This window comes from Zingiber officinale, chromosome 9A (genome assembly GCF_018446385.1).
Source record: "Zingiber officinale cultivar Zhangliang chromosome 9A, Zo_v1.1, whole genome shotgun sequence".
Lineage (NCBI taxonomy): Eukaryota > Viridiplantae > Streptophyta > Magnoliopsida > Zingiberales > Zingiberaceae > Zingiber > Zingiber officinale.
This window is the reverse complement of record NC_056002.1, coordinates 91,412,678-91,556,856: the sequence shown is the minus strand read 5'-3', so window position 1 is coordinate 91,556,856 and position 144,179 is coordinate 91,412,678. Positions and strand designations below refer to the sequence as shown.

Below are 144,179 nucleotides of genomic sequence, written 5' to 3'. Positions count from 1 at the left end.
GTTGACCAAGCTTGAGTCTTGGTTTGGGTTTTGATGTTTGATAATATATTGGGTTTAGATGATATGGACAATGCAGGTGCAGTTGTTCATTTGGGGATATTGTTGATACAATTCTCGCTTGGTCGAGGTTGACCAGTTGAGATGTGAAGGAAAGTCAAGTAGGTCAAGGTTGACCGGATACCTGACTGGAAAGTCCTAGTGAGTGAAGCTAGGTAGAGGAAAGTCCTGGTGAGTGAAGCTAGGCAGTTTGAAAGTCCTAGTGAGTGAAGTTAGGTGAAAGTCCTGGTGAGTGAAGCCAGGCAGAAGAAAGTCCTAGTGAGTGAAGCTAGGCAGGAGGAAAATCCTAGTGAGTCAAGCTAGGTGAAAGTCCTGGTGAGTAAAGTCAGACAGTTTGAAAGTCCTGGTGAGTGAAGCTAGGCAGTTGTAAAGTCTTGGTGAGTGAAGCCAGACAGTTGGAAAGTCCTAGTGAGTGAAGCTAGGTGAAAGTCCTGGTGAATGAAGCCAGGCAAGGGAAATCCAGATGGGTCAAGGTTGACCTGACATCTGGTGAAAGTCCAAGTAGGTCAAAGGGATTGACCGGATACTTGGCAAGAGGAGAAAAGTTCAAGTGGGTCAAAGGGATTGACCAGACACTTGGTGAGGGAGTCCTAGCAGGTTAAGGGTGACCGGATGCTAGGCACGATGAACCAACAGGTCATGGTTGACCAGATGTTGGTTTAGGAGACTTTAGACTTGATTTTAGGGATAAATCATGAGCTGGATCGATCAGCCGATCGATTGGCTCATGCCTAATCGATCAGCCGATCGATTGGGTGAGTTTTCGCAACAACCTCCTCCCAATCGATCAGTGGATCGATTGGGACAAGTGCACGATCGCACAGAACAGCGCTGGATCGATCGATCGATCCAGGTACCCCAATCGATCAGTGGATCGATTGGGAGCTGCGATTTCACACGATAAGCCCTGGATCGATCAGCCGATCGATCCAGGCAATTTACCGAGAGCACAGAGGCGCTCTGGATTGATCAGCCGATCGATCTAAAGCCTCCCCGATCGATTGGGAGCAATCCAATCGATCGAGATCCGACCGTTAGCGTCGATAAAAGCCGTAGGCGTTCGATTCCTTCGGTAATGCTTCACTGATTCATCTCCGATCCTCTCCAGCAGCTCTCCACACTTCTTCTCCACTCCACCGCCAGTTCTTGAAGGGTTCTTGGAGCAAGGTTGCTAGTGATCCAAGATCAAGAGGCGGGCAACAACAAGAAGTTAGGGTTAGGGTTTTTGCTGCATAACTTATAAGCTTTTGCTTGTATTTTGTTTCCCTTTCCTTCTTCTTGTATTGAGAGTGTTGTAGGGCTTCTCTGCCTTTGGTAGTTACCATAAAGGAGTGTCATTCATAGTGGAGGGTGTGTGTGTGCGTGGATCCTTGGATTAGTTACCTCTTATGAGGTGGATACCAAGTAAAATCCATTTGTTAGCGTTGTATATATTTGTTTCTTTGTATTTTCGCTGCACATCCGTGAAGAAACAAGCAATGAAGCACACGAGCACGTGACGAGCTATTCACCCCCCCCCCCTCTAGCTACATTTCGGTCCCAACAAGTGGTATCAGAGTGAGGTCGCTCTTCACCGGAATCATCACCAGAAGGGGCAAACAAAACAAGCAAGGCTAGAGGGTGAAGAAGTTGGAGCAAATTCATCAAAGTCAAAGAATTCATGAAGCTCAACTTCAAGATGCAATTCCAAGATGGACTTGGATTTGACAGAGGGTGGCTCCACCGTACACATCTACAAGTTTCAATCTTTGGAAATCAAGGATCGAAAACTTCTTAATGGTGGAGATAGAGCAATGGTTTGCTCTTATGGAAGGCTTCGAAGCTCCAACGAATTCAAAGGGTAAAGTTCTCAAGAAAAGCAAATGGAGCCCGGATCAAGTCCAAAGGTGCGAAGCAAATGACAAGGTAACCAAATTATTGGTTAATTTATTGCCTAGCACGATTCTATGAAAAATTGGAGAGTTCAAGGATGCCAATGAGCTATGGAGCAAATTGGCATCAATTCATGAGATCCCCTCCACTGCATCAATCCAAGAAGAATCCAAAGAGGGTGACTCATTGGAGCAAAATCAAGAGGAAGAGGAAGAGGACTCCGAAGTTGAGAGATGCTCAACTTCCAAAGAAGAAGAAGCCTCCACCTCTAGGATTGAGGGGGAGCAAATTTTGGTGACACCGAATCAAGGAGAAGAAGAAGCCTCCACATCCGGGTCAAAAGAAGAAGAGGATGAAGAAGCTTCCACCTCCACAAGTCAAGCTAAATCAAATGGAGGAGCATCACTATCGGATCAAGAGGAAGCCTCTACATCCACATCACATTGAGGAACAAGTGTCATCCCTACATGTGAAGGTATAAACATTTCAATTAAAAATAAAAATCATATTATATGTTTTGAGTGTAGGGAGAATGGGCACTACAAGAGCAAGTGTCCCAAATTGGCCAAAAAGAAGGGCCAAGTGGCACCCAAGGGCAAGGAGAAGGCCAAGGAGACCATCCCCACAACAAAGAAGAGCAAGGAGCACATTGTGTGCTTCTCTTGCAATCAAAAGGGGCATTACCGAAGTCAATGCCCTAAGGGGAAGAAGGTGGTCAAGGCTCAAGGAGGAAGCTCAATTCAAGGGGGAGCCTCCAAGGTAAAAAGGAAGGTGTCATTCATTGAGCCTATCCCTTTAAATTATGGTAAAAAGCATGATAGTTCTAATTTATATCACTTCAATGCTATTTAACATGAAAATAGGAGGCATGATAAAGTTAAGGAAAATCATGTAGCTTTTCATGCTAAATCCTCTCAACCTAGGTTTAGGAGGGTAGATAGGAATTTAGGCAAGAACCCTAAGGATTCTAGGTATTTGCCTAAGAAGAAGAAAAATCAAGTTTTAGTGAAAAACCTAAGGTTGAAGAATTATGAAAGGAAAATCAAGTCTTGAGGTCAAGACTTGATAAATTAGAGAGGACTCTTAGAAAAATAACAAATATGACACAAGGGTCCATGAGTCAAAACCTAGGTCTAGAAGTATCAAAGTCATCCAATGGTCATAAGGGTTTGGGATACAAACCTAAAACCAAGAAAGATGTAATTTCTTACCATAGGACTCCATATAGCTATGGAACCAACCCTAGGCCTAGTGGGCAAGCCAAAAATACTAGGGAGGTCATCCCTAAGAGTATTTTTGCAACAAATGTGACTAAGACTTCTAAGAAGTCCAAGAAAGTCACAAAGAAGGTCACAAGGGAAGCAATCCCTAGGGTTGACCTAGAAAATGTTACCAAGGCTTCTAAGAAGCCAAACAAGGTCACTAGAAAGGTATCTAGGGAAGTTATTGTTGGTGCAACCTTAGGTCAAGGTTGACCTGGTTGACCCGACTCAAGTTGACTTGACTCGAGTTGTATTTTGATGTTTGACTTGGGAAGATTGTTGATGCAACTTTAGGTCAAGGTTGACCTAGTTGAGTTGCATGTTGATGTTTGACACTCGTGAGGGAGTTCTATTCTTGATATGGGACAAGAATAGATGTTTGGGAGATTATTGGTGTAACCGTAGGTCAAGGTTGACCTGGTTGACCTGAAAAGTCCAAGTATGGAGACTTGGCACTGGAAAGGTCCAAGCAGGGAGCTTGGCATGCGAAAAGTCCAAGTATGGAGACTTGGCACGGGAAAAGTCCAAGTATGGAGACTTGGCACTGGAAAAGTCCAAGTATGGAGACTTGGCACGGAGAAGTCCAAGCAGGGAGCTTGGCACGAGGGAAAGTCCCAGTGAGTGAAGCCAGGTGGGAAAGTCCTAACTGGGATGTTAGGCGGTGTGGAAAGTCCCGGTGAGTGAAGCCAGTGGAGAAGTCCCGTGAGTGAAGCCAGGCGGTGGGAAAGTCCTAACTGGATGTTAGGCAGTGTGGAAAGTCCTGGTGAGTGAAGCCAGGCGGTGGAGAAGTCCGTGAGTGAAGCCAGCGATGGAAAGTCCTGGTGAGTGAAGCCAGGGAGAAGTCCTGGTGAGTGAAGCCGGGCAATGGAAATCTGGTGTGAAGCGGTGAAAATCCTAGTGAGTGAAGCTAGGTGAAAGTGGAAGTCACGGTGAGTGAAGCCGGATTGGGAAAGTCCGGTGAGTGAAGCCAGGCATTTGGAAGTCCGGTGAGTGAAGCCGGGATTGAAATCCTGGTGAGTGAAGCGGTGAAAACCCTAGTGAGTGAAGCTAGGTGAAAGTCCCGTGAGTGAAGCCAGGCAAGGAAAATCCAGATGGATCAAGGGTGATCGGACATCCGGTGTTGGGAAGTCCAAGTAGATCAAGGAGTGATCGGATACTTGGCACGAAGAGGAAAGTCCAAGTGGGTCAAAGGGATTGACCGGACACTTGGTGGAGAGTCTTAGCAGGTCAAGGGGACCGGATGCTAAGCATGATGTACCAACAGTCAAGATTGACCGGATGTTGGTTTGAACTTGGTTTGGCGAAAACCATGAGTCGGATCGATCGGTGATCGATCCGGTGATCTGAATATTCTCGATCGGTCGGTGACCGATCGAATACATCAAGATATCTTGTGTGATAACCGATAGGTCCGGTGACCGATCGGAGTCGATCGAGCCGAACAGAGTGAGGCGCGAGGGGCTGATCGGTCGGGACCGATCAAGCCCGATCGGTCCCGCACCGATCAGAGTTCCTCGATCGGTCTATGGACCGATCAGAGAATCTGATCGGTCCATGGACCGATCAGGACGGCAAAGCTTCTTCGATCGGTCCCCGCACCGATCAGAAGTTCCGATCGATGCGTGGACCAATCGTGACAAGCAAAGGTTCTTCCCGATCGGTCCACGCATCGAGTTCTAGCTGACGCAAGCCTAGTTTCTTCGTCTTCTTCGCAGTTATAAAAGAGGTTGAGAAGCTACTGTTGAACTTCTTCTTCTTCTTCTTTGCCTTCCGCGTCGCTTGCTTTGCTGAGCTCTCTACTTCGTGAAGCTTCGTGTGAGCTTCCTCGGCAGGTTCCTGCTGTTGTAATGCTTCGTCAACGGGAACCAGTCGAAGGCAAGATAGTGTGTGTTTTTACATTCTTATTGTTCTTGCTTCTTGTTGTATTTCTTGTACACTTATCTTGCTGTTGCAAGAGACTTTGTGGCGAGGTTTCTCCACCCAGAAGGAGTGTTTGATTTAGCCGGTTTTCCGGGGACTCATCCACCGACGGATTGATAGGGCTCGTCCACCTTACGGACACGCCGAGGAGTAGGAGTTTCATCTCCGAACCTCGTTACATCGATGCGTTGAGGTTTGATCTCTTTCTTTGTCGTTTCTACATTGTATTTTCCGCTGCGCTAACCCTAATCGTAGGAAGAAACGCGAGAATTTGGGGCGGCTATTCACACCCCCCTCTCTAGCCGTACGAAAGATCCTAACAAGTGGTATCAGAGCGAGGCCGCTCTTCGACGGATCAACACCCGGGGGAGCACGGGCTAGAGATGGATCTCTATGGAGAAGACATCACCATTCAACCCTTCTACGAGTCTCACGACAACTTCACATATTGGAAGGTAAGGATGATGTATTTTCTTAGAACTAATATGTTAAATTGGTTTTGTGTACAAGAAGGGTTTTCCCCTCCGATGGATGAGGAAGGAAAACCTATCAAGAAGAAGGAGTGGACGAAAGAGCAAATCCGACAATCCGAAATCAATGACGAGGTAACAAAAATTATTGAATTTGCTTTACCTAATAATGTTTTGTGCAAGATAGATAGGTACAACAATGCCAAGGAGTTGTGGAACAACTTGGACAAACTCCATGAGGAGAGCTCCACTTCAAGCCATGAAGAGGAGCCTAGTGAGTCAAGTAGCTCACATCATGGAAGAAGCGAATTGGGAGTTGAGGGCTACTCAACATCCAAGGAAGAAGAGGAGGAGAGTTCTTCTTCAAGTTCGGAGCAAGAAGAAGAAGCTTCTACCTCCGGGAGGGATGAAGAAGAGAGCTCGCATCCACCCTCAACCCTAGGTAACTCAAGCAATTTAAGTTCAATTAAATTACATATTATGTGCTTTGAGTGTAGGGAACATGGACATTACAAGAGTAAGTGTCCAAAGAGGGTAAGAAAGACTCCACCGGCGCCAAAGGTCAAGGAAGCCGGAGTCCCGAAACGCAAGGGCAAGGAGCACATCGTGTGCTTTCAATGCAAGCAACGGGGACACTATCGGAGTCAATGTCCAAGGGGGAGGCAACCTCACAAGGGCAAGAGACCGGGCACATCGATAGGGGGAGCTAAGGCAAACCCTAAGGTATCATTTAAGTCTCATTCGTGCAATACTAGTAAGATACATGCTAGAAATTTTATTGCACTAGTCAACAATAACAAGCATGATAATCTTAGGAATCAATACATGTGCTTAGGAGCTAAACATGTGAGTCTAGATAAGGATAATTCTAGAAAGGCTAACCCTAGGATCAACCCATCTAAGGCTAAGGAAAATCTAGATAGAAATCCCAAATCATCTAGACATATGCCTAGAAATACCTCAAGAAAGAATGACAAATCAAAACTTGAGGTATTAGAAAAGGAAAATCAAGTCTTGAGGTCAAGACTTGACTCCTTAGAAAAGGCTCTTAAGGATTTGACTCTAGAGTCTAGGGGTCAAAAACCAATGTCCAAGGACAAAAAGGGTTTGGGTCACAAATCTAAGTCCCAAGTGGTCAAGCCCACTTACCACAATGTTCCATTTGATTATGGAACAAAACCTAGGGCTAGAAAGACCATTACCAAGGTCACAAGGGGAGTCATCCCTATAGTTGACCTTGATGAGACCCAAATGACCAAGGCTTTAAAGCCTAAGAGGGTCATTAGGAGAGTTGCTAGGGAAGTCATCCCTAGTGAATATTTAGTGAACCCAATGAGCTCTAATAGGTATTGGGTTCCTAGGAGCATCTTCTCTACCCCATAGATGGGTTAGAGAGTGTCAACTCCAATTAGAAGGGTAGTTAACCCAACTTTGAGGAAATTGACACTCAAGGAGCATTTTCAAGGTCTTGATAACCTTTGGAAATGAAAAAGAATTATTATTTACTCCTTAAAGAGTAAAATGTGCCATTATGGAAAAGAATGATTTTAATTGGCACAATTTGAGGAAAACCTAGAGAAATACCATAATTGGGATTTTGGTTTTCTCTTAGGGATATATGGGCAATCTAGGGTTAGATTTTAAGTTAGCTAAGGCTAAGGATACTTAGATACGGATTTAGGTATTTTATTTGAGCTAACTTGCCATGATTGGTTGCCATATGCCATGCCATGACATCATATTTATTTTATTATCATTTGAAATGTCATGATAATACTTAGGCTAGTTTATATGTCATGTGTTAGTTTAGTTTCAAACTTTATGCCATGACATCATGACATTGGCACATGTTCTCATTTATGATACCATTTTATGCCATGTCATCATCTCTTGCATTAATAATCAATTGAATTGATTTAAGGATGAAAAACATATTTTGATATTGAGATCAAATTTGTGTTTAGAAAATGCATGAGACCTTAGCCTAAGATACCTAAACTCATATCTCACATCAAAATTGACATGGATGTGCTTGATACACTTTAGATGTGTGTGAGATATTAGGATCATGAATTAGGATCAAGGTGCATAGTTCTTGTACCTAGATGAGCCTAATTCAAGATATGGAGGATCATAGGGAAAGCTTGTGTACAAGTTATGTGCATATAGCCCTAAGATTATGGTCCTAAATTCAAATGGTTTTAAAAGCATTTTAAAATTGATTTGAAAAACCTTGATGAAGCTTTCCTAGTGATAGCATTCATCATTGAACATTGTGATACAAAGTTGAGTTAAACTTGAACTTTTTCAAAGTTTTTGAACTTTGTATCAAGATTGAAAAATGGAAACTACTTTCATAGAAAACTATTTTTCCATGGTAGTATATGTTATGAGGAATGTATCCTCGAAATTTACATTTTTTGAATTTTCTGGAATTTTCTAGGAGTTTCTGAATTTGGAAGGAAATTTAAATCGCTTATCGAGTCCGGATCGGTCCGGGACCGATCCAGAAGTCTGATCGGTGCGGACCGATCCGGAGCATGGATCGGTCCTGCGATCGATAAATTCGATGAGCACGGTGCGATCGGTGAAGGCTGATCGGTCCGGGACCGATCCATGGTTTCGATCGGTGGGACCGATCGAGCGCGATTCGATTTCATTTGTTGGTCTGAAATTTCAGTTGGAAGTTGGGTTTTGTAGATTTCTAAAGGTTTGGAACTCCCAAAGACATTGTTGGTGCAATGGTCAAGGGGGAGTTGGCTTTTAGGGGGAGTTTTTACTCCTTAAGATTTTTAAGGATTAGTGATATGGGATTATCACTAAGTTGATTGTTGAGTTTAGTATCAAGGGGGAAATTAAGAGTTTCAATGAAAGGTATGGGACTTTCATTAGGAAGAAACTCTTGACCTTGATACTCTCCTTTTTCTTTTTGATGTGTGTCAAAAAGGGGAGAGTGCTCATTGGAGAGTTATTGGAGAACCCAAGTTAGGTTATCGGTTTAACCTAAGGGAAGAATGTCAAGGAATGTTCGAGGAAGAACATTGGAATTCTTTTTGATGTGTGTCAAAAAGGGGGAGAATTATTGGAGAACCCAAGTTAGGTTATCGGGTTAACCTAAGGGGAGAATGTCCAGAGAATGTTCAAGGAAAGAACATTGGACATTGGAAGATGGTTGGAAAACCTAAGTTAGGTTATCGGGTTAACCTAACTTGATTATGATTTTGTCAAACATCAAAAAGGGGGAGATTGTTGGTGCAACCTTAGGTCAAGGTTGACCTGGTTGACCCGACTCAAGTTGACTTGACTCGAGTTGTATTTTGATGTTTGACTTGGGAAGATTGTTGATGCAACTTTAGGTCAAGGTTGACCTAGTTGAGTTGCATGTTGATGTTTGACACTCGTGAGGGAGTTCTATTCTTGATATGGGACAAGAATAGATGTTTGGGAGATTATTGGTGTAACCGTAGGTCAAGGTTGACTTGGCACTGAAAAGTCCAAGTATGGAGACTTGGCTGGAAAGGTCCAAGCAGGAGCTTGGCACTGAAAAGTCCAAGTATGGAGACTTGGCACGGGAAAAGTCCAAGTATGGAGACTTGGCCTGGAAAAGTCCAAGTATGGAGACTTAGCACGGGAAGTCCAAGCGGGGAGCTTGGCACGAGGGAAAGTCTGGTGAGTGAAGCCAGGCGGTGGGAAAGTCCTAACTGGGATGTTAGGCGGTGTGGAAAGTCCCGTGAGTGAAGCCGGCAATGGAGAAGTCCCGTGAGTGAAGCAGTGGGAAAGTCCTAACTGGATGTTAGGCGGTGTGGAAAGTCCTGGTGAGTGAAGCGGCAATGGAGAAGTCCTGGTGAGTGAAGCCAGCAATGGAAAGTCCGGTGAGTGAAGCCATCGGAGAAGTCCCGTGAGTGAAGCCGATCGGAAATCTGGTGAGTGAAGCGGTGAAAATCCTAGTGAGTGAAGCTAGGTGAAAGTGGAAGTCCAGTGAGTGAAGCTGGGCATTCGGAAAGTCCCGTGAGTGAAGCCAGGCGGTTTGAAGTCCCTGGTGAGTGAAGCGATTGGAAATCTGGTGAGTGAAGCGGTGAAAACCCTAGTGAGTGAAGCTAGGTGAAAGTCCCGTGAGTGAAGCCGGGCAGGAAAATCCGGATGGATCAAGGGTGATCGGACATCGGTGTTGGGAAGTCCAAGTAGATCAAGGGTGATCGGATACTTGGCACGAAGAGGAAAGTCCAAGTGGGTCAAAGGATTGACCGGACACTTGGTGGAGAGTCTTAGCGGTCAAGGGACTGACCGGATGCTAAGCATGATGTACCAACAGTCAAGATTGACCGGATGTTGGTTTGAACTTGGTTTGGGCGAAAACCATGATCGATCGATCGGTGATCGATCCGGATATCATGAATATTCGATCGGTCGGTGACCGATCGAATACATCGATGCATCGTGTGATAACCGATAGGTCCGGTGACCGATCGAGTCGATCGAACAGAGCGAGGCGCGAGGGGCTGATCGGTCGGGACCGATCAAAAGCCCTGATCGGTCCCCGCATCGATCAGAGTTCTGATCGGTCTATGGACCGATCAGAGGTTCCTGATCGGTCCATGGACCGATCGAGGGAACAAAGCTTCCCGATCGGTCCCCGCATCGATCAGGAGTTCCTCGATCGTGGACCAATCGTGAAAGCAAAAGGCCTCTTCCGATCGGTCCACGGACGATCGAGTTCTGACGCAACGCTAGTTTCTTCTTCTTCGCAGTTATAAAAGGGTTGAGAAGCTACTGTTGAACTTCTTCTTCTTCTTCTCTTTGCCCCTGCTTCTTGCTGTGCTTGAGCTTTGCTGAGCTCTCTACTTCGTGAAGCTTCGTGTGAGCTTCCCCGGCTGGTCAGCTGCTGCTATCGTTCCGTGAAGTTGCTGCTTCGTCAACGGGAACCAGTCGAAGGCAAGATAGTGTGTGTTTTTACATTCTTATTGTTCTTGCTTCTTGTTGTATTTCTTGTACACTTATCTTGCTGTTGCAAGAGACTTTGTGGCGAGGTTTCTCCACCCAGAAGGAGTGTTTGATTTAGCCGGTTTTCCGGGGACTCATCCACCGACGGATTGATAGGGCTCGTCCACCTTACGGACACGCCGAGGAGTAGGAGTTTCATCTCCGAACCTCGTTACATCGATGCGTTGAGGTTTGATCTCTTTCTTTGTCGTTTCTACATTGTATTTTCCGCTGCGCTAACCCTAATCGTAGGAAGAAACGCGAGAATTTGGGGCGGCTATTCACACCCCCCTCTCTAGCCGTACGAAAGATCCTAACAGTTATCCCTAGTGAATACCTAGAGCATCCAAGGAGCACCAATAGGTTTTGGGTTCCTAGGAGCATTTTCTCTACCCCATAGATGGGTTAGAGAGTTTCAACTCTAAGAAGGAGGGTAGTTAACCCAACTTTGAAGAAATTGACACTCAAGGAGCATTTTCAAGGTTATTATTAACCTTTGAAAAAGAAATGGATTTATGATTTACTCTTTGAAAGAGTAAAATATGCCAAACTTGAGAAATATTAATTTTAATCTTAATTGGCACAATTTGGGAAAACATAAGAAATACCAAGTTGGGATTTTGGTGTTTTCTTAGTGTTACTCTTGTGGAATAAAAATATGCCAACATTTGAGGAATAAGTTTAATTTCAATTGGCATGAGTTAATCAAGAGAACTAGAAATGCCAATTTAGGTTTTGGCATTTTCTTGGCACGTTTAGAGGGCAATCTAGGTTTATTTTTTAATTTAGTCAAGGTTTAAGGACACTTAGATAGGTAATCTAGGTATTTTATTTATGCTAAACCTCACCATGATTGTTTGCCCATTATATGCCATGACATCATGATTATTTTCGCATTCATACCTTATGATGAAAAATACAAAAATACCATGTCATGTCATACACACATCATGTAGTTATAGGAATCTTTCTTTTGAAAGCTAATTCATTTTGATGTATGCCATAACATTATCATGCATTATGTTTATTTCCTTAAAATTAAGGACAAATGGCATTTATCAACAGGTAGTGTCAACAAGTGACATCCTAGGTGGATGTTCAATATCCACAAAATGCCTAGATAGATATGCATGATCCCTAGATTAGGGCAAAACCAAATTTTACATCTCACAAAGACCCATAAGGTGACTTGTATGTGTTTTAGTGCACATTAGATAAAAGTGAGATGTTAGGATGATGAACAAAACTCAAGATGTTGATTTAGTGCATTCTTTTGAGTCTTAAGTTCATCGAAACACATAGTTATGTGTTTTCCCATCATTGGGAAGCTAATGTACAAGTCATGTGCATTAAGCCCAAGGAACATGGTGGGATATTGGTTTTGAAAAATATTTTAAAATGCTTTTGGAAAACCTTGATGAAGACTATCTTTTGATAGTAATCATCATTGAATAGTTAAATACAAACTTGAAGAAAACACTAAAGTTTTTGCAAGTTTTCAAGTTTGTGTCAATCTTTGAAAATATGATGTATTTTCATAGAAAACTATTTTTCCATGATAATATATGCCCTAAATAATGTCTGCAATGATTTTCATGATTTTTGAAATTTTGTATAATTTTCTAGGGGTTTCTGAAGTTGACTGAAATGAAATTTCAGCAACTATCAGACCTCAATCGATCACCCGATCGATTGAAGGGTCTCAATTGATCGGGCGATCGATTGAGGGCAAGCTTCTCGAGAACAGAAGCTTCCTGGATTGATCCACCGATCGATCCAGCCCTCCTTAATCGATCAGTGGATCGATTCAAGCTGGTTCAATCGATTGGAACCCAACTCCAATGGATCGAAGATGCTGATTTTGGCTGGGAAAGCTTATTTTCAGCATTTTGAACCTATTTTAGTCTAGGTAACCATTCCTAACCTCTCAAAATACACTTGTATACATAAAAAGGGTGTTTTCATGTTGAAAGCAAGGATGGATTGGTTAAGGAAGACTAAATTGAAGTTTAGGTTGAGGTTTAGTTTCAATATTGAATCTTTGAACCTCAAAACTTCTAAATTTGGGTTTCCTAAAGGTTTAGGGATTCAAAGTCAATGTTGGTGCAATGACAGAAGGTACGACCATGTCTTTAGGGGGAGTTACTCTTTAAGGACATGAAAATTTATTTTTTATACACCTTGGAAGCTGGTTAACCTTCTTTTAGAGAAAATTCTCAAGGTTGGGCATTGAAATTAATGGGGAGTGGATATTCTCATTGTTTAAGTGGAGTTTGCTCATGGATGAGCATTTGATACAAATGAAGGGTATGGGGCCTTCATTTGGGTTATTCAAATGGTTAATGCTCAAGGATGAGTATTGATGATAATGAAGGGTATGGGAACTTCATTATCGTGTTGATCACAATGAGTGAAGTTGTGAACAACGATGAGCAACTCTTCAGGGGGAGAGTCTCAAAGGGGAGAGTTTTTCAACAAGTGAGTTTGTTGATGTGTGCCCAAGGATGGGGGCATGTTTATGATGTGTGCCAATAGGGGGAGAATGCATGGTTAAGTTAGGCCTTCAGTACCTAAAGGGGGAGTTTGCCCTCTAGAAAAGGAGAAGAATGAAGGGAACCATCTTTCAGATATTGGCATGAAGGGAGTTAAGGCTATGGGATTAGCCTAATTTCCTAACTTAACATGTGGTATTGTCAAACATCAAAACGGGGGAGATTGTTGGTGCAATATTCTTTAGGTCAAGGTTGACCTGGTTGACCAAGCTTGAGTCTTGGTTTGAGTTTCGATGTTTGACAATATATTGTGTTTGGATGATATGGACAATGTAGGTGCAGTTGTTCATTTGGGGAGATTGTTGATACAATTCTCGCTTGGTCGAGGTTGACCAGTTGAGATGTGAAGGAAAGTCAAGTAGGTCAAGGTTGACCGGATACCTGACTGGAAAGTCCTAGTGAGTGAAGCTAGGTGAAAGTCCTGGTGAGTGAAGTCAGGCAGAAGAAAGTCCTAGTGAGTGAAGCTAGATAGGAGGAAAATCCTAGTGAGTGAAGCTAGGTGAAAGTCCTGGTGAGTAAAGTCAGACAGTTTGAAAGTCCTGGTGAGTGAAGCTAGGCAGTTGGAAAGTCCTGGTGAGTGAAGCCAGGCAAGGGAAATCCAGATGGGTCAAGGTTGACCAGACATCTGGTGAAAGTCCAAGTAGGTCAAAGGGATTGACCGGATACTTGGCAAGAGGAGAAAAGTCCAAGTGGGTCAAAGGGATTGACCAGACACTTGGTGAGGGAGTCCTAGCAGGTTAAGGGTGACCGGATGCTAGGCACAATGAACCAACAGGTCATGGTTGACCAGATGTTGGTTTAGGAGCCTTTAGACTTGATTTTAGGGAGAAATCATGAGCTGGATCGATCAACCGATCGATTGGCTCATGCCCAATCGATCGGCCGATCGATTAGGCGACTCTTTATGACAAACTCCTCCCAATCTATCAGTGGATCGATTGGGACAAGTGCGTGATCACACAAAACAACGCTGGATCGATCGATCGATCGATCCAGGTACCCCCAATCGATCAGTGGATCGATTGGGAGCTGCGATTTCACACGATAAGCCCTAGATCGATCAGCCGATCGATCCAGGCAATTTACCGAGAGCACAGAGGTGCTCTGGATCAATCAGCCGATCGATCCAAAGCCTCCCCGATCGATTAGGAGCAATCCAATCGATCGGGATCCGACCGTTAGCGTCGATAAAAGCCGCAGGCGTTCGATTCCTTCGGTAGTGCTTCACCGATTCATCTCCGATCCTCTCCAGCAGCTCTCCACACTTCTTCTCCACTCCACCGCCAGTTCTTGAAGGGTTCTTGGAGCAAGGTTGCTAGTGATCCAAGATCAAGAGGCGGGCAACAACAAGAAGTTAGGGTTAGGGTTTTTGCTGCATAACTTGTAAGCTTTTGCTTGTATTTTGTTTTCCTTTCCTTCTTCTTGTATTGAGAGTGTTGTAGGGCTTCTCCGCCTTTGGTAGTTACCATAAAGGAGTGTCATTCATAGTGGAGGGTGTGTGTGTGTGTGGATCCTTGGATTAGTCACCTCTTGTGAGGTGGATACCAAGTAAAATCCATTTATTAGCGTTGTATGTATTTGTTTCTTTGTATTTCCGCTGCACATCCTTGAAGAAACAAGCAACGAAGCACATGAGCACGTGACGAGCTATTCACCCTCCCCCCTCTAGCTACATTTCGGTCCCAATAGTAGCAACAATCGACTAGCTGCTACAACGTGTAGCAGTTATTGCCGATAAGCTGCTACACGTTGTAATCCAGCTTTTCTTTGGCCCCTTACCCCTGTAGCATCTACTGCCGATAAGTTGTTACACATTGTAGAAGCAACTGCTGATTAGCTGCTACAACGTGTAGCAGTTACTCTATAGTAGCTACTTTATGTTGTAACTACTACAAAGTGTAGCAGCTACTGTTAATTAGCTGTTACAATGTTGTAGTAGCTACTGCTAATTAAAAAAATAATTTTAAATAATTTTTTACCAAGTTGATATACATAAAAAAAATATTTTTAGGGGTAATATTTGTTAGAAAATATAGCTGCTACAAAAATGACTTACCAAGTGGCAGCTATACGTTGTAGCACCTATATGGACAGTTAGCTGCTATAAGGTGTAGCAGTTAACTGTCGAAGTAGCTACTACAACTTGAACCAGCTAACTGTCCAAGTGGCTGTAGGTGTTTGTAGCAGCAACAACTGACTCACTGCTATACTGTACATTAGCCAGCTTGACAATACATTTACAGATGATTTATAATAGATTAATCTAACTTTTATTTGTCCCTTATAGCAGCTACTACCAATTGGTTGTTACACGTTGTAGCAGCTACTGCCGATTAGCTGTTACAACGTGTAACAGCAACTCGATATTAGTTGCTACACCCTATTGTAGCTTGACAAGACATTTACAATAGTTTTACAAAACATTTACACCTCCTAGGCAAAATTTATGGGGAAACTTAAATTGCAATCAATTTTACAATAATTTTACACTGCCACCTTGTCAGTAATTCAGTGTTTGCTAGTAAAAATTTTATGACCAACATGAAAACTATATTCTCTCATTCCAGCTTGTCCAAAATATAACAAAAAATACACAATCTAACCTGAAAGATAGAGTTAATTTCACACTGTTAATAATCTAATTACAACCAGGAATATGGAGATGTATTAAAAACATGGATAAACATATACTTATGATTGTACTTGTGTTGGACTCGGGATTATAGATACGTCAAAGTCTCTTAACATTAAGGAATGTAGCCCTGGATACCACATATCGTAGTAAGATGAGTCTATATTTTTTAAAAAAAATCCACCTGCATTAGGATGAAGTTTGTAACTAAAACAAATCTTGTGCATTCCAATACATAATGATTTCTTCAACATGGCAGGTACTTACAAAACTTTGAAACTTAGATGTGTATAGTTTTGAGGCTCCCAGGGAGTTATAATATATATAGTGAACTTCTTGGAGGTTTATGATCAGTAGGTATCAGTGATCATCTGCATTATTTAATGGACAGAATATATATCTGATTGGCTTGTCATTGTCAGTGCTTGCTGATAGACTAAATGCCTCATAAGACACCATTTCAAATAAATCCTGTGTATGCACACAAACATTATTAGAGAAATATATGGAGAATAAAAACTTAGTAGTAGGAGTTGGTGTTATACTTACAACAAAACCAGTAACACAAAATATAGATGGCCAATATGGTATGCTAGAGGTTTTGACTTCCTCTGCAATGATTGCAAAATATGCATTTATACAATCGCCATCTATGCCTATAGTCCAATCAAAAACACACAAGAAAGATGACATATCCAATGAAATCATTCCGTTGGACCATATTGCCTTTGTCGTATGCCTACATAAACAAAAAATAAAACATGTCCTCAAATTATGTTTTACAATAATAATGCCTATTGTTGCTACAATTGTAGTTACATAAATTAAATGTGTTATAGCAACTTCTAAATAAGCCATTGTTGATTTTATTCAACAATATGACATGTTTGTTTGACTATACAATAGAAAATAATTTTAATGTAATTTATCATTGTGTTCACAATAGAAGTATTAATATAATTCATCATATATTTGCATTACTATAAGTGGATAACTCAACAAACATTTGACTCACTTTAGATGACTCAGTTTCAACAATGCCTCTACCACCACATCTTTATTTTTCTTAAAATATGACTTCGCTTGCTGAACAAATACATAGAGACAAGTTTTCTGCATGAACAATTATATGTGATATAGGAATAAAAGACAAAACATTTAACCAACCTAAACCGTACCTTTATGATTTTAGATTTTTGTTTGACAAGCATATACAAAAGTTTAGATGATGAAGATGTGGTAGCTACATCAGTAGAAGAGACAGGAGCTTCTTGAACTTTAACAGGAAGTTCAATATTTTCCTCTCCTTCGCCCTTGGCCATCTCTGTCTCATGCTCATCTTGGAAAGTGACTTTTTAAATTCTTTTAGCCAAGGTCAATCCCTTAATCTCTTTTACAGGTGGGGGTGTAATTCTCGTTGTAGAACTCCTCTTTGACCTTGTTATTGGTCGATTGACAGGTAATGCCACTAGCTATATCCTTGGCAAGCAAATGACTTTGAAGATCTTTGATTTTTCTCTCTTGCTCTGCTATAATTTTATCTTTTACATCTATAATTTTGTCCTTTTCATCAATTATTTTATCCTTGGAAGCTATTGAAGTTTTTGAATCATTAGCACAAATTTTATTCTAAGCAATTAACTCACTAATTCTAGCCTCCATCTGGGTAATGATTCGGTCCTTGCCCTCAACCATAGACTCCAAATGATCAATTTCACCCTCCCTTTCTTGACAATTTGTACAAGCCTCTTTCTCCTAAATACATTCTACAGTAAATTACTCAGGAACTTATTTAGGATTTTCCCAAGCTTCAGCTGCCTGTTCAAGAAATTGCTCAGGAACTTGTTCGGAATTTTCCTGAGCTTCGGCTACTTGTTTAGGAAATTGCTCAGGAACTTGTTCAGGATTTTCCTTAGAAACTGATTGTATAAACCTCTCAGCAATTTATTGATCTATATGCTCCACAACATCTTCTAGGGATTCGTTTGAGAGCAGATGTGTCTCTAGATCCGATGGACTTAAATCAACAATTATTTTGGCAGTAGGTAATTCTGCGATCCTAGACTTTATTGTCTCCACATGGGAGCCTGACCACCTCCATATGCATATTCCACAGCGAGGAGATGTGCGAACTCTTTGAGCATGGGAGACTGATTTCCCTCAAGGCCCTCTACCTTTAGCCTCTGTGAAAGCATCACACTAATGACCCCCAACTGTTGGCTCATATAGTCATATACAGCCTTACACCAATTATACCTACCTAAATTAGCAAAATCATCGACGCAATCTATTAGTGATTGTACTGGTAATCTAGATATACTACTAGTAGTAGTAAATAAAACACAAACAAAGATATACAATATTAAATTGACAAAAGAGAGTCATTTTAAGCAGATGGAGGTGGTTTGCTGAGGTTGATCATCTTGTTCTCTAGTTCCTTCTGTGTACACTCCACATTATTAAAGTGTTGAAGAAATAGTGGGGTGGTGGCTTCATGCTGCTACAAATTTACTTCAGCGCCTTGGTCTGGGAGTCCTAGAATCAATGAAACATCTTTCCTAGTGAAGCTAATCTCCTTATTATGAAAGATGAAACATCTGGCTTCAACGTCCCAATTGTTAAACATATTTTGTATAAGGCTTCGGATATTTGCAATTTCAGGTATGGTTACTGCCCAAGCAAATGAGCTTCCATTGATCAACTCCATCTGTCGATCATTTATATGTAGTGATGATAAAAACCCCTTGAAGTGAGGGTAATTACTTTCCCAATACACTTTCTTATGATATGCATGGGAAGAAGAAGTTCTTTGGCTTGCCATTTAATTATGTCAAACAAATACATATTATCTTAGTGATACTCAGTTGGCTTCATTACAATGCAGTTAGTTTTCACCCATAATATGATAGACACTATATTTTTTAACCATAATAAGATACATTATAATATCTATAATTTCTTCTAGGTAGTACAATGTGATTAGTAGCTGCTACAACATGGGTACTGATCACATTGTAGCAGTTAGGGCCAAGTAGCTTCTACAATAATGAGAAGTCAATCGGGACTGTAGGGTTTAAGCACGTTGTATCAATCATTAGGGTTTAACTACATTGTAGTACTCTACGCGACAGTAGCTGCTACAATAAAGATAAATTTTTTTTAAACCCTCTATTCGCTCAAAGTAAATTTTCAATCCAAAGACATATAATCATTAAACACCATTGTAGCATCTAGGGGATGAATCAAAATCCTAAAAATTCAAACCCCTAAACAAAATGAGAAGAATCAAAACTTTAAACCCTAGCACAATAGTTACGATGGAAGCGAAGATTTGAATGAGAAACAAGTCATTGCGGTGAGATTGATTGACGAAGACACCGTGGGCCACCGATCTACTATCAATAAAATTCTTTCAAAATATTTATCACACGGCGAGTTTCGGGGGTAAAATTTTAGCCGATGAGGGCAAAAAGGTAATTTCACAATATATTTTTGCACAATAATTACAAAAAGGTAATTGGTAAGAAAAGATTATTTGGAGATCAACAGTAACTACTACACGTTGTATCAACTATTCTGGAGTAGCTGCTACAATGTGTATTAGCTAATCTGTAGTAACTGCTACACATTGTAGCAGCTACTCTCGAGAAGCTGCTACACATTGTAGCAACTTCTGACGACTAGCTGCTACGTGCTGCAGTAGCTGTTACAACGTATAGCAGCTTCTAACTATTTATACATTAATTGATACAACATGTAGAATTTCATTTAATTTATCTAAATAAAAAACTGAGATTGATATGATCTATTTTTGCTTGAAAATGTAGAGTAACATCTTGTTGAGCATAAACGGAAAAAGAGTTACTATAATATTGTAGCAGCTAACATTTCAAGTTAGCTACTACAAAGTGTGGCAGCTACTTTCATAGTGATAGTTGCTACAATGTTGTAGTAGCTATCATTCTAAATAGCTACTACAATGTTATAGCATCTAACCATCAATTTAGCTACTTCCACTCTGGAGCGTAATTGCTATAATGTTGTAGTAGTTATCACTGTGGAAGTAACTGCTACAACGTTGTAGCAGCTAACATTCCAAGTTAGCTACTACAAGGTGTAGCAATTAATTATCAAAGTAGTTGCTACAACGTGTAGCAACAAAACAAAGGCACTACAATAGTAAAAATAATTTTAAATAATTTTTACTAAGTTGATATACATAATAAAAGTAATTTTAGGGGTAATATCTGCTAGAAAATGTAACTGCTACAAAAATGTCTTACCAAGTGGATGCTACACGTTGTAGCACCTGCATGGGCAGTTAGCTGTTACAAGGTGTAGCAGTTAACTATTGAAGTAGTTGCTACAACTTGTAGCAGCTAAACTGTCCAAGTGGCTGCAGGCGTTTGTAGCAAGCATCGGCCTTGCACGTTGTACCATAAATGTAGGACCGTTAGATTCGATAGAGGGGAGGGTGAATATCGATTCGAAAGAACAAGAGTTTAAGCGCAGCGGAAAAAGATAAAGTAGACACAAATATTTTTACTTCGTTCGGAGCCTGTGACGACTCCTACTCGAAGGCCCGTGGTCCTTGACCACTTTCGTTGGGCAATCACTAGCAAGTCGAAATATGATTACAGAAAAAGTACAGGAGATGCTAGTAATAATAAAGCAATACCGACAAAAAGAAAATTAAACAAAAACCGGAAGAGCACTTTTGTCGGAGCGTTGTTGGCGTCGCACTTGAACGTCGAGCAGCAAGATCAGCAGAAGAGTTCTCAGTCAAAGTTGATTCTGAAGCTCCTGTCTGGGGCTTCTTTTATATGCTGTTCCGGGCGCCTGGATCCCTTCCGGGCGCCTGGAGTGTGACGTAACTGCTCAAATCAAGATGCTCCACATAGCGACGAGGTGTCTGGATAAAATTCGCCTTCCGGGCGCCCGGATCCCCTCCGGGCGCCCGAACCACCTTGTTCCAGAAAGACTCCTTTTTCCTGTAAAACAAGGTTAGTCCGAGGCAAATATAAATCCTATAAAACAAATGGTTAGCACAGTTAAAGTTCAACAGATAGATAAAGAGAGTATGACTTAGATTCCGTCTTTCCGAGACCGGAATCTAGTCACGATCTCGACTTAGACATCCGAAATGGATCTAAGCCGGATCGACGCCTAATGTCCCCTTCCCGGGAACGCGTCCTCACAGTCACTCCCCTCCAGTGACTTACCTCACTTACCTGCCAGACGTCCGGTCAGCCCGTCGACCCGTCTGGACTTCTCGCCAAGCGTCCGGTCAGCCCGTCGACCCGCTTGGACTTCTCGCCAGCTATCCGGTCAGCCCGTCGACCTGGCTGGACTTCTCGCCAAGCGTCCGGTCAGCCCGTCGACCTAGCTGGACTTCTTGCTAAACATCCGGTCAGCCCGTCGACCTGTCTGGACTTTTCCTGCACACTTGATCAAAGTGTCAGACAACAACAAAACTAACTTAACCTATTTGTCATTCATCAAAACCTGGGTTAGACCGTTAGTGCTACCCGCACCAACAATCTCCCCCTTTTTGATGGAATGACAACTTGGTTTAAGTTAGTGAAAACATATGCAAGAAGCACTATGCATTTGTGTGGTTTTAAAGTTAGTTTGTGTTTTCAAATTGGTTTAGCTAACTTAACCACCTAACCCTTCTCCCCCTTTGGCATTCATCAAAAAAAAATGAACAGAGGTAAATAATCATAGTGAAGAGTTACTGTAACAGGTAAAAAAAATATCTAAGTTTGGTCAAAACTTGAAAGATAAAAGTGCAATTTTTAACACCAAGTAAAAAATAGTCAAGTTGACTTGGGGGAGACAAGTAGTTTTGAAAAGTATAAATTTAAAGTTAATCAAGTTTAACTCTCAAGCGTGTGGTAATTTTCAAAATAGGTTTTTCAAATTTTTATCTACTTTTCAAAAAGGTAAGTTTTTCAACTTTGATTTTTCAAACCAAAAAAAAAAAATTAAGTAATTTTTCAAGAAAAAAATTTTTTGTCAAACATTAATTTTTAAGGCTAATTTGATAAGAGCTAAATTTTGAAATAGTTAACTTTTCAAATCAGGTTTGAAAATCAGGTGGGATTAAGCTTTCACATTTTTCAAATTTTTTGGTTAAATTTAACTTTTTGTAAATCAATGTTCAAACATATGTTAGGTTTTAAAAAGCATTTTTCAAACACACAAAATTTGAGTTAATTCTCCCCCTGAACTTGATATTTAACTTTAACCAGCTGTCTAACCAATTAGGTACTAACTAGCTATCAGAAGATAGTAGCTTTCACATGGTTAGTCAGATTAAGTTGATTACAAGCAGTCAGTTTTTTGATTTGACTGATTAACTTTAATCTGATTAATATCTGAGTTGTATTTAACGTCCAGACTTATGTTGATGCACTGAAATAAGCATCTTAAGTCCAGACAGTTGGCCTATGCATCTCACCCCTTTCTATGTTTGTCAAACACAAGCAAGGCAAACCTAGGGTGTTGGTGAGATGCTCAAAAACTAGTCCTATGGGTACATGCTTTCTAAGGATTCAAAACTAGTCTAAGGCCAAAACTGTTTTTGAAAATCTAAAAATGGAAAGTTTGAAAACAAACAAGTTTAGCCTATAAGTTGGTAAAATCATTTTTGAAAGTATTTTTGAAAGATCCTAGTCTATTAAGCACATCCCTAATTTTCGTCGTAAGTTGCTAAATTCACTTTCAGGGAGAGGTTTTGTAAAAATGTCAGCTAAATTTGATTTGGACTCAATGTACTTGAGTTCAATGTCGCCTTTAGTAACATGATCCCTGATGAAGTGGTGTCTAATTTCAATATGTTTGGTTCTTGAATGATGCACAGGATTCTTGGTTAAGTTAATTGAACTTATATTGTCAATTAATACTTTTACATTTGTGATATTTAAGTTGAAATCTTTTAGAGTATGCATCATCCATAATATTTGTGCAACACATTCGCCTATAGCTATGTATTCTGACTCAGTTGTAGACAGAGCAACACAATGTTGCTTTCTACTAAACCAGCTAACAAGTGATGAACCTAATAATTGGCATCCACCACTTGTGCTTTTGCGGTCTAATTTGCATCCAGCATAATCTGAGTCAGAATACCCTATTAGTTCAAAATTACTTGTCCTAGGATACCAGATTCCTACATTTGTTGTTCCTTTAAGATATCTAAAAATTCTTTTAACCTGTGTCAAATGGGATTCCTTAGCACAAGTTTGGTATCTAGCACACATACTAACTGCAAATAAAATATCAGGTCTGTTAGGTACAGTAGGCTACCTATTGCACTTCTATAATATTTTAAGTCAACTGGTTTTCCATTTGGGTCACTATCTAAGATTGTGTTTACAGTCATCGGTGTTTTTATTTCTTTTGTATTTTCCATTCCGAATTTTTTAAGTAATTCTTTGGTGTATTTATGTTGAGAGATATAGTTTCCTTCATTTGTCTGTTTGATTTGTAATCCTAAGAAATAGGTTAGTTTTCCCACTAAACTCATTTCAAACTCTTTTTCCATTAGATTAATAAATTCTTCTAAAAATTCTGAATTTGTTGAGCCAAATATTATGTCATCCATGTATATTTGTGCAATAAATATGTTTGTATTTAATGATTTGACAAACAAGGTTGGGTCAATTTGACCTTGTTTGAATCCTTTAGATGTTAGGTAAGATGTTAGCCTCTCATACCACGCCCTGGGTGCTTGTTTAAGTCCATATAGGGCTTTCTTTAATTTAAAAACATAATCAGGGTGTTCTAAGCTTTCAAAACCAGGAGGCTGACCTACATAAACTTCTTCTCTGATTAGTCCATTAAGAAAGGCAGACTTAACATCCATTTGGTATAGTTTAAATCCCTTATGGGCTGCATAACTTAGCAACATTCTAATGGATTCTAATCTAGCTACTGGGGCATATGTTTCGTCATAGTCAAGTCCTTCAACTTGACTAAATCCTTTGGCAACCAGTCTAGCCTTATTTCTAGTAATTTCCCCAGTTTCACTTAGTTTGTTTCTGAATACCCATTTTGTTTCTATTATTTTCTTATTCTTAGGTGGTGGGACTAGGTCCCAGACCTCATTACGCTCAAATTGGGCTAGTTCTTCTTGCATAGCTATAATCCAATCTGGGTCTAGTAGGGATTCATCCACAGTTTTAGGTTCAATTTTTGAAATTAATGAGATTTGACTTAGGTTTCTAAAGGATGATTTGGTTTGAACTCTTAAGTCTGGGTCACCAATTATTTGATCAGTTGGATGATTTGGGTTTACCCTTATTGTTTTAGGAGGTTGATTCTCTTGATGTTGTTCCTCGTCTTCATGATTTAGAGTTTGGTTGGTTTCTGGAACAAACTCTGGGGGTTGTGTAGGTTCTATGTCTTGTTTAGTTTCTTTAAATTTTACATTAGTAGTTTCTTCAATTTTTAAGGTAACCTTATTATAAATTCTGTAGCCTCTACTATTTAGGGAATATCCTACAAAAATTCCATTTTCAATTTTAGAGGTGAATTTTCCTAAGTGTTCTCTTGTATTTAAGATAAAAACTGGGCACCCAAATACCTTAAAATATTTTATATTTGGTTGTTTATTATAAAATATTTCGAAGAAAGTTTTGTTATGAGTTTTATTTATTGTTGTTCTGTTCTGTATATAGCAGGCTGTACTAACGGCTTCTGCCCAAAAGTATTTAGGTAGGTTATACTCATTTAACATTGTTCTAGAAGCTTCAAGTAAGGTTCTATTTTTTCTTTCTACAATTCCATTTTGTTGGGGGGTTTTAGGGCATGAGAACTCATGATGGTAACCGTTTTCTAGACAAAAGCTGTTAAAGTTATGATTTTTAAATTCTCCCCTTGTCACTCCTAATTCTTTTAATTTTAATATCTTTTTCGTTTTCAATCTGTTTGCAAAAATTTGTAAGAATTTCAAAAGTTTCATCTTTATGTTTTAAGAATTTTACCCAAGTAAACCTAGAGTAATCGTCTATAATTACTAAACAGTATAAGTTTCCATTAATGGATTTGACTCCATGGGAGTCAAAAAGATCTAAATGTAGAAGTTCTAAGATTGAGTTAGTTTGTGGTTGATTTGTTTGTTTGTGGGTTGACTTAGTTTGTTTTCCTTATTGACAAGCATTACATATAGTTGAATCTAAGTTAGGTAACTTCGGTAAGCCTTTTACAAGTCCATTTAGTTTACTTATATTTCTAAAGTTGGTGTGAGACATTCTCCTATGCCATAACCAAGTTTCTTCTTTTTGTGTTAAATAACACTTAATGGAAGAAATGGTTAAGTTGATGACATAGATGTTGTCTTTTCTAAAATCTTTTAGGCTTATGGTAGGATTATCTAGATCTTTGATTGAGCATTCTGTAGATAGAAACTTGACCTTATACCTAGTATCACACAATTGACTTATACTTAGAAGATTATATTTAAAGTTTTCAACAAGTAAGACATTTGTAATTATAAAGTCTGATTTTAATTCAATATTACCTATACCAATTACCTTGAGTTTGCCGTTGTTTCCAAAGGCAACTGTTCCTAGGCTTTTGTAAGTGAGTTGAGTGAACTTGGTGTGATCTCCAGTCATATGTTTGGAGCAACCACTGTCCAAAATCCACTTGGTTTCCTACAGTAAGTAGGATTTTGAAGTTAGTCTTTCGAGCATGCATTAATTTAAGTTTAAAATTAAGATTTTGAGATTAATTTAAGTTTTAAAATTAAAATTTTGAGATTAATTTAAGTTTTAAAATTTAAATTTTGAAATTAATTAAAATTAAGTTTTAAAATTAATTTAAGTTTTTAAAATTAAAATTTTGAAATTAATTTTTTAAGTTTTAAAATTAATTTAAGTTTAAAATTAAAATTTTGAAATTAATTTAAGTTTTAAAATTGAAATTTTGAAATTAATTTTTAAGTTTTAAAATTAAAATTTTGAAAATAATTTTTAAGTTTTAAAATTAAAATTTTGAAAAAAATTAAAATTTTGAAAAAAATTAAAATTTTGAAAATAATTTTTAAGTTTAAAATTAAAATTTTGAAAATAATTTTTAAGTTTATAATTTTGAAAATAATTTTTAAGTTTAAAATTAAAATTTTGAAAATAATTTTTAAGTTTTAAAATTAAAATTTTGAAAAAAATTAAAATTTTGAAAATAATTTTTAAGTTTAAAATTAAAATTTTGAACATTAATTTTTAAGTTTAAAATTAAAATTTTGAAATTAATTTTTAAGTTTAAAATTAAAATTTTGAAATTAATTTTTGAGTTTAAAATTAAAATTTTGAAATTAATTTTTTAAGTTTAAAATTAATATTTTGAAATTAATTTTTAAGTTTAAATTTAATATTTTGAAATTAATTTTTTGAGTTTAAAATTAAAATTTTTGAAATTTATTTTTAAGTTTAAAATTAAAATTTTGAAATTTATTTTTAAGTTTAAAATTAATATTTTGAAATTAATTTTTTGAGTTTAAAATTAAAATTTTTGAAATTTATTTTTAAGTTTAAAATTAAAATTTTGAAATTAATGTTTAAGTTTAAAATTAAAATTTTGAAATTAATTTTTAAGTTTAAAATTAAAATTTTTGAAATTTATTTTTAAGTTTAAAATTAGAATTTTGAAATTAATTTTTAAGCCTTATTCATCTCACCCGATCTATATTATCAATCAAGGAATCCTATGATTTTGTGAGATGAAATTGGTTTGATTACAGAGTTTTGTTTTAACTTGTGTTAGATTCAGACTTAGCTTTGGTTTCCACAAGTAGGCATTCTTCGAATAAACTTCTAAGCTTGGTGAGTCACAAGGACATCATTAGAAGTAACCAACCTTTCGAGGTTTTCCGAATAGTCCTATCCACGGAACTTAGTACTACATCTTGGTCTAACTGGTTAGGATTCGTTTAAGGGTAGCTTCGGTCAGTTCCACTTGGCCAAATGCACCAGATCGAAACCATATCTTTCTAGACATGCGATGCCCAAGTTTCCCTAACGTACTATCATCCAAAAATTTCACCAGTACCATGTTTCAAGTTAAACTTGGTCTCTTTTTAACTAATCCTAATTACCCTGCCGGGTTGGTAAATTTTGGGTTACCCTATCGGGTAAGTTAGTTTTGGAGGTGCCAGCTATTCTGGAGCCTCCCCCTGAATTATTGGCCATTAATTTAAGTTTTGATTTTAGGCTTGTGTCGATTCTTTTTATAGTTATAGTTAACTTGGTGATAATTCTGTTTAGATTTTGAATTTGATTTAGGTTTGTATTTTGGATTTTGATTTGGTTTATTTAATTTTATATAATGTATTTTTTCTTTAGGTATATAATATTGATTAAGTCCTACTTGCGTGGTCACGCTTTCGGGACCAAAGCTAGATTGGTTGACTTGTATTGGGTTATTAATGATTTGAAGGTTTTATTTGAATTCGACTTATATCCTAGTCCGGTTTTATTATAACATGCTTTTTGATTATTTAGGATTAAATCTAAATTTTTTGATCTTGTTGTAAATTTTTCTAACATCTCTTTTAAGTTGTTTATTTCATTTTTTAATGATAAATTCTCCTCCTCAAGTGTTAGATTTTGAGTTGGATTTGAATTCTTTAATTGTTCCTTGAGGTTTTGATTTTCCTCAAGAAGTGATTTGTTTTCATTTTCTAATTTAGTTAATTTACTATTTAGACAGGAAATAATTCTAAAAAATTTTTTGTTTAAATTTAAGTATACCTCATTCGGGCCTTCGGAAACGAGTACGGACTCGTGGCTTGTTTCGGGTTCAGACCCGTCGTCATCTTCCGACTCGTTATCTGTTTCGGCTTCGCGGGCCATCAGTGCGAGGTGGCTTTGATGTTTCTGCTCTTCTTCCGAGGAGTCGTCCCACGTTGCTTTGAGTGCCTTCTTTTTGGTTGGCTTTGGTTTGTCGAACTTTAGTTTTGGACATTCGTTCTTGTAATGTCCCTTTTTGTTGCAACCGTAGCAAGTCACGTTCTTTTATTCTGAAGGAGAGCTGATCTTTTGAAGATCCTTTTTGCTGAAACTCCTCTTTTTCCTGGTGAACATTTTTCTTACCAAGTTCACCAGGTGTTCTTCGTTTTCGGAGTCTTGGTCGGAGTCTTCTTCAAGTTCAGGCTTGCCTTTCTTTTCTTTGGAGGAACCTGCAAATAGTGCTATACCTTTCTCGGCTCCAGCATTAGTTTGTTCGTGTAATTCTAATTCACAAAACAGCTCGTCTAATTTTAAGTTAGAGAGATTCTTAGAAATTTTGTAGGCATCCACTATTGATGCCCACAAACTATTACGTGGAAAAGCGTTTAGAGCGTACCTTATTAAGTCTCTGTTCTCCATTTGATGGCCTATTGCATGAAGCCCGTTGAGGATGTCCTTGATCCTCGCGTGTAGTTGATTCGCTGTTTCTCCTTCCTGCATTTTTATATTAAAATTTTTATTTAGAAGCAGGTCTCGTTTTGTTACCTTAGCGTCGCTTGTTCCCTCGTGCAGTTCGATCAGCTTGTCCCATAGTTCTTTAGCATTTTTGTGTGGACCGACTCGGTTCAGTTCTTCTCTTGTCAATCCGCACTGTAGAGTGTTGATCGCTTTATTTTCTGTTGATGCTTTTTTCTTGAGATCTGCTGTCCAGTCTTCAGGATCCACTAGATTCCCGGCGTTGTCCACTGGAATTTTGTAAGGTTTCGTAATGCTCATCCACTGGTCGAAGTCTGACTTGAGGTAGACCTCCATGCACTTCTTCCAGTAAGGGAAGTCGTCCCCGTTGAAGAGTGGAGGTCGCACTGTGCTGAATCCTTCTTGTTGGGACATTCTGTGCACAGATAAATAACCAAGAAAAAATATCCCAAGACTTGGTCTTGGATAAGTAGTGCGGGAAGAAAAAGATAAAAAAAAAAAAAAAACTAGATTCGTGTTGCACTAATTTAAATTGATTAGTTAAATATTAAGTTATCGAAACACCAGTTTTAAAATTAATTAAAAAAAATTCACCCCTGTCTGATTGGTGGTTGCACCAAATCAGAGCGGTACCTGCTCTGATACCACTTGTAGGACCGTTAGATTCGATAGAGGGGGGGTTGAATATCGATTCGAAAAAATAAGAGTTTAAGCGCAGCGGAAAAAGATAAAGTAGACACAAATATTTTTACTTCCTTCGGAGCCTGTGACGACTCCTACTCGAAGGCCCGTGGTCCTTGACCACTTTCGTTGGGCAATCACTAGCAAGTCGAAATATGATTACAGAAAAAGTACAGGAGATGCTAGTAATAATAAAGCAATACCGACAAAAAGAAAATTAAACAAAAACCGGAAGAGCACTTTTGTCGGAGCGTTGTTGGCGTCGCACTTGAACGTCGAGCAGCAAGATCAGCAGAAGAGTTCTCAGTCAAAGTTGATTCTGAAGCTCCTGTCTGGGGCTTCTTTTATATGCTGTTCCGGGCGCCTGGATCCCTTCCGGGCGCCTGGAGTGTGACGTAACTGCTCAAATCAAGATGCTCCACGTAGCGACGAGGTGTCTGGATAAAATTCGCCTTCCGGGCGCCCGGATCCCTTCCGGGCGCCCGGACCTCCGGGCGCCCGGACCACCTTGTTCCAGAAAGACTCCTTTTTCCTGCAAAACAAGGTTAGTCCGAGGCAAATATACATCCTGTAAAACAGATTGTTAGCACAGTTAAAGTTCAACAGATGAAAGGAGTATGACTTAGATTCCGTCTTTCCGAGACCGGAATTTAGTCACGATCTCGACTTAGATATCCGAAATGGATCTAAGTCGGATCGACGCCTAATGTCCCCTTCCCGGGAACGCGTCCTCACAGTCACTCCCCTCCAGTGACTTACCTCACTTACCTGCCAGACGTCCGGTCAGCCCGTCGACCCGTCTGGACTTCTCGCCAAGCGTCCGGTCAGCCCGTCGACCCGCTTGGACTTCTCGCCAGCTATCCGGTCAGCCCGTCGACCTAGCTGGACTTCTCGCCAAGCGTCCGGTCAGCCCGTCGACCCGCTTGGACTTCTCGCCAGCTATCCGGTCAGCCCGTCGACCTAGCTGGACTTCTTGCCAAACATCCGGTCAGCCCGTCGACCTGTCTGGACTTTTCCTGCACACTTGATCAAAGTGTCAGACAATAATAAAACTAACTTAACCTATTTGTCATTCATCAAAACCTGGGTTAGACCGTTAGTGCTACCCGCACCAACAATAAATCTTTCCTTCCTTCTGATATTCCTTTAGGATCACAGTCGAGAATTACAACTTACAATGAAATGAATTACCATTGGCTATGAAATGTAGATGGAATTGATATTTCGTAAGTTACCTGTAAATTATATAAGCAAAAAATTGGTATCATAGCAGCTAGGGCTTGTGCTTGGTAGGATATATATATGGTGCAAAAAAAATTATACAGAGATGAATAATAGATAGTGGAGGGGAAAGACTTATGATCGAGAATAGAGAAAGGGGGCTTTTACACCGGTTGTAGGCCTTTGTGTTCAATGCGTAGTTTAGGGAGCTTTAGTGAGCTGCGACGGAAGATGGCGGCGAAGGAAAAGGCGAGAGTGAGCGAGTGGCGAGGAAAATTTAGAATTTGAGAAAATTTGCTCACCGATGTTTTGAATAGAAGGCGGAAGGGGAGAGAGAATAAATGGATTTTTTTTTTTTTTTGCATGGAAATCGAGCTGGCAACGCCACGTTTGCGCGTCGCTCATGGTCATGCACGAAGCATTGCTTAGCATATCAAATATATATATAATTTGGTCGGCTCACCAAACCTAAGCATTATAGTGTATAAAAAAATTGTTTTGTATACTAAAAAGTAATAGTATAACATACACATTTAACAATAATGTACAAATAAGACATGAGTTCTACCATTGTATACTAAAAAGTAATAGTATAACATGCCCATTTAACAATAATGTACAAATGAGATATGACTTCTACAGTAGACATGAGTTCTAAGAAGTCTAGAAAGATAATTAAGAATGTACTAAGGAAAGTTATCTCTAATAAGTATCTAGAGTATCTAAGGAGTATCAATAAGTTTTGGGTTCCTAAAAGTTTGTTTTCTATATTCTAGATGGGTTTAGAGAGTGCCAACTGTAATTGGAAGGATAGTTAACCCGACCTCAGTGAAGTTGACACTTTGGGCCATTTTCAAGGTATTGTTACACCTTGAAAATGAGAAATTGATGTTTACTCTATGGAAGAGTAAAATGTATCAAAATTTAAAGATTTAGACTTAATTAAAATTGGCACAAATAGGATAAATTAAAGAAATACCAAGTTGGAATGTTTGATATTTTCTTGGGTGATGAGGGCAAATTAGGATTATTTTTAGGTTAGCAAATAGATTAAGGATAGACATTTAGATAGATAATCTAGTTTTTTTTTTTTGCTAAAGTTGCCATGCTTTATATTCCCTATCAGATGTCATATCATCATATCACATATGCATCTTGCCATGATATTTTGATACATTCATACATGCATCATGTCACTTATGATAAATCTAGGATTTATTCTTAGAATTTATTTTGAGAAATATGCATGTGGTATATGCCATGATCATTTTCATGCATTATTTTAAATCTTTGAAATTAAGGATATTGATATTAATTATCAAATGACATTCTAGGCAGATGATCAAATTTAAAATGCTTAGTTAGAAATACATGATCCCTTTGATTAGGGAAACCCAATATTTACATCTTACAAGGACTATAAGTTGGATTGTATGTGCTTTGATACATATAGATACAAGTGAGATATTAGGAGGATGAGCAAAACTCAAAATATTCATTTAGTGTATCTTTTTGAGTTTCAGTTTCATCAAAATGCATAGATTATGTGTTATCCAATTGTGTGGAAAGCAAATATACAAGTCATGTGCAAATATCATAATTGAAAATCGATTTTGAAAATAATTTTAAATATACTTTGAAAAATCTTGGTGAAAACTATCTTTTGATAGGAATCACCATTGCATAGTTAGACATAAGTTTAAAAGAAACATTAAAATTTTTAAGAGTTTCTAACTTTATGTCAATCTTTAAAAATAAGATGTATTTTCTTAGAAAATTATTTTTCCATGATAATATATGACATAAGTAATGTTACACAAATTTTTATGATTTTTAGAATTTTATATAATTATTTATGCATTTCTGAAATTTGATCTCAAATAGAAATCAAAAATTCAGTTATAGTAATCGATTAAGACAATCGATTACCACACCTTAATCGATTAGGTCAATCGATTAAGGTGAACTTCCGTGAGTACAGTGGCTCACGGAATTGATCACTGTGATCAATTAAGAGTCTAATAGATTACAGTATCGATTAAGACACAGTGATCGATTGAATCTCAACTTCAATTGATTAAGGAAACTGATTTTGGCTAAAAGGCTCTGATTTCAAGCTTACCTAAGTTGATTGAGTCACATTTAGTCGTGTTAACCATCCCTAACCCTAAGAAATGCATTATATGTATTTAAGAGTAGTTTTCTTGATGAAACAAGAGAGGAATGATTAAAGAATACTAAGTTGGAGTTTAGGATGAAGTTTGGTTTCAAAGTTGAATTTTGAACCTCATAACTTTAAATTTTGGGTTTCCTAAAGGTTTAAGAATTTCAAGTCATTGTTGGTGCAATGATAGAAGATTAAAACATGTTGTGAGGGGGAGCTACTCCTTAAAAGACATGATTTAGATTTTTTTAACAAGAAAACAATGGAAGGTTGTAAACCTTTATTGTTGTGAATGCTCTAGGATGAACATTAGATGATGGGCGTATGCTCTGGGATGAGCATTTATAGGCCAAATGAAGAGTACGAAACCTTCATTATGATGTTGTGAACAACAAGTAAAGTTGTGAACAACATATGGATAACTCTTTAGGGAAAAAGTTTTTGATGTGTGCCAAAGGGGGAGAATGTAAGGTTAAGTTAGGAAATCTTCATTTACCCAACGAGGGATATCACCCAAAGGAGGAGACTGAAGGAAATCCTCATTCACACTTTGGCATGAAGAAAAAGTTAGGGCTAGTGGATGAGCCTAACTTAAACGTATTGTCAAACATCAAAAAGGGAGAGATTGTTGGTGCAACTTCCCCTTGGGTAAAAGTTGTCCAGGTTGGCTAAGCTTGAGTTGGCTCTGTTGGTGCAGGGTGCACCAAAATCAACTCTGAGTTTTGATATTGTTAAAGCTTTAAGTTAAGTCTTGTTATAATATAATAAGTTAACTAAGTGTGCAAAATGTTTACTCAACCAGGAGAGACTTAGCAGGACATGGAAGTCAGGTAGGAAGTCCAAATGGGTCGAGAGGATCCAACACTTGGCAAGGAAGCTCGATAGGTCTGGAGGATCTGGTATTGAGAGGAAGCCTTGATGAGCCGATCCGATGATGCTAAGTGGTAAAGTTCAAATAGGTCTAGAGGACTAATATTTGGCAGGTAGGTTGAGGTAAGCAACTAGAGTGCAGTGACGGTGAGGTCATGTTTCAGAAAGGAACTGTTGGTGCAATTTACACTAATAGTCTAACTCAATTTTGATGAATGACAAGTGAGTTAAGTTAGATGTTGTTGTGATCTAATATATTTACTGAGTGTGCAGAGTTGACTAACTTGGCAAGAAGTCTAGTCAGGATGTTTGATTCCCAATTGACAATCGAGATGTTCGATTCCCGATTGGAAGGAAGTCTAGTTAGGATGTTTGATTCTCGATTAGCATTCAGGATGTTTGATTCCCAATTGGCATTCGGGATGTTTGATTCCCTATTAGAAGGAACTCCAGTCAAGATGTTTGATTCTCGATTGGCAGTCAGGATGTTTGATTCTCAATTGGCCGAAGTCTGGATGTGTGATTCCTGAAGGAAGACTGGGATGTTTGATTCTCGAAGTCTGGATGTGAGATCCCAGAAGGAAGATCGGGTTGTTCGATTCCTAATGGATTCACTCGACACTGGGGTAAGTGAAGATAACTTACTGGAGGAGAGTGACTAAGTGAGGACGCGCCCTAATTGAGGGGGCAGTAGACGTTAGTCCAATTTAGGTCAATTTCGGAAACCTAGATTGAGACCCTGACCAGATCCTGGTCTAAATGATAGGGTCTAAGTCATAAATTAATTATATTATTATTATGCTAAATTTCTTTTGTAGGTTAAATATTATCGTGTTGGATTAACCTAACTTACAGGATAAAAGAAGCAAAAAGGCCTTGGGTGAACAGTACCTGATGCACCTTCAAGCATTGGAAGGCGCATTCACACTGTTCATGCAAGGCGCCTTCAGTGCTATAGAAGGCGCTTTCTAAGAGATAAAATTTAGACTTCATCACAAATAAAGATCAACGAGTTCGGGATCAGATTTTACACTCTAGAGGCACCTTCAAGGCTATGGAAAGCGCCTTCCACACCCTATAAAAGACTGTATCGACCAACCATTCAATATCAACTTCTATACGACCTCCTACACGTCCGATTAGCCTTCCCACTGCTCTAACTTTCTACTAATGCTTTGCTACGACCCTATTATGCCCGACTACTGTCGAGAAGCTGTCCAAATACCAAGTTCGAGCCGATTGTCTACAAAAGTGTTTGGTAACAAAAGTTAATTACTGTACGTAATTTCTATAAATAGAAAGTGCAGTCTGTTACACTCTTCCGATTCTTGTTTACTCGATCCCCTCTTCCAGCGATTTTGGAAGAGGCTTTTAGTAAATTATCCATTGATAGGTTTGAGGAACCTGGGTCTTGGAGTAGGAGTCGCCAAAAGCTCCTAACTTAGTAAAATCGCTTGCGTTCATGTTTTTTTACTTTTACTCACTTTTTCTTTTCTGTTCTTATTTCCACTGCATGTATTTTGTTTTCAACTTAGAAAAAGAAAAAGTTTTTTTTTAAAACCACATGATTCACCCCTCTCATGTGCATCTCGATCTAATAAGAACAACCTTAGGTCACTGATCCAACTAAGAAACTGGAAAGATTTCCAAGTTGAGATCAAGACAGTTTTACTATCAATTACTAATCATGCATATTACTACTCATGTAGCATATGCTATCAATGTGCTAACTTTATTTTACAGGAGTATTTATTTTAACTCTATTTTGTAGGAGCGAACAGCATGATCAGTCGACCGAACCAGGTTGTACATGTTGGGAACTTGACGTCCGCTAGAGGGGGGTGAATAGCATCTCACCCAAAACATCGCTTCCTACAATTGTTAGTACATAGCGGAATACAAAACAAACTACAAATAGAAATATAAACCCAATGACATGTTGATTTAACGTGGTTTAGAGATAAAGCTCCTACTTCATGACTGTCCGTAAGGTGGACGATCTTGATCCATCGGTGGAGAAACCTCACCATAACTCACACAAGCACGCTTGGGATGCTAAGGCACTTGGAAGACTACTAATAAGGGTTAACCACCTCTATTTCATCAACTTTACCCAAGAATCCCAATTTCTATTAAATAGAGCTCAGGAAAAAACACCAAGCTATTTTCTCACCACCAATCGACTGATAAAAATACCAGTCAATTAGTTCTAAGTGGAATTCGACCGTTATAGGCCAATGACTCGATACCAGTTGACTGATAAAAGTATCAGTCGACTACTCCTCATGGGTTGAGCGAACAGAGGCATTTTGTTCGCTATCAGTTGACTGATAAAAACACCAGTTGACTACTATAGTAATTGCTATAGTAAAACCCTAAACCTAGGATTTTACCCTGAGACCTAGCCTGTACAACCTAGACCTAGCCTTCTAGTCTCCTCCATCAGCCCCGCGTCCCTCAGATGCCTCCCAATCCTTCACGCCTTTCTTTCTGGAGCTTCCATCGACCTTGTCATTATTGTTGGGTCTTCCTTTGCCAAGAGGCCTCCCCTCCGGGACTTCATCCATTGCCAAGTCACACTTAGACTTACGTTGCCAAGACTACATGCTTGGACTTACACCGCCAAGACTCACCCTTAGACTTTCCTCCTTTGCCAAGATCACACTTGGACTCTCCTTGTTATACCTGTATCCTGCACACTCATAATGCATATCAAATACAATAATAAACCTAACTTGAACCTTTGCCCAAACATCAAAACCTAACATACCTAGATTACTCCAATAATGCAAACCAGAGATCAGTCCAAAGTAAAGTCTAGTAAAGTGACTGATCGGTCGATCGAACCAGCAGATCAGTGACCGAACAAAGGTAACATGGAAGAGATCAAATCGAGCCAAAGAAAACATGGAAGCCAGGCTGATTGGTCGACCGAATCTAGGGATCAGTCAAGCAAACACAAGGATCGGTCGACTGAACAATTAATGCATTAATAGAGAATTATGACAAATCTCAACAAATAGGGAAACTGCTCTGTTCGGTCTATCGAACAAGGTGATTGGTCAATCGATCAATAAATGCTCATAATTATGAGAAGATTGGATCTTAGCAAAGAAGGAAAGAAAGGGGTCTAGTCGATTGATAGGAGGATCAGTTGATTGAAAGAATCATTCGATCGAACAACTTTTCGGTCGACCAAACAAGGCTTATATAAGGGGAGCTCGACGTTTGAGGCAAGGCAATCAACTTTCAGTTCATCTCTATGTAAAACTATTATTCGTGCTCTTACTCTGCGCTTCATCTTCACAAGCAAACTATTCCATCAAGAAGTGCCAACAAAGCTTCATCTTCTACCTATTGTCGATATAATTTTAGTTAAGCTTGCATTGTTTTTTTTTCTAAAAGATAGTAGAGTGTTACTATGTTTTCATTTGTACAAATTGTTTCTTTCCGAAGGTTTCCAAAATAAGAGTTATAGTGAATTATCCATTAGTGTAATCAAGGATCACGGGTCTTGGAGTAGGAGTCGACATAAGCTCCGAACTAAGTAACTGAATGAGTCTTATTATTCTGCTGCACTCTTATTGATTTTACAATACAAAAGAAAAAGTTTTAATGAGAGATATTCACCCCCCCCCCTTTATTGCCTCTTTTCGACCCATCAATTGGTATCAGAGCAGGTCACTCTGAATTTACTTAATAGTTTTTTGAGCAGTTTTAAAAAACTTTTTTAGTCTTTAAAAAGATTTTCTTTAGCTATACATTTATTTATTTTTATCTCGCACTACTAATCCAAAAATGAGAGTCTTGAAAATTTTTCTTCTATTAATTCTGTGATTGCAAGAATATCAAACTCCTACCAAAAGGGCTATATAGCACTATTCGTCCCCCACTATTCAAAGGGGAAAACTTCAGCTACTGGAAAAATATAATGGAGTGCTAACTCAAGTCCAACATCGAGCTTTGGTTCACCATACTTAAAGGATACACACCTCCAATGGAAGACAGAAAGCTATTAGAACAAAAAAACTAGATTCCTCCAATAATCAAGAAGGCACAACTGAATTACAAGGTGATTAACACCATCCAGTGTGGGTTGACTATGGAGGAACTGAACTGAGTCGGGCCCTACGACAACGCAAAAGAACTTTGGGATCACCCGGTAAAACTACATGAGGGAACACATGAATCAAAGGTAAATAAAAGAGATCTTTTATTAAATAATTTATTTAACATTAAAATGTTTTCCGAAGAAACGACCACCCAACTGCACACGGAACTCAAAGATATCCTCAACAACCTCCATTTGATTGGACACCACTTGGAGAACCGCGACACAATAAGGTACGCACTAACGCCTTCCGACGGAATACTTTGTGGGCATAGATAATAGATGCTTACAAAGTTTCAATGGATCTTTCAATTCTTAAGTTAGACGAATTATTTTGTGAACTAGAATTACATGAGCAGTTTAACTTGAGTCAAGCCATGAAAGGAAATGCCCTATATGCAGGACCAAGCAAGGAGACCAAAATAAAGAATCAATCAGAAATTGAGTCCAACTCGGACTTAACAAACAAAGAAGAATTGGTTAATATAGTCTGAAGACTGCTGACAAGAAAGAAATTCAAGAGGAGCACCAAGAAGGTAATGGTCAGCTAAACTTAAAATAAATCAGAAATGATTTGTTAGGATGCAACAAGAAGGGGCATTTTAAACACGGATGCCCAAACTGGAAGGAAGAAAAGCCTAAGTTGACAAGAAGGAAGAAAGCTCTCCAAGCAAAGTGGGACGAGTCATCTTCTGAGGAATCTGATGTGGAAGAACCGAAGCACTTGAGTCATCTTGCCTTATGGCAAGAAATAAAAACTCTGATTCCAAAGAAGAGTATGAATCCGAGACCGACACTGGGTCTGAGAAAAGCCACAGATCTATATCCATTTTCAAAGGTCCCAATATGGTCTTTTTATTCCAAGTCAAATTTACTTAAAGTAGTAAAATATTTATTTAAAAAATTGACAAAGTTCGAGGAATAAAATAACTTACTACTTAAGGAAATTGACCACCTTAAGGAGCAAGTTAGTTTTGTTGGTGCAGGTTGCACTAACGGTCGAACTCAAGTTTTGATGAATGACAAGTTAGGTTTGTTATGCTCTAATGATGTAACTAAGTGTGTAGGAGAAGTCCAGATAGGTCAACGGGCTGACCGAATATCTGGTAAGAAATCCCACTAGGTCGACAGGTTGACCGGATAATCGATACGAAGTCCAGATAGGTCGACAGGTTGATCGGATATCTGGTACGAAGTCTAGCTAGGTCGACGGATGATAAGTAGCATTTTTATGTGATATTTTAGCTCTCATACTTAGCATTTTTATCCTCTCATTCATTTAAATCTTGCTTTATATCATGAGTTAGGATATATTTATGAGCTTATTACAATCTCTCCCTAATTTTGGCATTATTTCATGATTTTTGTTAGGAATTAAAGAGGATTCATAGACATGAGTTGAGTCAAATTAATTGGAACCAAAGCTAGGGTTGAGCATGAGTTAATTTGAAGAATTTGGATCATTTCATTCCAAGAGGGAAGAACCCAATTCAACTCTTAAAGCCCAATCTTGAAGCCCAATTTCATAACCCATTTCCCTTCTTTTATTGGATTCGGATCGCTTTCCTTAACCAACCCCGAAACCCATTAAGAAACTTACCCCTTTTCACTCACGCATACGGTACTGTGGAGATGATCTCTATTCGCGACACTCCTCTCCTCGCGTGGCTAGGGCACATGACAACTCCCACCGCCGATGCCTCTCTTCATCCTTTCTTTTCCCCACCAGCCGGCGGCTCTTCCCTTACCTTTACTGCCACCGGCCGACCATCCACAGCCCACCACTTCCTCTTCTTGATTCCAGCGGCGACAGCAGCAGCTTTCTCAGGGAGTGGCAAGCTTTAACAACGAGTTCTGACCAACTCCACCTCATCGGAGGGGTTCTCTGATGTGACCTCCATCTTTTGACAAACTTCTAAAGTTCCTCCACTTGGGGTTCAGGTGGCAGAGTAGAGAGAGGTCCGGCAGTCCATCACAGTCCGATCAACTTCCATCCGAGGGGGCTCTTCGGTGGAAGATCCGTTCACCATCATCGTGTTGAAGCGTGCAGCATTCCGACAGTGAGCTACTGTCCACCGACTTCGGGGGTTCCGGAGTCGGGCCCTTGTGTGACGGCGAGGGTAGTCGTTAGTACTTGAAGTTAAAGTGTGGATTATGGTTGGATTAGCTTAGTTTTATTCATGTTAATGTTTATTAATTTTGTCAATTTACTTGTGTTGATGCTTTTGATTGAATGCTTGTATCAAACTTGATTCCCCATGTTTAAATTGCACATATTATGATTAATTAGTTTTATGCACGCAACATGTTCGATCAATTGCTTCAGCCAATAATTAGGTTTAATTTGATGTATTTTAGTTTGTTAAATTCTTGCTTTGTCTTGTTCTTTCAATTTTGTTATGTTCTAGTTTTGATTGAATGTAATTAGGTTAGGTTAGATTAGATTTCTTTAATGCTTTAGGGTTCGTTAAATGCTTACTTTATTTCATGTTGCTCTGTTATTTTCTGCAATTATAGTTAGGTTAGATTTAGATTTATTACTTGCATTGTCTTTCATTTATTAGATTATGTTTCATTTAATATTTTGCTATTTCCTTCTTTAGTTTAATTGTGTTGATAGTTAAACCATAACGTAAAGTGACAATGCGTTGTGGATTAATTGTTGACACTTAGTTAGATTTCACTCTAGCACTAGATTAGTTTCCTACTTGCTTTTCTTTTCATTTGTTAGATTTAGAATTAAAATCCAAAACCCCCATTTTCATATTAAAAATCCTAAAAATAGGAATAACATACGATCCTAAGTTTATCACTTACCGTTACATTCGTTGGCGGACGACCCAAGTCATTTCTATGCTACATTAGCGTAGGAGGGGTTTGATACTTCATTGTTTGATTTCCATTTCACGATAAAATTGGGTCATAATCAACGTGTCGAATGGATAGCTGGCACGAAGTGTAGCTAGGTCAACGGGTCGATTGGATAGCTGGCACGAAGCCTAGACAGGTCGACGGGCTGACCGGATATCTGGTAAAATGGTAAGTTAAGGTAAGTCACTGGAGGGGAGTGACTTGGTGAGGACGCACTCCCCGTTTGAGGGAACAATAGGCGTCGATCCAACTTAGATCCATTTCAGAAATCTAAGTTGAGATCTTGACTAAATTCTGGTCTCGAGGAGATAGAATCTAATTACTACTCTGTTTTTATAAATTGTGCTAACTTTTGTTTTACAAGGTAGTATAATATTTATTGCCTCGAACTAATCTTTTCCTTGCAGGAAAAATCTTTCCTGGAAAAAGGGGTCCGGGCGCCCGGAACTGGTCTGAGCGCTCGAAATGCAAAACTCTATCTCGTCGCAAACTTGGAGCGCGCTGATTGGCTGGGTCGATGTCACGGTCCAAGCACCCGGAAGGAATTCGGGTGCCCGGAATTGCTTATATAAGCAGTCTTCCACCAAGAGCCAAACACAACTTCTTCTACGATTGCTCTCTTGTGCGCTACTCCAAAGACGCTCCTGCGAGGCTGTGAAGCTCCTCCGACAACCTGTGAATCAGTTTTATTTTCCTTGTTGTCGGTATTCTTTATAATTATTGTACCAAAATTGTGTAATACTTTTACGAATTATTAGTGATTGCCCAATGAAAGTACTCTCACGTGCAGGCTTTGGAGTACGAGTCGACGAAGACTTCGAACCAAGTAAAATTGATTTGTTACTGTTGCTTCAATTTTTCTGTTTCCGCTGCTTACTCGATTAAGTTTTAACGATTTCTATTCACCCCCCTATAGCGAACTTTACGATCCAACAAGTGGTATCAGAGCAAGTACCACTCTGATTTAATGCAACCACCAATCAAGCCAAAGGGGGTGTTTTTTTTCTTTTCGATTTTAAGTTTTTTGACATAATCCAAATTGGTATAATTACCTCTTTGGAAAATTCTTTTTTCATAGAAAAATAAACTGAACTGGTGCAACACCAATTTAGTCTTAAATTTTTTCTTTTTCTCCCACACAGCTAAATCCAAGACCAAGTCTTAGATCCTCTTCCTTGTTTCTTTGTGTGCAAGAGTTATGGCCCAAATCGAGGGATTCAGCACTGCCCACCCTCCTCTCTTCAATGGAAATGACTTCTGATACTAGAAGAAGCGAATGAAGGTCTATCTAAAGACCGAATTCGACCAGTGGTTCAGCATCACTAGAGACTATAAGGCTCCCGTCGACAACTTTGGAAATCCAATGGACCCGGAATAGTGGAATTCAGAGATAAAGAAGAAAGCCCAAATAAACTTCAAAGCTCTCAACACCCTCCAGTGCAGGCTAATGAAATCATAATTCTAGATTCGGCAGTCAGTGGTATAAAAATCATATGAAATTTATCTTTGATCCGAAAAGAGTTTCGTAAATTGGTAATGAAAGCTAACTAAATTTCCTACATTTAAATAGAAGATACTGAAGTGAAATTCATTCACCTACTAACGCTAATTTACACCACAATAGAACCAAAAGCAATAGGGTAATGACATAATTCCAGATTCATCAGTCAGTGGTATAAAAATCATATGAAATTCATCTTTGATCTGATCAGGGTTCTGTAAATTGGTAATGAAAGCTAACTAAATTTCCTACATTTCAACAGAAGACACCAAAATAAAATTCATTCACCCATTGAGGCTAATTTACACCACAACAAAACCAAACCTAACAAACTATAAAATCCGAAACTTCACAAGACATAGAAGATAAATAAAACAATAACATGGTTGAGAGCATGCCTTTAAATCTTAGCTACCAACCCCTCCTTTAGTTGTCTTCTCTTGGAGCTCTAGAACCGATGGAGTTGGGTGAGGTGAGGGCCGGTGGAAACAAGAAGACAAGGCAAAGTTCTAGGTAAGGGTTTAAATAAAAGAGGGAACTTAGGATTTGGTCTCAATTTCTAATTCCTACCAATTTTATAAATGCTAAGTCCTATATATTATTTTTATACAACTTAATACTAAGTCTAAATAGAAACTTATATTCATGGTTATATAATTCCATATATATTTTACTTAGTTATATAAATTTTATTTATGATATATATAATTTATAATACTATAGTTTCTTAATTAATTTATATGCACTATATATTTTTACACGTTCTATATCTTATATTTTCCTTATTTAATTTTATTTATGCTATATATCTTACGTTGTATAAATTTGTATATACATACAAAGTTTTATCCCTTTATAAATTGTAAGTCCTATAATTCCTATATACAAAGTTTTATCCATTTATAATTCACAAATTATAGTTTCTTAATTATTATATATATGTTACATTAAATTTATACTCTATAATTTGTGTTATATATATAATATATATAATATATATTATTTATATTTCATTTCCAAATTGATTAGATGGATAATTTATCCACATAAATTATATAAATAGTCTTTATATATTTGTATTTTTCTATTTTCTTGATATAATTAACTAATCCAAATTTTCTAATTGTAGGCTAACTTAATTAATTAAATATATTTATATAAATAAATTCTTAATTAAATCAAGTGAACAATTACAATTACCTCAATAAATATCTTTAATTAAATAAATTCAAAATCTAATTAAATTGTAATTAATCTAATAAATCTCCTTAATTAAATAAATCCATATTCTAATTAAATTGTAATTTAATCCAATAAATCTCCTCAATTAAATAAGTAGTTCGAACATTACATTAAACCTAACTTAATCAACAAAAATATAATTCAAATTAATCAAACTTAACTTAAACATAATCAAACTTAAACCAAATAATAAATAATTTTAAATTTTAAATTTTTAATTTTTAAATTTTAATTATTTTTAAATGTTAAATATTTTTTAAATCATAATTAATTTTCAAATTTCAAACTTTAAAATCTTAATCATTTTCAAATGTTAACTAATTTCAAACTTTTAATTATTTTTCAAATATTAATTAATTTTTAAATATTAATTAATTTTCAAATTTAAACTTAAATATTCAATCTTAAATCTTTTTTTTTTAATTTAAATTTAAATTTAAATTTTTAATCTTAAATTTAAAATTTAAATATTTTTCAAAGTCGGAAATAATATTCTCAAACTTAAAATCAACTTAAAAATTAACTTAACTATATCTCACACAAACTCATAAGCTGAATATGTTTAATAATATAGAATGGATAAGATGGAAAATGAGGAAAATAGATAATTACTTCCATACTTTTATACTTAAGTTTTTCATGCTTGAACTCTAAGATCATAGTCATTAATCATGACATTAATTGACTTATTTAAGGTCACTATCCCCTACAATTTACTTAAACTTTTTAAGAGAGGGAGATATAGGGAGTTAATATTTTTTTTAAGTTTTCTTTTTGAGCAAAATTTCAAAAGATTTATAAGTTAAAATTTTTCAAATTCAATTATTCTTCAAAATTTTAAGAGAAATTATTTTTTAAAGCTATGTTTTTAACTAAGTTTTTTTTTACAAGAAAATTATTTTCAAAGCTAAGTATTTTTCAAAGAAACCATTTTCAAAAGCTAAGTATTTTTCAAAGAAACCATTTTCAAAAGCTAAGTATTTAGCTAATTTTTTAAAAAAATCTTTTCAAAGCTAATTATTTAGCTAAGTATTTTTCAAAAAAAATATTTTCAAAACTAAATATTTAGCTGAGTTTTTTAAGAATTTTTTTTAAGCTAAGTATTTAGCTAAGATTTTTTCTAAGCTAAACATATTTTTTTTAAAAAAAAGAGAAAAGTGTTTACTTTCAGGGGAGCTTAAAAGAAAACGATTAAAAAGTTAACTTTTCAAAATTAAAGTTTTTTTACAATTTTTTCTCTACTTAATAATTTTTTATATATGTCAAAGGGGGAGAAAGATATTAAAAATAAAGTCAAAAAGCTTTATTTTAAGAAAAAGTAAAATACTTAAGAGGGAGTGAGTAATATTTTTGCCATATTTTTGCCTTGTTTAATGTTTTACTATTTTGTATATTTTTACTTAACTTTTGAACTAGGTTGCCATAATAAAAAAAGGAGAGATTGTTGGTGTCGGGAGCACCAGACGATCGAATTAGTGTTTTGATAATGGCGAAGGGGTTTAAAGTTAAGCTATTTTGTGATCTAACAAGTGTGACTAAGTGTGCAGTGTTGAGGTTGCAAGGTTGCAAACATAGTCCCATATTGAAAACACATGAGAAAGATCATGGGTTTATAAGAGAAAAAATATCTCCATTGGCACGAGGCCTTTTGGGGAGAGCCTAAGAGCAAAGCCATCAGGGTCTAGGCCTAAAGTGGGCAATATCATGCTATTGTGGAGATATCTAAATTCTTTTCGATCCTGGGGACTCCTATGTTCGGATCAAGAGGACTAGACACCAGAGGTCGGGTGGACCGAGGGGTAGGAAGACCTGGTGGGTCGAGGATCGGACGTGGTAAGCCAGACACCAGAGGTCGGGTAGACCGAGGGGCAAGAAGACCTGGTGGGTCGAGGATCGGACATGGTAAGCCTATGGTCCTTTGTTTGAGGGGGGGATTGTTGGGGTTGCAAGGTTACAAACATAGTCCCATATTGGAAATACATGGGAAAGATCATGAGTTTATAAGAGAAAAAATATCTCCATTGGCATGAGGCCTTTTGGGGAGAGCCCAAGAGCAAAGCCATCAGGGTCTAGGCCTAAGGCCTTTTGGGGAGAGCCCAAGAGCAAAGCCATCAGGGTCTAGGCCTAAAGTGGACAATATCATGCTATTGTGGAGATATCTAAATTTTTTTCGATCCAACATGCAGGAAAGTCATAAATGATCTTAGGCAAAGGAAAGTTCTAGCGGCGGTTAGGCAGGTGGAAAGTCTTAGCTGCGGTTAGGCAACAAATTCCTGGTCCGGGGGACTGGGCAAAATCTTAGCGGGTCGAGGACTTTGGGTGAAATCCTAGAGTCGAGGACTCTAGGTGAAAATCCTGGGGGTCGTGGACACCAAGTGGAAGACTGGACGAGTAGTGGATCAGACGTTCAGCATGAAGTCCTGAAGTCTCATACGCGGAGTAAAAGTCTAAACAGTCTGGAGGACCGATCTGGTAAAAAGTAATTTCTCTTGAGAGGAGTAGGTGATGATGCGTTCCTCGAAGAGAGAATAGTAGGCGTCATTCCAATCTAGAGTTTCAGCGAAACTGAAAGTCAGGACCGGGCAGTCCAAAAGTTGTCAAATCTTATCATTCTTTACATGTTATTCGCTCAAACTAATCTGATTTTGCAGGAAAACAAAATCATGAAAATGGTGGTTCGGGCACTCGAAGCTGCTCCGGCGCCCGAACTAGCTTCAAACGGAGCAGGGTGCCTGGCCAAGCGCCCTCGCAGTCTGGGCACCCAAAGTTGCTCTGGGCACCCAAAGTTGCTCCAGGCGTCCGGACGGCCAAAAATCAATCGTCACAACGAGCTAGAGAAAGATGATTGGCAGACCTACGTCACGGTCCAAGAGCCCTGGGGTGGTCCGGGCACCTGGAGATGGATAATTTTTGCAGATCGAGTTTTAACGAGAACACGCCATGTCAACCCTGTGGAGGCACCCGAGGGAGGAGGGTCCAGATGCCCGGAATGGACTATAAAAGAAGGATTCGGCCAGCACTTCAAGAATAACATTTCGAACAACTTCCGCTTCTGCATATTGCTTAGAAAACACCTCCTCAACGCCCGAAAGCCGCTCTGACGACGACTACGCTTAAGATTTGATTCTCCAAATCATTAGTATTATTGTTATTCAAATTACTTGTACTAAAGTTGTAATTATTCTTATAATCATTGAATTGATTAGTATTTGTCCATCGAAAGCACTCTCACATGCGGACCTTAAAGTAAGAATCACCACAAGCTTCAAACTAAGTAACTCTTGGTATATTAGCATTTTCTCTTTCTTTTTGTCTTTATTTCGCTATCATTTTACCCGATTAATTTTAAACGAATGTTAAAAAATCACGAGCGTTATTTACCCCTCTTTTAACGTGTCACAATCCTATACTAATCACCCCTAGATTCATTCTCAACTTACGTTCCTCCCATGGAATGATAAATACTTTTGGATTTATCTTAACCGGCGAAAAATTTTCATGAGATTAATCCGCCCAAAGATCTAAATACCTCGTGCTAGCTAAAACAAATTAAGGACTAAATAACAAAAAAATTTCATTCTCCTAAAGTCTACCTCCTTTAAAAAATACTTTAGAGCATATAACCCTAAACAACTTTTAAATTATTATCATGTCACCCCCAACATATAATATTATAACATGGTAAATATATCACATAATGACACTGTTAATGAGTAGGGATAAAATGTTTAATATTATAAGGATGCAAACTTACAAAAGATATGAAAATTTCCCATGTTCAAAATTAAATGGACACACTGACTACAAGCGTGAAATAAACATTTATATCATAAGAAACATTTTATTAAAACACACGCTCCAATGGAAATAAATGCCTATACAACATTAATTTACAGAATAAATAAATTACATGGTAAGACACCCTATAATTATAAGGGTTTTCAGGACAAGGAATATGTACGATGCATCTGTTTCTGTACACTATATGAACACAAACGTATATTATACAAAAAGAAAAAAAAATGATGTTATTTGCAAAAAAACAGAATCTAAAAACCATGATTGATTTTTTTTAGTTTGACTTTGGCATTGTCAGTTAGATGGATTTGAAATCTAAGAGCTTATTCAAAAATATTACTTCTGCTAGGGTCAGCTTGATCTAATTGTGGCGTTGCAGAAGCAAGTGGGTTGAAAGCCTTGATCAAAATACCCAGTGCAAAAGAGCATGCTGCTCGGACAACTGCATCCCTCGACTTACTCATCTTGTTCACTAATGCCGGAAAGACCTGGTAGAAAAGGATGTCATTCAGTATCTTTAACACAATCAACTACGATGACTTAGTTGGAATCCCTTCACTAAACCTGTGAACAGTATGGAGCCAATAAACGCTGATCTTCGGCAAGCGACAGCAAGCAACTGGAGAAGTACACTGCATTTGCTTGTATCACTGGCCAAGGCGAATCAAATGCCTGCACACCGAAATTATACAATCAGGAATGTTCAATTGAAGCAAATGCGCAAAGGTTTTCTCACACTAATACCTGGATCAATGATGCCAAATAACTAGCAACTCTTGGAGACAGGAACTGATTCGCATGCCTCGACAAATCTCTTATGAAATCCTCATAATCACTTCTGTGGCATGAAAGGAATAGGCTTGCATATTATTGCAACCTTTCACTCAAAAATCAGAAACAATATATTACCTCCTATCAGAACTGAAAACTTGTTTGTGGAAAAGGTTAGAGAAGCCATCAACTTCGATCAATGGTGCAAGTTGTCGAAGGGTAATCTAGGCAGGTTAAGAAAAAGGATACAGTCAACTGATTCCTAAATAAAAAAATAATCATGAAATAGAAAACGTTGTACAATTCATACTCTGCATGCTTGACGAACATTGAGATCATCATCATGAAGATGGAGAATGAGGCGAGGGATGGTGGCATGAACCTGAACAAGAACAAAACAATGAGACAATTGAACTGCAACAGCTCGCAAAAGAATACCAAAGAGCAGATCTCCTGATTAAAGTGCTCAAGTAACATTTGGTAGTAATTGAATGCACGAAACTGAAGTTGGAAAGCATTTCCAAACAAAACAAGAAGCAGTAGAACATATGTAGTATAAAAAATTAGGAAAATACAAAAAAATTTCCTAGTGGAAAACCTAAAATTATCGCAAATGAATCTGGAAACAACTCCAAACAGACCTCTTAATTAATTTAATTAAACATGGGAAAGTTTGCTACTCAGTATGTGATTTTATTTCCTTAATTCTTCAAATTACTGAGCCAGATTACTGATCAAATTTAAAAGTCATGGTATTTGTGACAACAACAGTTGAAAACAGTCCTCTAACCAGCACATGCTTCGCTAGAAGAAATTGTTTGTTGGTAGGTTTATGATAGATAAAACAAATTTTTCTGCATTAATTTATATCTAATGAGCATAAAGAAACACACAAACTGCATCCAATTTGCAGAATATAGGACTTCTCTGATATTTAGGAATGCAGACAGATACCAAATTAAAACTTTTTTGTTTTATTACAAAATGCATAATACATGAATCAAACTATAAATAAAACTCTTGTTTCAATAATATCATATTCAAGAATTTTTTCAACGAGTTATCTTTTGAAGAATCTCACTAGCATTAATGATATAACTTGCAAGGAACCAAGTCACTGCCTCTATTTGATTACCAATAATCCCATACATAAACATTTATCTGCAAATACTTCCATCCTTGTCATCAATAAAAGAGAATATTTGCAACTTATCCACTGCCGTGATATTTTTTAACTGTAAATGTAAGGGTGAAAAGAGATTACATAAAAAAGACAAGTACTTTATTTCACGTTTGTCAATTTGATCTGTTTAGGAACTGTAAAATTTATTATTGAGATTCCTATATTGGAACAGATAATAGTCAAATCAAAAGAAAATTGACATAACATATACCCAACAAGGATGTGAACTGTGGTGATTATTTCAAAAGTTGCAGTGTTGCTAAAAATCATATTGGAAGATATCAAATAATGTTTACAATTGATGATAGCATAAAGTACCTGCTCAAGAAAAGCCTGGTGCTGAGACCCCTTTGCATACTTGCTCAATGCTCCATAAGCAGCAAAAGCCTTCGAACGCATTTTTTCATTCATGCAGATCTAATCAGGAAAAGCAAATACTGTGAGGACAAGCTTTATCAGTGGTGCCAGAAACAAAGTTTCTGCCCGTTTATATACATATGATAATGATTATTGGCATGCCATTGTGCTTTCTAGCAGTAGAATAGTGTAGCAGTTGGATAGGGTCAATATGACCAACTACCCAACTAGGCAGCAATAGTTATGTACATACCAAGGTAAATTGTTTAAAGACAGTGTATAATTTGAAGATAGAAAATACTATATTGCATTCATGAGAACCATTACAAGGCTTATATAGAACTAGACACAAGTTTAAACCAAAAAATCAATGTGGGACTAGACCCACTACACCAATAACCTCATTAGTACTAATATTCTTAAAATGCCCCTCAAGCTGAAGCAGAAATACTATGTCCAGCTCCTTCATCTCCTTCATCTAGTGGCACACTGGCAAGAGCAGGCGCGGCTCACTCTGTGTGATGTGCAGCGCATAGACTAAGATGCAGAAAACAAGAAGCCCGAGTACCAAGAGAATATGAAGGAGGCCAGTAGGGGACCTGGAGCATGCAGTGCAACCGGTAGGAGATGAGAGATGGCTTGGATGAGGGGAGGCCATTGGTGGCAGTAGCCCTAACCTCCCTTAAGGGGATACCCTCTTGAGAAAACTTTAACCTAAGGGGTTATCTGATACAATGTAGAATTTGTGGATAGAATATTATATATTGCATTCAAATGAGACAATCATTGCAAAAGTATATATAGGATTAAGGACACAACTATAAACCTAAAAAAAACAAAGTAGGACTAAACCCGCTACACAAACAATCCTATTAATAATGATAATCTCAACAATTATGTCTAAGACAAAAAGATCTAAAAAGATTAGTATTTGTTAGTGCCACTGATAAAATAATCTTTGTTCACTGTACCACGACAATCCAATGATGGAAGGATAAATCCTTTACATAAATTTGGTTGCTCATACTTACAACTAATTTGGTGCATCTGAAAATTAAAAAATTTCTAATCAAGGAGGCACCTGTAGATTGCGCAGACGCACAGACAGATTTAGTAAAATAGGATCTACAGCATCTTCAGGCGCTGTGCTGAGAACCTACAGTCCAAGTTTATTGATGTAAATGAAAACAAAAAGACTTCAAAAATGATTGAAAAGTTAAATTCCCTAAATATGTAGTATCCTACACTAAGCAAGCATTGCACTGCAGTTAATTGAACTGATTCATCAGGGTCTTCAAGTAAAGCTACAATAACTCCAAGAACTTGAGCAATATAGTTAAGCACGTGATTCGCTGGTATCTGCAACAAGGAAAAGCAATGCAAATCAGGTGGTAATTACCAGCCCTAGTTGTTTAAAATAAAATTAAGAATTTTCAATAGAAAATAGGTGTATGATACAATCACATGCAAAAATTATTTATTTCAAGAATACATGCAATAAAAGTCATATCACAACAACAATAACACGCCAATGACCAATAAAAATGCCTTTCACTAAGTTATAGAAAATAGGTATATCAAAAACTATCCTCTTAGAATTAGTATAGTGGCAAAAGGAGAATCAACAAACTCAAATCAAAATGGCAACATAAAAATGTAACAACATAAGAAATCATCCAAAAAGTTGAAGCACTAAGAAAATCTATGTTCTTATCCATCCTTCACCATCGAAGCCAAACTATGTTTGAACCGTGAACAAAACTGAATGAAAGTGAAAGTCATAAACCTGAGCTTTATATGAATATATTGAAAGTGTGTGACTATCATGGATAATTGACAGAAGAAAAACAGAGAGGATGAGCCATGATAGAAACTCATGATCATCTTCACTCCTTTATGAAGTTCAAATGAAGTTCAAGATGGACCAACCACTTAATTAGTTTTTGAGCAAAAGTTCTCCTATTACAGGCGATGTATTCGGCACATTTAGATGGTATGCATGATATCCATGAAAACCATCAAATTGTCTCCCGTATATTGGGCAAATTGCATGGTATTATAAAACTTATTAATTCATGATTGAATTAGTCAATTTAGACACTTGATCATGGTGAAGAGAGAATATGTTTATGGGAAAGTGAATACAAAAATCTTGAAAAGTGTGCCAAGTGAAGAGATAGCCAATAGTTAATTTGACCAAGCCAAATTCAGAGAGAGCTTGCTTTGTTTGCTTTCCTTGCTACTTATTATCTTGGCTACTACTTCTAGCAGGGCTCCTGCTCTAAGCGGGAGTATGGTTTGCCCTCCACCACTAATAATGGTAACTATGTAAGAAGGCAAGGTGATGTTTCATGGACTATTTATCTAGTATTCAAGCTATTATTTTTGCATCCTCACTGCAGATCATATAGGCGGATCCATGTTAGGTGCTCATTAACTAGATTTTCGAAGTCTTGTTCTATTGTTAAGCAAGCTTATATCAATTTATGCATGAATCAAGATGATCCAATTGATGAAGATATAGCCTATGATCCAATTGTAGTAGAAAAGATACTCCAATAGAATTTAGGGAAAAAAAGGATAGGGGAAGTAATATATAGAATCTAATGTCTAGAAGCCATTCCTCTATATTTCTAGGAATAATTCTAAACCAAATTCAATTTTAAAAAGGGGGGGAAATCAAAATACCTTAAAAAAATTCAGCCTTCTCACCCCCATACACAAAAAGCATGAATAAAAAATTAAAAAAAATCTCATACTTCTAAAAGCTTTGTCAAATTGCTTCCCATTACATTAACAAACAGAGGGGGTAACTTGCATAGGCATATGGATTTCCACCATGACATCATCGTGACACCATCTCGGCCATTCTCTCACACTTTTCATTTTTCAAAAAGAAGCACATGAAAGCCACTCTCAATGGAGCACTTGCTGTATACTGCAGATGAAAAGGCTTTTTCTCCAATTTTTGCCAACTTTGTACACCATTTTTTACAACCCTTTTCTTCAACAAAAACGGCATCATATTCTCCATTTCTGATTGTCATTCTACTATGTCCAACCCTCAATGCAAGAAAGCAGGTAGCGAGAAGAAAGCCTATATTGTTAGAGCTCGCTATCAACCTTGGCGTGCATCTGAAATTGTGATCTTTGTCAGCAGAGCTGGCAGAGTTGCAATAGTATGAATGACGAAAGAAGATAATGGTAGAAGCCAGTCACAGAGCAAGGAGATAGGTATTCTACCACTTTTGAAAGTCTGGGTGGATTGGAAAAGAATCAAAAGTCTGGGAGGTATTTTGATATTTTCCATAGAAAATTTTGGATGGCTTAAATAGTAGAAGAAAAGAATACAATTCTCAGTTTTAAGGGGTCTGAAGAACTCATAGAAGGTTTGCTCAGTAGGTCTGGTTGGGTGGGAATTGGAGTGAAAGTGCAGAAAAAAGGATATCAAGAGTCACTTAGTTGTGGCTGGATCCACCTTCTGCAAATGCTCCCTGAAATCTGATACTTTTCCATGCACTTGTTCTGAATACCCCTAGGAAACTTCTGCTCAAATTGCTTGCCCATGCTACAAAAGGGTTGTGCACCCTCCATTTGCTAGTTGCCAAAGATGAAAGTCATGCCAACCTTGCTTCTCACAGCAAATGGCTCCTTGTAGAGTCCTATTGTCATGTGCTTGTGCATGGTATTAACTACAGCATAACCTCTGTCCTCGTGGCAAGTTTGAGTTATGCTCTCAAACGATCCACAAGTGAAAGACCAATCTTTTAACGCTAGTATACTTACAAAATTGGTGCTTGGTGGCTCTTGAGCAGCATATACTAAGGTTTACCAGCAGTAGGTAGAGAACTGATATAGTAGGATAGTTATCCAACAAAAGACTAATATCAACTTTTGGAAGATATCTTAAACCATCAAAATAAGTTATAATAAGGAAAACAATGGGATCACACAAGAACTATACATAATTGGGTAAAAAAATTAAATCTGAAATAACCTGAACAAGTCCACACAAACAAAGGCTTCTCACAGTCGGTGATTCATCGGAAACATGCAAGCACATTGCCTCTACAATATGTTCCAACAAAGAAGACAGTCCCTCACTGCATGAACAATTTTTAATTGTTAACCAAATTGCAGCATAGCTAGACACTAATGACTTTGCTCAAAAGGACAAATGTATGAAACAACAAAGTATTAGTGTGAAATAAGATGTGAATTATTTGAAAATAAAATTCTTAGTACTGATGTATGTATTCAAATCTTCAAGTAAAACACAATTATATGACCTAAATGGAGTAAGATACTTGGTATAATTATTGCATTTATGATATGTAAGTTGAATTGCTATTAACGTCAATACTATATCTCGTCTAGTTTATACCTATGCTCATATTATAGTTGTATTCCTATTTAGCATAAATGTTGTACTCCATATTTTATGCTGAGTTATGTGCTAATTTTCAAGGATTTTCTAGATACCTAGTAGAAAATATAGTTATAGTTGTCTCCAAGGGTTAAAAGCTTGTATCATGCTGGAGTTTCAATCTCCAATCATAATGGTATGATTTTGGCGTTGCGTTGAAATTTTGCATGTTTATGTTTGTATCGATAAATTCAAATTAATTATAAAAGAGAAGGTAATCAACAAATACCTATGACGGATAAATTCTGATAAAGCAGAAGCAGCAGCTTCCCTTTGAAATGTTTGATGTCTATTTAATGCTTTGCTCAAGTTCATGCTTATTGGTGAAACCTGACAAACACAATTATTGAAGAAATCATAAAAATGATGTAAATGATTTGAAAATGTAGATTACATGAAATGTATTAACTAATCTTTGCACAGCTGAGAAGAAAAGAACAGGTAAAGGATGCTCATGTATTTGTGCAAGGTAGCATGCAAACATCACAAATAAAATACACAGGTTCACACCCTAACAAAACTTTATAGGTCTACTTTGTCAAAAGAGTACGACTATAGACAAGAATAAGTTAGTAGGCAGATAATAGTTAAGAAAAGAACAACTCAAAAAAGTTGAGGCTGTGTCATGAGGACATTCTATAAACAATCTTAGATAATGTCTTCAATTTTAGCTGAGTTATGTGGGCTGTGAGGATATTCTATAAGAGATAAACATGACATTATAATGTCATCAAGCTACTGCTGATGGTCGTTACCATGTTGAAGTAGGTCTGGTACCACTATTACAACTTGGTGAGTGCATGGGTAACACCCATATGTCCACCCCATACTCTCGACTGAGGTCTGGCAGTTTAGTAGTTATATGCTAGGAAGGATGCATCACAACATGCACGGAAATGATTGTAAGATTTATAACTCAATAACCCTGCATGTGGCAGTTTGATCAATTTATTTTACCACTCTCTTGATGTTCATAATGAGTCTACTCAAGTGGATTGCAAGTAAATTGATGGCGTGATCATTTCCTAGATGTTTTTTGGCCTATTGGGTGTCCAAATGATTGTGATGTGACTTTAATAGGCATTTGTTGGCCTATTGGATGCCCAAGAGATTATCGTGCAGCTGTCCTAGGTATTTGTTGGCCTATTGAGTATCCAAGAAACTATTGTGCAACTAACCTAGGTATTTGTTGGCCTATTGGGTGTCTTAGAGATTGTCATGTTACTGTTGTGTAGACCACTTCTAGCCAGTGGACATGAAGACCCACTTGAGGCATGACATCATGAAGTTGCCAAAGATATAAATTATTGTAAATCACTAGAACAAAACTTTTTAAGGGAACCTTGAAGCAATAGTAAAGTTGTTGCCATGTGATCTTGAAGTCATTCGAGTCGCTGAAAGAGCCTCTTGCAAAATGCAAGATAAGGTTATGTACAATAGACCTCATGTGGTTTGACCCTTTCGCGGGACTCCGCACTGGTGGGAGCTTCATGCACCGGGCCGCCCCTTTTTTACTCGCACCAAACTTTTTATAATAGAGTACATAAATTATATCCAATATGGTGGCAATGCGTGCTTTGTTCTTTCTCATTAGTTATCCTACATGGCTCATCCATGCATAATGTACTGGACAACATGAGATCAAAAACAGTTGTGGGTGTTATATTAAATCTTAGAAAGTATTTAGCAGTCAATTCTTTTGTTCAACCAGATTTTTGTACAATAAATATGTTGGATGAATATAATATTACATGAGAAAACAAACACATGTCCATAAGTGTTTCAGAGACATAGTTCTACTCTTACTAGAACGTAATGATGTTTGAGAACACATACATGAAAAAAGTTCAAATATTTATAACAGACTACCTCTTTAGGCCTTTTCATAGAGGTACAGGAAGCAACCTCCTGAATCAAATCAATCAACTTCTCTTTGTCTCTGTGTTCACCATCTCTAGTCAATATCTACAGATGAAAATCAAAATATATTTGTCCTTAAATTCTTCACAATGATTGGAGTTATAGATGGCATATAATAGGAATTCTACCTTGCCCATCTCAATGTCTCCAACACATTCACAGAATGACTGAAATGCTAATAACAACAATCTCCAAAATCATATAAAGAATACCAAGGGTCAGTGCCTTGATCAATTAAACATATATTAAGTAAAATGAGCTTGTAGAAAAAAAAAATTTACTGCAAGGGTTCAAGTTGGCCAAGACCAGCAAGCCCATGGCAACTTCCAAGTTGCAGCGTAAGCACAGAGAAGACAGTAGAATAACTTTGTTCAACAGCCTTTTTTCCAATTTTACCACCTCCTCTGCCATACATTTTCAAATACCAAAATATATTTGGAAGTAAAAGAAATGGTATTGCAGGAATAGAGGTATGCAAAAAACAAAAATACATTATAAACAACACACCTGAAAAATGCAGTGATAGCAAGGATAGCTGCTTGCTGAAACTGGTTATCATTTTGAGCTTCAATAGAGGGATTAGAATTCTCTCCTTTATCCATATCAGTCTTAGGAAGAGGTGTATCAAGAACAGAAACAACATACTCCAGAAATGAAAATGAAAGAACTGGATGCTGGGAGAATGCCTATCAAGAGAAAGATAACATAGAAACCCAAAATAAGTGAAAAAGAGAAAAAAAAAAAAAAATTGTAGATAAGGTTCAATCAGAAAACTAAAGTTCTCTTGGAGGCTCAAATTTTAGCTACAAACAACTCCAGTAAGAACTAAGGTGCAGTATCGCAACTGAAATTAAATTGAAATTTGTTTTGAGCTAGGATGTTTACCAAATTAGATCCAATATTTTAGTCATCCATCATCATGTTTATTAATTCTAATTTATTTTTTTCCTACAAGGGCTGATTTAACATTTTATCTAATCTTATTATAACTATAGAATCTCCTCTCAGTTTGGTATCTCGAGTCTCAAACATAGTAAAGGTAGGCATATGCCTTGAACTAATTCTTCTATTAATCATATAGATGGAAATATTTTGAGATAAAAAATAATTAAAATAATCTTCTCCAAATAAATGCAATTATGTATCTCCAAAACATTTAGCAGGCATGCAAGAGAGAGAGAGAGAGAGAGAGAGAGAGAAGTGTTTGAAGTGAGTAATATGGGTCTGAATCCACTCATCATATGCATTCCGAAGTAAACACTACTCGCATGTCAAGATACTCACAACAAATGCATCCTGCATCGGCCATCCCCCACGAATCCTGGATACATCCTTAGTAGCTATATCCCTTCCAGCAGCAACCAAGATTTCATTGAAGACAGTGATTGTGTTAGTACTCTCCGCCAAGCATGATATCTTGTGGAGTCATGAAAAAGGAATGCCTGATAAATACAGAAAGAGCATCTTCTAGCTTAGTAAATGTACATATCTAATAAGGATACAGCATTCAGCACTTCCTGACGAGTATGTTTATCACTAATGGTGACAGTTGCTGAAAGCAAAGATTGGGTTGTCCTAAAATGATAAGCACAATTAGATTAGGATGTGTAGTACAACATTTGAGATGCAAACTGATAGATAAGACAAACACAAACCTTGAAATATCCAGTTCATGTAATTCATTGCCTCGCTTATTGATGAACTCAGTGACAGCCTGAATAGCACCATCTGCTGCTTGCTTGATCTTGTCACATATAGCCGAGGTGCATGTATGCAATGAGATAACTAGCTGTTCAAAGTATCAGTGCAAAATCAAATAGAGGAATAAGAGACTAGAATGGCTGATCAACAAAAAAAAAGTCAATGAGGTAACCTCATCTCTCATTAGCAGAGCACAAACAGATGAAATGACCCTATTAAAAGTTTCAGACTGATCTATAGATGCATCCTGAAAAGGCAAATGAGAACATGATTGCCAGTTGATATTACCTGAACAAACTAATATATTAAACAGAATAAGATTCCTACCCTTCTTAAAATGGAAATAACATCTTCAAGAGAGGACATGGCACTGTATGAAACTTCAATATCAGTATAATTAACAGATGTCGCCAGTTTCGGAAGTGATAATGCAATGCTGAAGAATAGACCAAGAGTCTATAAAAGTAACAAAATTGACTTAGTGGTCCAAAGCAAGAATAGAATTTTTATAATCCAAATGTGTGTTCGTACTTGAGCTGCTAATTTACGAACTTCAGAGCTTGTATCTGCACACCGTGGAAGATACGTTATTACTCTTTCGCCCAGGCTTAGATAGTCCCGACTTGGCAATACAAATGCAGCTGAAAGCATAAGAAGAGATTGAATAAAATAAAGACATACAAAATCTATGAAGTCAATCATTATTACATGGTAAATTAGAAAATTTTCTCTGTGCCAGTTTGTCTATCTGTTTACTGTGAGTACAACTTGAATGGCAGCCTAGACCACAAACTCCTCCGGAAAACATGTTTCGGAATTTTAGAAGTAGCTCATACACAGCAGCACAACCTCTTCTTCTTTGGTGCTCCACAGAAGATGAAACAAATGAATCTACCTGTCTAAGAATATGCAGCAATTGATCCGCTCGACTCCGTCCATCTTCACCACTGGTCAAGCATGAATTTTATGATATCTCAAACAGCGATAAATCGACAAGTCTCAATTCATAAGAAGAATCTAGGAAGTTATATATATGTTTAAGAAAATCCCATAATACATTGCTTGGCAAGAAGTTCAAAAAAACAATATTGAACAATAAATATGCCTTTAACTAGATTACACCTAATATTTTTTACTCTAATACTCTGAAGCTGGAACTTATAGATAAACAAAGATATAACAAAAACAACACAATAATAACACAACAGCATGAAGACTTGAGGCTTTATATTGGTCTTTAAGAGTCAAAACAGGAGCCATTATATTTGTCTTTTAAGAGTATTTGATTAAACTACAATTTTTAAATGAGGTATTCAAAAGGTAAGAGGTGACATAGAAAACAGAAGACAGGTACATATTTTGCAAAAGGTTGCCAAATGAAATAAATAAATTAGAATTCCGAAAGCAACTTTTTGAAGCAAAGAGTGGATATCCAACGAGAGACCGAGTTAAGGTTGATACTACTCTAAGAGACAAGGATATTAGTTTTGCATGAATAAGTAAAATTAAGGTTCCAATCACATATTTATGAGACAGGAGAAATTTTGGTAGGAGACTTAATTGTGAATCATTTAACACCAAAAGAGAGTAAATGTTGGAAACTCTAATCTGCACTAATCCCGTGTTAAATCATTAACACAAATTAGATGAGAAAGAAACTATCTCGTCCTCAGAATTGTTAAAAATAAATGCTTTAGATCTGTCATAATTTTTGTTTGAATGCTTCTCTCTATTGCATCATCATGGCCATCTAGAAAAAAAAACACTTTTCCCAAAATCATCCCTCTCTTTTCTTTTTTTGAATCAATTTCATCGCTCTAATTTTAAAAAAAATATGTTGCCCCTGTTTTATCAAAAATAAATAAATAGCAAGTTGAACACTATCTATGTTCCATATATTGACATGATAAAAGATTCAATTAGAAACAAAAACTTCAATTCAATTGCAATCACAACCCTTTCTATACTAAGAGGAACCAAAAAAATTGGCACATTAAAGTCAGTTGTAATAACAAACCGCTCATTAAAACATCAAACTGCATTGCAACTTAACAAGTCATTCAGCTAAAATCTGGGGAAACCTTGAGGAAATTCGAACAAAATAGACCTGCGTTGATACCATTAAAGTATCCTACCTAAGTGGGTTTCCATGGTTATAGGCAACGTGACACCCATGTGGACCACATGACAATTTTTTCGATGCCTATTAAGCCAAAATCGATTATGCCAAATCTAGCAGTAAATTTAGGTTTTTTCTTGGAACCTTGCTGGGATAATATCATCCAAACATATATCGTTTTTTTTTTCTTGTAAATTGTAATAGCAAGATAAAAATAGTTTTGTTTGTGTAAGCGTGGTTGTGGATTTTGTACTTCTTTGTTCATTGATGAATGAATCCACCAAGTACAAATACAAATCCATGATTTTGTATTGCTTCTTTGTTCTCCACAAGAAACTCAAATCGCTGTCCAAGGCTGGCACGAGATTAGTTGAAAGTAAACTAGTAGCACATAACCTATTTGTATCAAGTAGAAAAATATGGTCGCTTACAGTATTCCAAAGTAACAAATCTACTGAGAGTCAAGGCTAGACTTTGGACTGCCTGCTCTTCATGTGGGAAAATGTGCAAGCATTAGAGGATATAGAAAAAAAAACAACCACCAAAAGTGGAATAGTAAACATTTATCAATTGCATGAAGAAGATAGCAGCACATTCAAGTGATAAGGTTGTCACCTGGTTGAAAGAATAGCACATAATAAAGAAATTAAATTGTCTACGAGCGGACCAATAATATCCGAAGGATCACTTGGTAAAGCAAAGAAACCTAAAGTCGCCTGTAATAAATAACAAAAATAAGGACAAGGCCAAAGGACTGATGAAAATATAAAACCTTCTTAAGCAAGCTTACCTTCAGAACGCGGTTTCTAGCTTCAACAGGTAATCTTGGTTCCACTAAAACCAAAGTTTTACATGCACTCAAAGCAAGAGTCTGCAAAATATTGACACATAAATCTCCACATGAACAAGAGCAAAGACATCTTTATCATTTCCAATAATGGGAACTCCAGTCTGATGAGGAAAAAACATAAATCACCTGAGTATGCAGATGCTCAGCGCTTGAATCAACCAACTCCTCATTCTCATCTCTTCCCATCAATGTCAGGACATAATCAAGCATTTGATCTCTTCGTTTTAAAGGGAATGAGATGCCCAGTTCAGCAGCGTTGATGACAGCATGACCTTCACAGGAAGTGATAAAGTTATACAACATTTTACAATGCACAAATAAGTTTATCTGTTAACAGGAAGATAAAACTTGAACATGTCCAAAATGAGCATATGAACCTCTCCTCCAAAGAGAGAGCCAAAAAATAAAATCGCAAAAGAAAAGAAGAAATATTTGGCAGCAGTGTTTCAGCAGAAGAGAAAAAAATTAGAAAATGTTCGCACAAATTAATGTACGACAAATCCAGATAAATTTTTATAGTTCCTGACCTAAGAATTAAGTGAAGCATGTATTGGAAATGTTTTCAACTGGCAAACTGATTATTGGTATGTGTATTAGTTAGACTTAGCATATAAATAAGAAGGCAAAATTACCAAATTTTTTAGCTGGCTAATTAGTCAAACTGGAGGGGCATAACCCAACCCAAACAAATCAAGAATACATTTTAGTAAAATTCGCTCTAGTGTTGACAAATCCTTGTTTTCAGAAGATTACATAAGAACATGAAATACAAGGCTCTCTTAGCTGAGCCTAATGGTTGCTTTTCAATGCAACCTTCCTGTCAATGCTTCAAATATTCACAAAAACATAAAAGAGAACGTTCAAGATCTCACACCCCTAAATTCTAGCATTTACATCAATAGAATCCATTTTCGCTAGATAAAGACTAAAGAATTTGATTAGACTCATCTTTCTCTTATGCATAGATATTTGACCAGTTCAAGAGTGTCAAGAACTCAAGATCCCTATTAAGACATAGCAAGCCTAACTGCTTAATATGATTTTCCAGCTATAGCAAAGGAAACTACAAATTTAGGCCTTGGAATGAATGAGAATGATTAAACAAACAATTGACTGAGAATTCCAAACTTGAGGTTTAAAACTGAGCACAAGTTCCAATTAGTATATTTGAAAGAATCAAACCATTGTTTTGTTTTTTCCCTCTGGCCGTACTTATTATCCAAAAGCTTGTGAGTAAAGGAGATTCTTGCTATTTCTTAGCAATAGAAGTCTCTGATTTATTTAAATATACTGTGCAATGGAAATTAATAGCAACTTAGATGTGTTCTCCATTATTTAAGTTAGACTATCATTGCAAACAAAAAATATGAATGTCCCCATCACTTGTTTCTTTGTTCAGAAGGCAAATATGGATCATATGTAGTGCAAATCGATGAGACCGGAAAGCTAAGGGGGTTGAATAGCACTTTAACCTACAAATAATTTTTGCCTTCTCTTGCATTTATACAACAACAACAACAACCAAGACTTTTCCCACTAGGTGGGTCGGCTGTATGAATCCTTTTACACCATTGAGCTCTATCTCCTACTATATCATCATCTATATTTAAATAAATTTTATCTTGTTTTATTATTGCTAACCAAGTCTTTTTTGGTCTTCCTCTTCCTCGTTTGATATGCATGTTTATCATAGTTTCACATCGCCTAACTGAGGCATTTATTGGTCATCTAAGTACATATCCGTACCATCTTCTCTTGCATTTATACAAGACCAAAAAAACTCATTAGCAATTTGCATGGTGCTTGTGTGTTTGTCCATATTAAAGTAAGCATGGCGAAATAATAATAATCATAGAAGGAAAAAATGCAATGCTAACAAGAGACCTTTCGATATCATTAATTTGCAATTATCTCAACCATACAAAGTTAGAAATCAAATATGATTTTCCATGCATTGTTCTAAGAAGAAACACGCTCATTGTTTATATAAAGACGCCCCTACAGTTAGCCAACATTACTTTTTGAACTTGTCTAGACGATTGAAATCTTCTTCATTGACTGACATTCAAATAAAAGGCATGTTGTAACGCTCCAAAATTTAAAAATCCCCGTAAACCACATGCATAAAAATATTAAATATGCTAAATTGATTCAGTTAAATGATTTTAATAAATGATGATATTTGAAAATGAATATATGATTAATTGTGTAACTTTGCATGATTTCAAAGTTAAGGATTTTCAGGCGAATATTCGATGATGTGCCGAGGAAAGAAGATCAGGGACGATTGAGATAAAAATATATATTTTTAAAATATTTATTTTTTTAGGCTCGAAAATATGTTTAATTAAGGTTGAAACTTTCTAAAATTTATAGATTTTATATATATTTGCAAACCAAGAGTTTTTGAGTTCAAGAAGCCAAATTTTGATAAAATCGAGGACTTTAACTTTTTAATTACCCATAATTTCGAAATTTATATATATTAAACATAATATCAGATTAAAAATGGGCCTAATTAACTTAAGTTTACATGGGTTAGTGGGCCTAGACTTGCATTAAACATAAAAGACTTAAACCCTAGCCTAGATGACGATATTTTTGGAAAAAAAAATAGAAAAGAGAATATAGGGTTCTTGGAGGGAGGCAACAGTCGTGATCCTTGCTGCAGATTTTAGAGGGAAAAATCATGTGTTTTGAGAGGAGAAAGCTAAGCCAAGTCGATCCTCGTTCGTCCTCTTCGTCTCCTTGCGTCAATTTTCGAATTTCGAGCGTTTTAAACGCAAAGGCACGTTCTAAACCCTTCTTTTTGCACCATTCAAATTATAGTATGTATGGTTATTGTGTTTATGCATGAAAATATGTGGAATCACGTTTTTGTTGAATAACGATTATGTTTCTTGAAGTTCTTGAGTTTTCTTGAAAGATTCTTGAGTATTCTTGATTGTTATGGGATGTTGCTGCCATTAGAGGGGTTCAGGACTGAGAGGAGTCGTGGACACTAGGGCTCGGCCAAGGGTCGTTTCGATCCAGGTGGGTTGCAGCAACTTGGGACTAGATTCCTAGAGTCTGAATCATGTCTTAAGATGTTAATATAGGTCTAGTTGTGTCTCGGTTCGAGTCGGGGAAAAAGTTATTAAAGTTTAAGTCGGTAAGAGTCTAAAATGAGTAAGTTGAGATGTGACTAAGTAAAGTTATGTCTCGAGGAAAGGTTAGAAGTCATCGCAATGTCCTGAGTAATCATAATAAATGCTTGAAAGGTTATATGAAAAGTTTTAAAAGTTTTGAAGCTATGTGTTAATGGTATGAAATGTACGGATGCATGCTTATTTTATGAAAATGATGAAAAGGGTAATTTCTTTTTGAAAAGGAAAGGAAAAATGTTTTTGAAGAATGTGATTGACTGCGACAAAGGGGATGTGTGAGGAATTTGTCGAAAACGCAGGCGGCGAACTTAAAAAAAAGGTTAATGGGAATACCGCGAGAAAAAGAGGGAGCCCGGTTACAGGAAAAGGCCCCAGAGGGAACCCAGTATCAGATTCTCATATATAGCCAAAGGGATGTGACGAAGAAGTGGTCTCTAAACTCTAGTAAACTAACAAAATGATTAATGGGAATACCGCAAGAGAAAAGGCCCCAGAGGGAGCCTAGTTATGGGAAAAGGCCCCGGAGGGAGGCCAGTATCGGATTCATATATAGAACTCCATGGCTTGGAATGATGGTTTATAGATCGATCAATCAAATCGAGGATAAAGGAGTCACTTTCAATGATCAAACCTCACCTAAAATGTCTAGGATTAATAATGAGGAAAAAGTATATGATGCTTAAAGTATTTTAAATATTTATGTGAATGTAAATGCAAATAATTTAAAAGTTAAATGTATTTTTATTAAAAATATTTTTAAATGCATGTGATTGTATATTTATGTATTTCCTATTAGGATTTGAATGTGCTAAGTCATTAGACTCACTAGGGTTGAATGACACACTAGGGTTGAATGGTTGTAGGTGATGAAAATATGGAGGCAGGAGGCTCTAACTCCTAATTTGGCTCTGACTCCTAATTGGACCGGGCATGGCAGTACACTCCTGGGGACCTTGCATTTCCTCAAAACTATGTTAAATGAATTGTTATGAGAGGATTTTTAAATTGAGAGAGTTGAATATTCTTGAAAGTTAAAATGTTGAATTTTTATTTGAAGATTACGTTTTGAATGGTTTTTAGATAGTTTGTTTACACTTATGTTTGTGTGACTGATAAATTTGGGTTTTAAAACAGTTGAGATTTTATTTCAAAAATGTTAATAAAATAGTTTTTAAATATTGATTTTATAAGTATAGGTTTCACCCATATATATTATAAAAAAATTCTAGTATAATTTAAGTAAAGTGAGAGTTAGGATCGTTTTAGTTGGGGTATCAGAGCAAGGATTTTGTAAGGATTGTGTCGACTGTCGGTTCCGAGAAGCTCAAGAAGTCAAGCCTCAAGTCTGTGAGTTTTATTACTTTAAATTTAAATGCTTAAAGTCAAATGCTTTTATGATTATGAAAACTAGAGGATTAGTTGTTATTGATTTAAATGCATGTTGGTTATGTGTTGGGTTAAATTTAAAAAATTTAGTTTAGAAAAAAAAATGGTTGTCCTTAGAGTCTAGTAACAAACATGATATTTAAAAGTAAGTATATATGGCATACTCATAAAATTTTGGTGTTATATTTTATAAGAAATAAAGACACTCGAGGAATTTTTGAAAGTTATTAAGAAAATTTAGGAGTTTAGAATTCATGTTGATTTATATGATATAGAAATATTATCATGATACTTCTTTGTATTTTGGGATTAAGTGGATATATGTGTTTGAATTATATTCTCTAAGACTATTTGGGTTGTGTAACTTTGAATCACAAAGTTATGAGATAAGTGTTTATATAAAAATTTTGGAGAACTAAAAACTAAAAGGTATTAGTTGTGTTATGACTTTGCATGTGTTCAACATAAGTTACCAATGACCAAGGTATCAAGTTTTTATCAAGTGATCTAAAATCTTGATATGTGGATTCTAGAATTCTATGGACTATAAATGAAGTCAAATTATTAGAGTTAGTCTAATATTGATACGGAATAACTTAATAAGTTTTATATGCTAGTGTTATTTAAAAATTAAGGATATGTTAGAATGCGGCAATCGTTCCAAGGAGGAAAGTCTAAATGTCTTAGGCCTCAACTAAATTGTAATTGGAAAGAAAATAGTTTAAGCATGTTATTGATGCTAGAAGGATTTTATTGTATATGTGGAGATTGATATTATATATTTTTGGGTTTTATGGATTAACATTATTCGAAATTCAAGACTTGCAATAATTCTATAAGGCTACGATTGGTTAGGAGTAATGTAATCAAGTAATAAACTTTATAATGTAATGTCAATGTAATCTTGATTACATTACTACGTTTGGTAATGTAATGTATGTAATCTTTGATTACAAGAGTGATTACATTCTTTTGTTTGGTGTCCGACGACGGTCGATGGCGACGATCGGCGGCGGAGCTCGGAGGCGGCGACCGACGGCGGAGCTCGGAGGCGGCGACCGACGGCGGAGCTCGGAGGCGGCGACCGACGGCGGAGCTCGGAGGCGGCGACCGACGGCGGAGCTCGGAGGCGGCGACCGGAGGCGGAGCTGGAGGCGGCCGGCGGGGCGGCGCTCGGAGGCGGCCGGCAGGGTGGCACTTGGAGGCGACGACCGGCGGCGGCAGAGCGACGTAGGTGACCGATTGATGCCGAAAATGGACTAGGGCTATATTTGACATTTAAATTTTAGTTAAACGGTGACCTTGTAATGTAATCGGATTACATGATGTTGGCCTTATAATCCATATTACAAGGGGGAAGAATTGTAAGTACTTTATGTCGAAAATTTAAGTAAATTTGGTGACTCATTTAAAGGGGGAAGAATTGTAACGCCCCAAAATTTAAAAGTCCCCGTAAACCACATACATAAAAATATTAAATACGCTAAATTGATTTAGTTAAATGATTTTAATAAATGATGATATTTGAAAATGATTATATGATTAATTGTGTAACTCTGCATGTTGAGGATTTTCAGGCGAATGTTCGATGCTTGGCCGAGGAAAGAAGATCAGGGACGATTGAGATAAAAGTATATATTTTAAAAATATTTATTTTTTTAGGCTCGAAAATATGTTTAATCAAGGTTGAAACTTTCTAAAATTTATGGATTTTATATATATTTGCAAACCAAGAGTTTTTGAGTTCGAGAAGTTGAATTTTGATAAAATAGAGGACTTTAATTTTTTTAATTACTCATAATTTCGAAATTTATATATATTAAACATAATATCAAATTAAAAATGGGCCTAATTAACTTAAGTTTACATTTGTTAGTTGGCCTAGACTTGCATTAAATATAAAAGACTTAAATCCTAGCCTAGATGACGATATTTTTGGAAAAAATAGAAAAGAGAATCTAGGGGTCTTGGAGGGAGGCAGTAGCTGTGACCACCCTTGATGCAGATTTCAGAGGGAAAAATTGGTTATCAGAGGAAAAAGCCAAGAGGGAGCCTAATATCGGATTCTTATATATAGCCCAAAGGAATACGACGAAGAAGTGGTCACTGAACTCCAGTGAACTTACAAAATGATTAATGGGAATACCGTGAGGGAAAAGACCCCAGAGGGAGCTTGGTTATAAGGAAAAGACCTGAGAGGGATTCCAGTATCAAATTCTCATATATAGGCCAAAGGGATGAGATGAAGGAGGGGTCGCTGAACTTCGCCGCTTGGTACCATGGTTTATAGATTGATCAATCAAATAAAGGATAGAGGAGCCACTTTCAATGATCAAACCTCACCTAAAATGTCTAGGATTAATGATGAGGAAAAAGTATATGATGCTTAAACTATTTTAAATATCTATGTGAATACAAATGCAAATGATTTAAAAGTTAAATGCATTTTTATTAAAAGTCTTTTTAAATGCATATGACTGTATATTTATGTATTTGCTATTAGGATTTGAATGTGCTGAGTCATTAGACTCACTAGGGTTGAATGGTTGCAGGTGATGAAAATATGGAGGCAGGAGAGGAGGCTCTGACTCTTGATTGGACCGGGCATGGCAGTACACTTCCGAGGACCTTGCATTTCCGCAAAAGTATGTTAAATGAATTGTCAAGAGAGGATTTTAAAATTAAGAGAGTTGAATATTCTTAAAAGTTAAAATATTGAATTTTTATTTAAAGATTGGGTTTTGAATGGTTTTTAAATAGTTTTTTTAGACTTATGTTTATGTGACTAACAAATTTGGATTTTAATGCAGTTGAGATTTTATTTCAAAAATGTTAGTAAAATAGTTTTTAAATATTGATTTTATAAGTATAAGATTCAACCATATACTTAGAAAATGAGGAAGAAATAATTTCTTATTCAAAAGAATAGGTACACGACTCTCTTGTTTATAGAGAGAATTTACAAAAGAAAGGAAACTAATAAAAAGGAAATTAAATAATAAGGAAACTAATTAAAGCTAATAATTGACAAATGATCCTTTCCTATTTTTCCTGATTTGTATATCTTTGATTTTAATGATGACAGGATTTCCAACACTCCCCCTCAAGCTGGTTTGTAGATATCTTCCATAGCCAGCTTGCTAGTCAGCTTATCGAATTGTTTCTTGTGTAGTCCCTTCGTTAATACATCAGCTAATTGTTCATTTGTTGAAAAATATGTCATGCATATTACTCCAGTGTTGATTTTCTCCTTGATGAAATGTTTATCCACCTCTAAATGCTTTGTGCGATCATGAAGAACGGGATTATGAGCTATGGAAATAGTAGCTTTGTTGTCACAATAAACCTATATAGGAGTTGAAAAAGAAAGCTTCAATTCCTCAAGAATTCTTTTGATCCACACTACCTCACAGATTCCATGTGCAACAGCTCTGAATTCTGCTTTAGCACTACTTCTAGCTACCACATTTTGTTTTTTACTTCGTCACGTAACTAGGTTCCCATCAACAAAGGAACAGCAGCCTGATGTTGATCTCCTATCCATAACACTCCCTGCCCAGTCTACATCTGTGTAGACTTCGACTTGAAGATACCCATGTTTCTTGAATAATAAACCTCTTCCTGGAGTTCCTTTCAAATATCTCAATATCCTATAGACGGCCTCGAAATGTTCTGCTCTTGGTGAGTGCATGAACTGACTTGTCATTCTAATTGCGAAAGCGATATCAGGCCGCGTATGAGACAAGTAAATCAATTTTCCTACGAGTCTTTGATAAAGGTCCTTGTTCTTTACTTCTTCAACCCTAGTAGCTTGTAACTTCAAGTTAGGCTCAATTGGAGTCTCAATCATTTTACATCCCAGCAAACCTGTTTCTCCAAGGAGATCAAGAATATATTTTCTTTGATTAACAAATATACCTTCCTTGGACCTTGCAAATTCCATTCCGAGGAAATACTCAAAGGCTCCTAGATCTTTAATTTGAAACTCTTTTGCAAGTCTCCTTTTTAGGTCTGCTAATTCTGTTTCATCATCACTGGTTAGGATAATGTCATTACGTAAACAATTAAAACAACTTTACCCTTTTTTGAATGTTTATAAAATATTGTGTGATCTGCTTGACTCTGCAAAAAATCATAACTAATAACAGCCTTTCCAAAGCGTTCAAACCATGCTCTTGGTGACTGTTTTAAGTCCATATAATGTCTTGTTTAATTTGCACATTTTTTCACTGTCAAGTCCTTCTCAAATCCTGGCAGTAGACTCATGAACACCTCCTCTTCTAGATCACCATTGAGAAATGCGTTTTTAATGTCAAGTTGATGTAGAGGCCAATCTGAATTTGCTGCAAGAGATAACAGAATTCTGATAGAGTTTATCTTAGCAACTGGAGCAAAGGACTCTTGATAGTCAATCTCATAAGTCTGAGTGAAACCCAACTCGTTTCTTGCCTTTGGGTAGATCAACTCTCTCCCAAGTGTCACTTCTCCTTAAAGCATTCATCTCTTCCATGACTGCTAAAATCCAACTCGGATCATCCAACGCTTCCTGTATATTCCTTGGAACAAACAAGTGTGAAATCCTAGAAGTGAAAGCTTTATGGTTTTTTGACAGGCTTTGGTAGGAAAGATAATTTGCAATAGGGTGATTAGTGCAATTTCAAACACCTTTTCTAATTGCTATAGGAACATTAAGATCGGGAATAGTAGGTGAAGAATTAGACGCCAGAGCTCGATTTTTCAGACGGGTGTTGTGCAAGCTTGACATTCGAGTCTTTATTCCTTAGATGAAATCTCTTCCTAGTATAAACCTGAAGCTCAGAATTCAAATCATAACAATCAGTTTGTAGTATTTCTCCCCCTGATCGAGAGTTTCCAACACTAGGCACTAGAGGTGGGTGATTATTTTCAAGATTGTCGGAAAAAATGATGGGAAGTGGGTTAGAAATGTCCAAAAAATTATCTTTTTCTTCACTTGTCATCTCCTAAAGAGAATTTTTAGAAAAATAGGGTTTTGTTTCTAAAAAGGACACATTCATGCTCACAAAAAAAAATTTTGTTTGAAGATTGGAACACTTATACCCCTTTTTGTTTGACGAATAACCCAAGAATACACATTTTATAGCACGTGGTTCAAGTTTTGAACAACATGGAACATGAACATAGGCAGTACATCCAAAAACATTGATAGACAAATCAAAAAACAATCTAATTTCAGGAAAATAAATTTTAAGACGATCAAGAGGTGCCTTGTACTCTAACACCTTAGTAGACATCCTATTTATCAAATAAGAGGCTGTTAAAATTGCTTCACCCCATAAATACTTAGGAACATTCATATAAAACATTATGACACGTGTTACTTCAAGTAAATATTTATTTTTTCGTTCTGCAATGTCATTTTATTGAGGGGTATCTCGGGAAGTGGATTGATGGAAAATACCTTTTTCATTCAAAAAATCACTCAAGTGCTGATTAAAATATTCTGTTCCATTGCAGAATGTAAAATACAAATTTTGGTTTGAAATTAGTTTTCAATCAGAGTGTAAAAATTTTTGAACAAATTTCTCAATCCGATTTTTATTCATTAGATAAATCCAACATAAACGTGTATGGTCATCAATAAATGTTACAAACCATTTTTTTCCAGAAAGAGTAATAATTTTAGATGGCCCCAAACATCACTATAGATCAAGTAAAAAGGTTTGGAGGCCTAGTAATTTTTTGGCAAATAAGTTGAACAATGAAATTTTGCAAAAAAATAAGTTTCAAAGAAGAACAATCAATGCCTTTAAATAATTCTGGAAATAAAGTTTTTAGATAAGGAAAGCTAGGATGTCCTAGTCTATAGTGTCATAGCATTATTTTTTCTCGTACTAAGTTTGAACTAATACTGTTAAGGCTCTGAGCTTTTCTATTACTAATAGGTATTTCATCCAAGTAGTAGAGACCTTCAATCATCCTAGCATGCCCAATCATCATCCTCGAGTTCTGGTCCTGAAATTCACAATGTGATTCAAAAAGTATAATACGACAATTAAAATCTTTAGATAGTTTACTAACAGACAAGAGGTTGCAGGTTAATTTAGGAATATGAAGAACAAAATTAAGATTAAATTGTTCAGTCAATTTGATAAGTCCTTTACCTGCAATAGGTGAAAAATTACTATTGACATTCTAATTTTCTCATTTCCAGAATAAGGGGAATAAGTATCAAATAGGTGAGAGCAACTAGACATGTGGTATGTGGCTCCAGAATCTATGATCCACGGAGAGAAGTTTAAGCAAGACAGAGCTTTAGACATGTGGAGAGCTTTAGGATTGCTACCTGTTTGTGCCAAGAAAACACTAGGAATACGAGATGAGAAGTTGGATTTTATCAGCTTCAACAGTTGATCCATCTGCTCTTTGTTAAAGGGATCTGTGTCGGCTTCATTTGCGGTAGGAATTCCATGATTCTTCTCTCCTTGCTTGCTATTTTTCCCGTTGGCAGGTTTGCCATGAATTTTTCAACATGTCTCACGTGTACGACGAGACTTGTTGTAGAAATCGCATCAAACCCGAGACTTATCATCAGGCCTGCGCTGGTAATTTGCAGCATTAGAAAATGAGGAAGAAATTTCAACTTATTCAAAGGTATACACGACTCTTTTGTTTATAGAGAGAATTTACAATAGAAAGGGAACTAATGAAAAGGAGATTAAATAATAAGGAAACTAATTAAAGCTAATAATTGACAAATGATCCTTTCCTATTTTTCCTGATTTGTATATCTTTGATTTTAATGATGACAGGATTTCCAACACATATATATTATAAAAAAAATCCAGTATAATTTAGGTAAAGTAAGAGTTAGGGTTGTGATATGAGTTGCGCAAGACAAGATCCTATGGAAGATATTTCATTGATTGAAAGCCAACAATTCATAACACTGCTTAACTGGAAGGAAGACCAAGAGTCTTGCAATGAATTCAAGACCAAGAAAGGAGAATGACTCTTTGCCACTCCTAGTCAAAATAAAATGCAACCTTTTATTCATTCCCTAGTTGCATGTATTTGTTTAATGGCACTTAAATGCATACTTGTTTAATTGAACTTTGCTATTAGCAAAGTTTATGTATTTAAGGAGATGAAATGAGTGAAGAGAGGTATTCGAAGAATAAGTTATATTTTCTCTTCCTAAAATCTAAGAGATCTTTTATTGGAGAAATTCTAGAGTTCGGTAGTGCTTGTGTTGTATCCAATCATTAGTTTTTTCGCCATCAATCGAGAATCGGTGGTGTCGTTGTATCCGATTCGGGGTTGGTGCTCGCGGTTTGGCATCATTTTGGTATCAAAGCCGGGTTGATGGCAAATCGACGTCGACGCCCGACTAACGGTGAAGCTACGGTTCAGGAGCGTGACCTTCGTGATGTCGAGATTGAGGACTTGCGAAGACAGGTCCAACAATTGCAGCAGCAAATACAAACAATGCAAGTTAATGATTCTCGTCAAAACTCTGAACGTGAGTCATCAGGAGAAGAGGTGAATCCTTTTCACAATAGAGGAAGTGGTCCTGAGTCTCCTCAGCAAAGACGAATTGATCGTCGTTCCGGGCGTTCGAATGAGATGAAGGTGAATGTTCCAGAGTTCGTGGGGAAAATGGATCCCGAGGAATTCCTTGATTGGTTGCTTACTATCGAACAAGTGTTCGAATATGAAGACTTTTCTGATGAGAAGAGGGTGAAAACGGCAGCCCTCAAGCTTCGTAAATATGTGAGCTTATGGTGGGAAAATCTTAATCATCAACGTCGTCGAGAAGGAAAAAGCAAAATCCGTACATGGGAGAAGATGCGACGGGAACTCTGCAAAAGATTTTTGCCGGTAAATTATCGTCAAAATTTATTTCTCCAGTACCATGATTTGAAACAAGGAGATTGTAGCGTTGAAGAATACACTTATGAGTTCGAACAATTGAAGCTACGTTGTGATGTTACGGAGCAAGAGGAACAAACGATCGCTCGCTACCTCAGTGGGCTAAAAGTTATTATTTCCGATGCAGTTGAACTTCAAACATATTGGTCTTTCGTCGATGTATGTAAACTTGCCCAAAAGATTGAGAAGCAGTTATCAAAGAAGAGCCCCCATAAATCTTTTGCGAAGGCATCATTCAACAAAGGGAGTTTGTTGCCTAAACGTGACCTTCCAATTCCCTCTTCTGCAAACAAAGAGAAGGGGAAGGTAGAGGCAATTTCCTCGGAAGTGAGTCGCGCTCGGAAGTGTTTTAAATGTCAAGGTTTTGGTCATATGGCAGCCGAATGTCCCACCTGACGCACTGTTATTATTCGCGAAGTTGTCGAAGAAGAGGAAGCCACAAAATCTGAAAATCCATTGTGGGATGAAGACATCGAAGAGATAGAAGAAGTCGCGGATGAAGGTACATTATTGGTGCTACGAAGGACTCTTAATACCAATGCAATATCTCAGGAGGAAGATCAACGGGAGCGAATTTTTCAAACTCGTTGCACGGTGTCCGGGAAGGTATGCAATATTATAACCGACGGAGGAAGTTGTACCAACGTCGTTTCCACAACCATGATAGAGAAGTTGCAGCTACCCACGACGATCCATCCTCATCCTTATAAACTCCAATGGTTGAGTCAAGATTGAGAAGTTCGAGTCACAAAACAAGCCCTTGTATCCTTCTCAATTGGCACCCATTATAAAGACGAGGTAACTTGTGATGTTGTTCCAATGGATGTTTATCATCTTCTACTCGGCTGCCCGTGGTAGTTTGATCAGCGTGTCATCCATGATGGTTTTCGAAATACCTATTCTTTTGTTCTGGACCGAAAGAAGATTATTCTGATGCCGATAGCACCTGGAAAAGTAGGGTTGTCTGATATCTCTTCCAAGCCCACACTTCTCATTAATAAAGCAACGGTTCGTGCTATTCTAGCAAAATCAGAACTATTTTATTTTTTGATGATTGTTGAAGTTGCTAACAGCACCGAAGAAGCTTTGCATCCCCTTGTCCATAAGCTCTTAGAGGAGTTTAATGATGCCTTTCCATAAGAAATGCCCAGAGGACTACCGCCCTTGCGAGACGTACAACATCAAATTGATCTTATACCCGGAGCATCCTTGCCGAACAAACCAGCTTATAGGTGCAACCCAAAGGAGGCTAAGGAACTTCAACAACCAGTGGGCAACTTAATAGCAAAGGGATATGTTCGAGAAAGTCTAAGTCCTTGTTCGGTTCCGACTATACTCGTGCCAAAGAAAGATGGTTCGTGGCGGATGTGCGTGGACAGCCGTGCTATTAATAAAATTACGGTGACATATCGTTTTTCGATTCTTCGTCTTGATGATATGCTTGATGAACTATACGGAGCTAAATCAACTTTCCTACAAGTCTTTGATAAAGGTCCCTGTTCTTTACTTCTTCAGCCCTAGCAGCTTGTAACTTCAAGTTAGGCTCAATTGGGGTCTCAACCATTTTACATCACAGCAAACCTGTTTCTCCAAGGAGATCAAGAATATATTTTCTTTGATTAACAAATATACCTTCCTTGGACCTTGCAAATTCAATTCCGAGGAAATACTTAAGGGCTCCTAGATCTTATTTGAAACTCTTTTGCAAATCTCCTCTTTAGGTCTGCTAATTCTGTTTCATCATCACCGGTTAAGATAATATCATCAACGTAAACAATTAAAATAACAACTTTACCCCTTTTTGAATGTTTATAAAATATTGTGTGATCTGCTTGACTCTGCAAAAAACCATAACTAATAACAGCCTTTCCAAAGCGTTCAAACCATGCTCTTGGTGACTGTTTAAGTCCATATAATGCCTTGTTTAATTTGCAGACTTTTTCACTGCGAAGTCCCTTCTCAAATCCCGGCGGTAGACTCATGAACACCTCCTCTTCTAGATCACTATTGAGAAATGTGTTTTTAATGTCAAGTTGATGTAGAGGCCAATCTGAATTTGCTGCAAGAGATAACAGAATTCTGATAGTTTATCTTAGCAACTGGAGCAAATGTCTCTTGATAGTCAATCCCATAAGTCTGAGTGAAGCCTTTAGGCCCTTTAGCCACCAGTCTAGCCTTGTACCTTTCAATGCTTCCATCAGCTTTACATTTTATTATAAACACTCATTTACACCCAACTCGTTTCTTGCCTTTGGGTAGATCAACTATCTCCCAAGTGTCACTTCTCCTTAAAGCATTCATCTCTTCCATGACTGCTAAATTCTAACTCGGATCATCCAACGCTTCCTGTATATTCCTTTTGGAACAAACAAGTGTGAAATCCTAGAAGTGAAAGCTTTATGGTTTTTTGACAATCTTTGGTAGGAAAGATAATTTGCAATAGGATGATTAGTGCAATTTCGAACACCTTTTCTAATTGCTATAGGAACATCAAGATCGAGAATAGTAGGTGAAGAATTAGACACGGTAAGAGGAATCAAAGCTGGACTTGTGATAGGGTTACCTGAAATTTCAAAGCCAGAGCTCGATTTTTCAGACGGGTGTTGTGCAGGCTTGACATTTGAGTCTTTATTCCTCGGATGAAATCTCTTCCTAGTATAAACCTGAAGCTCAGAATTCAGATCATGATGATCAGTTTGTAGTATTTCTCCCCCTGATCGAGAGTTTCCAACACTAGGCACTAGAGCTGGATGATTATTTTCAAGATTGTCGGAAAAAATGATATTGGGAAGTGGGTTAAAAATCTCCAAAAAATTATTTTTTTCTTCACTTGTCGTCTCCTAAAGAGAATTTTTAGAAAAATAGGGTTTTGTTTCTAAAAAGGACACATCCATGCTTACAAAAAACATTTTGTTTGAGGATCGAAACACTTATACCCCTTTTTGTTCGATGAATAACCCAAGAATACATATTTTATAACACGTGGTTCAAGTTTTGAACGAAATTGACATGGAACATAAACATAGACAGTACATCCAAAAATTTGGACAGACAAATCAGAAAACAATCTAATTTCAGGAAAAAAAATTTTAAGACAATCAAGAGGTGTTTTGTACTCTAACACCTTAGTAGGCATCCTATTTATCAAATAAGAGGCTGTTAAAATTGCTTCACCTCATAAATACTTAGGAACATTCATATAAAACATCATGGCACGTGCTACTTCAAGTAAATGTTTATTTTTTCGTTCTGCAATGTCATTTTGTTGAGGAGTATCTCGGCAAGTGGATTGATGAAAAATACTTTTTTCATTCAAAAAATCACCCAAGTGCTCATTAAAATATTCTATTCCATTATCAGAATGTAAAATACAAATTTTGATTTGAAATTGGTTTTCAATCAGAGTGTAAAAATTTTTGAACAAATTTCTCACTTCCGATTTTTTATTCATTAGATAAATCCAACATAAACGTGTATGGTCATCAATAAATGTTACAAACCATTCTTTTCAAGAAAGAGTAGTGATTTTAGATGGGCCCCAAACATCACTATGAATCAAGTAAAAAGGTTTGGAGCCTGGTAATTTTTTGGCAAATAAGTTAAACGATGAAATTTTGCAAAAAAATAAGTTTCACAATGTAAAGAAGAGCAATCAATGCCTCTAAATAATTCTGGAAATAAGATTTTTAGATAAGGAAAGCTAGGATATCCTAGTCTATAGTGTCATAGCATTATTTTTTCTCGAACTGAGTTTGAACTAATACTGTTAAGGCTCTGAGCTTTTCTATTACTAACAGGTATTTCATCCAAGTAGTAGAGACCTTCAATCATCCTAGCACGCCCAATAATCATCCCCGAGTTCTGGTCCTGAAATTCACAATGTGATTCAAAAAATATAATACGACAATTAGAATCTTTAGATAGTTTACTAACAGACAAGAGGTTGCAAGCTAATTTAGGAACATGAAGAACATAATTGAGATTAAATTGTTTGGCCAGTTTGATAAGTCCTTTGCCTGCAATAGGTGAAAAACTACCATCAGCAATTCTAATTTTCTCATTTCCAGAACAAGGGGAATAAGTATCAAATAGGTGAGAGCAACTAGACATGTGGTCTGTGGCTCCAAAATCGATGATCCACGGAGAGGAGTTTAAGCAAGAGAGAGCTTTAGACATGTGGAGAGCTTTAGGATTGCTACTTGTTTGTGCCAAGAAAACACTAGGAATACGAGATGAGAAGTTGGATTTTATCAGCTTCAAGAGTTGATCCATCTGCTCTTTGCTGAAGGGACCACGACTTCATTTGCGGTAGGAATTCCACGATTCTTCTCTCCTTGCTTGTTATTTTTCCAGTTGGCAAGTTTGCCATGAATTTTCCAACATGTCTCACGTGTATGGCGAGGCTTGTTGCAGAAATCGTACCAAACCCGAGGCTTATCATCAGACCTGCACAAAGTGGCAGGGATTGTAGTGGTTTCGGGCGTGACTTCTGACATCGCTCTGATACCAACTTAGAAAATGAGGAAGAAATAATTACTTATTCAAAAGAATAGGTACACGACTCTCTTGTTTATAGAGAGAATTTACAATAAAAAGAAAACTAATGAAAAGGAGATTAAATAATAAGGAAACTAATTAAAGCCAAATGATCCCTTCCTATTTTTCCTGATTTGTATATCTTTGATTTTAATGATGACAGGATTTCCAACACATATATATTATAAAAAAAAATCCAGTATAATTTAGGTAAAGTAAGAGTTAGGGTTGTGATATGAGTTGCGCAAGACAAGATCCTATGGAAGATATTTCATTGATTGAAAGCCAACAATTCCTAACACTGCTTAACTGGAAGGAAGACCAAGAGTCTTGCAATGAATTCACGACCAAGAAAGGAGAATGACTCTTTTCCACTCCTAGTCAAAATAAAATGCAACCTTTTATTCATTCCCTAGTTGCATGTATTTGTTTAATGACACTTAAATGCATACTTGTTTAATTGAACTTTGCTATTAGCAAAGTTATATTTAAGGAGATGTAATGAGTGAAGAGAGGTATTCGAAGAATAAGTTCTATTTTCTCTTCCTAAAATCTAAGAGATCTTTTATTGGAGAAATTCTAGAGTTCGGTGGTGCTTGTGTTGTATCCAATCATTAGTTTTTTTGCCATCAATCGAGAATCGGTGGTGTCGTTGTATCCGATTCGGGGTTAGTGCTCGCGGTTTGGCATCATTTTGGTATCAGAGCCGGGTTGATGGCAAATCGACGTCGACGCCCGACTAACGGTGAAGCTGCGGTTCAGGAGCGTGACCTTCGTGATGTCGAGATTGAGGACTTGCGAAGACAGGTCCAACAATTGCATCAGCAAATACAAACAATGCAAGTTAATGATTCTCGTCAAAACTCTGAACGTGAGTCATCAGGAGAAGAGGTGAATCCTTTTCACAATAGAGGAAGTGGTCCTGAGTCTCCTCGGCAAAGACGAATTGATCGTCGTTCCGGGCGTTCGAATGAGATGAAGGTGAATGTTCCAGAGTTCGTGGGGAAAATGGATCCCGAGGAATTCCTTGATTGGTTGCTTACTATCGAACGAGTGTTCGAATATGAAGACTTTTCTGATGAGAAGAGGGTGAAAACGGCAGCCCTCAAGCTTCGTAAATATGTGAGCTTGTGGTGGGAAAATCTTAATCATCAACGTCGTCGAGAAGGAAAAAGCAAAATCCGTACATGGGAGAAGATGCGACGGGAACTCTGCAAAAGATTTTTGTCGATAAATTATCGTCAAGATTTATTTCTCCAGTACCATGATTTGAAACAAGGAGATTGTAGCGTTGAAGAATACACTTATGAGTTCGAACAATTGAAGCTACGTTGTGATGTTACGGAGCAAGAGGAACAAACAATCGCTCGCTACCTCAGTGGGCTAAAAGGTATTATTTCCGATGCAGTTGAACTTCAAACATATTGGTCTTTTGTCAATGTATGTAAACTTGCCCAGAAGATTGAGAAGCAGTTATCAAAGAAGAGCCCCCATAAATCTTTTGCGAAGGCGTCATTCAACAAAGGGAGTTTGTTGCCTAAACGTGACCTTCCAATTCCCTCTTCTGCAAACAAAGGGAAGGGGAAGGTAGAGGCAATTTCCTTGGAAGTGAGTCGCGCTCGGAAGTGTTTTAAATGTCAAGGTTTTGGTCATATGGCAGTCGAATGTCCCACCAGACGCACTGTTATTATTCGCGAAGTTGTCGAAGAAGAGGAAGCCACAAAATCTGAAAATCCATTGTGGGATGAAGACATCGAAGAGATAGAAGAAGTCGCGGATGAAGGTACATTATTGGTGCTACGAAGGACTCTTAATACCAATGCAATATCTCAGGAGGAAGATCAACGGGAGCGAATTTTTCAAACTCGTTGCACGGTGTCCGGGAAGGTATGCAATATTATAACCGACGGAGGAAGTTGTACCAACGTCGTTTCCACAACCATGATAGAGAAGTTGCAGCTACCCACGACGATCCATCCTCATCCTTATAAACTCCAGTGGTTGAGTCAAGATTGAGAAGTTCGAGTCACAAAACAAGCCCTTGTATCCTTCTCAATTGGCACCCATTATAAAGATGAGGTAACTTGTGATGTTGTTCCAATGGATGTTTGTCATCTTCTACTCGGCTGCCTGTGGCAGTTTGATCAGCGTGTCATCCATGATGGTTTTCGAAATACTTATTCTTTTGTTCTGGACCGAAAGAAGATTATTCTGATGCCGATAGCACCTGGAAAAGTAGGGTTGTCTGATATCTCTTCCAAGCCCACACTTCTCATTGATAAAGCAACGGTTCATGCTATTTTAGCAAAATCAGAACTATTTTATTTTTTGATGATTGTTGAAGTTGCTAACAGCACCGAAGAAGCTTTGCATCCCCTTGTCCATAAGCTCTTAGAGGAGTTTAATGATGTCTTTCCAGAAGAAATGCCCAGAGGACTACCGCCCTTGCGAGACGTACAACATCAAATTGATCTTATACCCGGAGCATCCTTGCCGAACAAACCAACTTATAGGTGCAACCCAAAGGAGGCTAAGGAACTTCAACAACAAGTGGCCAACTTAATAGCAAAGGGATATGTTCGAGAAAGTCTAAGCCCTTGTTCGGTTCCGGCTATACTCGTGCCAAAGAAAGATGGTTCGTGGCGGATGTGCGTGGACAGCCGTGCTATTAATAAAATTACGGTGACATATCGTTTTTCGATTCTTCGTCTTGATGATATGCTTGATGAACTATACGAAGCTAAAGTATTTTCCAAGGTTGATCTTCGCAACGGTTATCACCAAATACGCATGAAAGAAGGGGACGAGTGGAAGACCGCTTTTAAAACTAGAGGAGGGTTGTATGAGTGGCTTGTTATGCCCTTCGGGTTGACTAATGCCCCAAGCACCTTCATGTGTCTTATGAATCAGATTTTGAGGCCTTTTCTCGGCAAATTTATCGTCGTATACTTCGATGATATTCTTATTTACAGCAAGAATGAAGGAGAGCATATTCAACACCTTCGAGAATTATTTACAACATTACGGCAAGAGAAACTTTTCGGAAACTTGAAGAAGTGCAGATTTTTATCACCACAGGTTGTCTTCCTTGGCTATGTTGTTTCTGCCGACGGTATCCGTGTTGATGAGAGTAAGGTCGAGGCAATTCGATCATGGCCTTCTCCTTGTTCAACCCATGAAGTACGTAGTTTCCATGGTCTTGCATCGTTCTATCGGCGATTTATTCGTAATTTTAGTTCTCTGGCAACCCCTCTGACAGAAACCTTGAAGGGAGATCAATTCATTTGGACAGACGCCGCACAACGTAGTTTTGAGACCCTCAAAGAAAGGCTCGGTGAAGCTCCCGTATTAGCACTTCCCTATTTTGAGAAAGTCTTTGAAGTGGAATGTGATGCTTCCGGGACAGGGATTGGCGAAGTCTTGCAACAAGAAGGTTGCCCCATTGCGTTTTTTAGTGAGAAACTACATAATTCAAGGGCAAAATATTCTACGTATGATAAGGAGTTTTATGCAGCCATCCGAGTACTGGAGCATTGGAGTCATTATCTCCTTCCGAAAGAATTTATCCTTCATACTGATCATGAGTCACTTAAATTCATTAATGGACAGCACAACGTGAGTCGCCGACATGCCAAATGGGTAGAATTCCTTCAATCATATTCCTTTGTTCTCATGCACAAGTCAGGAAAAGCGAACATTGTCGCGGACGCGCTTTCTAGAAGACGTGTTATTATCTACGCTCGATGTTAAAATTATGGGATTCGAGTTTCTTAAAGAACTCTACTCTAGTGACAATGAATTTTCTGCAGCATATGGAGAATGCTCTCAAGGCGCTTTTGGTAAATATTTAATCCATGATGGTTTTCTATTTAAAAATAATAAGCTTTGCATTCCTAGATGTTCTCTTCGAGAGCTTTTAATTCGGGAAGTACACGGAGAAGGTGTGGCTGGACATTTTGGCATAGAGACGACTTCTTCCATGCTCCAAGAACATTTTTATTGGCCAAACATGATCAAGGATGTCAAAGTTATTGTCAGTCGCTGTATTACTTGTCATCAAGCCAAGAGTCAATCGCAACCTCAAGGACCATATATGCCTTTGCCCGTGGCCGAGCGTCCTTGGGAGTTTGTGAGCATGAATTTCGTTCTTGGTCTTCCGAGAACTCAACCCTGTCGAGATGCAATTATGGTGGTCGTTGATCGATTCTCAAAGATGGCGCATTTCATTCCATGTCAAAAGATAAACGATGCCTCTTCAGTCGCAAATCTTTATTTCCGAGAGATTGTGCGACTACATGGTGTGCCACGAACCATCGTATCCGATCAAGACTCTAAATTTCTGAGTTAATTTTGGAAGACGCTATGGAATAAATTGGGTACTAAACTACTATTTAGTACAACATGTCATCCACAAACCAATGGTCAAACCGAGGTGGTGAATCGAACGATGACTACTATCCTAAGAACTCTGGTATCAAAGAATCTTCGCGATTGGGATTTGAAGCTCACGCATGCTGAGTTCGCTTATAATCGTGCTCCCAGCACTACTACGAAGAAGTCTCCATTCGAAGTAGTCTATGGAGTAAATCCATTAACACCTGTTGATTTAACTCCATTTCCGACAAAAGAAGTCATTGATGCAGCTGCGGAAGAACGTGCCAGATTGATAAAAAGCCTTATGAGAAGATCAAAGTGTAAATTGAACGTCAAAATGGGTGATATCAGGCACGTGCCAATCAACGAAGAAAGCTTATCATATTTAAACCCGGAGATTTGGTTTGGATACATTTACGGAAGGAGCGTTTCCCAGCTAAATGCAAATCAAAGTTAATGTCGCGAGCTAAAGGGCCTTTCAAAATCCTAAAAAAAATCAACGATAATGCTTATTGTGTGGAGCTTCATGAAGACTATAATGTTTCAGCTACATTCAATGTTCAGGACTTATCTCCGTACGAGGATGACATTGGACTCGAAGATTTAAGGGCAAATCCTTCTCAACAAATGGAGGATGATATGAGTTGCGCAAGACAAGATCCTATGGAAGATATTTCATTGATTGAAAGCCAACAATTCGTAACACTACTTAACTAGAAGGAAGACCAAGAGTCTTGCAATGAATTCAAGAACAAGAAAGGAGAATGACTCTTTGCCACTCCTAGTCAAAATAAAATGCAACCTTTTATTCATTCCCTAGTTGCATGTATTTGTTTAATGGCACTTAAATGCATACTTGTTTAATTGAACTTTGCTATTAGCAAAGTTTATGTATTTAAGGAGATGTAATGAGTGAAGAGAGGTATTCGAAGAATAAGTTCTATTTTCTCTTCCTAAAGTCTAAGAGATCTTTTGTTGAAGAAATTCTAGAGTTCGGTGGTGCTTGTGCTGTATTCGATCATTAGTTTTTTCGCCATCAATCGAGAATCGGTGGTGTCGTTGTATCCGATTCGGGGTTGGTGCTCACGGTTTGGCATAAGGTTGTTTCACATGCATCTCTTATTGACAATTTAATCAACTAACTAAAGTTTCAATTGACTCATATTCTCTTTAGTCAATTGGACTCCTTATTCAATCAACTCAAGTACAATAGACAAGCAAATAGTTTGTAGTCGACTCAGCAGTTGACTCAACACTAGTGGACTCAATCTGCTTTGGGATCAAGCTTGGACACTACAACAAGAAACTCATGTCCCTAGGTAGAAGGCTCTCTACAAGTCAAATATTATACTCACATCATTCTTGAATAATGTTGCCCAAATCACATGAAGCCCAATAGTAGAATTTAACATAATTCTAAGATAATTGCCTTAAGGACTTTGCTAGATTGCCCAAGACCTCATGTTTTTAGGACTTCCTACCTAAAAGTCATGCTTCCATATCTTCCACATGTCTAAAGGCTACACCTTCAGGCACCTCTAGGCCTTCCTATGCTTGGCCAAATGCCTCACTACTTCAAGCACTTTCATTCCATTGTATGCAACACTAACTCAAACACTTTGTGATACATCTCGGTTGATGTTGACCACTTGTGGCACAATTGCACCAACATCATGTTCTTAGAAATAATATGAATAGAGCACTCACTTTCTCACAAATTTCTTTATTAATTAGTTAGACATATAGGCTACAACATATAAAAACATAGGTTATAATTTCCTTATAAAACACCCTTTTTCAAGGTCTCCTATAATCCTTGTTGCCAAATACTCTTCCCCCACTACAAGCCCTTTCTTTCATAGGATTTTTGTTGCCCAACTATGCTATCAACCACCCTTATGCCAAGCCCATATGTGTTCTTACTGTGACCAAGGTCTTTCCTTCCCTCACGAAACCATCTTCTCCAATAACTGGTACCTGTCCCTTCACAGCTATATGTCAAAAAAAAAGTGCCAAGGAGACATAAGTTTTTACCTCTGCCTACTACCCCAAGAAATAGGACAGGATCCCTCGGCCTCTTTTCTTGGAGAATTGAATAATTTGTAAGAGAATGCAACAAAATAGATACTCGTTGCAATATAATAAGGAATAGCTAGAAAGATGATTAGCAGAACAATAATTCTATGGTACTTGGTATTTTGAATTCATGTAGGTAACCAAACATAGGAGTACTTATTCCACAAAAAATCATAGGGAATAAAATAGTAATTACCACATAACTATTTTAAAAATCATGTAGCATTATAGTATTTAAATACAAAAACAATAAAAAAAAAAAAGGCATGCAACCTCCCAATATAAGATTCAGAAGAAAAAAAAAACACTTAAAAAGAAACAAGATAATTTAGGGTCATAGTTGAGCTCATATCTCAAGAAAAATAGCAAACTTTCAGTAAGTGATGAAAATACGCTGTATTCAAGCAAATTGGAGAACAAATAAAAAATCTATGTCAAATCAAAGATCACTAATAGGACAATTGCAATTACACTCTTGCTTTGCAGTAGGATGCTGAACATGAAGAAGGATATTGGTTTAAAATGTAAACTAGTGTATTTCAGACATAAAATATGGACAAGTGGAAATTCTATGTCAATTCCAAGATCACCTAATAGATCAATTGCAGTTATAACAGCCTGCTTTGCAGTAGGATGTTGGACATGAAGAAGACGTGAAAGCATATTGGTTCCCTGTAACAAAAAAAAAACAAAAAATAGTTATATATTAGTCAAACTAATCAAAGAAGTGACTTATCAGATAACTGATAAAGCCACTTCATCAATGACTTGTAAGGACCACCAACAACTCATTTCATATTAGAAGTGAACTAAAACAAGATACAAAATTAAGCTTGGAAATGTTTTAGTATTATGCTCAATGCAGGAAAAAAAAATGGATGACCTAGCAAACAGCCAATTGAAAATCACATTCTGGGAATAACTATGCAATATAATGCAGCAGGATCTTACATGATGTATATCAGCTGAGAAAATATTAAACCTCCATAATCAAGGTGTTGAATGATTGTAGTTTTCCAACTTCCACTGAGTTAAAAGGCGTATGTTAAAGCACCTTGAGAAGGAAACAACCCTAGGGACAGAGTTCTCTAACCACCCTTTCTCTTCAATTCCATAGCATTTTAACCCAAGGAAACGAAGGGAAGGAAATGGCTAGGAACACTTTCTCCTATTTTGACTGAAATGACTTCTTCCAAAATTAGGCAAAATTAATTGACTGAGTGCAAAACAAGGTTGATCCATCCTTTTAGACCATCATACAGCTTACAGTTACTAGTTATTATATCCATGATAATTTTCTCTTAGCTGTACAAAATTAATTGAATAAAGGTTCTAGAAGATCTTGATAACAAATCAATAGTGATATTTAAGCAAATTACTGTTTGTGATCATGCATAATTTTTAGAGTGTATGTTGAATGAATTTATTGAAGTCCTAGTCATTAGTTAGTAGTTGAATTACATTGACAGGACAAAAAAGTTCTGGAAGTAATAATAGTCAATGGCTCAAACTTATTATAGTTAAGCCTTCAGCACAAAAGACATCCATGTTTCAATCAGGTGAGAGGCCACATTCCCAATTATACTTTTTATCATAACATTGAGATGAGTTTTTTTTTAAAAAAAAGTAATAAGGGATCGGATCAGGGATCATACCACTAGTGCATTTATTCTAGCTTCAATGACTGTTGAAGGAGCATATCTAGCAGCATATCCATACATTAGTGCTAAAGCTGCATATGTATCATCTGCATCCTCCAAAACTCTACCAGAAAAGTAGGACAAAAACCTAGAAGAAATTTTATAGAAATGAGATGATTGCTAGGATTGCCACAGAATAATTATTAGAAAACTTAACGAATTAAATAAATAATACAATGTGAACCTCAAAACCGGTTGAGGTTAACTGTGTCGCATTGATGTTGATGTTAAACACAAAAGGGGAAATAAATATTTAAGAGTTCAATAAAACAATACTTTTTAGAATCATGATTTTCACTATTTTAGACACCAACACCAGTTGGATAGGGACCAAGACAGTATGCGGGGTCCCAAGGAAAGGGACGGACCACATTAGGTATATTGTACGCATCCTTACCTTGCATTGTAAGAGGTTATTTTCACGACTCGAACTGTGATCATAAGGTCACATGACAACAACTTTGAACCCAACAATATCAATATAGCAGGTATTTTGTACTAGTCCTTAGTGAAATCATATCTATCAGGCAGTACCTGATTAGATTAAAAAATTTACTCCAAAAACATACTAATATGCCAAAATATCGAGGCAAGAACACTATGCATAGATTGAGTGTTTCTATTTTCTAATTCAAGTATTCTTAAAAAAACAACCTAGAAGAATAACAAATAACCATGGTTCAAATTTCCGGATCCATCTCACCCTTGTTTAAAATGTCAGTGTTGTCTCACACTTATCAAGTGAGACGTCCAATTCTTCTCCAACACAAGGCACAACATGGCAATAAAACACGGCATAGTGAAGGAACAGGAAAATATTGTAATGCATTATTTTTTAGAAGTACAATTACATACATTCACATACTCAAAATGAAAAACTTAAGACATAACTTATTCTATCTCAACCATTGTCATAAATCTAGTGATGCGTTAATAAGCTAGATCGTAGATACTATCTATGTCTAACTTATTGCATGAACTAGGGAAACTCACATAGACAAAAACACAAATTAGACATGAAGATACCGAAAAGAAAACATTATAACACAAATGAAAAAATAATTATATAGTTGATGGACACATAGCAAACAATGTTTTTGAACTCCTATCAGCAAAGTTCTAGAAATTGCTAATGATGTACATAGACAATCCCTTTGCTCAGTCTAATAAATAGACAATTATTTCTTCGATGTCAAATCAACACATTGATAAAGGGGGGATAAAGAAAAGAAAGGATTAAAGGAGATCTAAAAGAACTAATCTCTTAGGCGGGCTTCTCCTGAAGTGGCAATCACATTAGCACCCAATAATTGAGGGAAAAAGAAAGCGCAAGGGTCCTGGCAAAAAGATAGATAGAAATCATAGCTCAACCTCAAGTAGACCTTAGCAAGATGAGAACAAGATGTCTTCTTGGATTAAGTCTCTGGCTTCAAGTAGACAACGGGACATACTCTCTGTTAAGTTTTTCACTAGTTGCACACATACCACATGCAAATAGCATAGAATAGGATAAACACCTAGGTGATAAATGCCTCGATGATATAGATTTAGAAAGTGATTTAGTTTTTGAAGAATTTGATAGTGAAATTTTAAGGATAATAATCACAACAATTGCAGAGAAAATAAGAGTTTGGGACGATGAGATTAATAATATTGATATCAAGTGGAGATTGATGGCAAATAAAATCATGAATATAGCAAGCTCAAGTCATTGAGTCTAAAGGTACATGTATAATATATAAAGATTTAATGGTAGTATTGAGTCCTTTCAAAATGCTCATTATGGTAAAAGATGGCTTTTATAGATTAGAATGTTGGGCAGTTAGGAAATAAGTAATAAATGCAAAGAAAAGAAAAATATTATAATGGATATGTGAAGTTACAAGAAAAGATAAAATAAAAAAAAACACTATCCAAGAGATATTAGATATAGCTTCAATAGATTATAAAATGAGAGAAAATGGATTGAAGTGTGGAGTTGTTGAAAGATGAGAACCATGACTATACAAATTGAATCATTTTAGTTAGAGGCAAAGGTGTAAAGGATACAGGATGACAAAGAAATTTTAGTTAACTTGATTAAAGTAATTTAAAAGATTTAGGTACCACTAGTGATATAGTCTTAAGTCTTTCATAGAGTGCAATAGAGGGAGATGACCTATGTAGTTGACACCATACTATTAGGACTAAAACAATTGGATGATGATGTTTGTTGAAATTAAGTATATATGATATAATAACAATTTTAAATTAAATGAAATCAAAAATATCTTTACAGTTGTTTGGTCACTGGTGATGTGAACCCGAATTCTCTAAATTATGAATCACATGATTAGTATACTCAGTTTCAAATTATTCTCTAAATAGGTAACATATTTTCATATCTTAAGATAGAAAAATATTTCAAACTAGAATTTTTAACACACAAATAATTACAGAAACAATTGATAATATGTGCCTCGACTTGATAAACTTGGTTTGAATAACATCACAGGCAGATAGATTAAATTATTTATGTGTGACCATCAAAAGCACCATGCATGTACCTTTGAAATGTGCTACATCCAACATTGTCTAAAATGTGCTTTAACTTTTCCAAAACAGTATCAAGATGGGAAGCAGCAATCTGCATGAGGCAAAATTTTGTGACAAATAATTCACATCAATATAATAGCACAATTTTTCTTAATCAACATACCAGCCCCATCCCTTTAGCAAGTCCAAGTCTATTTACAGGGATAGAGATGGTTGCATGATCATACATCCACTCTATCTTTCCACAAACATAAATCCTATCATCAACTTTTTGAAGAAGCATTCCAAGACATCTGTCAAACAGGGAATAACTAAAGTAATGAGTATCAGACAAACTTTTATTAGATAAGATCTAAAAAGAGTAGAAGTCCCATGTGTACTCATGAACATCCTCAACTTTGAACATCCATCCCATCAATGTTCACATCCATACAGTCCTACCAAATTATAGTAAATAAAACTGAACTGTAGAATGATAGTTTGTACCTATGCAGGAGAGACAAATGCTCATCATCGTCATCATAAAGAGCATACTGTCTTGCAAAAGCATTGCCTAAAGAAATGATCCATTCATTGTCTTGGACAACATCCAAAGATACAGCTAAAAACTGCAAGAACAAAAGAAATTCTCAGCCAAAGTTGAAGAATTAATATGGAATCCTACAGACAATCACTTAAATCTAATGCCATTTGTATAAGGTACTTGTTTATAAAAAGAAATACGTTGATACAAAAAACCAAGCCCATAAACAAAGAAAACGTAGAAAATATAATATATCACCAAACTGAAGATATAATTATGTAATGATCTATAAGCAGAAAAGCTATCAAATCAACACTTACATTGACTATCATGTCATCCCAAGTCTCTTGATAAGATAAATCCTGCCTCAGATCATCAAGATCACTTATATATGCCTTCATTTTTGGAACCTAGTACTTGCCAAAAAAAGACTTCATGAGATGCTTCCAAGCACCAATCTTGAATAAGCTGATGAGAAGAACACTTTGAGAAGTTTGTAAGGAAAATTTTCCCAATTTTCTTCTAAAAAAAGTGGAAATGTGTGGTAAGGGAAGAAAAGCATGTCACTCAAAATCTTCAACATGAAAGAATATTTTTTTCTCATTTCTACATAATGATTGTTTGCGCTCATGTAAAAGGTACATTTCATTTTTTTAGAAATGATAATAGAACTTGCTCCTTTAACTCATCTTTTAATTTCCACATTCTATTTTTTCCATGGAAAAGAAAGTCTGAAAAGGAAAAAAGAAAAAGAAACTTCAAGGTGATAAAAGTATAATCACTTGGCATCCACAAGAAAACTTAAGCTTTTGCAAAGCCCATAGGAAATATGATTGTACATAGTGTTCTTGAAATTCGTATCAATATCTGATTTGGCTAATTAAAATATCAAAGTATTGATGGTAGCAAATTGTTGGAATCAGTGAAATTGAACTCGATAGGGAAAACTCTAAAAATAGAAAAATGACAAAATTATTATACATGACATTATAAAAGATGTTTCAATATGCTAATTTCATGTAATAATAACATATATCAATGATATCAGTTTTTTGTTGCTACTAAAAATTTCAAATTATTTATGATAGAAAAATATAATAACTTTATAGTTATATCTAGTAGCTCATTAAATAACAAATTGTAGTTATTAATATATATATTCAATAAAATTGAATTTAGGGGCACTATTAATCCTTTTCTCTCTCTATGGTCATTGAGAAAGTGAGAGATGCTAAGCCGCCATGTGTAGCTAGGGGTGGCAAAGTTGAATGAGTGGTCCTCGAGTTTAAGGTAAATCTTGAATGGTATGGCTAATAGATTTAATGTGGGATTTAAGTAAGTGATGAAGACTCCCCTTCTTATTTAAGTTGGAAAAGGTGGAAAGTAAGCCAAAGTGAATAAATTTTCAATTCTTAGTCTGATTCAACCAAATTTTAACTAATATCATTCATTTATGCTCTTCATTTAAAAAAATAAAAATCATATCCCATCCATTTTCTAGTGAAATGTAACTCGTTTCTATCTAATTTCTTCAAATCTCTAATGCAACTTGGGTAATCAATAATGATAGCAGTCAATTTTGACAATTATATTTTGATTATTTTCACAATGTTTGAGTGGTCAAAGTTAATCAAATTAGTGCACCAGAAAAATTTTTTGGTGAAGTTGAGATTTTAACAAGAAACAACATACAAAGAATCTCACACCCTATCCCCCGGTTTGGCTTAAAAGGCACCCCTAAATTATTCAGAATCATTAATTAGGAGTACAAGAATAGGTCAGGCAGGGTTGAAATCCAAAAGTTTTCTAACACAATTTCCAAATCATGTCAGAGGACAGGTTTTTTTTAATCCAAGTAATGCAGTTCGTTTGACCTGTTTCAAGTTCAAGTAGCAGTTAGGGGTACATAACTCGGGATGTGTAAGAAGGGTTAAGTTTGCCTTCCCTGACTTGCTAGCCCATCAATATGCATATCATGAATAGAGCCCCTCTATATATGTAGATTGTGAGAACCTAGAATTACACTAAACAAAAGTTAGATTACGATATTATTTTCATGATCACATTAAACCAGTTGACAAAATGCCACCAATAGAGCCCCTTCTTCTTCTTCTTCTTCTTCTTCTTACACATGGTTTGTTGGTCGGCACCAAACTTCATGGTTCTAGCAAGCCACCAATATAGGCACCTGTACTTCAATTTTGTTTAGATATTCCACATGTTTCTGCTAGCTAGCAGTGTATCTCTTTCGTTTCTATAGTCTCTCATCTTTAAGTATAAGATGCTTGCTCTTTACTTTTCATGTATACTGCTTTTTCCAAAAAAAATATTTTCTCCTCTTTATTCTTTCTTTTGTTCAATCTCCACAATCAAACATAAAATCCTCTACAAAAATAATAGATCAAGATTGCATAAACGGGCATGAAGAACATTTCCACCAATTACAGGTAGACTCTATCTTCGCAAATTCTGCACTAAGAGGAAGCACTTAACATAGACATGGCGTTGCCAACAAAAGTAGGTGTTACCTTTATAAGACAACTTCCAACAATGAAACCTCAAGAAAGGTTCGCTGATGCTGTTTGTAAATCTATTGGGTCAAAATCACATTAAACAAATCTTCACATAACCAAACTTACTCCGACTTCCCATATATTATTTTTGTAAGATCATTTCTATAACATCTTTAAGTAATTACAGTGATAACTCATATATACATCCATCACACAAAATGTTAAATATAGAATTTGCAAAAAATGTTATTTTCTCGAATGTTCATATCTCATTATCTATCACTAAGAAATTAATCTTCTTGCCAAAATATTTATAGGCTAATTTAAGAACGGTCGACTCCACAGATAACCATGACAGAGAGCAAACCATTACAAATGACAATCAAAAAATATTGATGACTATAAAGCCCATTTAAAGAGTACCTTACAAGTGCTATACCTCATCGTGCCAAAGAAAACTGAGGTTTTTTGGGAACAAAGATCCTAAATAACACAAGACCTGCAAATAATAGCAAGTGTAAATAAGTTTAATGGCCATGATATAGAAACAGCATAGCTGCTACATAGGCATCACATTTGTGATGATACACAATCAAACAACCTCATGACCCATAAATCTGTTAATAAAAATCTTACTCAGAAGAATTATTAGGCAATATGTTGACAATCAACTTTAATACTACACATGAAATAAACAGGCTATGCAGACTACCTCTTTTATTTTAAAAGAAAAAATTGATACATAGGCCTTGTAAGTTTTTCTTATGTGTGCAACCATGATCAACTAAGGACAAAGAGGTGAAAATAATATTAAAAAAATCAATGGTTTTTTCATACTTATAATTTGAAAATATGGTGAAATTTACTTTAAAATCTTCATCAACTTTATATACATCTTGGAACCCCTGCTCCAGTCACAACCTATTGAGCTTCAAAACCCAGCTAGCATAACTACTACTATCTTACCAGGCTCATACAAACATAATGGTTTCACTCTGGTCCAATATTTCCTGAAACTAGGCTTTTGTCTCTTCTATGCCAAACCTTACCTCTGCAGCCAGCACCATCAACCAGCATAAAGAAAGTGAACAGGTTGATTCCGAATTAACTAATGTCTTTGTGAACAGCTTGAAGATACATGTGTTAGGTTGCAACTGTTAAAAAAGGTAATTGTGCAATACCAAGAAATAGAAGTGCCAAGTGTGCAGGAAAAAATTAGAAACAAAATAAGATGTGAAATTTACAAACAGAATGGATACATGATAAACATCAAAGAACCATCACTCTTAAGCAATCACTTATGCACTGTATTCAACTTAGATTGCAGTTGCACTTGCATTATGCATGCATAAATGCTGAATAGCAGCTACGTTGTAACAGGGAGACTGTTCAACTTTTTGTTATATCTTATAAGTAAAACAACTACTAAGATGCACAAAGTAGTTGTAGTAGAAGAAGAAATAGACCGTCAGAATTTGAGTTGCCAGTTCCTCCCTTGCAAAAGGATCATGCATAAGCACAATTAAACGAGCAAAAAGGTCCTGCACAAAACAATAAGGCAACAACTAACAAGGATTACAAGTTAAGTAGCACATATTTAGCAACTAGCTTTACCTCAGAGCTAGGAATATCATTTGAAATGTTAAATTCACAAGACAATGGACTTGTCTGGAATGATCTGTGCCTACCCAACTCAGTTACACACTTGCAAACCTGCAAGGTCATCAATGCAAGATAATGGATAGCATGGTACTACCAAATCTGTGATTAACTAGTGTGTGTGTGTGTGTGTGTGTGTGAGAGAGAGAGAGAGAGAGAGGAATGCTGAAACATAAAAAATTGTTCACGCAAGAAATTTATCTTACTGTTGCAACTGCACCTGTATACTTTTTAGGCAAAAGCATCCTCAAGATGAAAGGCCAGAGTACATGCTGAAGAAATTGTAGACAAAACCATGACAAACAAATGGAATAGATTAAGAGAAAATGGTAAACATACAATTGAAAGAGAAGTCAAATAATGCTAGTCATGTTATACCTCCATCTCAGGAATGGTGATAGCTAGTAAAAGGAGGCTTTTTTCACAAATCACCCTTAATTCGGATGGACTAACAGGACCGATCATTGCCTGAAAATTTGGAGGATGCTAAAATACCAGTAAACAATTTAAAAAAGAAGCAACTAGAAATAAAATACAATATAAGTTTAGGTTAAACTAAACCTTTAGGTTCTTATTCTGGAATGTCTGGAATGGGATGATTTTAAAAGAGGCTTCCTTGGAAGTCTTGTGCATTTGTATGTCATGATCTGATATAGCACAATGACGTACAAGGTACTCCACAAAAAGTTCAGCAGGAGGTCCACTCAAGTAACAGTGTGAAGCCATGACAACAATTAACTGGCAGAACAATAATTTTCATAATGATTATACAACTAAGCAAAACCAAAAAACAAAAAAAGTAAAGAATTGATTTAAATTTAAAGGGGATACCTCTGAAAGTGCTTTTCTAACACCTAAACTTTGCTCATCGATCAACAATTTGACGGCTTCAACAAGTGATGCCCTTTTGTTATGCCAAGCTTCCAACAACCTAGATTGTTTAATATGGTGGAAAAAGATGTGTTATTGGGTTCCAATCTTGAAACCAAAAGGATAATTCTTTCCAATCTAATGTATTTGCAACAAAATAGTTCAAATGTCCATTAACTGTAACTAAGATCCTGGTCTTGGTTTCCCATAAGGGAACCAATAATAAAACTTCAGAGAACTTGGGTAACAAATGCAACTTTCACAGAGAAATAGTTTGGAATGATGAATTGCAAAGAATACCATTGCATAAAAAATTAACTATAAGAGAGATCAAACTAGGTGACAAGACCTGGGTAATAGATGTTTTATTGCACAGAGTGCTCCAATCGTTGGCAGTTCATCTTTGGATTGACATTTCTGAAATATTAGGAAAGGGAAAGTTGATTAGAGACTAAGAAATTGATTTTCTTCCAGTGGATGAGGATAATGATAAGGGGTTTTGCATGATATGCATTCTAATACTATATAGTTATTTTATCATGGTTGGTATTAAAGATAAGATAATCTAGGCAATTAACAAAAAAGAGAATTTACTACATTACTGTTAAAGGCTTCAAGAAAGGTTCAGCTTGGATTTGAGTATGCTGAAGTTGATTATCTACCTACTTCTCCCAAAAGTTCAAGGGGTTAGGAAAGAGATCAATGCATAGATCTATATTCCTAAATCCACCCCTTTCATGTATGAGTGACTATCTTTGATTAAGCTAAATCCATCACATGAATAGATCAGATAATATTTTTGACACAGGGAGATTTGAATCTTACACCTCTTGCTCTGACACCATGTTCAAGTTAATTTGCTAGCCACTTATAAAGGATTGTTAGGAAAAGAACTAATCTAAATATTTTAAATCCTTTAGAGTATAACATACCCTTAGTGTCCGAAAGTTGTTCTTTATGACCTAGGTCAAATATGTTTTTGGGTAGAAGAATAATCAGCTGCTGCACCCTTAAGATGAATCATTTCCAAGTTGGGCTATTTTAGTAATTATGCTTTCCTATCAACAACTACATCAGTTGCATTTCAGAAATCTAAGTAATTCAGGAGTTCTATTTTGACAAAATTTCAATGCTTAATTTATATTACAATATAAAAAGGGTTCAAATTTAAAAGCCAAGTATCAAATAGTTCAAGAATTATTATTAGTGAATCATGAGAATAATTGTTTTTAATGCCTGCTAAGTTTATTATCTCATGACTTTTGTTTTAATAATAACTTCACAAAATACATTTTGTAATTGGCTAGAGTTGGTTCCTTTATGCAATACTATACATGTCACCACTTGAGGAGAACAACTCAGAAACCAAAATCTTTCTGTTGTTGTTTCCGGATTCACATTGAAACAAAAATGAGCACTATTGTACTGAAAGAAGGCATGATGAGTTGATGACTACAATTTTTGCTCAATACTAATTGAAGCCCTAGTACTAATATTCCACTTTAACAGTTTCCTTCAGTTCTATCACATTGACATAAAATAAGTGTTCTGATTTAGATCATGTTACACGTTAGACAATTCCATAATGCCCTTCCTTCAATTTTAATGAGATTGAATATTGTATGGGATCAAAGCTTACAAGCTTCACTGCATGAACCAGTCTCATTGATGAGGTAAGATAGAGGAGGTCATTTTGTTATATCATACCAATTATCCAAGTCAAAGGTGCAGTTATTTAGATCTAAAAATTGATAAAGGAAATATCTTTAGAAGTAACCAATAGTAAAAGAATGCTCTAATTTAAAATTACACTCACATTTAGAAGGAAGGCACACAGATCATCAGGGTATACTGAGCCAATCACAAGGAAACAATGTTGAATTTCATTATAAGTCTGAAATTAGAAAATATACTGATTTAATTTCCAGAGTTCAAATACAAAAGGTTCCATATTAAATAAAAAAAAGGCAGTCCGATGCACGAAGCTCCCGTCATACGGGTCCCGGGGAAGGATCTATTATACACAATCTTACCCTGTTTTTTACAAGAGGTTGTTTCTAGGATTTGAACCCGTGACCTTTTGGTCACAAAGCAACAACTTTACCGTTGCACCAAGGCTCCCCTTCAAGGGTCCATATTAAATAAATGAAACAAAAAATAAATAAATTGAATAAGAAAAGCTGTATTCCTTATGAGAAAGTAACAAATTTATTAGCAACCATGAGACAGCATTCTTATAGAATTTCTGAATGTTGAATCATGAAGGCATGTGATTTATCAAGAAGTGTCGTGTAACAGAAATTCCAAACAAGAATTAAGCTCTTTTTCAGCAGCATGATACTACTACTGATTAATCTAATAGTTGGCTTATATCCTTGCATTAATTTTGACAAATTCAAAAGCTTCAAATCAAGCAATCTACAACCATTCATTTGTTATCTCCTTTTATGTTAAACTACTGACATTGGCCAAAAATTGGAAGTAAAGTTGATTCTCACTATAGTAGTTGTAATTGTATATCAAAATATACAATATTTACAGAAAGATACACATTTGAATATTTATAAAAATGTCCTCCACTCAAGCTGGTTTAAATCCCCAAAAGGCAATTCAAAAATCAAAATAAAGCACCAACTTGTTAAAAATATATTGAATTATAGGACCTCCATTACTAGTGATATTGTCTAGCATTTAGCTCATTGGAAGGATAAGCATGTAACCGATCCAAAATATTTAGGACAAACTCAGGTCCATGATGATGATAGAGCCTCTAAAAGACTCGCCTAGTAAATACATCAACTGGTCACTAGAAGTAACAAAAGTTGTAATAATTTTCTTAGAATGAATTTTCTCCTGTCCATAAATGAAAGACCAGATTATATAGCTTAATTGACTGCATAATCAATACCTAAATGAGCAATCAGATATTTGAGCTAAATAAACTTACATATTGAACATCTTTACATTCTTCATTTTCACTTGATTGGGGCACTACATTCTGTTTTTTTATTTTTTCAATATGTTAGAATCACTCCCAAAACACAATACTTAATGGTGATCATCTATATCTATGGAAATTTGAAAATGATATCAGTATAGGATATCATTTAGAGATTGTTTTCATAAAAAGTAGATGAAATCCTTGCCTGCATAAGTCATGATCACAGAATCCTTATAGCTAGCTCCTAATGACCTGACATATAAAAGAGTTTGCCTAACCACATTGATAAAGTTGATATCAGGTCTAGTAATTGCAAGATTGTTCAATTTCCCAAGCAATATACCAAATTACCCTGGTTCAGATAATCACTTTCCTATCTAGATATTAGTCAAATATTTAGAATCATAGGAGTATTAACAATTCTAGAATCTAAATATCATCAATTTCTTCAAGCATATCAAGCTCGTTTTTTTTTTTTTGGTTAGGTATAGTAACTAGCCAATGTTCATTGGCATCATCCAGATGTGTATATCCCAACTATTTGGGATCAACTACATGAATCTTATCCCTCAATTGAGCCCTATCCAATACAATGTCAGTAGTAACTTTCAAACTAACTAAATCATCTTTTTTACATCAACAGATTTTTTTTTTTTTTTTTGCTCTCCCTCTACATGATAAGACATTTCACTTTAATAAATTCAATTCTTAAAATTATAGAATCTATTAGTATCTTTGGACATGTTCATACTATCTCAATTTATTTTCTTTAATTTTATCATTTGTTAGAGCTACACCAATTACACTCAGAAAAATAATTGTTCTTTATCCTTCCTCACAACTCCAAGCATCAATATTAGCATTCTCATATCTACCATATTAACTTCATACATGTCACCTAGACACCCAACACCTCCAATCTGTAAAATATGATGGATCCTACAAGTCTTGAAAAAATTCCTTTCGGCTGAAAGGAGGCACAATGACAACACAAACCACCAAAACTTCCACTCATTTTGATGGTCCATTCTATTAATTGTATCTTAATTAATGTTCACTTCTTATCAAATGATAGGTTGTTACTGTGATTTTATTGTTGGTGCAATTAGCTCCTCATCGAGGTTAATGATGGTATGGATTGCATTTTGATATTTAAGCAATGTGTTTGTTGTTAAGAGATGTTTGGGAAATTATTGGAAAGATTGTCGGTACAATCAGCCCTTGTTCAAAATTGACAATTATATGTATATTTTTGTTAGTTGAGTCGAGTAGGTCAATTAAGACTATATACTTGGCAGTGGAAATCCAAGTAAGTCAATGAGACTAGATACTTAGCACTAGAAGTTCAGGTAGATTAGTGAGAACCGAATACTTAGTAGTGGAAGTCCTAGTAAGTCAATAGTGACTGTATGTTAAGCAATGAAAGTCCCGAAAGCATAAAAGCTTCTTGGCAATGGTGAAGTCCTAGAGATGAGGAGTCTCTTGGCAACCATGTTAGGTAATATGATAATTGGAAAAGTGTCAAAGACAACCATGAGGACTTCTACAACCACACTACACTGAAAGGTTCTTAAAGTTGAACAAGATAGAACACGTTATTTTCTTAATGAAATTTATATCATACCAGAAAAATAGAGCAAACTAGTTTGCTAAGAATCCATCCCACAACAAAAAATTGATGCTACATAGCAAGTTCATATTCCCACATTCCAAGGAAAAAAAACAAAGACAATTCGAACATTAACTTCAAGAATATCAAATAACACAATATTAAGATTAGAAATTTTGATCCCAAGCATGATTATGCATTACTAATTAGACATCAAATGACACACCTTTAGGCTGATTGAAAATTTTGAACTATGAGTTTGGTAATTGATGCAAGAAATTGGAAGAAGACTGCATAAGATCACTATGAGTTCCTGCAGGAAAAGCCAAAAGAAACCAAACTCATATTTTATCATGAAAAATAGGAAAAGGAAAGTAGAAACAGAATTTATTATTGCAATAAACCCAAATATGCATATCATGGCATATCCTACTCTATAACAGAAACAACAAGAAACAATTGTGAAATCTCAACTATCTGAAGTGCTCTTAAATCACTGCTAACAATATTGAGTAGAAGGTGGGGAGAAAGAGAGTGAGAGAAAAGGGAGAAGGCAGCTTTTAGGAGTGAGGTGGAGGACAAGATAGTTGGTGGGAGGAAGGGGAAGTGGGAAGAAATAGAGAAGTGGGAGGGTTCATCTGAGTATGAGGAGATGGTGAATGGTGGGAAAGAGAGGAAGTGGCAGTGAAGAATGAAGAGGGATGAGAATATACACAGTTGGGTCACATGCAAATTAGGAGGAGGTTGCCATAATATATGTGCACATCATGGATCACCATACTCATTTATGTGGGACTATGGGCATGGAGCATTTTAATTTTGCCTCAGATTCTCTGTTAGAAGGGGCTATTTTTCTGATCATTATAAGATTATTTAAAACAGGATGTCTAACACAAAGGATAAATCTAAATAAAAAAATCAAGCTAAGTTTTACTTCATAGAATATCAGTACAAGGTCTTGCAAAATCATTATGAATCCTTATGTAAGGCGTGCCTCAAAATCAAGTAGAGGAGGGCCACTCTCAGACAGGAGGCAAGCAGTGAGAAGATTGTGCAGACTCTGTGTAGCAAGAAAAGCAATCTCTTGATCTTTTCTGTACCTGTATAAAATAAACATATAGTAATCATATCTCATGTTGTGGCATAATTCTGCAAAACACCAAAAAGAGAACTATCGTATAATACAAATTACACACAAGTCCAAGATTGTAGGAATAAGCCTAGGCAACCCTGCCTTCAACTGTGAATGAGTAATAAGACCAACCATCTGCCCTAAAGCATCTACTGCACAAAGTCGTACCTGTGCCAAGAGATTCAAAGGTTAAAAACCGAATAGAAAGACTGTTTTGCCCTATTAAATTGTTGAGTCATAGAGTATTGTTATAAAATTACAAACTCTCAAGAACTAAAGAATACACTATATCCACTGAACTTCTGGTGTTTGTTTGAAGTGTGCACTTTATGAATATCTATATACAAATGAATACTTAGAATTAAGATATTATATTCAACAGTTACCTTTAGATCTCGTGAACTAGCCCAAACTCTCAACAGTAGTTCAAAAACAGAGTTCATAAAAGACCTGAAGTACATTAAAATGTCAGGCTGAAAACTGCATCTAATGACTAACAAAATGGTAGGGAAATGAGAAGTGTACATGACATCAGTATCAAGAAGTGGGTCAGAAGGAAAATCCCTAATATATTGCCAAGCTGCCTGACACCAACATTTGAATGCTAGAACCAAAAAAGAAAGAACAACCATAAAGTAATCGAGATTGATCAGTTACGACAAGAAACTCATTTTAGTATGCATGGTATCAAAAATAACTTAAGGATTACATACCATTTGCGAAAACTGGTCGTTGGGCATCCCGCACACTTCCAAGAATAGGTAATATACGTAGAAAAACGTCTTTCAAATGTGGAGAGAATTTCAGAGCTTCCCACGTGAAAAAAATACAGAAATAAAATTTTTTGAAAATATATAGACACCAAAAATACATGTAGGGGGAAGGAAAAAGTTAAAGCACAAAGAAGATGCTGTACACCTTCAACAGTAGCAAAGTCTGCAAGTATCTGAACCATGGACTGCAAAGCTATATTGGATCCAGATAAATGAAGAAAAACTTCCTCCATCATCTACAATAAAATATCAACAAATAAAAAGAAGTAAACACTACCCTTTAAACTATAAAATCGTATAAAATTCTAACTATTAAGCTTGAAGAATAATCATATCAGTCTTATTCTATGAGCACAGAAGTCCAGAACTAATAATCAGTCAACTAACCTTAGTTCAATCTAATTAAGGTTAACAATTAAAATCCACATGTATGCCTATAAGGCAATAACTATGTATTCAAACACGGGTGAGATCAAGGTTTAAAATCTCAATCTATGCCGAAATTTTAATCCCGGATCGGAATGATACGGTTTCGGTATCGTATCGTGTCATGCCGATAAAATTTCAGTATTTTTTAAATATAAATATAAATGTATATTAATACTGATTATTAAATATGTTTTATATTTTAAGATGTTGAATTTATATTTTAATATTTTCTCATAAGATAATGCCTATTAAATTTTTATAAAAAATATTTTAAAAAATAAATAATTCTTAAAATTTAAAACTAAATTTAAAATTATAAAAATAATTACAAAATTATTTGAAAATTTTAAATTATTTATTTATGTATTTGTGAATTTTTAATTTTAAAAAAATTATTTGAAATGTTTAAGAATTATTTTTTTTTTAATTATTTTATATTTATGTTTAATTTTAAAATTATTTAAAAATTTTAAAATTATTTTATAAAATATTTATTAAAATTTAAAATTCTTTTAAAAATTGAAATAATTTTTAATATTTTCTAATTATTATTAATAATAGTTTATTTATAAAAATATATATTTTAAAAATAAAAAATTAAATAAATAAAAAAATTACGGTTGCGGTGTCCCACGGAGACTATCACTACATCGCGATCCTTGCGGAGGATTTTAAGAATATATAATATTTATTATAATTTTTTTGAATTTTAAATTAATTTTTATATATTTTAATGGGATAATTTAATTAGGATTTTAAAAATATATTTGATTATTTATTTAAATTAGAGATAATCATTAAAAAATAAAAACATAAATAAATAAATAAATAAAAATTTTATTATATATTTTAAAAATTAAAATAAATAAAATATTTAATTAATTATATAATTTTATTAGGATTTAAATAAGCCTCTTTAAATTATCCCCCAAGAATTGTTTTAATTAAAAAACTTACATGTCATGGTAGTCGCGACCCCAAGCTGCGGTGTCGCGTGGGCTCTCTGGCGCGGCACCTCCTACGCGGCCGCGGGCGTCATGCCGCCCCTGCACGGCCACAGGCATCACGCCGCTCTTGAACGGGCATCGTGTCGCACCACCCCATGCACGACTGCGGGTGTCATGGCCCCCCTCCCGCACAGCCACGGGAGTTGTGACGCCCCTCCGGAGCAGTCGTGGGCATTGCGGCTACCATTGGGACTGGTGTCGGGTTCGTGCCGGCATCAGTCGGTGGGCAGAACGAGATGTTTCGTCAGTTTCGACACGAAATCTCAATCCCTGGGTGAGATTGTCTAGTATCAACTTGGCATGACCCAAACACTCAGGCCAAAAAGTTTAGCTGCCTAGTTGGAGTTTTCTCTATGCCAATTACTCCACGATGATCCCCTCATAACATTATTGGGTTAAGATAGTGGTATTTTAGAAGAAGCTCAAAGACATTGGATATCATTCTCTATTTTACCCCCACAACCTTTCCCCTAAATTCCCATCTATAAATAATCAATATCTCCTTGGTATAGAATAATAGATAGATCCAAGAATCTTCTGCCCATCCTATTCAAGCAAGCAAAGTTTGAAGTATGCAATGTAGTCAACCGACTACAAAGTGATACTATGTGGTAAATAGTGGAATCACTGGGGTGAAGAGAAGAGCTCCAATTTTGAGGAGGTAATTTCTCTCCAAATCTCATCCACATTAAGCACAGGTGATCACCTATTGTAATGAGATTGGGAGTTTTTTCATGATCTACAAAAATGACTTTAGGCATTTTGACAATGGTTGTGAGCACTCTAAAGCAATTTGCAAGTTTTGGAACATTCAGCAAGGCTGCAAGCAATGAATGCTAGTGGATTTCGGCAAGTCACCCACATGCAGTAGGGTCATGATGTCGAGGAAAGGCTCAACAAACATGTCATAGCATTCGACGAGGTTTAGTTGCCAACATCAAGGCATAGACAAGCAAAGTTTCGATTAGGCTAGGCAAGTAGCATTGCAATGGGTCTCAAAGGGCAAATCATGGCATTTGACAAGGCTCAGTGGGTGGCATCAAGGTAGGTCTCAGCAAGCAATGTCCCGATATGGCTTGATAAACTATGCCGTGGTGAGGCTTGATGGGAAACATCGTGATGGGACTTAGTGGATGGCATCACAACTAGTGGAGTCAACCTCAAAGGAGACAAGGATACCCACATCTCTTTACGCGTCCCGTCCCGTTAACAAAGACCATGAATCACTCCACCTCACCACACCCTTTCCTCTCCATCGTAACCTTAAACAATATTTATATTAGTACAAATGCTCAATATACATAATGAACTGCATAACTAATGTAGAAGAGTGTGTGTTTGGGGTGGAGGGTGGGAGTATGTGTGTACATATGTATATATACACGTGCTTTAATAATGTTGTAATAATCTACACTTAACAAATGTGTTTTAATTAACAATTAAAAGTTAATCACACTAAAAACATGGTTGACTTAAGTGTTTTGCAATCGCATGAACTAATCCTCAATATAAGCAGAAAAATCATCATTTTTTTTAGGATAAAACAACTAATATTCATATTGTTAATTTGGTAAGCTTCAACCAAATTATTTGAATGTTCTAGTATATGGGTCTTTGCATATGCAATTGACTTTGGTGCATATGGGAGTCGACCATTTAGTCCTCCAAATAAAGCCAACTGCATATCAGGGACAAAATATGTTTATATGCAATATATTCCCCTTACCCTTGTGCAATCCTTTGGAACAATCCTAATAGTTAAGAATAAACTGTTAATAGATGTGCAATCCAAGATAGACTTAAATAACCAAAGTTGGCTAATCTGAATCATTACAAAAAGCTTGACATACAACAATTAACTTGTTTAGCTCAACCACTTGCCCAAAATGTGGTTCAAATTAATTTAGTTGATGATAGTTCTGATGTGGAACTCCACCCGTACCAGTCATGGACGGTCTCAAGCCCGGATAAAAGAGGAGGGTTGCGTTATGTTGCCAGCCAGCATTAAAACTATGGCAAATATTCGATGAATAGATCCATTAAACTATTGTGCTAATGCTAGGTTGTTCCTCAGAAGGAACGTGTTGCAGGGTCCGACTATAATTCTCGACAAGGACCGCTACATCTCTAGAACTCGAATATAGTGTTAAATATATAAGAGTTCGCATTACAGGGTACGACTGTAACGTATCAACAAGGACTACTACATCTCCATGAGAACTTGAGTGTAGAACAAATATAATAGAAAAACTAATAATCATAGATTTAAAACATGGAACATAGGAACTCTCACTGATAAATCAATGGAGGTAGTAGATACGATGATTAGACGAAGAATTAGTATTTTTTATGTACAAGAGACAAAATAGGTAGGCAAGAAAGCAAAACTGATAGAGAACTCGAGTTTTAAGTTATGGCACACAAGAAAGAGTAAAGCAAGAAATGGAATGGGTATTGTTGTAGATAGTTCATTAAAGGATAAAGTTGTAGGAGTATTGTTGTAGATAGTTCATTAAAGGATGAAGTTGTAGGAGTAGTTAGAAAAGGGAATAGAATTATAGCCCTTAAGATAAGAGTGACGAAAGAAACTATAAACATAATTAGCGTATATACACCGTAAGTAGGATTAGATGAAGCTACCAAATTAAGCTTTGGGATGATTTAAATGAAATATTACAAAATATTTCGCCAAATGAAATGATTTTAATAGGAGATGATCTAAATGGGCATGTAGAAGTGAAAAATGAGGAATATGAGAGAGTACATGGGGCTATGGGTTTGGAACGAGAAATGAGGAAAGGAAAACTATATTAGATTTTGTGATAGCATATGACCTTATATTAGCTAATATGTTTTTTAAAAAAAGAGAAGAACATTTAGTCACATTCAAAAGTGAGAATAATAAATCGCAAATTGACTTTCTTATGGTTAGGAAAAAAGATAGAGAGATTTGTAAAGATTGCAAGGTCATCTCTGGATAAAGCTTAACTACCCAACATAGGTTAGTAATGTTGGATATACGCCTCAAACATAGTATCAATAGAAAAAATATATATACGACTTCTAAAATTAAGTGGTGGAAGTTAAAGGATGGGAAGCAAAATATAATTAAGGAGAAGCTAGGAGTACAAGCATTAGGTGAAATATACGGTGATTCTAATATGACATGGGATAAGATGGTATCAAAGTTGAAAATAATAGCTAAAAGTGTACTCGGTGAGTTAAAGAAACGTGATGATTCTAATATGGCATGAGATAAGATGATATCAAAGTTGAAAATAGTAGCTAAGAGTGTCCTCGGTGAGTCAAAGAAACATGCACCAGTAAGGAATCTTGGTGGTGAAATAAGAAAATACAAGAGAAAGTGAAGGAAAAACGAATAGCTTATAAGAAATTATATATTTGTAAGAACAAGGAAAACTTTAAAAAAAAATATAATAGCCAAGAAAGAAACTAAGAGAGTAGTGAATGAAGCAAAGAATGAAACTTTTGAACGATTATATCAAAAATTGGATACAAAAGAAGGGGAAAGAGACATTTATAGAATTGCTAAAGTGAAAGAAAGGAAGGCAAGAGATCTTATGCAAATAAAATGTATTAAAGATTAATTTAACAAGGTACTAATAAACAATGGAGAAATAAAAGAGCAGTGGAAGAGGTATTTTCATCAACTTTTTAATGAAGGTTTAGGTGACCAACTTAACTTAAGTAATTTAAATAGGTAAAATGAGCATATAAATTTAAATTTGCATTGTAAAATTCAAACTTCAGAACAAGCTTTAAATGGGATACACAATAGAAAAGTCATTGGATCATATGATATTCCGATAGAGGTATGGAAATGCCTACGGAAACAAGATATTAAATGGTTTACAAAATTATTTAAAATGATATTAAAAACGAAAAAAATGTCTAATCAATGGAGTATAAGTACTCTAGTTTCCTTTATAAGAACAAGGGAGATGTCCAAAATTATACAAACTATAGAGGTATTAAACTAATGAGTCATACCATGAAACTTTGGGAAAAAGTAATAGAAAAAAGATTATATATCTTCTTAGACAATTAATTGAAAAATATCTGGAGCACAAACAAGATCTACACATGGTATTCATTGACTTAGAAAAAACTTATGATAGAGTCCCAGAGAAATTATATGGAGAATTCTAGAAAAGAAAGATGTTAGCGTAACATATATTGAACTAATTAAGGATATGTACGAGCATATAATGACTAGAGTAAAGACTTCAAACAAAGTAACTGAAGCATTTTCAATAAAGATAAGATTACATTAAGGATCAACTCTAAGTCCCTATCTTTTTACACTAATTATGGACAAACTCACTACATACATTCAAGACACAATACCATAGTGCATGTTGTTTGCAGATAATATTGTTTTGGTAGATGAAACATGTGAGGGAGTAAATGCTAAACTAGAATCTTAGCGGGAAACACTAGAAGGGAAAGGTTTTAGACTTAGTAAAATAAAAACAGAATATATGGAATTTAAGTTTAGCAATATTAGACATAATGAGACAATTGTTAAGATAGGAGATAACGAGTTGTCCAGAACCGAGAGCTTTAGTTATTTAGGATCATTTTTGCAAAATGATGGAGGGATTGAGAGAGATGTCTTATATAGAATATAAGCAGGATGATTGAAATGGAGGAGAGAGTCGGATATTTTATATGACCGTAAAGTATCTCTAAAACTTAAAGGAAAATTCTACAAAATCGCAGTTAGACCTACTATTTTATATGGAGCTGAATGTTAGGCTATGAATTGAGCACATGAGCAAAAGATGAGAGTTGCAAAGATGAGGATGTTAAGGTGGATGTGTGGACATACAAGAATGGACAGAATAAGACATGAGAGCATTGAGAGAAAGTCGAAGTTGTATCTATTGAGGGAAAACTCCAAGAGACATGTTTAAGATGGTACGGGCATGTACTTAGATGACCAATAAATGCTCCAGCTAGGCGATGCAAACGAGGAAGAGAGACCAAAATAGACTTGGTTAACAATAAAAAAATAAGATAAAATTTATTTAAGTATAGATAATGACATAGTAGGAGATAGAGCTCAATGACGTAAAAGAATCTATATAGCCGACCCCATCTGGTGGGATAAAACTCGATTGTTGTTGTATAATTCTAATGTGGACGCCTTTGTTGGGCACCACTATAGTCGGAAGCAAATTGCATGATTTGCCACTACCTAATTTAGCTATTGGTATAGTGGAAATAAATAATAGCCTAATTAGCAATTGCTATAGTGGAAACAAATAATGACCTAATTAGCTTTCTGTTTTTAATTCCTTGTTTCTGTTTGATTTCTTGTTCCCTTTGTAGGTTGGTCTTTCCTATTTCTGAGTCGTTTCATGTTTGACTCCCTATAGAAGGAGTATTATTATTAATAAAGAGGGGAAGAGAAAAATTGAGTAGTGGGCTCTATCAAGGACGAGTCCCTTTTCCCCCTTGTGTGTGTTTCTATGACCAAGTCCGAAATCGGATCTCAACCAGTGACTCGATCCTGCACGAGGGACCATAACAACTTGGTATCAGAGACGATCATGGGTGGCATGAATCCTATTGCATCCAAACTTGATGGCTTCACGGAGAGATTGACCTCGTACCAACAAGTTTTCATGGAGTGGATCACCTCCCGCCAGCGAGGACTAGAGGAGCAGATGGTCGAGTTGTCCGGTATGATTCAAGAGGCAAGACGATGGCTGGTGCTTGCCACAAACAGCCTACCAACATAGAGTGTGGCCCTTCCAAAGCTTCAGAGGCCAGACCTGAACCACCAATCAGCAGCACTATGGTTCGGCGGTACTTGAAGATGGAGTTCCCTACCTATTCTAGACAGTGTTGAGAAAACCGGGACCGGACCGGCTGGTCCGACCGGTCGAACCGCGGACCGGTCCTTGATCCGGTCCGATCAACCATCAAAGCCGAAAAAATAAAAAAACCGGTCAAAACCTCTCAAATCCGGTCAAAACCGCCGGTTCAACCAGGATAGCATGATTTTTAATTATTGAAGCATGATATATATATATATATATATATATATATATATATATATAATGGTTGAACAACCGGTTCAACTGGTCGAACCTCAAAACGGCTCCGCGATACTCAAAGATGGAGTTCCCCACCTATTCTGAAGAAGGGGATCCGCTGAGCTGGGTTAAAAGGTGCGAAAAATTCTTTACCAACCAAAGGACCACAGAGGCTAACAAGGTTGGCCTTGCTGCCTTCCACTTGGTAGGGGAAGCCCAACTTTGGTTTGATCAGGTAGAGCAAGAAGAGCCAGAGATGACTTGGAAGCAATTTAGAGACCACTGTCATATCCGCTTTGGCCCGTCCCTAAGCAACAACCCGTTGGGAGAGCTAGCAAATCTGAAGCAGACAGGCTCTGTAGAAGACTACCAGCGCCAATTTCAATCTCACCTCGCTCGGACCTCGGACCTCCGACCACAACAAGAAGTTGACTTATTCACTGCAGGGCTAGTCGAAGATCTCCGTATCGACATCGAATTGCAGAAGCCTGAAAACCTAGGCATTGCAATGAATATGGCCAGAGCACTAGAACGGAAGCAGTGGTTCCATCAAGGTGGGGGGCTGTTGCGCACGAATTGGGACGGGACCATAACCAAGCTTAACACCAACAGTGGAGGCCCTCCTTTGGCGAAGACCAGGACCCCGGCATCAGCAAGGAGACTCCACCTGTTTCATTTTTCAAGCGTCCGACTCGCGTCGAGATGGTAGAACGGAGAGCCAAGGGCCTTTGTTTTAACTGTGATGAATCCTACTCCACGGGTCACAAGTGTAAACACCTGTTTTGGATTGAAGTGCCTGATGATGACAGAGAAGGTGAGGAAGAGGGGGAAGTGAATTCAGAAATTTCCCTACATACTATCAGTGGCGTTATACCCCGCATTCGAGCTTGTCTTAGCCCTGGTGGACTCAAGAAGCACACACAATTTCGTGTGTGAAGGGCCAGTGTCAGACATAAACGTGGAGATTCGGAAGCAACCTGGCTTGAATGTATGTGTGGCCAATGGGGAGCGCATGCCGAGTTTACGCCTCTGCAAGTCTTTACCCTTATAGGTAGGCGAAGATACTTTCTCTATTGATCTCTACATGCTTTCGTTGGAAGGGTTTGAGATGGTTTTGGGAGTTAAATGACTATGCACCTGGCCCTATTATATGGGACTTCCATATCCTTACGATGAAGTTTACCCTGGCGAGCAAGGAGGTCCTTTGGCATGGTCACCCTCTAGAATCGAAACCATGCACGGCCATGATACGAAGCGAGGAATCCATGGGGGACAAACTGGAGTCATTGCTTGTGGATTACAATGACTTATTTCAGGAACTTGCGAGCCTCCCCCAACCCCGAAGTTGTGATCACCTCATCACACTCTTGCAGAGGTCCTCCCTAGTGGTGGTGCGCCCTTACCGTTACCCGCAACTTGAAAAGGATGAGATCGAACGACAATGTGCCTAGATGCTCACGCAAAGGTATCATCCGCCCTAGTAGGTCCCCTTTTACTTCGCCAATCCTCCCGATGAAAAAACATGACGACTCATGGCATTTCTGTATCAACTATCGCAAGCTCAACAACCGAGAAGTTAAAGACAAGTCTCTCATTCCAGTAGTGGAGTTACTTGATGAGCTCCATGGGGCGGATGGACCTAGTGGCATCGAGAAGACAGCTTTCCATACCCACCATGGTCATTTTGAGTTCTTGGTCATGTCATTCGGCCTCACCAACACCCTGTCAACCTTTCAAGGGCTGATAAATGAAGTCTTCCAGCCCTACCTCTGTAAGTTCGTTCTAGTTTTCTTTGATAACATTCTAATTTACAGCCCTACGGGGGAATACACTTGGAGCATTGCCGGTTTGTCTTTGATTAGTTAAGGGCTAACCTATTATTTTTGAAGAAGTCCAAGTGTTCCTTTGGTCAGTCTCAGGTGGCCTACTTCGGTCATGTTATCCATTCCAAAGGGGTAGAGGTGGATCGCAGCAAAATCTAGGCAATTGAGGACTACCGCAAATTCATCCAGAGTACGGGCAGATCACAACCCCTCTCACTAGTCTTCTCAAGAAGAATGCCTTCTAATGGCCCCAAGAGGTTGAAGGGAGTTTGGGCAATTGAAGAAGTCAAACATCGTGCTGAGTTTGCATAATTTTGTTGAAGAGTTTGTAGTGGAGTGTGACGCTTCAAGGAGTGGAATTGGAGCAGTTCTTCAACAACTAGGGCACCCCATTTCATTCTTCAGTCGAAAAATAGCAGAGCATCATCTCAAATTAGCAGCATATGAACGAGAACTCATTGGTTTGGCCAAAGCCGTTATCCATTGGAGGTCGTACCTGTGGGGTCACCACTTTCTGATACGAACAGACCATTATAGTTTGAAGTACTTGTTGGAGCAGCGCATCACCACATCACCCTAACAACATTGGATTAGCAAGCTGATGTGCTTCAACTTCCGGGTGGAATTTAAGGCGGGTCATTTAAATCGTGCCACAGACACCTCTCCTGATGTCCGAGGAGGATATGATAATGGTGAACTCTAATCCGAAGTTGTCCAGGTTACTAGGTAGAGTTCAACGTGGAGAGGAGGGGCCCGAATGGGAAGCTCGGGACGGCTTGATCTTCTACAAGGGTTGGGTGTTCCTTCCTGGCAAGTTGTCGCTGCTCCCACCGTGCTCAAGGTTTTTAATGAGGTAGGGCATGAGGGGACACAGAAGACATTACACCGCCTTCGTGTTGATTTCTATTGGCTAGGTATGGAGCATGATATTTGACTTTTGTGCGGCAATGTGTTACCTGCCAGTGCAACAAATGGCAGAACTTGCGACCGACAGGTCTGCTTCAACCTCTCTCCATTCCCGAACAAGAATGGGCAAACATCTCCATAGACTTCATCAAGGGTCTTCCGAAGGTGAAGGGTAAATCAGTCTTATTCGTAGTAGTGGACCGTTTATCCAAGTATGCTCACTTCGTTCCCCTAGCCCATCCATATACGGCCATCTCAGTTGCTGCGTTCTTCTTTACTAAGGTCTTCCGCCTCCACGAAATGCCTGAGTCCATTGTGTCTGATCGCGACAAGATTTTTCTTAGCTCTTTTTGGCGGAAGTTGTTCCGACTTTGTGGAACAAAGCTAGCCTTCTTTTCATCCTATCACCCACAGTTTTATGGACAAATGGAGGTGGTTAACCACACCATTGAAACGTATCTGCACTGCCTTGGTAGGGACCAACCACGAAAATGGCTTGAGTGACTTCCATGGGCTGAGTATTGCTACAACACGTAATTCCATACCACTTTGAGCGTCACACCATTTCAGCTAGTGTATGGTTGTGAGCCCCCTCACCTTCTATCCTATTCTAGGGGCTCTACATGTGTTGCTGCAGTGGATCGCGCCTTGATGGAAAGAGATGAGATGCTTCAGGTGGCACAAACGCACTTACAGCAATCCCAGCAGCTGGCCAAATTGGTTTTTGACTCCTCTCGCCGTGATTTGAGCTTTGCATCTGCCTACGCTACAACCGTATCACCAACTCTCGGTGGCTCGCCAGCATCACCACAAGTTGCTTCCCAAGTACTTCGGTTCATTCCAAGTAGTGGCACGCATCATATCTCCTGTTTACAAACTCGACTTACCGTAGGCAGCCGCATCCATGATGTTTTTCACGTTTCTTCGCTGAAGCCATGTAAGGGCTCCCCACCGCATAGTGCGAGAACCTTACTTGGTATGTTATGGCCAGGCTTTACCTGTTCCCTAGGCCATTCTGCGCAGCCGTCTCAACAGAGGTACACGGGAGTTCTTAGTGCATTGGGCGGATTCCTCCATTGAAGACGCTACTTGGGAATCAACGGGGCAATTCCTCTCCGCATACCCTGCTTTCGAACTTGAGGACAAGCTCATAGGAGGACTGCTTAATTTAGCTATTGCTATAGTGGAAATAAATAATGGCCTAATTAGCTATTGCTATAGTAAAAACAAATAATGACCTAATTAGCTTTCTATTTTTATTGCTTGTTCCCTTTGTGGGTTGGTCTTTCCTATTTTTTCCTATTTATGAGTCATTTCATGTTTGGCTCCCTATATAAGGAGTATTATTATTAATAATAATAAAGAGGGGAAGAGAAAAATTGAGTAGTGGGTTCTGTCAAGGACGAGTCTCTTTTTCCCCTTGTGTGGGTTTGTATAACCAAGTCTGATACTGGATCTCGACCTACTCGATCCTACACTAGGGACCGTAACAAGTTCATCTAAACTGGTAAAAACCTTTATTAGTCACAACCCTCCATGAAAGACTAAACTAGGATGACATAAAATAGAACTATCGTAATCTTCCATGGATGCCATGCATACAAACAAAAAAAGATTAAACTAATTTATTAATACTCAATCTTACAAAAAAAATACCAATTTAGGCACATGTGATCCAATTGAAACAAGTAGAGTAGCTGCCGCCCTTTGCCAATCAGCATTGAAATCCTGTCATTAAGTATGGCAAAAAAAAAAAAGATAAAATAACCAAAAGTAGAAAAAAAATGCTGCAATTTTAACTTGCTACTTTAGTTATCATCTTTATCGTTGCACTCAAAAAAGGTCTTCCACACTCCTATAGTCATGCATAGAAAGGAAAATACTGCTGTGACTGTGATTCACTGAGAAATGATTACAGAATCCATAATCGTATCCTTGTCCAAGATAATCTATTGTTATTAATCATCAAAATTTTAAACTCACATACCTTGAGTATCTAACAAGCATTAAGCTCCATCTGGGAATGAAATCTTCCCAGATGAAACAAGATGCCATTGCAAATGCAAAATGTTATCATCGGCTATTTGATATAAGCAACAACAACCTATCCCAAGCCTCATCATGCTTCTTATCCTTCATCTTCTTTAAGCTCTTCTAATCTTTTTACATCATCACAATATCAAATAAATCATTATCCAAACAAATTGCACTGTTTGTTTTCTGAAAAAAAAAAAGTTGATATCTAGTGATTTCTCTACAAACAATCATTCACCAGGACAGGCTCAGAGTTCTTTTAAAACATGTTAGAATCAAGAGCTGCCTTCAGTATACTGTACATGATTTTTTAGGATGCTAACATTAAAAATCTGTGTGCCTCCTTTTATTCATAGAACTTACAGAATGTGTCATGCCAGATCTAACAAATAAGGAGCCATAAGAACTAAAGATATGCAATTTTCAGATGGAGGATCTTGAAGCAAGAGCTCGAAGATAGAACAGGAGAGACCCTAGCCTCAAAGAGAAGGAAACCAATAAAAAATGACCAATTTTAGCCTCAATATTTTAATTGTTAGACTGCAATTTGCCAACACTAATGAACTACCTATTGCTTATGTCAACTTTTGATGTTTGAGTTCCTTTCACAAAACTACCACAATACAAACAACTAAAAAACTAGAATGCAACCTACAAAAATAGCATACTCGTCAACCATCCTTCATACGGTTTCAGTGTGCAAGAATACAATAAAATCTAAACAGATCTCCTTAACCACAAGAGACTTTGCATTGCCTAATTTATCAGAATAATCAAAATAAAGCAAATATTCATTATGGTTAAAATTGACTTGGATTGAGCTGAACTTAGATTATAATTTGACTAGACTTGTTAGGCACATGCTAACAAGGAGGAGAGTAGGCAAAACATTGAATTGAGCAGTCAAAAGGGGTTGATTTCAATGGTTCAAATTGAATTAATTGAGCTAAAATCCGAATCAATGGAAATTTTGTGGTTGAAGATAGGATCTAAGGTTTCTTTTCCTGAGCTAGAATCGTGTTATTGATTTGGTTTGAATTGATTGACTCTCAAGTGTTGTGAAAATTTCCAATTTGTCATATTGAGTCATAATGTGTGTTTATTATACTTTTATGTGTATAATATAGTATTTTAATGGAGAAGATTCAACATTGCATTATATGAGTTAGAATTGTGTCAGATAGACAAATCATGTGAGGAATGATGACACCATGTTTTGAGGAAGGATGAGAAGCAAATGAGATTTTAACTTAAGGAAAGTATATCAGGCTCAGCATGGATTGAATAAATTTTCAGGGTATGGCAAGTAGTGTTTGATTTATGGTAGGGATAAAAATTTTCATTGTTCAGACATCAGTTATGTTGAAATTTCTTTTTCCCAAGTTTATAGGCTCTAGTTGCTCTCTTCTACTTAGTGGCTCATTGTGATCTTTGGTATTCTTCGTTCATTTTTCTTTTATATTAGATTTATAAGTGGAAAATGCACAAAGATTTAATGTTGAGTGTAAATGGATGTTGATTTGTATGTTCTTTATATCTATTGACTTAGAATTGGGATTTACCGCTTGTTTTTTGGTCAAACTGTACCAGCCTTTTCACATTTAATCGTGATTAATGTTGCCACAGAACTTGTTATTAGTTGAGGTTACCTTAGTAGTTCTGTGTCAGTACACCTGTTGTAGTTTGGTGTCATATCCGTGTTGATATTCTTGTTAATGCACTTTTACTTATAGACATGATTGAACTAATGAACACACCTTTACACTTTCCTCCTTAAGATTTTTGTGCTAATTTGTAAGGTTACCAATTACCTCCAATTTCAATAGTGTATGTAACGCTGGTTGCACTAAATTTTGAGGATTATTGTGATTGCACAGGAAAAAATACTCACTTCATCAGATTACATGTTTATATGATATATGTATGGTTGATGAACTCCAGACGGAGGCTTACGACACTCAAGACTGCTGTGTTAGAAGAACAATTAAACAAAAAGCACCTATTAGCGCTTATGGATATCCGTACCTTAGAGGTGATGATCTCTGAGGTAGCTATCTTTGCAAGTTTAAGCATATAAGTGGAATCAACATCCTTCGGATCCATTGCCCGAACAGCACACGCCATTACGAGAAATACTCCCGCCATATTACCAAAACGCTACCCATCAAACAAAATTCTAACCAATTCAACGCACGTGACAAAAAAAAAATAGATAAAAGCGAGAGCCACTTACCCGGCGCCCTCCTTTTGAGATTGAGACACAGCAATCGATCACTAAAATAGAATTCCTGGACAGCAAAGCCTATCAGATTCGAAAAACAGACCACGGAAAAGGGATCTAGCAGTAAAACAAACGAGGAAGGTCGAATCATTACAAAGGGGCGATCTCTTTGAGAGAGGCTAGAGATGATTCTCTCACGACCGGCGATTCGTCGGCCAATGACGAAACCAGCACCTGCACGGCCTCTGTCAGAAGACGTTGAAAAGGGTTCAGAGATCAATCGACGGTAAGGGAGAAAAAAAACTAGTGAAATTGAGGACGAGAATTATCTTACCAAGCGCAGGTAGAGAGGCGGAGGAGGACGCCATGTACCGTGGCGGAGGAATTGGCGAAGCAACCGAAATCGGAGAAGAACTACGAGTGCAGGAAAGGAAATAATAACTAGAAGCCAATAAATACAAGCGGTGAGTGGTGCCACCACGGCGCATTCGATAAGCAATTTTAAAAGATAAATAATTCAGTCCTTAATCATAACTTAAATTTTACACACCGTCTCTATTTCTAAAAAAAAATTATTTTCACTCTCTAAGTAAAATACTAATTTATCTAATATTACTCATAATACTAATTTATCTAATATTGCTCATATCTATTTAGTTAAAAAAAATCTAAAAATAAATATAATTTCTTTTAAATTCAGCACATTAAATTAGAATCTAACATATTTTCTATCAAATTGAATATGACTTTTTTTCAACTTCAATTGGATAAAAAATATAATAAATTCTCCCGAGAGTCAAGGGGTAGGAGGCTAAGGAGCCGAGAGACCCAAGAGTAGAGGGCCAGGAGGCAAAGGAGCTGGGAGGCCCTTAACTTTCCTCTGGTGGAACTACCTCAATAATTTTCACTTATCTTCTCTTATCCATGTGGTGCCTACTAATCATTCCCTAGATCATAAGTCTTCCCTTCAAGTCCCGTCGAAAGAGGCGAGAGTCCGATTGATAATCAGAATGATCTCATCTATCTTGACTATTTAAGTCATGTGGCAAACCCATTGCATATTTATGAAGAGATTATGCATTAAATCCTAGCATACCTCGATCATCATGTCCTTAAATGCAATCACTCCTTTTAAGCACATCATTTGCACCATCCACCTCGATTCCTAAGCCCATAATGCACCAGTGAGCCTTCGAGGTTGCATTATATTAATGTTATATGACTCATAGTAGGGAAGACTGCGCGTCTTTTTAACATGTAATGATAGGGAAGGTTACGTTGTACATCTTTTTAACATGTAATGATTACTCTTGAATTTTTACTTGTCTCGTGTGCTTGATCCTATGTGGAAGATCTGTTCCACCCTTGCGACCACAAGGATCCAACAATCCCTATTGAATGAGCCAGGCTATATTAGGCCAGATAAGAGCATTTCTACATGCACTTGCTAATTCTTCACTCACTGTTTCTTCATCTTCTTCGTTTCCTTAGTCTTTGAGTTTTCTTCTCTTCCTAGTAAGTTGCTTCCATCCATCTTTACAAATCTTTCTTTCATCAGTTCCTTGGTAGCACATTTCATGGTCAGAGAATCTTCTTCCGCTCTTTGGTATAGATCTAGCTCTTCAAGTTTTACTGATGCTTCCCTAGATCAATTAAGAATGATTTATGGAGTTCCAACCGATCATCTATTGAGGCTTCCGAATGGCAACGATCAACCAGACCGTCCTCCTCTAGGCTTTGTAACCTTCTTTCAAAGCCATATATTGAGCGGACTACCCTTTCCTATCCCTATGTTCTTTATAGAAGTGTCATGATATTTTCACATTCCTCTATCACAGCTTGGCTCTAATTTTTTCAATATTTTGACTAGGGTAGTGATTCTTTTTTAGTTGTATCGCATTCCACTTTCTCTTCGCTTCTTTCATTTTTTTCTTTTACCGGAAGAATAAAGGATAGGGTCTTCTTCTTTTCAAGTCACTACAATAAATCTGCACAAAGACAACACCATAAAGACAACGATTTTAGGAAAAACTGTTATAAATTTAGCAAAAGACAATGATTTTTGATAAAATTGTTGTCTTTAAAGTAACAATTATCTCAAAAGAACGTTGTAACAACAGTTGGGATAACGGTTAAATAAACTGTTGTAAAAGATAATATTTTTATAACACTTGTAATAGCGATGCATAAATCGTTGCATTGTGATAATAAGACAACAGTTATAACTCGTTGTCAACGAATTTATTACCATTGTGTTTTTCTTGCCTTAAAACTCATGACAAAAATTGTGACTTGTGCGAAAAAAATTAAGTAATCATAAACAAAAAATAAAATATATGAAGGTTGTCACCTCTTAATCCGACGATGAAACCCTACCATCTCTTCACCCAACGCTGAAACCATTCCTTCCCTGTCGTCTCTTCACTTCTTTGAAGCAAATCTAGGGTTTGGAGTAGGGGAACCTATTGCGCTGAGTTATTGAAGCGATAAACACTAAGAAAGTTGGGAGGAGTTGACCTCAAGAAGCATACACCCGATGCCAAAACCACAACCCTTCCTCCCTTTCTGATTTGGAGTAATACACAGCTATGGTCACCTCTCACAAACAAAAAATAAAATATATGAAGGTTGTCGCCTCTTAATCCGACGCTGAAACCCTACCATCTCTTAACCCAACGCTGAAACCATTCCTTCCCTGTCGTCTCTTCGCTTCTTCGAAGCAAATCTAAGGTTTGGAGTAGGGGAACCTATTGCGCTGAGTTATTGAAGCGATAACACTAAGAAGGTTGGGGTATACACCCGAAGCCAAAACCACAACCTTTCCTCCCTTTCTGATTTGGACTAATACACAGCTATGGTCACCTCTCACGAGTACTTTCCTCTTCTTCTTTCCCTGTCGTCTCTCCATCAAAGCAGACATAGGGTTTAGAGCAAGGGAACTTGTTGCCCCGAATTATTAAAGTGACGGTAAACACCTTGTTTCTAACTCTCCTTCCTTTTGTATTACTTCAAATTATTTGGATTTCTCATTCTCCTCACCATTTCAATTTTGTGTATTTGAGGTTGGTTATGTGATGAAGGAGATGTTTATCTGGGATAATATCTGATTTGATCTCATTGTACTTTCTTTTTATTACAGCAGAGAGACTATTATATTGTCTGATCTTGGCCTGTTAAGTTATAGAGGGTACTGGACTTGAGTTCTTCTCGATTTATCGAAAAAACACAAGGGTGATAGCTCCATCAAGGTAATAATTGTTGCATTACTTTTTTTCCTCTTGTAATGTTATTCTCTAATTTAGTACAAAGTTTTTGTCTCATTTTTGCATTGTTCGATTGTACCACAAATGAATCAGTTTGCCCAAAATCTATGTAGTTGGTGTTTTCACATGCCACAATATAGTAATGAACTGAATTGATGAGTGGACCAACTTTTTAATGAAATTGAGAAAATTATATAGAAGGAGACTTATAAATTAGTTCATTTGTTATATTACAGTCAAAAACAAATATAAGATTTATCGTTTTCCATGTAAATATATGTTAAGATGTTACTAAATATTAAAATAGTTTATGAAGTAATTATATCTCCTGTATTTTTTTTAAGTTTTGATGTTGGTGATTAATATAATCTATTGGTGTTAGCTACAATGGATAATATTATTTATTATATTACTGCTAGTATTATAAAGGTTTATTTTGTTGCTAATTAATTTTTTTATCTACTGGAATGGATAAAGAATGGATGTGTAAGGATAGATTATTACGTAAATATGCTCTTGGAGTAGAGTCCTTCTTGCAATTTGCAATGCAAAATTCTGGTGATTTTAACGTAATATCTTATCTATGTGCCAAGTGTGGTAATCTAAGAAGGAACAATATTGATGTCATAAGGGCTCATTTAAGAAGTAATGGTATGGATTTAACATACATAGTGTAGATATGACATGGAGAAAAGCCATCATTTGCCAACTCAATGAATGATAGTGAACATGACCAACAAGGCGAACATAATTTCTTTGATGAGAAGCTGGTAGATATGGTAAATATGACATATGAATATGATGAGAATCTACATTCAATAACTTACTTCACGATGTTGAGAAATCTTTATATCCAAGATGTACAAAATTTACAAAGCTATCGGTCGTTATTAAATTATACAACTTGAAAGTCAAATATAGTTGGAGCGATAAAGGATTCACAGATATTTTTTCTTTATTTAAAGAAATGCTTCCAGATGGTAATGAATTTCCTTTATCAGTGTATGCTATAAAGAAATCCTTGGCTGCATTAGGTATGGACTATAAAAAAATTCATGCATGTCTCAATGATTGTTTCTTATATCGAAAGGAATATGTGGATTATATCAATTGCCCTACTCGTGGGATTTCAAGATGGAAGATATGCAAAAATTCCAAAGTAAATGAAGGAGTCCCTGCAAAGGTCCTATGGTACTTTCCACCGATTCTAAGACTTCAAAAAATATTTTGAAACCAAGAAACCTCTAAGGTGTTAACCTAGTATGCTGATAGTAGAGTGTGTGATGGTTATTTGCATCATCTAGTAGATTCACCCTCTTGGAAGGTAGTTGACCATAAGTGGCCAGATTTTACTTTTGAGCCAAGAAATTTGAGATTAGTCATATCTGCAGATGGAATCAATCCTCATAAATTGATGAGTTCTACGTATAGTTGTTAGCCAGTTCTACTGATCACTTATAATCTTCCTCTATTTTTGTATATGAAGAGAAAATTTATGATGCTTACTTTATTGATTTCGAGTCCTAAACAACCCGGGAATATATTGACGTTTACTTAGTGTAAAATACGGTGCCCAAATAATAATTAAATAAAAAGATTATTTGAAAAATAATCTTATTGGAATTTTAAAGGATTTTTAGAAATTTTCTGGAATTTAATTGGAGCTCATATGATGTATTTAGAGGGGATGCACTAATGGACCCGATAAAAGCCTATTTGAAATACCTAAAGGTGGGAGTTGATCAATTTGATTAACGTATAGTTGATTTGGTCAAAACCTAAGTTATAAATAAAACCTTAATCTCCTTCCTCTCTTCATCGCCGAAACACCTCCTTCTCTAAACCCCTCACGCGACCGATTCCCTTCGCGCCGAACCACCGCCGACTCCTCTCTTCCCTCTCCCTCCCGCGAGCTCCCGCAACCCAGCCGTCGGCTCTCCTCACGCGAGCACCGCAGCCGCAACAGTATCTGACCCCCATCGCCTCCACTCGCGGGTTGACCTTCGTCCAAGAGGGGGAAAGACCGAACCCTAGCTTCGATTCCCTGTTGCCATCCCTACGGGTTCCAACCGGAGAGGACGCTGTGGACACCAAGATCGGGTAAGACATTTACAGTTTTGGTTTAGATCGATTCCTCTTGATGAATCGAGCTCCGGGATAGAAGTTTTGGGAGATTTCAAGTATAGCTAAGGATGTTTGTTCTTCTTGCTACTTCGATTTGTTTTGGGGCAGCGATTGCAATGTAGCTTTGGCAATGAATCCTCAGCAACAGCTTCTTCGGTGGTGGATCAACAGTGGTACATCCGGATTTAGGTGAGTTTTAGAGGTGATTCCGTTTATACATTAGATTGCATTAGTAATGCTGGATTGTACTGGTTGATTTAGGTTACTAATTTGATTAGGGTTAATGTAAATGGAGGTTTGTGATAATGCATGGATTAGTGGGCAGATTTGTAGATTTATAGAGGACTTATTTGGAGATTTACTTGATTTATTCATTATCCATGTTAGTTGATTAGTCTTGCTACACGATTAGTCGTGAGTGGACAATTGGATGAATTATGTAGGATTGATTCATGGTGTGTTGTAGATGGTATAATGGATTGGTTCAATTAGAGTTTTTCGGTTTGGATTGGATTTAGGTAGCTAGTGGAGATATGAGGGGATTTCGTTGTAATCATATGATTTGTTGCAGGACATTGCTACGAGCCAAGTGTTCCGAAGTGGAGACAACCTAGCGCGATCGACAAATAAAGGCGGGTACTTCTTGCTTTGTTTTATTTTAGTACTTTGACCTTAGTGCATGAATTATTTTGGGATAAGGACTGTTTACCTTGACTCCACTCTTACTTTCCTGTGCTTGATACTTCCACTCAAAATCTTTGAGTTACTCGTTTTTATATCTATACAATCTCTTGTTGCTGTCCATGATCAGTAGCAGATACTAGATACCATGTTTGTATGCTTTGGCTGTTATTTATTTATATATTATGTTGAGCATGCTGGCTTCATGTAGCATAGCTGTTTCTGCTTATATATATATATATGATGACTGTTGCATTGTTTGCATCATGTCATTGCATGCATGCCGCATCCTCGGCCACTCGAGAGAGTGGTAGCTGGAGTTGATGCCGCTTGTCCTGTCGTGCCGCACTCGGCCACTCGTGTGAGTGGTAGCTGGAGTACGAGCAGTAGGGACCCCATCGCAGATGTAGCTAGTTAGCTACTATGTAACTGTCCCCTCGGCCATTTGTGTGAGTGGTAGCTGGAGTGGTGTACAGTCTGTCACTGACCCGACCTCTCGACCATACAGGGGTCATGGTGCGGAGAGGTGGGCGGGAGTGACCATCCGTGCATACGCTATTGTTATTATATTTGCTATGATTGCTGTTATCTATATATGTTGTTATTGCTTACTTACTGCTGTTGTTCACATATGCTGATATGCTTACTTGTGTTGAGATATGTTCTCGTTGTAGATGTCTAGTCATTGAAAATTGGTATATACCTTGCTTATTACCTATGTGGTTATGAGCAGTACTGTAGCAGATTAGTACCAGTTCTGACCTATTATACCTAGCCTAGGATATGGCTTCAGGTACGAGTGCTTATTTTGGTTCTATTGTAGTATCTGCTATTTCTGTATGAGACTGTATACTCTTGGCTCACTTTCTAGTTGTATTTTATGTTCATGCACTATCTTTCCTTACCCGCTGAGTTCTAATACTCACCACCCCGTAAAAATGGTTTTCTTTCGCCAGGTAGCAGTAGATGATTCATGGATGCTTGGAGAGTCCCAGCTGCCAGTCCCACGACACACTCGAGGATAGTTTCTTTTTCTGGTTTTGGTTACTAACGCAATTTATGTTTTGGTTTTGTGAACTTGGTATTGTATGCTTCGATATGGATTTTGGAGTCTAGTCTAGTGGTTGTAGGTATTTTTGTTAGTGCCATTGTTGGTCTTATGTTCATATTGTTTTGTGTTTTCCTCTTGTTTTCTTTTTGTGATTTCCGTTGCGTTTACATCCAGCCGTGTAGGCTGAGTATTTATCGTTCTGTCTTCCACTGTGTGTGTTTCTATTTTGTTCCAGTCGTTTAGGCTGATGGTTATAGATGATGGTTATGTGTTATTTCATTTTGTCCAGTGAGTTGACTGAGTATATTAAACTGCGTGTTATGTTGTTTCTATTTGTGCATATATTCCAGCCGAGTGTGGCTGAGGTATATTTTGTATGTAGTAATGCTGCAGATTGTCACCCGTACAGGGGAGATGCTGTCGAAATTTCTTCGGACAGGGACTCCTTTGGGGCGTGACAATTTAGTGGTATCAGAGCGAGGTTTACGATGGCTATTTGTTTTGTTTGTGTCCTGTATTTTCGAGTTTATCTGATACCAATTTAGTGGTATCAGAGCCCAGGTTGCGAAGCCTATTTATGTGTTTCGGATTGTGCGATTTGTTTTTCGTGTTCGGTATTTTCGAGTTAATCTGATACCAATTTAGTGGTATCAGAGCCAAGTTGCAAAGCCTATTTTTATGTTTCAGATTTTGCAATCTGTTTTTAGTGTTTTGGATTTTCGAGTTAATCTGATACCAATTTAGTGGTATCAGAGCAGTTTCGATCTTGTTTTGATTTATGATTTTTGAGTTAATCTGATACCAATTTAGTGGTATCAGAGCATGGTTCGAGTCAAATGCGTTGTTTTGTGTTTTGAGATTTCAGTTTTGTTCCGATTTATGATTTTCGGTGTTCCGATTGTTTTGTTTTGCCCTTTGTAATTTGATCCCTCGATGTGACTTTTGAGTTTTGGGACCAGGCAGCGGCAGAACATCTCCAAGATATAGGAGGTACGTTTGTATACGGTTATCATACATCGTTATTAGAACTTGGCTAGTTGATTATACCATGTGTACATGTTTAGTTGCTTATACCATATATGACATGTTGGGTCAGCCATTGCTTAGGTCCGTCAAATCTTAGTAGAGATCATGGACTACAGTTTTATGAGATTTTCCCTATCATGCCACTAGTATTACTAGTTGGGTAGTGGATAGTAAATAGCCTAGTTGGATTATGTAGCTGGAGCTATGACTTTATATTATACTTTTGCACTCTACTTGGTTCCAACAGTTGCTTATTGTCCTTTCAAGATATTATGTTGTCTCTAAGTAGAATGCAATTCTTGATGAGGACTTTCTATATGTAGAGAGCATACTCATATCATATAGATGTTCATGCTCACATTATATGAGTGCTGAATAACCTATCCTAGAACATTCTTAAGGTGTAGAATCCTCAAGGCTGGTTCTCAGTTATGATACAAGTCTTATGGATACAAACTGAAGTTAAGGACGATACTGATATTTTCTTTGGATGAATGAGTTCAATGCAAATGACTTAGAAGTAAAAAAAAAAAAAAATCATGGAATTTGTGGTATAAAGGATGGTAAGAAAGCCTAACTATTTTTTTAAAATGCATTCTGCTTTGTCAATCCTATTGACAAATATGAGGAACAACTAGATAGTGCTCTCCATGTGGTTGCTTATTACCTTAATCCTTTTTGTTATTATTGAGACTCTATGGAAATAGAGTCTGATAGTGGATGATATACTCACATGTATAGAGTCTGTACATGCTGAGTTTAATAGTGCTATTATAGTATATAGACTTTCTTTCTCTTGATCCTACCCTCCAAAATAATGATTATGGAATTGAATTGCATATTGAAGAACCTCCTCCAGGAAGCTTTTAACTTTTCTGTTAAGTTACAAATAGGGTACAGAGCCATGAGGTTCTAAAAGATTCTTGGCTATGTTTTGGTTCTATACAAAACCGAATGTTTCTGGATTAATTAGGAACTATTAAATGAAACGTAGCTTTCTATTTGACCTGGTAAACTTTCAGCAGAACATTTTAAGATTAGTACTGGGCATATACCATGCAAGAAAGTGAAACAAGATACTTAATTTACTAGTTAGTTAGACAGCAGTATGTGAGTAACGGAAGCATGGTGAGTCCATAGCCCACAGAGTCATCCTTTAAGGTTAGAAATTTGTTCATGAATATTTGGACGGAATGGTATAGGAGTATATTGTTTGTTGCTACCCTAGGATGAGAATCCCGGAGTTGAGTAGTAAATTTGGGGACCAAATTTTTATTAGTGGGGGAGAATGTAAAATACGATGCCCAAATAATAATTAAATAATAAGGTTATTTGACAAATAATCTTATTGGAATTTTTAAGGATTTCTAGAAATTTTCTGGAATTTAATTGGAGCTCATATGATGTATTTAGAGGGGATGCACTAATGGACCCGATAAAAGCCTATTTGAAATACCTAAAGGTGGGAGTTGATCAATTTGATTAACGTATAGTTGATTTGGTCAAAACCTAAGTAATAAATAAAACCTTAATCTCCTTCCTCTCTTCATCGCCGAAACACCTCCTTCTCTAAACCCCTCACGCGGCCGATTCCCTTCGCGCCGAACCATCGCCGACTCCTCTCTTCCCTCTCCCTCCCGCGAGCTCCCGCAACCCAGCCGTCGGCTCTCCTCACGTGAGCACCGCAGCCGCAACAGTATCTGACCCCCATCGCCTCCACTCGCGGGTTGACCTTCGTCCAAGAGGGGGAAAGACCGAACCCTAGCTTCGATTCCCTGTTGCCATCCCTACGGGTTCCAACCGGAGAGGACGCTGTGGATACCAAGATCGGGTAAGACATTTACAGTTTTGGTTTAGATCGATTCCTCTTGATGAATCGAGCTCCGGGATAGAAGTTTTGGGAGATTTCAAGTATAGCTAAGGATGTTTGTTCTTCTTGCTACTTCGATTTGTTTTGGGGCAGCGATTGCAATGTAGCTTTGGCAATGAATCCTCAGCAACAGCTTCTTCGGTGGTGGATCAACAGTGGTACATCCGGATTTAGGTGAGTTTTAGAGGTGATTCCGTTTATACATTTGATTGCATTAGTAATGCTGGATTGTACTGGTTGATTTAGGTTACTAATTTGATTAGGGTTAATGTAAATGGAGGTTTGTGATAATGCATGGATTAGTGGGCAGATTTGTAGATTTATAGAGGACTTATTTGGAGATTTACTTGATTTATTCGTTATCCATGTTAGTTGATTAGTCTTGCTACACGATTAGTCGTGAGTGGACAATTGGATGAATTATGTAGGGTTGATTCATGGTGTGTTGTAGATGGTATAATGGATTGGTTCAATTAGAGTTTTTCGGTTTGGATTGGATTTAGGTAGCTAGTGGATATATGAGGGGATTTCGTTGTAATCATATGATTTGTTGCAGGACATTGCTACGAGCCAAGTGTTCCGAAGTGGAGACAACCTAGCGCGATCGACAAATAAAGGCGGGTACTTCTTGCTTTGTTTTCTTTTAGTACTTTGACCTTAGTGCATGAGTTATTTTGGGATAAGGACTGTTTACCTTGACTCCACTCTTACTTTCCTGTGCTTGATACTTCCACTCAAAATCTTTGAGTTACTCGTTTTTATATCTATACAATCTCTTGTTGCTGTCCATAATCAGTAGCAGATACTAGATACCATGTTTGTATGCTTTGGCTGTTATTTATTTATATATTATGTTGAGCATGCTGGCTTCATGTAGCATAGCTGTTTCTGCTTATATATATATATATATATATGATGATTGTTGCATTGTTTGCATCATGTCATTGCATGCATGCCGCATCCTCGGCCACTCGAGAGAGTGGTAGCTGGAGTTGATGTCGCTTGTCCTGGCCACTCGTGTGAGTGGTAGCTGGAGTACGAGCAGCAGGGACCCCGTCGCAGATGTAGCTAGTTAGCTACTATGCAACTGTCCCCTCGGCCATTTGTGTGAGTGGTAGCTGGAGTGGTGTACAGTCTGTCACTGACCCGGCCTCTCGACCATACAGGGGTCATGGTGCGGAGAGGTGGGCGGGAGTGACCATCCGTGCATACGCTATTGTTATTATATTTGCTATGATTGTTGTTATCTATATATGTTGTTATTGCTTACTTACTGCTGTTGTTTACATATGCTGATATGCTTACTTGTGTTGAGATATGTTCTCGTTGTAGATGTCTAGTCATTGAAAATTGGTATATACCTTGCTTATTACCTATGTGGTTATGAGCAGTACTGTAGCAGATTAGTACCAGTTCTGACCTATTATACCTAGCCTAGGATATGGCTTCAGGTATGAGTGCTTATTTTGGTTCTATTGTAGTATCTACTATTTCTGTATGAGACTGTATACTCTTGGCTCACTTTCTAGTTGTATTTTATGTTCATGCACTATCTTTCCTTACCCGCTGAGTTCCAATACTCACCACCCCGTAAAAATGGTTTTCTTTCGCCAGGTAGCAGTAGATGATTCATGGATGCTTGGAGAGTCCCATCTGCCAGTCCCACGACACACTCGAGGATAGTTTCTTTTTCTGGTTTTGGTTGCTAACGCAATTTATGTTTTGGTTTTGTGAACTTGGTATTGTATGCTTCGATATGGATTTTGGAGTTTAGTCTGGTGGTTGTAGGTATTTTTGTTAGTGCCATTGTTGGTCTTATGTTCATATTGTTTTGTGTTTTCCTCTTGTTTTCTTTTTGTGATTTCCGCTACGTTTACGTCCAGCCGTGTAGGCTGAGTATTTATCGTTCTGTCTTCCGCTGTGTGTGTTTCTATTTTGTTCCAGCCATTTATGCTGATGGTCATAGATGATGGTTATGTGTTATTTCATTTTGTCTTGTGAGTTGACTGAGTATATTAAACTGCGTGTTATGTTGTTTCTATTTGTGCATATATTCCAGCCGAGTGTGGCTGAGGTATATTTTGTATGTAGTAATGCTGCAGATTGTCACCCGTACAGGGGAGATGCTGTCGAAATTTCTTCAGACAGGGACTCCTTTGGGGCGTGACACTTAGAACCTTTGATTGATGACTTAAAGCACTTATGGGAAGAAGGTGTTGAATTATATGATGCATATCAACAAGAAAGATTCACCCTTAAGGCAGTCCTACTATGGACAATTAATGACTTTCCAACATATGGAAACCTTTCAGGATGTTGTGTGAAAGGATATAAGGCATGTCCTATCTATGATGAAAACGCATGTGCGAGGAGGTTGAAACATAGTAGAAAAATATCATTCATAGGTTATAGAAGATTTCTTCCTAAGAATCATCCTTATTGAAGGCAAAAGAAAGCATTTGATGGGAGGAAAGACTTTAACATTGCACTGAAACCATTGAGTGGTCATGATTTTTCCAGAATAGTTGATAAAATTGTCGTTGGGGAAAAATGAGTGAAAAGCTTCAAGTAGTAAAGTTGTGTATTGGAAGAAGAAATTAATATTTTTCAAACTTGTGTATTGGGAGCATCTACATGTCCAACATGTTCATGATGTGATGCACATACAGAAAAATGTATGTGAAAGTCTGGTTTACACATTACTTGGCATTCCAGGGAAAACAAAAGATGAATCAGCAACATGACTGGACCTTGTGGATGTGAATGTCAGGTTGGAGTTGGCACCAAAGGAGGGGAAAAAGATTTGCCAGCGACATATTATACATTAAGCAAAGATGAGAAAAGGAAATTTTGCAGGTCCTTGTTGGGAATGAAGGTTCCTACAGGTTATTCATTCAATATTAAGAAGCCTTGTATCGATGAAAGAGTTGAAACTTATTGGTATGAAATCACATGATTGCCACACTTTGATAAAACAATTACTTTCAATTGTCATTCACGGTGTCTTACCCAAACATGTTAGATATAGTATCACTCGATTGTGCTTCTTCTTCAATATGTTGTGTAGCAAAGTGATATGTCTCGAAGTTAGATGATATGCAAACAGATATTGTGCAACATTGTGCTTACTTGAAAAATATTTTCCTCCATTTTTTTGATGTCATGATCCATTTAACTATTCACCTAAGGTTAAATTGTGTGGACCAGTTTGGTATAGATGGATGTACCTATTTGAAAGATTCATGAAAACATTGAAAGATTATGTGTGAAACCGCAATCGACCAGAAGGTTGTATAGCTGAATGTTATATTGCTAAGGAGGCTATATAATTCTGCTCAAACTACCTGTCTAATGTGTACACTGTTGGCATCCCAACAAGAAATCGTCAATTGGAGCTTACCAGACCTTTATCATGAGATCAAGTGCACTCTACCAATCATGAGGAGTGGGAGCAAGCACATCATCACATATTGGCAAATAATAATGAGATAGAGTCTTATATCGAGTAATTTCTCCAACTGATTTGTACTTTCAAGTTCGGCATTAGATTCTAATAGTTAATCATTTCATTATCATATTTTCAATAGAAAACACATGGCTCATTTGAAGGCAACATTTCATCAGAAAGGAAAGTTGAAAAAGTGGTTACAAAATGAGCACAATCAAACTTTTATTCTGTGGTTGCATGATACTGTAAGTTACATGCAAGCTACACAGTAATTTATAATTTATGAAGTTATGAACTTGATTAATATATATTTCAACTTTTGCATTTTGAAAATTATAGGTTGCAAATGAAATTAACCATTTCACACATCAAATCGCCAAACAATTAAAGTCGATGGAGCATGGACCTAGTGAGTGAGTATTCAAGTATTCTGCATATTTAATTGATGGGGTTACATATCACACAATATAGCATGATGACGTGCGGGTAGTTCAAAATTCTAGAGTAAGCTTAGTTGTAAAGATTATGCAGGTTTCTAGCACAAAGGATAGGAATCCAATTGTGTCAGATATGGTATTTTATGGAGTTATTGATGAAATATGGGAGTTTGATTACCATCTCTATCAAATTCCAATGTTTAAATGTAACTGGGTTGATAATAATGGAGCTATCAAAGTAGATGAACATGTTGGATCGAGAAGCGCTAGAGGGGGGGGGGGGTGAATAGCGCTCGTGGCTATTTCGTTCGATTAAAACGTATCGATTAAAACACAGCGGAAATTAAACACAAACACACGCTGACACAAGTTGGTTACTTGGTTCGGAGCCTGTGGCGACTCCTACTCCAAGGCCCACGCTCGTTGAGCGTTTACGTTGGGCAACAACTATAATCACGAAAAGTATTACAAACTAAGTACAATTATGAACTGAAATAAACTTTATACCGACAACAACTAGATTGAAACTGAAGCTCCGAGTCGTTGGGATGTCGTTATAGCACTTCGGGATCATCTCGTTAGCAGCTTGTGGCGTAAGGATTGCTCGGAAGGTGTTATATTAAGCTGCTGCTTGAAGACCCCTTTTATACAGTGCTGGAGGCGCCTTCAAGTCTGTCCGAGGTGCCTCCAGGCCGCCGAGTCGCACGCGTGAATCAGCTTTGATCTGGTCGCGCCTTATCCCATTGAAGGCGCCTCTAAGCTGCTCCAAGGTGCCTCCAAAGCCTGGTCCAAGGTGCCTCCAAGCCCCATGGAGGCGCCTCGGACACTGTTCATCCGAGGTCAAATGTGCTCCTTTGTTCCTGCAAAATGTGTTAGTTCCAAACACAAATCCTGCAAAAACAAAGTTAGCACAAAAATATGATAGATTGGTAGTCGTTGGACTGTTCGGGTCTGACTTCGGATTTCCAACCGGAAACCCTAGGTCGACCCGACGCCTACTATTCCCTCTGCGGGGAACGCGTCATCACCTACTCCTCTCAGGAGATTTACCCGATGCCAGTCCTGTCCTCCAAACCGACTGGACTTTGCGCCTAGGGTTACCACCCCTAGGACCTAGGGTTACCGCCACCTAGGGTTTTTCTCCACCTAGGGTTACCACCCCCTAGGACCTAAGGTTACCCCCCCTTAGGATTTTCCTCCACCTAGGGTTACCACCCCCTAGGACCTAAGTTGCCGCCCCTTAGGTTTTTCCTCCACCTAGGGTTATCACCCCCTAGGACCTAAGGTTACCCCCCCTTAGGATTTTCCTCCACCTAGGGTTGCCGCCCCCTAGGACCTAAGGTTACCACCCCTTAGGATTTTTCACCTACCTAACCGCAGTTAGGACTTTCCTGAAACCTCATTCAAGCATGTTAGAAAACAAGTAATCTTAACTTTGAATCCCTTTGCCATTATCAAAACTCAGGTTCGATCATCGGATGCTTCCCGCACCAACAATCTCCCCCTTTTTGATTATGACAACTGAAATTCAAAGTTAAGTAAAAAGATTGTGATAGCACAAGTATGAATTTAGCAAAAACATTCAGCACACACATAAATACATAAATCCAGCATATATAAAGCTCCCCCTAAATAAAAGCTTTCCCTTTTTCTTAAAATTTTTATTTGAATTTCCTTATACTCTCCCCCTTTGCCATATATCAAAATAAAAGGAGAGTAAAAAGGAAGTGAGAGATAAATGGCCTTAGCTAAAAAACTTTTTAGTACTTTGGTAAATCTTGAAAAGACTTTTGAAAAAAAACTTAGTTAGATTCGAAAGGCTTTGTTGAAAAATATTAATTCTTAAAGCCTTTTAAAAGATATTAATTTCGAAAAGCTTTTGAATAATATTAAGTTAAATTTTGAAAAGCTTCTAAAAAGTTAGGTAAACTTGAGAAACTTTTGTAAAATGCTTAAATAGAACTTTTTAGAAAAACTAAGTTTGAAGGAATTTTCTAAACAATACTTAATTAAATTCGAAAAGTCTTTTGAGAAAAATATTTAACTTAGTTAATTTTGAAAAAGGCTATAGAAGCCACTTAGCTAAATTTGAAAAGAAGCTTTTTGAAAAACACTTAGCTTAATTTGAAATGGTTTTAAAAATACTTAGCTCAACTTCAACAAAGATTAGCTAAACTTAATCTTTTGAAACTAATTGTTGTTTTGAAAATTGAGCTATTTAAGAAGAAAACACTTAAAGCTATAAATACTTAACCTTTTTTTTTTAAAAAAAATTATTGATAAAAGTTTTGCTTAAATACTTAACTTTAAAAGGATTTTCATAAAAGCTTAATTTAAGAACTTAGCGTTGAGAGACAGTTTCATGCAAAAAAAAACTTAATAAAAGATTTGGATAATTTTAGTGCTTAGTTTTGAAAAATGACTAACTAAAAATCCAAGATTTTTTTTTAAATAGTGGTAATTCAATATTAAGTTTAATATCATATCTATTTTAAAGCTGAGTCAAAAATAATTTTTTTATTTTAAGTCAAGTCAGAAATAATTTTTTAAAACCAAGTCAAAGATAATTTTTATTTTAAAGGAAAACTAACTTGAAAAAGGAAAAAAATCCACTCTCCCTTGATTAATGCCTTAATAAATTCTTAGGGTCCTATAGTCCAAGCATGTATTTAAGAATTATGTTCCTAATTTTCCATCTCACTCATTTTAGGTTATCAAGTATGTTCAGCTTATGAGTGAGTGTGAGATGGAGTTGCCTTTATTTAAATTTAAAAATATTGATCCGGCGGTAAGAACAGGGGACCCCCGTTCTAGGAAGTCAACGCCATGTGGAAGTTAAAGGGTCGTGTGGCCCATCGGATAAGGATGGACCGGCCGGACTCATGAGAGAAGGGCGGACCAATCGGCCGACCGGAGAAGGATGGGCCGACCTCCCGGCCGGCCGACCGGTGAATAACCAATGGCAAAAGGCGCCCTGGCAAGAGTCGGGGTTCCGGCGCTCGATTGAACGGGAACGAAAGGCCGAGCGGAAGTCATGCTCGGCCGAAGACATAAGGTAACATACTGCTAACAATATCCGCAAAGCACATTACCGAGAATCTCCCAAGTAGACCATTATATATGTCCAGCCGGACTTAAGGCAAGGGCTGGCCGGCCGGACGCTCGCAGGGAGTAAGGGGAAAAGAACAAGGGACATCTTTTTCTGACAGCGGGCATGTTCTGTGTTCAGGCCATAGTCAAAATCCTACGATAGAAGGATCCGCTGTCCCATCAGAGACGTGCTCAAACTGTAGCAGTATGGGGTCAGGTAAGCTCCTCTGACAAGCCCACACTACGGTATGGGAAAGGATACGTGTACATCTCGGTATGTGTGCACTCGCTTCTCCACAGCCCTATATAAAGGCCCTCACCCTTCACCGGAGGTATGCATTCTATAATTCTTGGAGCCACTTTCTTGTTGTCGAGCTTTGCCTAACTTGAGCGTCGGAGGGTCACCACCGGGAACCCCTTCCCGGCCCGACTTCTGTGCAGGTTCGCCGGAAGTTCGTACGACCCGTCGGAGATCTACATCAGCGACTCGGAGAGCGCCACGTGCCCAGTGTCCGTTGATTCATCTTTCGGACAGGATCAATTTGGTGCCGTCTGTGGGAACGCTCCTGCATCCGAATGGAAACGATGGACGAGGCTGGACGACAGCACACGGTGATGCTTTCCACGGAGGAACTTGACGCTCTGATCGAGTTGAGGGCCGCTAAGCTTGTGGAACAAAAATAGAAGGCACCAGCTGAGCGGCCTGAGCAGCAAGCCACATCAGCATTAGGTGGCCGAGCGGAAGCACCACAGGCCACGGTTCCATTCCATCGAGCTCTCTTCCGCACTCCTCCTGAAGCCACAGCAGCTAATCGCGATAGAGGCTCTTCGTCAGATGAAGTACCAATGCGGGATAATAGAAAAGGCAAAGCCCCCCGAGCGGACGCCTCGCCCGAGCGGGTCAATCGTCAGTTCTCAGAGGCCATCTTGAAGGACCCTCTGCCAAAGCACTATGTGCCCCCGGCGATCGGTGAATACAATGGGACCACCGATCCGGATGATCATTTGGGTAAGTTCGACAATACCGCTACCCTTCACCAATACACAGACGGGGTTAAGTGTCGAGTTTTTCTTACCACCCTCTCGGGATCGGCTCAATGGTGGTTTCGGAGGTTGCTGGACGGATCCATCACAAGCTTCAAAGACTTCCGTACGGCTTTCCTCCACCACTTTGCCAGCAGTCGACGTTATCAGAAGACGAGTGTTAGCTTGTTCGCCATCAAGCAAGAGCCAAGAGAGCCGCTCAGAGCTTATATTCAGCGGTTCAACCAGGTGGCCATGGACATTCCAACAGCCACCTCAGAGACAATGATGAACGCATTTACACAAGGCCTCGTGGATGGGGACTTCTTCCGCTCGCTCGTTCGGAAGCCGCCCCGAGACTACGATCATATGCTGCATCGGGCCAATGAATACATCAATGTGGAAGAAGCCCAAGCTGCCCGAAGAAAGGAAACTCCAACCGAGCGGGTCCCTCGTGCAAGAGGTAGCTGCCGAGCGGCCCAAGCCAAAAAAGAAGTGGACCCCCATGTTCTGCTCCTGCCACCGGACGGACACACATAACACCAGGGATTGCCGTAGTCTTCCTCTAATCGCCCACCCCGTTCCCAGAGGCGGCGATCGTCGGTCGCCATCAGCCGACAGGCGACAGAGGCCTCGTGAAGCCGATCGGACGATAGCTGACAAGCGACAACAACAGACGCCCGAGCGGCATCGCTCTCCGAGGCGGGAGAATCTCCGGATGTCTAGAGAACGACCCCGACCGTCCGCTCGGGAAGAAGAAAATAGAAGTAATACTTCCCGAGGCGAGATCAACATCGGAGGAGATTCCAACCGAGCAAGGAAGGCGAGCGTCCGACAGCTCCAAATCCATGCAGTCGGCTGCAGTCAGGAAAGGGCGAGCAGACCCGAGATAAGATTCGAGCCCAGAGACTTGGAAGGAGTTGAAGTACCTCATGACGACGCTCTCCTCATCAAAGCGGTAATAGCCAATTACACTATCCACCGCGTTTTTATTGACACAGGGAGCTCGGTCAATATCATATTCAAAAAAGCCTTCGACCAACTACAAATCGATCGAGCCGAGCTGCTGCCCATGACGACCCCCCCCCTCTACGGGTTTACGGGCAACGAAGTGTTGGAGTGTATACTGAAAGCCTAAGCTTTGTAAACATTTATTATGAATAAAGAATCACATTTGGTCTAATTGTCTACATTTGTTTGTAGTTGTTCATTTAATTTATATTGTAGATAACATAGTATGTGGTGTCACATACAGAAGATGATGTTATCAGTACCTTATAAATTATAAACAGTAGCTCACGACCAAAATGGAAAAGGAACAAACCATTAGAAGGTCGTAGTGTAATTAGGTATTAGTTTATCTTGACTATATAATTACACTAGTACACTCAGAGTGTATTGAGTAGGACCATTTGAGGTCGTTTCTTTTATACTGACTTTATAAAGGAACAAAGACCTCAGTTATTATGGAAGTGTGTGCTCTTAATCCTAATATAATAACAAGCACATATATTTGATATTTATTTCTTTAATTTATCAATGGGTGAGATTTAGTTCGTTGAATCAATAAACCCGATAAGTTGGGAAATGGTATCACTTATAGTGTGTGTTGTTGATTATAAAAGGAAACTGTGTCCTAGAGATACTAGGTTGATAATGTCCTCAAGAGGAGCTCATAAAGATTGTCATGTTAAACCCTGCAGGTGGACTTAGTCCGACATGACAATAAGGTTGAGTGGTACTACTCTTGGACTTAGATATTAATTAAATGAGTTGTCAGTAACTCACTTAATTAGTGGACATTCGATATCTTAAACATAGGAGACTAACACACTCATAATAAGAAGGAGCCCAAAATGTAATTTGGGATTGGTGCGGTAGTTAAATGCTAGTTCTGTAGTGGAATGAATTCTCATTGATAAACTTAAGTTGTGTGTTCGGGGAGCACACGGGATGCTTAATTTTATCGGGAGACCAAAACCAATTCCTCCTCTCGGTCCCTATCGTAGCCTCTTATTTATAGAGTTCTATACCCACCTATACCCACCTTCTATACCCACTAATAAGGGGCGGCCAAGCTAGCTTGGGAACCAAGCTAGGGCCTGCCTAGGTATAGGGTGGCCCTAGCTTGAACCCAAGCTAGTGGGGCCGGCCAATTAAATTAAAAGGTATTTTAATTTTAATTTTTATTATTATGTGGAAGATATAATTTAAAGAGAATTAAAATTAAAATGTCTCTCTTAAAAGATCTATAAAATATTAAAGAAAGAGATTAGATCTCTTTCCTTATTTGTAGATTGGAGAGATGTTTTATTTTTTCTTTAAAAATTATTCACATGTTGATAAAATTAAAATTATAGAAATTTCCTTTTATCAACCATGAAGAGATTTTAAAGAGAAATTTTATTTTTTAAAATTTCCGGAAACAAATTAGGAAGTTTTAATTGTTGATTAAAACTTGTCCAATTTGTTCTCCAATGATGTGGCCGGCCATTGAAGATTGATTTGGAAAATTTATTTTATTTTTCTAAATTAAATCATGTCAAGGAAATTGAGGAAATTTTATTGTAATTAAATTTCCTAATTTGCCTAGGCCAAGGAATATAAAAGAAGGGGTGAGGGTGCCTTCATGAGATACAACCTCTATTATTTTCTCTCCCTCTTTTGTTCCTTGGTGTGGCCGGCCATCCTCTCCCTCTCTTCCTCTTGTGGTGGCCGAACCTCTCTCCCTTCCTTGGAGCTCTTGTGGTGGCCGGATACTACTCGGAGAAGAAGAAGAAGAAGGAGAGAAAGCTAGCATCTCTTGGAGCTTGGTTAGTATTTTGATTTTCTTCCTTGGTGAAGCTTCCTCTTTGTTGGCCGAACATAGCTAGGAGGAGAAGGTGATTGGTGGTTTCTCGTCTCGGAAGATCGTTGCCCACACAACGTCCGAGGTTAGAAGAGGAATACGGTAGAAGATCAAGAGGTTTTTCTACAAGGTATAACTAGTAATTTTTATTTCCGCATCATGCTAGTTATTTATGGAAATAATACCAAATACAAGAGGCTTACGTTCTAGTATTTCGAATATATTTTTCGATGTTGTGTTCTTTTGTTTTCTTTCTTTTCCTTGTGATTTGATTGTTCTCTTTGGTTAACCTAAAGTTATTTTAGGAAATTAAATATTAGCTTTCTATTAAAGGTTTTGTCTAGTCGGTGGTGGTTGCTCCCATATCCAAGAAGGCCATGTGCCTCGCCACGTCAGTACTGGGAACCTTTTATGGAAATTAATATTTAATGGAATTAATAACTTAAGGAGACTTGGGTCGAACGTGTTAAGTTCCGCAGGAGATCCAAGTCAAAACCTAAAAGAACAAATAGATTAAGTTTTGGATCAAACGTGTTAAGTTCCGCAGGTGATCCAAAATTTAATTTAAAAGAACACATGGTAGCTAGGAAAAAGGTTCAGACCTTTGTACAAAATTTTTGTACAGTGGAACCTCTAGGTTTTCCGAGTAGCAACCAACACGAAGTTCAGCCGGTCAGACAGATCCGACTGGCTGTCTCATTGGGAGAAGAGACGCTCAGAAGGACGCGGACGACAAACTTCGTGGTGGTCGACTGTTCCTCATCATTCAACGTCATTTTGGGACAACCGGCGCTCAGCGAGTTCCGAGCGGCCGTCTCCACCTTCCACCAGAAGATCAAGTTCCCCGTGGAGGACAAAGTGGGAGAAGTACGGGGAGATCAACTAGCAGCTCGGCGATGCTACGTCGAGATGGTCCGAGCAGAAGCCAATTCCGCTCGGAAGACGCCCCGGATCGAGGTAAACGCTATCACTGAAAAGCCACCCTCTTTGATCTATGAAGAAAAAGAGGAAGCGCAGATTCACCCAACCCGATCGGAGGCCACGACCTTCATTGCGTCCGATCTGGAGGCCAACCAGAAAAAGGAAGTGCTCAAATGCCTCCAGAGAAACTGTGATGTCTTTGTCTGGTCGACGCATGAGCTGCCCGGAATTTCACCAAGCATAGCGCAGCACGAGCTACACGTCCGACCGGAGCAGAATACCATCATCCGGGCGGAGGTTGAGAAGCTTCTGGAGGCCGGTCATATACGCGAGGTACAGTTCCCAAGCTGGCTGGCGAACGTAGTATTAGTATCCAAGCCGGGCAACAAGTGGAGAGTGTGCATAGATTTTCGGGATCTCAACAAAGCATACCCGAAAGACTTTTATCCTCTGCCACGGATCGATCAACTGGTGGACTCCACCGCGGGCTGCGAGCTGATATGTATGCTCGACGCTTATCAAGGCTATCATCAAGTGCCGCTCGCCCTAGAAGATCAAGAAAAAGTCAGCTTCGTTACAGCCGACGGCACCTACTGCTATAATGTAATGCCATTCGGACTGAAGAACGCGGGAGCCACTTATCAACGCTTGATGAATAAAGTATTCAAAGAGCAGATCGGGCGAAATCTGGAAGTATACGTGGACGACATTCTCATCAAATCCGTCCGAGCGGCTGATCTCTTCAAAGACATGGAGGAGACTTTCCGAACACTGCGGAAATACGGAGTTAAGCTGAACCCTCAGAAGTGCCTGTTCGGAGCAAAAGGCGGGCGTTTCTTGGGTTACATAGTGACCGAGAGGGGTATCGAAGCAAATCCTAGCAAGGTGAAAGCTCTACAAGAGATGCTGCCTCCCAGAAATCTGAGGGAAGTGCAGCGCTTGACCGGTCGGATAACTGCTTTGTCCAGATTCATCTCAAAGACCGCCGACCGGAGCCTACCTTTTTTCAAAATCTTGCGCAAAGCCACCAAGTTTCACTGGGACGAAGAGTGCGATGGGGCGTTCGAAGATCTGAAGATATATCTAAATTCTCTTCCGATACTAGCCAAGCCAACTGCAGGTAAGCCACTTTGTATCTACTTGTCTTCAACCGAGCAAGCCATCGGCTCGGCACTAGTAAGGGAGAGCGGAGAAGAGCCTGTATATTTTCTGAGCCATATTTTAAAAGATGCTGAATCTCGCTACACTGGGCTCGAGAAGTTGGCCTTCGCTCTGGTCCTCGCCGCTCGGCGCCTTCGTCCATACTTCCTGGCGCATACCATCATTGTCAAAACTAATAGCCCACTCGGACGAGTATTATTGAATCCAGAAGCGTCCGGACGGCTTATTAAGTGGACGACGGAGTTGAGCGAATTCGACATTCCTTGGCGGATTTTGTCACCGAAGTACAAAGGCCAGAACCGGAAGCCATGTGGAAGATATTTGTGGACGGATCGGCCACTCGGCTCGGGAGCGGTATAGGTGTATTGTTGCTTTCTCCCCAAGAAGAAAAGATGCATCTATCCGTTCGACTTGATTATAGAGCTACGAATAATGAAGCAGAGTATGAAGCCCTTATAGCCGGCTTACAGGCTGGCCGACATGAAGGGGCCGGACGGGTGACGCTACATTTAGACTCCCAATTGGCCGCTCAACAACTCTCAGGCTCCTTTGAAATCAACAACGCTCGGCTCAAACTCTACGCTGAAGCCTTCGAAAAGCTCAAAGCCAATTTCAGAGAAGTCATTATCTAGAAGATGTTAGGACCAAAAGTAGCTAGAGGGGGGGGGGGGGGGGGGAATAGCTCGTCGTGCTTCGCTCGTTGCTCGGCGTTGCTTGTTCCTTCAAAGATGTGCAGCGGAAAATACAGAAACAAACACACAACGCTAACACGGTTGGTTTTACTTGGTATCCACCTCACAAGAGGTGACTAATCCAAGGATCCACACCAACACACACACCCTCCACTAAATAAAACTCTCCTTTATGGTAACTACCAAGGGCGGAGAAGCCCTACAAGACTCAATACAAGAAGAGAGGGAAAGGATACAAGAAATACAAGCTTACAAGCTTACAATGAGTACAAAACCCTAACCCTAGCTTCTCTTCTTGGCTTTGATCCGCCTCTTGACTTGGAGAGCTTCCAAGATCCTTCAAGCTGGCGATCAGGCTTTGTGGTAGGAGTTGGCGAGAGCTCGGGTGAATCGGTGAAGGATGCGCGACCATCGAGCGCTGCGGCTATAAATGGCGCCAGCGGTCGTATCGATCGATTGAATGTTCCCAATCGATCGGGAGGCTTTGGATCGATCCACGGATCGATCGAGCGCTTATCGCTCGGAGGCTTGGATCGATCCACGGATCGATCTAGCGCTTATCGCGGCGGCGTCCCAATCGATCGCGATCGATTGGGACCTGAATCGATCACGGATCGATCCGAAACTCTGACGGTGCGGATCGATCGCGATCGATCCGAGCTGGATCGATCCATCGATTGATCGACGATTTTGTCTAAAACCAAGTCCCAAACCTCCCAAACCAACATCCGGTCAACCTTGACTGTTGGTATGTCATGCCTAGCATCTAGTCACTCCCTTGACCTGCTAGGACTCCCTTACCAAGTGTCCGGTCAATCCTTTGACCCACTTGGACTTTTCTCTGTGCCAAGTATCCGGTCAATCCTTTGACCTACTTGGACTTTTCTTTCATGCCAAGTATCGATCAATCCTTTGACCTACTTGGACTTCGCAGATGTCCGATCATCCTTGATCCATCTGGATTTTCCTTGCTGGCTTCACTCACCGGGGCTTTCACCTAGCTTCACTCACTAGGGTTTTCCATCCGCCTAGCTTCACTCATTAGGACTTTCACCGGCTTCACTCAGGATTTCCATCCGCCTAGCTTCACTCACTAGGACTTTCACCGGCTTCACTCACCGATTTCCATCCGCCTAGCTTCACTCACTAGGACTTCCTTCACGGGACTTTTCTTACTGCTTCACTCACGGGACTTTTCTTACTGCTTCACTCACGGGACTTTCATTTGCCTAACATCGTTAGGACTTCGATCAAGTATCCAGTCAACCTTGACCTACTTGACTTTTCTCTGATCAATATCTTATTGTCAAACATCTAAACCCAAACCAAGACTCAGCTTGGTTACCCAGGTCAACCTTGACCTGAGGGATATTGCACCAACAATCTCCCCCTTTTTTGATGTTTGACAATACCACAATAACACTTACAATCCCATATGTAAGTTAGGCTAATCCCATAGCCTCCTTCTTCATGCCACTAGGTAATGAAAGCATAAATTAAGCTATTCATTCTCCCCCTAAGAGGGCAAACTCCCTCTAGGTAATGAAAGCCTAACTTACTCCCTTTCATGAGTCCTTTCATTCTCCCCCTATGACCTTCCCATAGGTAATGAAGGACTAAGCTTAACCATATATTCTCCCCCTATTGGCACACATCAACCCATCGTTGGACACACATCAACCTATGCTCCACTGCACACTTCAACAAATCCATTTGTTGAAGACTCTCCCGAAGAGTTGCTCATCGTTGTTCACAACATCACTCGTTGTGATCAACACGATAATGAAGGTCCCATACCCTTCATTTATCCTTAACTTCTCCCTCAATGTAGACAACTACCCAACCTTGAGCATTATCTACCACTTGAGTGTCCACTTGAAATAATGAGGATATCCACTCCCCATTTCTCCCCATTTCAAGTTTAAATGCTCAACCTTGAGCAAGTTCACAACAGAAGGTTAACCACCTTCCAAGGTTCATGAAAAATAATTTTCATGTCTTTAAAGAGTCCCTCCCCCTAAAGACATGGTGGTAACTTCTGTCATTGCACCAACAATGACTTGGAATCCCTAAACCATTAGGAAACCCAAATTTAGAAGTTTTGAGGTTCAAATATTCAAAATTTGAAACAACCTCAACCTAAACTTCTACTTAGTCTTCGTTAACCAATCCATCCTTGTTTTCAATATGAAAACACCCTTTGTATGTAGACAAATGTATTTAAGGGGTTTGGAATGGTTACCTAGACTCAAAGAGGTTCAAAGATGCTGAAATCAAGCCTTCCCAGCCAAAATCAGCAACTTGGATCGATTGAAGTTGGGTTCCAATCGATTGAACCTTTCTGAATCGATCCACCGATCGATTCAGACTCCCTGGATCGATCGGCTGATCGATCCAGCGAGCTTCTGCTCGCGGGAATTGCCGTTTGAATCGATCCATGGATCGATTCAGGAACTCCAATCGATCCATGGATCGATCGGAGCTCTGATAGTTGCTGAAATTCTATTTCAGTCAACTTCAGAAACCCCTAGAAAATTCTACAAAAATCTAAAAATTATGAAATTTCGTGTAGACATTATTTAGGGCATACTTAATCATGGAAAAATATCTTTCTATGAAAATACATCATATTTTCAAAGATTGACACAAACTTGAAAACTTGCAAAAACTTTAGTGTTTTTCTTCAAGTTTGTGTCTAACTATTCAATGGTGATTACTATCAAAAGATAGCCTTCACCAAGGTTTTCCAAAAACATTTTAAAAACATTTTCAAAACCAATATCCCATCATGTTCCTTGGGCATAATGCACATGACTTGTACATTAGCTTTCCCAATGATGGGAAAACACATAACTATGTGTTTTGATGAATTTAAAACTCAAAGGAATGCACTAAATCAACATCTTGAGCTTTGTTCATCATCCTAACATCTCACTTGTATATAATATGCACTAAAACACATACAAGTCACCTTAGAGGTCTTTGTGAGATGTAAAATTTGGTTTTGCCCTATTCTAGGGATCATGCATATCTATCTAGGCATTTTAGAGATATTAGACATCCACCCAGGATGTCACTTGTTAATAAGTGTCGTTAAATGTCATTCGTCCTTAATTACAAGGAATTAAACTTAATGCATGATTATGTTATGGCATACATCAAAAGAAAATAATTTTCAAAAGAAAATATCCTATTACTACATGATGTATGAATGTCATGACATGGTATTTTTGGATTTTTCATAATAAAACATGAATGCAAAATAGACATGATGTCATGGCATATGATGGGCAAACAATCATGGCAAGGTTTAGCATAAATAAAATATACCTAGATTAACTATCTAAGTATCCTTAAAGTCTTAGCTAAACTTACAACTTAAACCTAGATTGCCCTAAAGTGCTTCAAGAGAGTGCCAAAACCTAAATTGGCACTTCTAATTTCCTTGATTTAATGTATGCCAATTGAAAGTAAACATGTCCTCAAATGTTGGCATATTCCATTTTTCCTCAAGAGTAGCACTTTTAAATTAAGGCTTAGTTTGCCTTTAATTTCCTAAGAACATACCAAAATCCCAACTTGGTAGTTCTTGTGTTTTCTCAAATTTGTGCCACTTTAAAATAAAATCAATACTTCTCCAATTTGGCACATTTACTCTTTCAAGGAGTAATCAATAATTCCATTTCATTTTCAAAGGTTAATTAAAACCTTGAAAATGCTCCTTGAGTGTCAATTTCCTCAAAGTTGGGTTAACTACCCTTCTAATCGGAGTTGACACTCTCTAACCCATCTATGGGGTAGAGAAGATGCTCCTAGGAACCCAACACCTATTGGTGCTCCTTGGATGCTCTAGGTACTCACTAGGGATAACTTCCCTAGATACCTTCCTAGTGACCTTGTTGGGCTTCTTAGAAGCCTTGGTCACATTTTCTAGGTCAACTCTAGGGATAACCTCCCTTGTGACCTTGTTTGTGACTTTCTTAGACTTCTTAGAAGTCTTAGTCACATTCATTGCAAAAATACTCTTAGGGATGACTTCCCTAGCATTTTTGGCTTGACCACTAGACCTAGGGTTTGTTCCATAACTATATGGAACTCTATGGTAAGAGGGCACATCCTTCTTAGCCTTTGGTTTGTATCCCAAACCTCTATGGCCATTGGATGGCTTTTGTACCCCTAAACCTAGGTTATGCTCATTTTGCCCTAATAGGATATTTTCCATCCTTTTTAGGGTCTTTTCCATTTTATCAAGCCTTGATCTCAAGACTTGATTTTCTATCACTAAGTCCTTAGTTTTTGGTTTTTCATTTGATCCATGAGCATTTTTGTTTCTAGGCTTGTATCTTACATCCTTAGAGTTATCGCCTAGGTTTTTACCTACATTCCTAGCCTTAGGGATAGTAGTTTTGGCATGTAGGGCCACATGCTTTTCCTTAAAGCCCTCATGCTTCCTATTCTTATGGTAAATCGCATTAAAATGATAAAATTTGACCTAGCATGCTTTTACCATTTTGCAAGGAATAGGCTCAATGAAAGTTACCTTCCTTTTTACCTTGGAGGCTCCCCCTTGACTAGTGCCTCCTTGAGCCTTGACCATCTTCTTCCCCTTGGGGCATTGACTTCGGTAATGCCCTTTTTGTTGACACAAGAAGCACACAATGTGCTCCTTGCTCTTCTTTGTCCCGGGGGTGGTCTCCTTGGGCTTCTCCTTGCCCTTTTGTGCCACTTGGCCCTTCTTCTTGGCCAAGTTGGGACACTTGCTCTTATAGTGCCCATGTTCCCTACACTCAAAATATATTATATGATTTTTATTATTAATTGAAATATTTATACCTTTGCTTGTAGGGGTGACATCTTTTTCTTTGGATCCGGAGGTAGAAGCTTCCTCTTGATCGGACCTTGATTCTCCTCCATTTGATTTTCTTGACTTGTGGAGGTAGAATCTACTTCCTCCTCTTCGTCTCTTGACCCGGATGTAGAAGCTTCTCCTTCTTCTTGATCCGGCGTCACCAAGGATTGCTCCCCCTCAATCCTAGAGGTGGAGGCTTCATCATCTTGAATAAGAAACAAGGAGTATGCTCCCTCCTTGTTCCCTTCGTTGCATTCCCTTGAGGATGAAGCTTCTTGGATTTCCTCTTCTTCGGAGGTTGAGCATCTCTCAACCTCGGAGTCCTCCTCTTGGTCTTGCTCCAAAGAGTCACCCTCTCTGGATTCTTCATGATCTTGTACAGTGGAGGGGATCTCTTCATGAAGCTTGGCCAATTTGCTCCAAAGCTCCTTGGCATCTTGAATTCTCCAACTCGAGCCAAGATGTGGCTAGGCAATAAGTTGACCAGAAGCTTGGTCACTTTGTCATTTGCCTCGCCCCTTTGAATTTGCTCTGAGCTCCATCTGCTTTTCTTTAGAAGCTTGCCCTTGGAGTTCGTTGGAGCTTTGAAGCCTTCCATTAGAGCAAACCATTGCTCTATCTCCATCATAAGAAAGTTTTCGATTCTTGATCTCCAAGAATCGAAGCTTGCCGATGTGTATGGTGGAGCCACCCTTGTGTCAAATCCAAGTCCATCTTGGAATTGCATCTTGAAGTTGAGCTTGATAAAATCTTGAACTTGAAGAATTTGCTCCAACTTCTTCACCCTCTAGCTTTTCTTGTTATACTTGACCCTTCCGGCGATGATTCCGGTGAAGAGCAACCTCGCTCTGATACCACTTGTTAGGACTAAGTAGCTAGAGGGGGGGTGAATAGCTTGTCGCGTTCGCTCGTTGCTCGGCGTTGCTTGTTCCTTCAAAGATGTGCAGCGGAAAATACAGAAACAAACACACAACGCTAACACGGTTGGTTTTACTTGGTATCCACCTCACAAGAGGTGACTAATCCAAGGATCCACACCAACACGCACACCCTCCACTAAATAAAACTCTCCTTTATGGTAACTACCAAGGGCGGAGAAGCCCTACAAGACTCAATACAAGAAGAGAGGGAAAGGATACAAGAAATACAAGCTTACAATGAGTACAAAACCCTAACCCTAGCTTCTCTTCTTGGCTTTGATCCGCCTCTTGACTTGGAGAGCTTCCAAGATCCTTCAAGAACTGGCGATCCGAGCTTTGTGAGCGCTGTGGAGGAGTTGGCGAGAGCTCGGAGTGAAGAGATGCCGAAGGAATCGAGCGCCTGCGGCCTTTAATGACGCCAACGGTCGTATCCCGATCGATTCGAATGTTCCCAATCGATCGGGGAGGCTTTGGATCGATCCACGGATCGATCGAGAGCCACGGATCGATCCAGCGCTTATCGCGCGAAGCAGCCGCGTCCCAATCGATCCAGCGATCGATTGGGACCTCTGGATCGATCCACGGATCGATCCGGAAGCTCTCTGTTCGCTGGGACAGGTCTGGATCGATCCACTGATCGATCC

General features: G+C 37.7%; 1 protein-coding gene and 1 long non-coding RNA gene across 2 annotated transcripts; one reads left to right on the top strand and one right to left on the bottom strand.

Annotated features, from left to right (window-relative positions):
• The first annotated feature begins 38,852 nt into the window (after positions 1-38,852).
• On the top strand, positions 38,853-40,863 carry LOC122020323. Its single transcript, XR_006122191.1, has 2 exons — positions 38,853-39,343; positions 40,502-40,863. It is a non-coding gene; the product is annotated as an uncharacterized LOC122020323 (long non-coding RNA).
• Positions 40,864-46,701: 5,838 nt separating this feature from the next.
• Positions 46,702-114,599, bottom strand: LOC122021219 (protein SHOOT GRAVITROPISM 6-like). Its single transcript, XM_042579304.1, has 51 exons — positions 114,466-114,599; positions 114,286-114,376; positions 114,144-114,198; positions 113,936-114,067; positions 111,533-111,604; positions 99,792-99,882; positions 99,587-99,682; positions 99,399-99,477; positions 99,260-99,323; positions 98,938-99,041; positions 98,736-98,841; positions 97,968-98,054; positions 95,008-95,085; positions 93,541-93,608; positions 93,153-93,252; positions 92,883-93,059; positions 92,700-92,789; positions 92,528-92,593; positions 92,277-92,375; positions 92,129-92,203; positions 91,102-91,161; positions 88,470-88,559; positions 88,113-88,234; positions 87,790-87,919; positions 87,638-87,717; positions 85,047-85,179; positions 83,982-84,063; positions 60,089-60,234; positions 59,903-59,983; positions 59,728-59,828; positions 57,702-57,940; positions 57,525-57,634; positions 57,321-57,449; positions 57,166-57,240; positions 56,948-57,081; positions 56,795-56,867; positions 56,577-56,708; positions 55,800-55,978; positions 55,574-55,696; positions 55,421-55,481; positions 55,242-55,337; positions 53,602-53,702; positions 52,944-53,049; positions 50,192-50,305; positions 50,028-50,102; positions 48,908-49,006; positions 47,717-47,788; positions 47,545-47,630; positions 47,380-47,473; positions 47,200-47,307; positions 46,702-47,123 (listed from the first exon to the last, which is right to left on the bottom strand). The coding sequence occupies exons 1-51, from the start codon at positions 114,497-114,499 to the stop codon at positions 46,959-46,961; spliced, it is 5,160 nt and encodes a 1,719-aa protein (XP_042435238.1). The 5' UTR covers positions 114,500-114,599; the 3' UTR covers positions 46,702-46,958.
• Between the last annotated feature and the right edge of the window lie 29,580 nt (positions 114,600-144,179).

Coding starts and splice junctions, on each gene's coding strand:
- LOC122021219 (XM_042579304.1), bottom strand. CDS start 114,499: ATGGCGTCCTCCTCCGCCTCTCTACCTGCGCTTG. Junction 49,007..50,027: donor TGCGTCTGCGCAATCTACAG/GTGCCTCCTTGA, acceptor TTTCCTGATTAG/ATCTGCATGAATGAAAAAAT. Junction 47,474..47,544: donor GTTTTCAGTTCTGATAGGAG/GTAATATATTGT, acceptor TTCATGCCACAG/AAGTGATTATGAGGATTTCA.